The sequence below is a fragment of the Lithobates pipiens genome, unplaced genomic scaffold, assembly GCF_037356315.1.
Source record: "Lithobates pipiens isolate NorthernLeopardFrog02 unplaced genomic scaffold, aLitPip1_a1.2 Scaffold_22, whole genome shotgun sequence".
NCBI classification, from domain to species: domain Eukaryota; kingdom Metazoa; phylum Chordata; class Amphibia; order Anura; family Ranidae; genus Lithobates; species Lithobates pipiens.
The window spans coordinates 275,292,677-275,436,855 of NW_027507784.1; the positions used below are offsets into that span (position 1 = coordinate 275,292,677).

At 41.1% G+C, this 144,179-nt stretch overlaps 1 protein-coding gene across 3 annotated transcripts; it reads right to left on the minus strand.

Moving 5' to 3' along the window:
- Positions 1 to 10,367: 10,367 nt before the first annotated feature.
- Positions 10,368 to 112,341, minus strand: PDGFA (platelet derived growth factor subunit A). Of its 3 annotated transcripts, none has more exons than XM_077449054.1 (7): positions 111,681 to 112,341; positions 106,285 to 106,381; positions 81,435 to 81,545; positions 75,018 to 75,205; positions 29,456 to 29,576; positions 22,716 to 22,801; positions 10,368 to 18,854 (listed from the first exon to the last, which is right to left on the minus strand). In XM_077449054.1, the coding sequence occupies exons 1-6, from the start codon at positions 111,741 to 111,743 to the stop codon at positions 22,746 to 22,748; spliced, it is 636 nt and encodes a 211-aa protein (XP_077305180.1). In that variant the 5' UTR covers positions 111,744 to 112,341; the 3' UTR covers positions 10,368 to 18,854; positions 22,716 to 22,745. The 3 variants fall into 3 exon arrangements, with proteins under 3 accessions (XP_077305180.1, XP_077305179.1, XP_077305181.1); XM_077449053.1 differs by having other exon boundaries at positions 22,716 to 22,834; XM_077449055.1 differs by lacking the exon at positions 22,716 to 22,801 and having other exon boundaries at positions 111,681 to 112,339.
- Positions 112,342 to 144,179: the final 31,838 nt, after the last annotated feature.

Here is a 144,179-nt window from a genome sequence, read left to right on the forward strand (position 1 = left end):
CTTCCCCTGCGCTGGTATATGTACTTTTCCATAATGAGAGTATTCCCCATGTGCGCTATCCAGGTGGCGGTTTTAGGTGGTAAAGTTGACTTCCACCCCATCAATATTAGCTTTCTGGCCGGAAACAGCGCTCTGGAGACTGCAATTCTGGTCATTTCCTCAGGGATCACATCGTCCAGGACCCCCAGTACACAACATAAAGGATCTATGGGGATCGTCGTCTGAAATACTCCATTAAGTGTGCTCACAACCTCGCTCCAGTACCTATGGAGCTTTGGACACCTCCACATGAGATGAATAAGGTCTCCGCCGTGCCGTCGACACCAGCAACACAATGGGTCCGGCAGCCTACCCATCTTATGGAGTTTCGTCGGGGTATAGTAAGCTCTCAACAAGATGTATAATTGTGAAACTTTTTGCGCTACATTTAGGGAACATAAGATTACAGAGTGCATAGCTTCTTCCCACTGATCTCCCGTAAGTTGACCTAGGTCCTTTTCCCACATGGCCTCCGCCTTACATGGAAATGCTTGCATATGTTTTGCTAGCAGCAATTGGTAGCATTGGGAAATAAACCCCTTAGTTTCAGTGCTTGTATGCATTACATAAAACACAGTGGCGGGCGACTGTGCCCACTCCACCGCGTTCCCCTGAGCTCCGACTGCATGCTGTAGTTGGAGGTAGTAATAGTGCATATTAGCGGGCAGGTCAAACTTGGCACGTAGTTCAGGGAAGGTTCTGCAACCCAGTTTAAATACTCCATTTCAAATGAGAAGTACAACCCTTATGATCCTTATATCCATATGGAGACATAAATGAGTCTAAATCAAAACTTCGCTCTGGTAGTCCCCTGCCAAGTTTTATTTTCAATGAAATAAAACAATTCTGTTCAGATTCCAAACATTGTAGTGTTCATGAAGTGCATCAAGGTTAAAAAAAAGTTTTGCTTTTAGAACCACTTTAGAGAGGCAAATTGGAGAATTGGTATGGCAAAACAGGTAAGAGTATGGATGTTGGGGGACGTGGGTGCAGTAGGTCTTTAAGAAGATGGTAGCTGTTTGTAAACAGGGCAAAGAAAGGAATAAAGTTTGGCTGGCTTAACTCGTCTAAAGTTGTTTATTCAAGCTATCTTCTTTTAACTATACAACTTATTCTCAATTTTATAATGAAGATGAGAGGGGAAGTGGTTTTGTTGCCCAAATCAGGAGAGCACAGACAGTGAGTGTGCACTGTCACCCTGGGAGAGAAAGAGCGTTAATGTAGCCACCACATCTAAGGAATGCTAAGTAGCAATATATAAGATAGTTTTTGGGTTTAGATTTAAATTAATTATAGGAGACACAAAGGATAAACATGATATTTTTTCCAATAATATCTAACACACAATTGTTGAAAAATCAGTTGTAGTAATTTATTGTCAAAGTTCTGGCGCACCTGAAATTGTTCTGTTTTGATTATAGTGGAATGTTCAGTACCTCTGTTTTTAGAGTTGTAACCCCAAAGGGGAGAGTTTCCATCACTTCTTGTCCCTGTTGCAACAAAATTCTTTCACATTGATAAAACAGCAACAAAAAACATCTGTAAAGTTTTATTGCTGTGTTCCCATTGCAGAGAATAAAAAATTAAATTGTATACAGGCAGGTTCTTTATTGCAGTCTAGTCTCTTCTACAATAAAATGCACTTACCTGCCTGTTCGTAATCCCCTGCAGAATGTACACTAAGCTGCGCATGCAGAGCTCAGTTTACATTCCGGAACACTGCCAGTGTTACAGGATGAATGCACTGCTACACATGCATGGGAGTAATGTCTTCTCATGCTGGCCAATCAAAAATGGGCTAAAACCAGCACCCAGGAGATTCTGCTGAAAAGTGGTTTGCGCCAGTGAGGGCCCCTGCGAGTGTCGGACTATTGGATTATAGGTGAGTATTTGGGCCTTTTGCTGTCTAAGTAATGAATTCCAGCAAATGTCGCACTTCTGCTGAAATCTATTTTCATCAGTTACAGTTCTCTGTAACCCATGGCAGCCACCATCTACAGTTGCATGCCACTCATTGAGAGCGTACTTCCTAAAGTCTGTTTTGTGCAGCTTCCTGCTTATTGTATCATTAAATGAAACAAAAAAAATTAAGGCATGTTATAATTCAAATTGTATTTAGGAGAAATAATTGAATGCTGACTTTTTATTATCAGGCTTCTGCATGAGAGATACAGCAGCTGAATTGGGTCTGTTTAGGAACTCTTCTGCTGCCTCACAATCATGCCTTCTAAGATCATCATCATCATCCTAAGATGTTTTAGTGAACTGGTCCACTACAGAAATGATTGGATAAAAAATGGAAGAACTGAGCAGGTAGGTTGTGTTCCATGTATGCATTTCAAGGTTGTTTTTTTTTTATTTCTGACTGCAGTATCATTAAGCCCTTGCCACCTGCAATCTGTATATAAACGTTATACACATTTAAACCTGACACACAGCGGGCTGAACGAAAAAAAAAAACCTGACAGATTGCTAGACTAACATCGCTTTCTCACTCTCCCCCACCTGCCAGAACACACCGGTCAGGCATTGGTTGCAAGCACTGATCGGCTGCTGGTTTTCAAGCATGCTTGTTTGACAGAAGCCAGTCGTGAGATCGGCTTCTATTGGACAGGCAGCTGTACACATGAACCAAAAGTCAGTCAATTTCTACTGTAACATCTGATTTTGGCAGATATTCGGCCCATGTGTACCCGGCCTTATAAATGTCCACCCTTTAACAGCCAACTGCCAACACTTTGCACAGCTGCTGGCTCTCAATCCCGGCTGTCACTGACAGCTTGGGTCCCCACTGATGAATGGAAACCAATCTTACAGGTTTCTAATAATGTGTGTGACATACAGTGGTCAGGGCCATGTTGCCCATGCAGATGCCTCAGGCAGCACGTTGGAGGGGGTCACTGAGGCCAGAATGCCCATACATGTCCATATTCAGCCCCATGTATGTACTGCCTCATGTGGTGTCTGTCCTTGGTATGGCCCTGGACATAGTGATTACATGAGGCTGGAGATCTTACTGAGAAAAAAAAGACTTCAGCCTGTATTAAAAAGACAAGGGAAAAAAATGCAGGGTTTTTAGTAAAAAGGCAACTAAAAGCCTTATAAAGTATGACCTCAAAAAAATATAAAAATTATCTGGATAATCAAAATTAGTTATAATAAACTTAACAAGTTATCGTCTAGTAAACCAACACTTTACAACACTGCAAAATTTGGTCTGTGCATCTAAGCATCTGGTAACGGAAAGACAAAAGTGGTTGTAAAGTCAGAAGATTTTTTACCTTACTGTATTCTATGCAGTAAGGTAAAAAAAAAACCTTCTGCATGCAGCTCTGCTCAATCATACTTGAGCCTTGATCTTGATCCAGTCATGTGCACAAGAGCTGAGGCTGTCTTAGTTCCCTCTCTCCTCATTGGCTCAGATACAGCAGCAGGAGCCATTAGCTTCTGCTGCTGTTAATCAGAGCCAGTGACAAGGAGCGGGGGCACGGGCGATCTCCGTTCTGTGTGTCTTCTGGACACATAGAGCAGGGCTTGGGAGTGAGTGCGCATGGGTACCCCCAGAGCAAGAGGCTCTCTAAAGGGGCACTCAGCAGGGGAGGGTGGAGCCCAGAACGGTGGCGGGTGACCCCAGAAGAGGAGGATCATGGCTGCTCTGTGCAAAATCATTGTAAAGAGCAGGTAAGTATAACATGTTTGTTATTTAATAGAATAAAAAACAAACCTTTACAATCACTTTAACCTCCCTATGCCAAAAGCAGTAACCCCCGAGCCACACTTGGGATCGCATCACAGGATCCAGGCAAAGTTACTTATCTTGTCCCCAGGATCCTGCGATGTCTCCCCGTTGTGTGTGAGAGCCGTGTCCTTCGCCGGATCTATCATAGTGCTGAGCTCCGTTCCCTGCGAGCGTACGGGGACAGAGCACAGCGTCAAATTCAAAAATGTAAAAACACACAATACATACAGTACACTGTAATCTTACAGATTACATTACTGTATCACATTATTTCACATCCCTTTTGTCCCTGGTGCTTTGTCCAGTGCCCTTCATGCAGTTTTATATTATAAATTCTGTTCTTTCTACCTGGAAACTGGAAATTGTCCATAGCAACCAAAAAGTGTCCCTTTTATATCAAAAGCAGTTTTAGACCAGCTAGAAAACACTGATAATAAATTAGAATCAGTTGCAGAATTGAGCGACAGTGATTTGTGGGGAAGTTCGTCATCAAACACTGAAAGTAATGACAGCGACAATTCTGCAACTGAGCAATTTTCAGTGTTTTTGATTTGATTACATTATTGAATCATTTTTATTATATTATTATTTGTCATAATTATTCATAGTTATTTATTGTATTATCATTTATGATTTAGTGTTTCAAACTTTATCATGCCCGGGCTGTCTACTAGACTCTCGTTTGGACAGATCTAAGTTTGTTATTGCTAAGAATTACAAGCCTACAATATAAAACGCCAAATTTCCATGCAAAACAATGTACCGCTTTGAGCATCAGAAGTCTGGCATAATCATACCGCCAGGGAGGTTAAAGCCCAATTGAAGTGTATACAAATAGAAATAAAAATCCAAGGAATGGGTAGCAGGCTGCAGAAAAGGGCAGCTGTGTGTTCCCCTAAACAAGTGATGCAGATTTTAAGTGATGGCAAGGTAGGAGGGCATGCCTGCTGCAGAGAGACCGCTGCACTTACACAGAAAGCAGTGTTCCTTCTCTGCATCCTACTACTTGACCCTTAGATTTTAGGCTGGCCTACAAACAGGAAGACAATTCAAGTTACGTTTTTTGATCACTGCTCAGAGGGGTTAATTTACTAAAGAAATAGATACTGTTCACTTTAGTGAATAGAATGAAGCTGTGTTCACTTTAGTTCTTTACTAAGCTTTATGAGCATTATTAACTAAATATATTAAGTAAACTGCCTCCATTCATTTAAAAAATCAGCTGCAAAGTTTCTGCCTATTTTTGTTTTAACTTTGATTTGGCCCATTCACGCTTTCGCATTGTGTTATGTGTTAATGCGTGTTGCGTTAAGGCAGCCCAATCATTTTAGTGCACATTACTGCAATGCACCACAACACAAAAATAAGTTATGACCCTAAAGAATTAAAAAATAATATTGCACTCTTGAAAAAAAAAAAAGAATCCCAAGGATAAACTCTGATGAGTTTTGAAATATTTGAAGTCTAATAATATAACTTTCATGACTTTTAGTGACCCACTAGAGCGGGGTCAGAGCCAAGCGCAATTGTACATTGAAATTATTTCAGCCCTTTACATAACCATATCTGCAAAAACAAAAAAAAAACATTTTTTGATCCTCCAAGCAATTGGTGAAAAAGTATATAAAACAATTTAACATGAGAAAAGATACAGAGAGGAAATCAAAACCCAGCAGAAAGTCTTCTCATGTGAACTTTGAGAAAAAAAAACATAACATTTCTGAAGGAGACTATGCTCCCAGAAGATGCCCCATAATTATACCTCCTTGTCACATCTCTGTCCAAAATCTAGGGGAAAAAATGTATTTTTTTTTCTCTTTGGTCATAAGATCTCTAATGTGACTTCCAAAGCAAGTGAAAATAACTTAATCTTCTCTGTGGATTTGACTCATTCTTGGCTCCCATCGACTGACCAAATCCCTAAGCTATGGCTTGTTTGTCTCTGTCCGAGACAATGCTGAAATTTTCACTCCAAGCAAAAGCCTTCACCCCAACCCTTCCATAGGCCTTTTATTTAAAGTCATATTAAATCCATATGACCTCTCCTGTAGCATGCACAACGCAGACTACATTGCCTATTAAATCTGTCATTTCAAAGGGTAGGAGAAAGCTGCCCTTAAACGACCTTCAAGTCAGAAATCTAGATACCACTACCTATTTCAATCTCCCTTAGCAGAGTCATTTTCCTTCTCAGCCACTGTATTTTTAATTAGTATTACTAAGACTTTAGCATCACTTTCTTCAAACTTAAAGTTTTTATTGTTAAGGACAATTCGACTACCTCTGCATTATATTTAAAGCAGAACTTAAATGTATCTGAGCACACCAAAATGAAAACACAACTTAATGCATTTTTACTATTGAAAACAATCTCACTCATCCCTCCATGGAGGTTATTTACAAAAAAAAAATCTACTTTGCACTACAAGTGCACTTGGAAGTGCAGTCGCTGTAGATCTGAGAGGAAGATCTGAAATAATGCTAATCTATGCTAATTTTATTATACAATCACGTGCAAGCTAAAATTCTGTTTTTTATTTTCCTTGCATGTCCCCCTCAGATCTGACCAGATCAGAAGTGGATTTGCCTTACGTAAATAACCCCCCATGTCTCCATGATTTATTTTGTTGAGAAATTACCCCCTCCCCCCCAACCTAGCATTTCTAGCCGTGGCCATCTTGAGCAAGGGCAGATTTTTTTATGTAGCTTTTACTTCCTGGAATTCATCTGCCCTTAACTCAGACATGCAGGCAGAAGGGTATGCTTATGTATGACATAATTTTGGCCTAGGCCAGAAACCAACTACAGAAATGTAAAAAAAAAAGTTAAAAGTAAATATAATTTCCTATATACTAAGGCTAGCAGCATGAAGATTAAAAACTGATAACAGGAGAGTTTAGTTCCACTTTAAGAATTCAGTATTCTTAATTCTTAAAAAAAAAAAAAAAAAAACATATTATTGTAGTTATTTAACAGGTGCTAACAAGGGCCCCATAAACTGGAAAAACCTAACGTGTCTGAGCTCACGTTTTGCTGGAAGCTATACACTGTATGTGATAGTGTTGCAGGCCTAATGGAATGCTATAGGAGCATGGACTGTTTTCATGGGTGATTTTAATATCTTTCTGCTAATCACCACATTTGGTTAGAGCTACAGAGGGAATTTTTAGTTGTTCGATCACACTACTAAAATCACCAGTGATTAATTTCTAGTTGTAGCAATAGATTGCTATACAGATGGAGCTAATGATTCCCTATGGAGTATGGTGCACAACTAGCATGTAGTAGCATCCTGTAGTGATCAATTTCACAATTGGAGCAATGTGCTATCATACAAGATAGATTGCTACTATGTGCTACTTGTGTAGCCTGCATCATAGGCAGCAATTTGTTCAATCTGTTTAGCAATCATTTTCTACTCCTAGTGATAAATTGCTAGTAATTTTCTTTTAGCATGTTTGGGTTATTAAAAATATCCCATAGCCTAATGAAGCCTGGGACCAATCCTATTTAATTTATTCATAAATGACCTGGAGGATATGGTAAACAGTTCAATCTCTGTATTTGCGGACAATACTACGCTAAGCAGGGCAATAAATTCTCTGCAGGATGTGGAAACCTTGCAAAAAGATCTGAACAAATTAATGGGGTGGGCAACTACATGGCAAATGAGGTTCAATGTAGAAAAATGTAAAATAATGCATTTGGGTGGCAAAAATATGAATGCAATCTATATGCTGGGGGGAGAATCTCTAGGGGAATCCAGGATGGAAAAGGACCTTCGGGTCCTAGTAGATGATAGGCTAAGTAATGGCATGCAATGCCAAACTGCTGCTAACAATGCAAACAGAATATTGGCATGCATTAAAAAGGGGATCAACTCCAGAGATAAAACGACAATTCTCCAACTCTACAAGACTCTGGTCTGGCCACACCTGGAGTATGCTGTTCAGTTCTGGGCACCAGTTCTCAGGAAGGATGTACTGGAAATGGAGCGAGTACAAAGAAGGGCAACAAAGCTAATAAACGGTCTGGAGGATATTAGTTATGAGGAAAGGTTGCGAGCACTGAACTTATTCTCTCTGGAGAAGAGACGCTTGAGAGGGGATATGATTTCAATATACAAATACCGTACTAGTGACCCCACAATAGGGAGAAAACTTTTTTGCAAAAGGAAGTTTAACAAGACTCGTGGCCACTCATTAAAATTAGAAGAAAAGAGGTTTAACCTTAAACTATGTAGAGGGTTCTTTACTGTAAGAGCGGCAAGGATGTGGAATTCCCTTCCACAGGCGGTGGTCTCAGCGGGGGGCATTCATAGTTTCAAGAAACTATTAGATAACCACCTGAACGACCTCAACATACAGGGATATAAAATGTAATACTGACATATAATCACACACATAGGTTGGATTTGATGGAAGTTAGCAAGTGGTTAAACTCTTGCTAGAATGAGACGCTCACATTTTTTTTTTTTAATGTACAGATTTTATCAGTTCTTTACCTTGTGTTGCAATATCAAATGTGAGGAGGAATGTTAAACCAAGATGTGCCTATTTTCATTTTTTTTTTCTTTTTGAATACAATAAAACCTTGGATTGAGAGTAACTTGGTCTGAGAGTGTTTTGCAATATAACATTTTTTTTTTATAAATTTTGACTTGATAAACAAGCAATGTCTTCATATACAAGTAGTGTCATGTCACAACTGAGTATAAAAGAGAAGAGAGGAGCCTCTAGGTGTAGCAATATGGTTACATTTAATGAAGGTACAACATTTAGAAACTAGCATGGTTGAGGATTAAAACAGGCACATCAAAGTATGCAGGCATCTGGGGTAAAGCTGTCCACATACACCGTCCTCTGCACCACCATCTATGTCGTCCCTTCCACGCTACACTCCACAAGCGCGTCAAGCCTCGCTTTCAGATCACTTTACTGCAGGGTAGTCTTCCCGGTCACGATTGCAAACTGACAGCAGTGAGAGTCGGCGGTGTGTAAGATGGTCTACATGGACAGCTTTACCCCGGATGTCTGCATACTTAGATGTGCCTCTTTTAATCATCAACCATGTGAGTTGCTAAATGTTGTACCTTCATTAAATGTAACTATATTGCTACACTTAGAGGCTCCTCTCTTCTCTTGTATACTCTGTAGCTCCTGCTGGTTTTGCTTCAAATCTCCTTGTGGAGGCTTCCATTTGTTGATTGACATTTTATAGTTACACAACCTATAACATTGTTATAATCTTTTTATATGGAATATAAACTGAAGGACTTATGAATAAATAGTTGTGGAATGAATCATCTGAGTTTCCATTATTTCTTATGGGGAAATTTGCTTTGATATATGAGTGCTTTGGATTACAAGCATGCTTCTGGAACGAATTATGCTTGCGATCCAAGGTTTTACTGTACATTATTACATAATATATTTTTAATATTATAGTAGCCAAGGGAGCACAGAAGGCCTGATACAATGATTATATCTCAATAGTTAAGACCATAATACTAGGTTTTCCTCTCCAAGTGGAGTTGATAGTAAAACCCTAATTAACAGCTCTTAGTCCCAGAAAAACGTACTGGAATTAGGACTCATCTTTAAATCTACCTTCAAAGTCCAACTTTGAGCTCTGTGCTCCTTCCACAAGTGAACCCCACCTGCCGGTATGTATCTTCTGCTTTTTTTTGTGTACTTATCTTGTTTCTGTCTTCCGACAGGTGATTTGATGCTTTTGGGTGTGTTTCTCTCCCAATCTTCTCCATTGGTGGAAGTTCTCAGAGATGCAGAGAGCAGCACTGACTTGATGATATCAGTACATATCTTTGCATACATACACTTCAGATGCCAACAACAATCTGCAGTTACGGTAATGTTCTATGCCCTCCCAGGTGAGTGACACTAGATAGTAATCAACCAGTAGGCTAAAGGACATCTTGTGGTGAAATAGAAGTATTGCAGGGAATCAGCACCAGAAAGAAGAGGAGTATAGCTGCCATAGTTGCTTTTTACATTTTAGCAGCTGTTGGGGGTTCAAAGAGTTTTTTGCCCAAGCTGAAATGGGCTTTAAATTAGATATAAGACCTCTCATTTAAAAAAATAACAACTATGTGCTGTAGCACTTAACATTTTTCTCTTATTCCCCTGCAGTCTCACAAAAACCTGTTGAGCCTGCCAATAAAGTCCACCTAATGCAGCTTCCTGTGATGGTGTATTAACTATGCTACAGAAGAGATTGTCACTTTCATGTAGGCTGTGACTGTAATAAAAAGATGTTGCGGGGGGTGGCTATCAGCATTAGTACTGTTGATTCATAATCCTGTAAATCAGCGCCTTGCTATCCACACCTAGTCCTCCTCCATGCTTTATAGAGTGACAGCAATGCTTTTGTTGATGAAACCTTCCCACTCTGTAGGCTGCAGTGTCTGGGATAGGGTGAGACACAAATAAAAGGAAAATTTGGCTTAATAAGAAGGAGAAGGGATTTTTTTTGTTGTTGTTTACTTTAGTATCGTGCATAATATAGTAACATTAAGTAAAAAAATCATTGTGATTTGAAGAAACCTAATGTACAGGAGCCAATAACAAAATCACTTATAGGATATTTTATTTTTGCTGTTTAAAATCTGTGCAATGTCAAAGAACGCACTTGTACGCACATTATGCAGAGATAGAACTATCGCATAAGAGGTGGTCAAAAGGCTACAACCATACATTCCATCTACATCATTTTAATGGATATACAAAGCCTTTGTTCCATTAGATACTTTTAGGCAATAAAACAAAAATGAGCATAATTATTGGCATCCCACCAAAACATAAATATATAAATTACACTTTTATACAGGATTTTATTTTTTTCCCTCTGTTTACGCAGACACAAACATTCATAGGCTTTACATTTTGAACCGTACACTTAACTGCAAAGGAGCAAACACACAAGTTAATACATGTATTTCCAGTTTTGGCGCTGAATGCATCTCAGTGGCTAAATGATTACAAGGTGCGGGCTAAGTGAATTAGAACTCTAAAAAACACAAAACTAAAGATTATCTTGGCTGCATTTTGTTCTAGCAAACCCTCAATCATGGCAAAACTAGATGGGAATGTATTCAAAGAAGAAATGTTTTGAACCTCCTTACACAATAAAAGATCCTCAGTAATAAATTGGAATGAAATAGTAATCTCAATGTAAAATAATCTTTTCTTAAAGGCTTCTGTTCTTACGTTATGCAGCAGCCATCATGTATTCAAACCATACCTACTTATAGAAAACTAGGTAGCCACACTTGCTTTTAGAAGACTTGTAGCCATTTTGTAGTCAGGCACGCCAAGTCTAGGCCTCTATTTTACAAACGTGTTATTTTCTTTATAATTTTTAGAAAGCCAAGCTTTCTAGTACTGCACGTTCATATTGTCCTTTGGCAATAATTTCAACTATACCGTTGTCAAAACAGCATTTGTCACTATATACTGTTATCAATTTAAAATTATAAAAGAAAAAAAAATGAAAGTTCACGTCCAACTGCAATTTCAACCAATCTCAAGAATGCATTTGTGTACCATGGTAACCAAAGGCATCCATTTTGGTAACTGGATATTCACAAGGATACAGCCAATCAAATTAAAATTGCATCTTATTATTATGATAGATGTCATTCTTTGTTACCTTTTTTTGTGGCTCCACTCTATAATATATTTTACTTGTTTGAACACGGACTACATTATTTTCTTTTCTAGGTATAAATCAAAGGCTGTTTACTATACATTATCATTTTTAACATAATAACAGTTGTTGGGGGTTATGCTCATATTTTAGGGCTTTATAAAACCTAAAGTATGGAAATCAATAGAAACGTGACCTGCAGCAAACAAATAGATTGATTTTTTTATTGTTTCTAGTGAAAGGATGATTAACCCGATTAGCTGCTATGGGCAACTGCTTTTCTTTTGTCCAAGTTTCCCTGTACCAATTTTCATTCATCAATCTCTGACACCTACTGTTGTATCTAAATGCAACTCGTAATCTGGCCAATGTTGGGCACATTTGCTATAGCTCAGCACTACCTCAGTTATGTCACCAACTTTTCAAACTGATATCAGAAACTGATTTAAATCATACAATTGATGCCTTACTTTAGATCAGGGATATGCAATTAGCGGACCTCCAGATGTTACAGAACTACAATTCCCATGAGGCATGGCAAGACTCTTAGAGCCACAAGCATGACAGCTAGAGGCAGAGGCATGATGGGACTTGTAGTTTAGCAACAGCTGGAGGTCCTCTAATTGCATATCCCTGCTTTAGATGATAAGATTAATCTTTCCCTTCACCATTCATTCACCAAAAAGATGGTCAAATATGATTAATAAGAATGTAGAGTAAGACAATGCCCATTGTATACATCTGGCAGCAAAATTAATAGGGCTACATTCAAGAGTATTAAATAAAATTAAGCTATGCTATGCTTCAGTACATTGCATTGCCAAATTATAGTGTACCCATGTCCCAAAGCTTTTTTTTGGTTTGTTTGGGATAGAATGGGGAAAAGTTAGAACCCTTGCCAGGTTTTACTGCTATCCAGGGCTCCATTAGAGAGATTTTGTCTCACTGTTCTGGGGACGTTTTACCATACAGGAAGTGAGAAAAAGTCTGAAACTGAGAACCAGGCAAAAAAAAAAGTTAACCAAGGTTCTACCATTCTCCTACTTAACCTAAAAAAGGCATTTGCCCTATTGTCTGTGTTGCTGTTTGAGATTTCTCTTCAGTTTTTGACCTAGGGACAAACATTTTAACAGACAGGAAATAAAAGAATCTCTCTAATAGCAGTAAAACTGACAAGAGTTCTAATCCTTTCTCGCCCTATCCAAAACTAGACAAAACTTTTTGCTATAGATACACTTTTAGTACAAATGATTTTTTTGTTGGAGAATGAGTGGCATCCAGTACTTCCAAATGCACCAAACATAAAGAAGACTTTATTTAAAATTGTAATTAATTAATTGAAATGTTATATTCAATGTATAAATAAAGGGGCAATGTTAAAGTTATGTACACTAGAAGGGTTAGTGTACAACAATGAGCCAACTGTACAAATGAAATTTAATGGGGTGCATAGATCTGTCTTTTGTGTGTTTTGCCCTGGCTCTGGCAAGTTGGACATGTTCTCCCTGACCCCTCCCCCCCCCCCCCCTTCCACCACCACCACCACCAAGTACTTTCTCCACAGTAGAATAATCTTAAAATGTTTTTAAAGCCTTACATTTTTTTTATTTTATTTAAGGTAAAAAACCTTCTATGCTACAGGATCTCCCCCCATCACCCTTATACCTACCTGAGGCTAATCTTGATCCAGCGTTGTGCCCGAAAGCAGCGGCTCTCTCCGCTCTCTTCCACAGGGTAGACTGAAGTCAATCAATTTCTGTGACGAGGGGGGGCGGGGTTTGGCAGGCCAAGTTGCGTTGTCTGTGTCTGGAGATGCAGACAAAAGAGGAGGAGCCAGAAGCCCCAGTAGGGGAAGTCCCAAAGAAGAGGATTGGGGTTGCTCTGTGCAAAACCATTGCACACAGAGCAGGTAAGTATGAGATGCTTATTATTATATATATATTTTTTAAAAGAGTAAAGCTTTACAATCACTTTAAACATTCATGAACATCAATTAAAACATCCTGAGGGCCAGATGATTGCAGGAATGAATCAGAATTTATACATTAACTTTGTATACCTCCTGGCAGGTTAATTTTAAACTGCCTTTTAAAAGCAATCGGCATAAATGACCAGGAAAAATAAAAAGTTTCATGTCCAAACAAGGAACAATGATAACGGAAAATATTTGACAGCATTACATGTTATATAAGACTTAAAGGCTCAACAAATCCAAAATACAATTTACATTTATATACAACGAATAAAGGATTACTGTTTAATTACTTAAAAGTAAAACTCCCTGATACCTGGGAAACATAGCATTTTCATTATGGTCCACTCCTTTTAAAGGCCTGAAATTCATTTTATTAATTGTATATTAATAAATATTTTTTATTATTATAATATAAATTGTGTTTGCATAGCTATATAAAGCTTGAGATTTTAGCAGTGTACTACCATTTTAGACTAAAGTAGGCTTACCACAACTGGCTGCTGTGTCAAACAGGTTTATTACATAGGTGGTGACATATCTCCTTCCAAAAATGTATGTTCAAATTTATTTGCATAAAACAATTTAGGTACATATAAAGGGTATCCAAAACAATTTTATATATACCATCTTCTATTTTAGATTTACTTTCCATTTAACATTACATTGGAAACACTACAAGTGTTAACTTAATGGAAACCTGATATGTAGGCCAACACTGCTGACCTCCACCTGAAAAATGTTAATGACTTGGGAGACAGTGATTTTTTTTTTATCACTGATACAGAATGAGTGGCAAGAAGTGTTTTAATTTACTAAAGGCGTATAGGCTGTTCACTTTGCCAAGGAATATTTCTTTAGCTTAGTGAACAGGGTAAATTTTACTTTGAAAAGAAACCAGGGAAAAAAGTATTTATTTACATATGATTGGATGATGGAAGTCCTCAGAGAATCACCTCAATAACTAAGCTAAAGGATTACCTTGCAATGTTAGCAGCCTATTTGAATTATTAAGTGAACCCCAAGAACGTATAGCTTCATTTGCTGGATAGTTGCTTTAAGTCTATGGCTCTAACTAATTAAGTATGTCTATCCAGAGGGCAGCCAGTAAAGAGGAGTCGGATATGAGTTGAATATAGTAAAATACTTTTTCAAAATCCACCTTTCAGTTGAAATAAGTTTTTAAATCAGCTGAATACATTTCAGTTGCATCAAAACAAAAAGGACTCACAGTTCAATTTTTTTTTAGAAAGTAGCCACATCCTAAATAGAAAAACCTGTCTCCTGCCAGTATGCTGCAGAGAAGGACACTTGCTCTCTGTGGTAAAGCAGAGGTCTCTCTGCAAAGTCAAACATGCCCCCTGTTGAGTTTAAGCTAGAGCTCCCCATTTAGCATGAAGCGCAAGCTTTTCTGATTGCAGAGCTATAGGTCTGGCTGAGCATGGGGCGCATTTGACCTCTGCAAAGAGACCAATGCATCCATACAGGGATCAAGGGCCCTTCTCTGCAGCATGATGGCAGGGTACAGGATGTGGCTGCTTACTAAAGAAAACAAACTGTATGGCTTTAAACAACATTTATTGCCCCTGGAATGTATTTAGCAGATTTAAACTGAAAGCGCAATTTGGCTCTGAATTAACGTATGAATTTGGGAATGTGGACTAAAATACTTGAGCATACAGCTCAAGTCATCTACATCGGCCTTTTAATATTGCTTCTTTTTTGGTTGCCACTAGACAAGAACATTTAATTGCTCTACTGACTTCAGTCCTTAACATTTGTCTTATTCACAGTTGAGACAGTAGACAGGAGGGACAGACAGAGTCAACACCACAAAAAAAATGGTTGGGTGGAGGCTTGCACGTGTTCAAAGTGACAGCATTCATGAGGGCAAGAGATATCTGAAGGTAAATTTTAAGCCCTTTTAGTGAAATGGAAAATTTCATTAAAAAAAAAAAAATTATATATATAATATATATTCTGAAAGGCCAGGTAACAAGGCAGCCCCCCACCCCAAAATAAAAAGAACCACGGGAATATCATTTCAGACTATCAGTTTTGCATACAGCAGCAGGACAACATAGGATATCACAAACCAAGTGCTACGACACATATTTGCAACAGAGAGTTAAATATTTGTATGATATGGTGCTACAAAAATATGACCACACAATGCTTTTTTTTTTTTGGTTCAAGAAAACATAGTAGGCTTTTCGTACTTATATAAAAATGTTAATTTTAGATAAAAATACAAACTTCAACTTTACAAAAAAAGAACACATTTCTGTTGAATACACATAAGCATACATTTTTTTTTTACCAAAAATAAAGAATTTAGAATTTGTTCAAATACATGTAGCAATTTTTTTTCTTGCTACCTTGACACTGTACAATGCACTTACAAAAATAAAAATGTCCATTTCACACCCTGAAAATGTGAAATTGTTTGTTATGTATGAAGTAAAACCGCAAAACAAAAACATATTAGAGAAACAAAAAAATAAAATATTAGCATTATTATTAGGCAACTGGCACAAGTTTGACGTTGCACAGATATCCCATGATTTATTAATATACAATATTTTATTTAGATCTTTATGCAGACACATTGGAAACAAAATTTCAGGATGGACTAGATATACCTTTTCTCTTCTTATCATTTGTATATGGTTTATTTAGCTTACATCCTGCTAGAGGAAATACTAAAATACTATAAAGTCATAGCAGTTATGTATTTATGTTTTTTTTTCTGTAATTACTCTCCATTCATTAAAAATAAGCCAGATCAAAAGGATCAAATGGGATATTTAAACAGTAAACATTTTTCATAATATATTTATATTTTTTAATGTAAATATATATGTACATACATTTTATTATGTATATGCGTTTATATGTGTATGTATTTTATATACATACACACAAACACACAGACATTTTTCTTTGAAAAAAAACAGGGGAGAATCTTGTTTCCACCAGCTACCAAAACAGGAAACACAAACTTTATGTCAAAGCGAGGACATTGTTATAATGATCATTTGAGCTGTACTTTCATTTAAAGGTGTGTTCATTCTTGTAGACTTAAAGGGTTTATTTTGTACATTTTATTCCCTTGAAGCAAACTGCTGAAATAGGCCTGCTACCAAAAAAGGCCTACACATGGTAACCACAAGCTATCGGTTTACATTTACCAAGTAAAGCTTGTTAAACGGACTCCTGCAAAGATCACCAACGGCCATCCCATTTAGGGTCTGTTCATTTCACTGGCATATTGGAAGAGACCAGAAAAAAAGCATAGTTTATTGGTAAATACAGGCCCTTAAAGAGCTAAAATCCCACACACCCCTTTAAATAATGGCAGACACCATTCTGCGTTCATTTTTCGTGTATTGTAAATAAAGCATTTTTATGATCCATCTGCTGATGTTTCCTTTTTTCCTTCCTTATTTTTGCCTTAGTAGATCTGCAGAGTAGGTTCTGTTTATATGAGTGGCCTGTCAAGGAGTGTTGCATAAGTATACAGTACGTACAATTATCTTGTAATGACAGTATAGAGAGCTTAAGGTTGCTCGACCAAGCCAACACTGAAACTATCAAAAAATACAGGGATTCACCTAAAAAGTTGACCTGGAATTACCTTTTTGCAACAAAGGCAGGCAAAATCAATGGTGATAATTTATTGCAGCAGCATACTGGAGCATAGACAATTTGAAACAATTTGAAAGGTTTGCAAGGAAAATTTAGGAAAATGTATGTGCACTTGGCAATTCCTTTTAACATACGTTAGAGACAATTTGGGGACTGTGTATAAAAGAAACAACGCAAATAAAAATACAGCTTTTTTGCCATCATTTTCTATTTTTTTTTCTTTTTACTTGAAAAACACTAACAACTCTCCTAACACAGAGACCCCACAGACAAATACTGATTAAAATAAAAATTCTCAGAGAGTACCTGTTGCCTCCACATAGTGGTAGCATTTTGTGTGGTGAACTAATATTTTTGCAAACTGTAAGTCTTGCTAGTTCAATTCTAAAAGCTGCTTCTCTTGAACACTGGTTGCGCCAAGACGGTTGCATTCTTTTTATACACATCAGGTGCTTTAAAACCTGTTTCTAGACAAGAGGGCTATATTAGAAGCATTACATAGTGCTTTTCAAATCCAATTAGCTTGGTAAACTGAATGTCATTAAATAAAATACATATATATATCTATATATATCAAATATACATATTTTATTTTATTTTTTTCTAATTTTCGGCAGGCAGGATTGAATACAGAAACACGCACACATTCACACACACACGCGCATACACACACACAAAAGTCAACACTAGGAAGATCACTGCTACAAAATGACCAATGGTGATCACAAAGAACAGACCAAATTTGAAGCGAGTGATATTTTAGGCCTCGTTCACAAGGGCTTTAAGAGAGCGCTCGGTGTGCTATCCATATGCCGGCTGAGAACCTCCCTAAAATCCAGGGCAGAAGGGTGTATTGAGTCAAAGTACTCATGATATGCCAGTAAACAGCAAAAAAAAAAACTGGCTTTAGTTTGTGTTAAATTGCATTGCCCAAAACTTTCTCTGCAGCATCGTGTATGCACCAATTGCTGCAGGCCTATAGACTTTTCTTACTTTACCAGCAGGCCCCCTGGAAGCAACTGATAGCCGGACGGAACACCGCCAAAAAAACGTGCAGGTGCTGTATGCGCTTTTGCATCCAAGCCCATGTGAACTCAACCTTAGTGCCATGACTGTGCTGCATTAATTAAATTACCCCCACAATGTAATAATAATTACTCTACGGAGTAAAATAACAAAAAAAAAAGTCCTTTAAGGCTTCCCAGGTTTTTGTGAAGACTTAAGCATCACAAAGCAAGGATTTATTGTGTCGCAAGTCTCTGTGTAGACAAGTTCAGTTGATACATTCCTGGTCTTTTCATTGCCACTAGTCTGTCAATGACCATCCATCTTCATCAGTGTTAGCAGGCACATCGCTTGACATAAAGCACAGCTGCTTTCATATCAGGTCTGTATTCATTTACTCAGTTTTATGTTATTTGTTTTTTACATATCCTTTTTTTTTTCAACCAATCTGCCATTTTGTTTGATTGCAGCAGTTTTCTGACAAGGGGAAGCGTCTCTTCTGTGTAAGAATGCTACAATACTTGCTTTGATGTCACAATACACAAATGTACATTGTTCTTTTGTTCTCACAAAGTGTCCTTTGAACCTTTTTATTTTCTTATTTTTGTTCTTTTTTCCTAATCCTGTCTTTCCACACAAGGAAACAAAAAAAAAAAAAAGAAAAAAAAAAGAGAAACAAAAAAAAAAAAGTCTATAAAAGCACCATACGTAGAAGATTCAGGAATGTAACAAAGTGTGTACATCCAAGTCCCAGATGATTCCTTCCAGCTTATTTTCACCTCACATCTGTAAATAAAAAGAAAGCACCTATTATACTACAATATAATTAATGCCACAGAAAAGAAAAATTACATAAATTGAAAACATATTCAGCTAGTCCACAAAATATATACTGTATGATGCTTTTCACTGTTAAAAGTCACTTTTTTCCATTTATTGTGACACATTTTTAAATTAAAAAAAAATTATTTTTTTTATATTTAGTTTTGTACCTACAGTATGTTTACAGTTCAGTAAAGCTGCCATTTTCTATTGCAGTGAGTTTAATCACATACTCCAACTACTTTACAACACCTGCTGACACCTAGACGGGACTACATAATACTTCAAATTTGACTATGCATACCTTTTTCCCCCAACCCAACTGATTTACTAAAAAAATGTGTTTAGAGAGCACTTAACACATCGGCAACTCAAATCCCCTACTTTTTCTCTGATACAGAGCAGCAAATTCTGCACAACTGTTTGGTATTTGATACTGCTGGGGGAGTTCTCTGACCTCTACATTACTACAGCACTCAACAGTAACATAAAGGTCAGAGAACAAGATCACTGAATATGGCAGGTGAAACACACAGCCGACACTCCTGGAAGTCTCGAATGCAGAGGCCACATGGCTAGAACATGAAGAAGGCAGGAGACAAGGGCCACGAGATAAGCAAGTGCAATCCCTCTACTAATGCAGGCACTGTTATTCCCAAACTTTTTTAAACCCAACAGGGTTGCTTTAAATTCCAAAATTATCATCATCTATCTTATTTCTGCAGTTTTTTTTCTCTCAACTAAAAGGTTCCTCATGTGCTAAAGACACATAATCAGCTGAGAAGCATAGCTGTAAAATACCAATTGCAATGCTTGTAAATCATACATAGAGCCTTTGACGTACTGAAAGACAGTTTCCATTGCCTGACCACAAACATGACTTATTAAATTGGAGTTCTAAAGTGTTCCCAAGCAAACTAAAAATGTATCCCCACTACAATATTTTAAGTCTGTCCCAAGGCCAGCTATCGGTCTTTAAAGTATACGCAAACTCATAATTTAGCATATGCACTGAGCTAATGAATTTCTAGGGGTTTCTTGATACTATAAAATGCCAGGAACACTAAAGGGCTAAAGCAAGTTGTCAACCACAACATATCATTCCTCATTTCAACAGCCAGATCCCCACTTTTACCACATGACTAAATGTAAATCCATATTTAATTTAGACTTCCTTTTCATTCCTTCAGGCTTCATTAGAATCAAGATCAAGGGAGTTAAAAAAAACTGTATTTTCACCCATTAAGGCTACACCAAGCTCAGTTCAACAGCACAATCTATTTCCACATGCGTCTGACTGGAAACCTCTTTTTCCTCTTAAACAAATATTTGAACATTTAAGAACACAAAAGCAGTCATTAAGAGATTTGTATGGCAAAACATGGAGCGTTGCATGCTTTGAGCAGTCAGTTCCGCTACTACACAAGGAGATACAATAGCTGAATGGCCAACTGAAGCCCAAAAACACACACAACTCAACTCTTTGTTCCCAGGCAAATGTACGAAAGTCCTTCAAAAACATAGGGAAATTCCCAAACCTAATAAAACCTAATCAGAGGCTTGTATTAAAGACTACCTCCCCATGTATATCAATGCATCTTAAGATTCGACCATTCAGAACAATCACTTTAAATTTGCTGCAAAAAAAACAAATGATTAAACTTGGGAGTCCAATAACAAACACAGATAAGACATGTTCATACACCTAGACCACCGATCTCACATGTTCTTTACGCTAAAGAATATAAATTGATCATGTGCCAAATTATTAACACACGGGCAAGCAACTTTAGAGTTCATATAGAATAAGGTTTGTAACAGATGTGGACATGTTTCTGTTGAACTCCATAGCACACTGGTCAATGTAGTAGCTGCTGGCATTTTTTTTAAAGCCAAAGAAGAAGAGTGTCTCAATTCACAACTACAGAAAATGTTATAGAAAACTAGTCCCAACATTACCCAATGTTCGAGGATTTGTCCAACCTTGGCACAAATAAATCAGAGCCAATTTTCAAGTAAGCTAAACCAGTTCATGCACAGATAACTAATGCCTCGTACACACGAGCGGACTTTTCGTCGGACTAGGTCTGACGGTCTTTCGGCGGAGTTCCAACGGGCTTTCCGAATGAACGGACACACACAATCCCACCAAAGTCCGACGGATTCAAACGTGATGACGTACGACCGGACTAGAATAAGGAAGTTCATAGCCAATAGCTGCCATAGCGTAGGTTTTCATCCGTCGGACTAGCATACACACAAGCGTATTTCTCGATAGGAACTGAGTTCTGGCGCAAAAATTTGAAACATGTTCTATTTCTAAAGTCTGTTTAGATTTTTGGACAGCAAAGGTCCGATGGAGCCCACACAAACACGATCGAATTGTCCGACGGATTAAGTTTACTAACAAATTTTCTGGATTCTTTTCTCAAACATCAAACAAGCAGGAGAATCATAACCACATAGCACACTTGATCTGTATATCCATTTAACACTTGTAGTTCCAGAAAACTTATTGTTCGGAATATAGCAGCCCAGCAACCTCCCTTATGTAAATGAAATTTGTAAGTTCTGTATATAATTGTATTCTATTTTGTATGTATTGCACACTGCTCTCACTGTGCACATGGCACTAATAATGTTTTCATTACATGTTTGCATTCTTTTGAGTCCTGATTAGTCTGCCTATGTTACGCCCCTTGTTATACGTACAATTGTAATATTAATGTGATACCAATGCAATCATGTGTATAAAAACCTTCAATTGCGTCATAATAAAGCCAAACAGTTATTTGGAAAGATGCAGAGTGTATCTTTTGTGTCTGTTCCCTACTGCAGTTATTATTCATTTGTAACCACTAATCAATATGAGAATAGGAGTTGCCTATCTATAAAATTCCATATTACTTAACGTTTAGTGGAAGTTTAATGTTTGATGAGATAAACTCAAACACTGTTGGTCAATGGTACTGTATTTCTTATGACCATACTACAACTGATCAGATAAGTATGGTAAGTATGGCCTCCTGGGAACTTTGGACTCCTCCTAAAGGAACCCAGACATTGTAATGAAACATCTTCTCTCAGTTTCTACAGAACAGCATCTGCAAAATGCATAATATTTGTTGCAAGGTACACTACCTGAAATGTGTCAGTTGTACTAAACAGATCTGTGGCTAGCAGTTTTTGGAAGCAACATTGCTATTTATTTTTCACAATAAAACTGAGCATTGCATAAATACATATTTTGTGGAATGACAAGGCTGAATATTTTTCCAGTTACCATTTACAATCCATCAGAATTTTTCCTGCAAAACAAACCATTCATGCATTGTAAGCCCCAAAATAAAAATAATTTGCATAGAAAGAGGCACATTCCAGATCAGTTAAGCTGAAGCACAAGGATTGCAAAAAAATAATAAAAAAAATAATAAAACACACACACACACACACACACACACACACACACACACACACACACACACACACACACACACACACACACACACACACACACACACACACACACACACACACACACACACACACACACACACACACACACACACACACGCACACGAGAGGTGACATAGGGAGACAGCTGAGGAATGCAAGATGCTCATGGTGATGTGTAGCTTGAAGAAAAAAATTCCAGCAGGTAGAATTATGAAAGCCAATCATATATAATCTGTTTGAAGCCTTAAGGTAACAGTGTCAAAATTGTAACAAGTGATTGTGTTGACGTGATAAACAGATGATTAAAAGCTTGGGGAAATTTATTTTTTTTATCTTTTTTTTATGGTGGTTATTTTTCAGATTTCCTACCTGCCGAGAAAAATTATTTCCAGCTGGGTATTAGGCAGGCTTTAGTTTTTTTCGCTTCCGTTTTTTACCTGTTTCCCTAGGCCTTCCTGTTAACACAAGGGCAGGGCTGGTGAAAAGGCCTAAGGAAACGTATTTTATTCAGTCAAGAAAATATGTGTTTTAAAAAGGCAGTTTCCTGAAACAAACTGGTTAACTAGTCTGATCCAACGTCTTTACAAAAGTGTATGGTTTCAAAACAGTTTAAAGTGACCCTGTCACCACCTTACACTGTCCAGGGTCAACATATCACAAAAGTTTATGAAAGTAACTACCATTGATATTCTTAAAATGGAAATCCATTTTCCCTTTTTTTTTCAGTAAAAGGGTGCTCCAGTTCTCTTCAATCTGTGAGAAAGAGCCTGAAGAAAAATTAAGCCCCCTTCATTGAAAATTGGGGAACAGATTCAAATTTTAAAGGCACAATCAATGAGCGTTCATTTAATACATTTTTATTATCATCAGTCGAGAAAATATAAAGTGAAATCAAGGTCACTTTAAAAAGTATCGTAAGATCCATAACAAATGCAGTTATAAATACACTTCAATGTGTGGCCTTAAGAAATTGTAGCATTTTAAAGCAGCAATTCAAACAAACATGGTTGAATATAATATGATATTAATTATATATATATTTTTTGGATAGTGTTAAGATGGATAGTGTTAAGATCACTGGTAAGATTTTCTTCCCCATCCTCCCGTGTGAAGCTCATGCAGAAAATGAGGGGTGCAGAAGTCATCAGGAAAGAAAAGCATGGTCGGCAAAAAAATACTATCAGAAGTTCTAACACTTCCTCACTCTACTAAAACTGTGTCTATTTTTGTCTATTTCCCTGTTGGAGAGACATCCCATCACTTCTTGTCTTATGGGAAAACCTTCCTAAAAGGGGCACTGGCGGCAAAAAAAAAAATATTAACTGGAGTTGGGCATTAGATATGTAACAGGAAAGGTAGTCCAACAGCATTCCTTTTTTAAAGTTTTTTGAATGTGGTAAGAAAATGTATTGCAGGTGTCAAGTTCTCAAAAATGAAAGGAAAAAATAAATAAAAAACAAACTCCTCTAGTAGTCATGCACCCATGTGAGTGTTCTACCCGATCCATTTCCGAATGGTCTGTGGACTGAAGATGGCTTAAAGTAGTTGTAAATCCTTACAACACACTTTGACCTACAGGTAAGCCTAGATTAAGGCTTACCTGTAGGTCCAAAAAATATCTCCTAAACCTACACGGTTTAGGAGATATTTGCCGAAAAACATGCCGTCAACTGCGATATGCCGCGCGTGGCGGCTCCCGTGCGCATGCGTGGGAGTGACGTCATCGCGGCTTCGTGAATGACAGCAGTGGAGCAGCGAGACCCACCGAGAAGATGGATGCGCCAGACTACAGGGGACAGCGGTGACTTCGCTGGTTCCTGTGTCAGGTAAGTGACACATAATGGACTACTATGCGATGCATAGTAGTCCATTATGGTTTACCTTTGCAGGGAATGAAAGAGGAAGTAAACTCATCAGGGTTTACTTCCTCTTTAATACTGGATAGCTTTCTGTGTACAAGGACAGGTACACAAGGGTACACCGTTTCATAAGCCACCCAAGTTACTGTACCATGCATGACTGCTACGCTGAGAAGGCTACTCCTTTTAAATATAAAATACAGTACAAGGCTCCTACAATAAATTTAATCTAAGAGTTGCCTGAGACTGGCAGCTGTTAGACTGCAAATGATAACAGCACTGAGCAGAGATTTCCACAACACCAGCCTGAATGAAGATCACAATCAGTCATTCTTAGAGAAATGACCTTGACTAAGTCAAGCCCACGTACATTATTAAAAGGGATATTGCATACCAGAATTTTAAGAATACAAGATTATCTGAATGCAAACAAAAACTGAAAATGTGAATAATTATTAAGAGTTAAGCACCTATGATTGTATTTTTAAGATAACATGTTTATCTATAATAGACGATATATATATATACAGTTCCTTTGCAGTCTTTATAGAACCTCCATGGTTCACACGAATCCTGATAACCCAGGTACACAAAAGGCAGAGGGGGTGGCCATGGTATAAGGTATGATGACACTCGAAGCAACTACATTTTGGGTGGTCGAATACCTTTTAAAGATGAACTTTTAGGATATTTTTTTATAAGAGCATATGTTTTACATATTATAGATACAAACAACTTTTAAGTTAAGTTGTAAAAATCCCTGTCAGTTAAATGGTTCCTAAGGCTGAGACCGGGAATTCTTAAACAGGGTTCCTTGGAACCCTAGAGTTTCTTCAGATATTGGTAAGGGGTTCCTTGAGCAGTGAGCAAAGGTGGATTGATCTCTCATCTACATTGACCATGGATGGAAGGGTGCTATTTTCCACTGATATGCAATGTAAGAGCCACCATCTACATTGACCATGGATGGAAGGGTGCTATTTTCCACTGATATCCAATGTAAGAGGCACTATCTAAACTAACTATGGATGGAAAGGGACTATTTTCCACTGACATCCAATGTAAACATACTTCTATGCTGACCACCAATGTAGGGGCAATGTAAAGGGTAAAGTAAACGGCAATCCTTTACTAATCATTTATGTAAGGGAACACTTTTCCACTTACCAATAGTGTAAGAGGGCACTTGTCCACTGACTTCCAGTGCAAGAAGGCAGTTTACTAACCAACATTGTAAGAAGGCACCACACTGATCATTAACCACTTCCCGCCTGGCCTAATGCAAAATGACAGCCAGGCAGGACTTTTGTCATTTCAGGTGGACTTCATATGACATGCTCACGGAACATGCCTCCACCAGATAAAGCTGATGACAGATCACTGCACTGGCCTGCTGCTGGTAGCGTGTGATCAGTGTAACCAATCACAGCATATTACATAACAAATGTAAACAATGGATGGCTTCCTTTCATGCCATTAATTGCATACATTTGTGTTGCTAGCGGTGGTCACGGTGATCACATGGTACAGACAGGGCCAATCACAGCCCATCTGTACCATGTGATTAGATCTGGCCAATTACAGCTAATCACAACAATACTCACTCAATGAATCAGTTTAATTCAGTAAAAAATTTTGCCTATATTACTGTGGTAACACTGTGTTGCTCTGCTCACAGTGTTTAAAAAAAAATGAAATAATAAAAAAAAAATAATAGGAAAAAAAGTTGAAAAGAATTATAATTATTATTATTATTATTATTTTACATACTCCCACCGGTCAGTGTTCCTGATCACCGCCATACCAGTTATATGATGCTGTACTGCATTGGTGACAGCATGTAAAAAATATAATTTAAGAAAATTTTTTTTTTAATTTCTTCATTTTTCAATTGTGACAAAAAATAACTTAAAAAAACTCGCCATGCCTCTTACCAAATACCTTGGACTGTCTACTTTCCAAAAAGAGGTAATTTGGGGGTATTTGTACAGTCCTGCTATTTTCGGGCCTCAATAAATTATATCTTATAAATATTATAAATTTGATCAATTTTCAGATATACTGTATCTACAGTGTATTTAATCTCCTGCTGATTTTGTACGTTTGCCCACTGACAAAGAAAAGATCAGTCTATACTTTTAATGGTAAGTTGTGAAATAAGTATTTGACCCCTTCGCAAAACATGGCTTAGTATTCGGTTGCAAAACCATTGTTGGCATTCACAGAGGTCAGATATTTCTTGTAGTTTTCACACATCTCAGGAGGGATTTTGTCCCACTCCTCTTTGCAGATCCTCTCCAAGTCATTAAGGTTTTGAGGCTGATGTTCGGTAACTCAAACCTTCAGTTCCCTCCACATTTTTTCTATGGGATTAAGGTCTGGAGACTTGCTAGGCCACTCCAGGACTCTAATGTGCTTCTTCTTGAGACACTTCTTTGTTGCCTTGGCCTTGTGTTTTGGGTCAGCGTCATGCTGGAATACCCATCCATGACCCATTCTCAATGCCCTGGCTGAGGGAAGGAGGTTCTCACCCAAGATTTTACGGTACATGGCCCTGTCTATCGTCCCTTTGATGTGGTGAAGTTGTCCTGTCCTCTTAGCAGAAAGACACCCCCAAAGCATAATGTTCCCACCTTCATGTCTGATGGTGGCGATGGTGTTTTTGGGGTCATAGGCAGCGGTCCTCCTCCTCCAAACACAACGAATTGAGTTGATGCCAAAGAGCTTGATTTTGGTCTCATCTAACCATACCAATTTCACCCAGTTCTCCTCTGAATCATTCAGATTTTTATGTGCTTTCTTGAGCAGGGGGATGCTGCAGGATTTCAGTCCTTCGGCGTAGTGTATTACCAATTGTTTTCTTGTTGATTATGGTCCCAGCTGACAATCATTGACAAGATTCTCCCATGTAGTGCTTTGCTGATTCCTCACCGTTCTCACGATCATTGAAACTCCACAAGGTGAAATCTTGCATGGAGCCCCAGACCGAGGGAGATTGACAGTTATTTTGTGTTTCTTCAATTTCCAAAATAATCGCACCAACTGTTGTCAACCTCTCACCAAGCTTCTTGGCAATGGTTTTGTACCCCATTCCAGCCTTGTGTAGGTATACAGTCTTGACCCCAACAACCTTGGACAACTCTTTGGTCTTTGCCATGGTGGAGAGATTGGAATCTGATTGATTGATTGCTTCTATGGACAGATGTCTTTTATACAGGTAACAAGCTGAGATTATGAGCACTCCCTTTTTAGCGAGTGCTTCTAATCTCAGCCCCTTTACCTGTATAGAAAACACCTGGGAGACAGAAATCTTGCCGATTGATAGGAGATCAAATACTTCACTCATTAACATGCAAATCAATTTATAACTTTTTTGAAATGCGTTTTTCTAGTTATTTTTGTTATTCTGTTTCTCACTGGTAAAATAAACTTACCATTAACATTTTATACTGATCATTTCTTTGTAAGTGGGCAAACATACATAATCAGCAGGAGATTGTGATCGACGCTCTATGGAGCCGGTTCACATATGTTCGGTGCGAATTTGCACAGGAGCCCTGTGTATCTGAATTCAACCCATAATTCGGGCTGAAATCAGACCTGAAATGGTGAACCAGGACGCACAGGACCCCTGCTGGGAGTTGCATTGGCATTATGTGTGAACCGAGCCTTAAGCATTGTTTTGTGGTTGGGGAAGGCTCTGTTTTAAGGATAATGTGAGATTACTCTCACTAGGCTTCAGAGGTACCTGAGAGCAATAGGTATTTCTGGAGTCTGGGTAGTTATCAAGAACCCTGCTTGTATTAAGATGCGTCAATGCTTATTTCACCCCTCTGCACCTGGCTGCAGTGCTCAATGCAGTCCCAAATAAGGCAAGTAGCCTCTTTTTTAGAGGTGCCAGAACACTGTAATACCCTGCTTTTTTGTGAATCTAAAAAAGCCCAAGACAGGAAACAAAAACATGACACGAAAAAAACAAAATTAGTGCGCTAAGCCATCATGGGAATGAACCCTCAGTTTGAGAGACTGACACTGTAATAGACGCAGTGGGCAGTGTTCAGCACGCTGTGTATGATCTACTGTACATATGCACATATTTTCTTTAGGTTAGATGCTGTGGTTAGATGTTTATGCCTCCTACTGTATGTGCCATATTTATGCTACCTATGTGCCATGTTTATGCTACCTATGTGCCATGTTTATGCTACCTATGTGCCATATTTATGCCTCCTATGTGTTATATTTATGCCTCCTATGTGTTATATTTATGCCTCCTATGTGTTATGTTTATGCTACCTATGTGCCATGTTTATGCTACCTATGTGCCATATTTATGCTACCTATGTGCCATATTTATGCTACCTATGTGCCATGTTTATGCTACCTATGTGCCATATTTATGCTACCTATTTGCCATGTTTATGCTACCTATGTGTTATATTTATGCCTCCTATGTGTTATGTTTATGCTACCTATGTGCCATATTTATGCCTCCTATTTGTCATATTTATGCTACCTATGTGCCATGTTTATGCTACCTATGTGTTATATTTATGCCTCCTATGTGTTATGTTTATGCTACCTATGTGCCATATTTATGCCTCCTATTTGTCACATTTATGCTACCTATGTGCCATGTTTATGCTACCTATGTGTCATGTTTATGCTACCTAGGTGCCATGTTTATGCTACATATGTGTCATGTTTATGTCTCCTATGTGCCATGCTTATGCCTCCCATGCTTCATCTAATGAACTAGTCATTACATCAGTACATCAGCTGAACCTTAGAAAAGCCAATTTTTAGCAGCATTTTACCTTTTCCTGCTTCCATCAAAGGCTAACTTAACAGGGGCTAACTTCAAGGCAACATGGTCATCTAAGCAGTTTCTTACCATCACCCATGACAATAATGAAATAAATTGAATAACAAACCCTTTTAACAGTAAAATACTAAGTCACATGAGCTATAAAGGAAAGCTGTATTAAAAAAAAAAGAAAAGCTGTCAGTTTTTAATCCTTACAGCAATATCAAATATTGGTTATTAGAAATGCTATTTTAGCCCTTTATCTGTAGACTTGTGTAAAGAACAAAGTGCAGTAAAGCAAAGCACTCACATGTATCCAACAAGATTCCTGATTTGCTGATATGAATTACTCCATATTAATTCTGCTCTTTCCCTAATTAAAGAAATCTGTAGGACTGAGAACTAACTTTACAACAAAAACAAGAAAATTAAAATGTTCTTACCAGTTTCTTCTTCTCGATAATCTGAATTCGAATTTGTACAAGTGCATTCCAGGTGCTCCTCTAATCTCACCAGAACTTCTTTTAATTTGGGTTTTTTTCTTACATATTCTACTTTTGCCACCTGTAACAAAAGACAGATTGCTTTCAACACTGCAAAGACATAAGAGTTTAAAACAGATGCACAGTATTTTCTCACTAAAATAATGTGCTTTGAAGCACACCTCCCGCACACCTTGTGAAATGGGAAACAGGAACACCTATTAGCACAGGTATGTAGGCATGGGACACACACCCTGCCACGCCCCTCTTAAAGGCGAATTCTACAAAAAAATGATTGGTTAAACCCAAAAGTGCTTTTTTTTACCACTACTATTCCTTTATACTGGCCTTTGAAATTTACAAATGCAGCAATTTAGACATTTGATGACAGGTTTAGCACTGGGAAACACTTTTTGAAAGATAAAAAGTGCACTGTAAGTACAATTATAGAGATCAGACCAAAATGAGGGACAGATGAAGAGGAAAGAGGGACAGAGGGACTTTGGTCCAAATCAGGGACAGTCCCTCAAAATCAAGGACAGTTGGAAACTATGTTTGAAGTAGCCTGTGCAATACACAGTATACACATAGGAAATCTCTCTGGAATAAAGCCACATAATTTAGCAGGCTTGGCCTTCATTCACACGGCACTCAGCACAACTTTGGAGTGCAACTTTGGATGCGTACAACTTAGATAGGACTTTGACTTCAATCAGTGATAATGGACAACTGTTGCATTGTACAACATTCAGGTACAACTTTTATGCAACTTTTGAGGGGTAAAGCGGAGTTCCAACTGTTTTTTTTTAAATTTGGGATCAATCCATTGCCCATCCTCTTCTATATTTACAATGGCAAATAGATTGTTTGCTTTTTAAATCCCTTTTTTTCCCCATGTAGTATGCAGCACTTCTGACTACCATAGGCGATGATGTCACTAGGCGATTCCAATGGACTCCTGAGATATCGGTACCATCTATCTCAGTACTCCATGGGAATCGTCTAATACCAAAATCTCGCACAATTTCTGGACTGGAAATGGTGCAAATGGGAGGACGGGGATGTCCTGAATGACAGGTGGCTAGAGCAATGAGGTAAGAACTTACGCTGACGCCCCCATTGCTATGGACATCTGTCAGGAAGAGAGAGCATTGTGCAGTGGTATTAGTGTGCAGGTGCGTGATCAGGAGATGCATGCTGGGTAGCCAGCTGCACCGAATCCCGGAAATTAAGAGAAGAGGCCTCGGGTGCTCACAGCAGAGATGAACCTGCCTGCTTCCGAGATCTGGTTAGTTTTACACAATTTAAATTTAAAATAAAAAGGACCACATATATGACATTATCTAAATGTTGCAGTATAAGTGTACACAATTACGGCCGAGTGTTTAAAAAAATGATTTGGGAGACTGGAACTCCACTTTAACATTGAAGTCTATGGCCCTCAAGTTCCATGAAAGTTGGACCAAAGTAGTGCATGAACTACTTTGCTGCAACGTTAATTTGCACATTTTTAAATGGTTATCATTGGAAAACATGAAGAACGACTTGTCGTGCGACTCTGATGTCCAAAGTTGCTCAACAAGTCGCACAAGTGTGAAAAGAGCCTCAAGGTAGGAGAAGTTATCTGGAAAATGTAAATATCATTTATGGCTCATTCACACTGGCACTGTCAAACCTACATTTATAGAACATTTTTAATGCATACTTTATATATGCATGAATGATTTTTTTGATGAGGCTATTCACACTATAGGATTGGCTTAGTAAGACTGGAGGCTGCATAGAAACCAAACAATCGGTTTCCAGTTTTTTTTTTGTCAAAGCTTAAGTGAACAACCTGACGTTGGAAGCTGAGTGGCTACCATGCTCAGCTGCACCAGATTTTCAGTTTTAGTAAATCGACCCCTATGCATTTAACTGCGTTTAGATGTGTTATGGGAAAATAAATGTCTGTGCATCTAGGATTCCAATTAGAAATACTAACTGGGGCTAGACACATATAAATGCGGCTAAACACACCTAAATGCAGCAATAAGTTGATCTGGAAGGTATAATAGTGGTTTATATTTCACAGATATTTTTTCGTAAGTATGGAAAAGCTAAACTGCTTTAAAGCAGGCGTGTTTACTTGCATTCAGAACATAAAATATGTGGTCTGGTGCCCCCCAGTGGTGCACCTCAATCCCAAAAATATATCCATAAAAACATGAGTATGTCCTGGGGCTTTAAATGAGGTGCAGCATGCACAATCCCTGTATACATGGTAAACATGGTTCACAATTTACTGATAAATACAAGTTTCATTACAATATATAGAATGCAAGTTGAATATGGAAGTTGCAGTACGAAGTGGATTTGCATTTCGTAAATAACCCCCAATGCTTCAGGTTATGCTGCCCTCTTCTGATTGTGGAAATCTTAGGTTCTAAACAACAAAATAACAACAGCCTTGTGTTATATCTTCAGTACTATTTGTCAATTAAAAGCACACAAAATTATACTCACAAAAGCCATGTGGTAAATAAGCATATAGTGCCACCAGTGCCACAGTCAAAATCCAAGCAGAATAAATGGATGTCAAATGTAGAGACCTCAGCAACACTCAAGAGCAGATACAAGAACTCTTCAGAGCTAAGTGGCCAAAGGACAGTTTAGAAACTCTTCAATACTATTTATTGTATAGCTACAAAATAAAAATGGTTTTCAATGGTCAGGCGACTACACCGATAGCGCTAGTCCCAATAGCATAACAGAGCCACTTGGTGCAAATTATTACCAGAACTTCTCCCACCATATCTCACACAGTGCACTAAGATATTCCAATAACCATAAGAGAGGTCCTGAAAATAAATCCTACATAGACTAATGGAGCACATTTTGGTAACAAACAAACGTAACAATTCTTGGGTCCCCTGACCTCAAAGGCCTAGAAGCAATTGCATACTCTATGGCCCATGTAGCTAAAGCTGAAGTAAACCCAAGAACAATATAATATACTATAGCTTACCAGCGCTTATTGGTGGCTGCATTCATTTTCATTTTTAGGCGAATAGCATTTTCAGCAAGTACAGAACATACCAAAATGCAGTGTCTTTGTCACTGCCTGTGAGATATGTAGATAGAATAGCAATGGTAAACTACTTTTGGCCCGCACACAATGGATATGAGCAGACAGACATGTTTAAAGTCCAGCATGGGTGCCAACCATAACTCTCTTTGCACATACAGTTGAGGAGTGTATGTAGCCACCATGGAACATGGAGTGGCTGCTGTATTCAAAATAGACATCTCCCAAATTGCCAAAGCCCAGATATGGCACAGCATCAGACAAGTTGCTATTTATGAAGACGCCCATATAAGGAGTATCTTGTTTTTCAAAAAAGGGATGATTACCATGCCTGGGGTCAGAAGTGTGACTTTTTCTTTCAGGTGGAACTAGTTTAGCCAGGTTGTTCTGACAAGTTTTATGAAAACCTTGTCCCCAAATGGACACAAACCTGTGAGCCATTGTGCACTCTTTGTAAATCTAATAACACACTCACTCTGAACTACTGCTATTGTATGCCACCTCTTCTCCCATAAAACTCACGATGGCAGAAGTATAAGGTTTCATGGAAAAGCTGCCCTGTGTAATGTCAACAGAAATGCACCCCACACGAAAGTCAAAAGGTCAAGAATACTGTACTGTTCTGCCTCCAACAGGATATTAATGAATTACTTTTGCCTACAATATCAGATTTTACCATAAGATGGAGCCACTGGTAAACTTACTAGAAACTGTTCACCTTTAACAAATGTTCCCATCATTCTTCACTTTGAGGAAGCTTCAAAATAACACTGTCCATCTTATTACAGAATAGTAGGGTTTAGCTGCATGTTGAGTTATGCACAGGAAAATGTGTAGTGGGGACAGAACATGTATCAACTTTTGGAACTACACAAGTCCCTAATATCGTATGACAATTATGTCATATGACATACGTCATGACATATTACAAAAAAAGTGGCTATTAAATGTTGTACTGCCACCTGCGATATTGTCCTGTGATCACCGATCTCACTGGTAAACACAGAAGACAGCAGAGGAAGTTTTTTTGCACTACTCACTTCCTATGCTGGCTTTTGAGTCTATTAGTGACAGCTTTTCTACAGGACTTGCCCGGGACTTTTCCCTGGCACTCTCAGATGAGTGTAGAGGGTGAGCTCTGTACTGGGGGGAGCTCTATACTCACTGTTCATTTTCATAATGTTCCTAAAGGTAACGTGTCATTTGAAAAATAAGGAGGTTTCCAATGCCAAAATTTATCCAAATGTGGTGTTTAAATGGGAAAACACACCAAGCTCACAAGCATATTATAGAAATTAAATTAATTGGAGAGATAAAAAAATGTACTTACAAACATAACAGATAAAAGGATTTCCAAGAACTCATAACTGTAAGATTTCCAGGTTAGCCAAAACCGCTAGGTTCTTAAAGCTCTGTACATGTATCAAATTTTGGCTGAGGGAAATACCCTCACAATGCATTATTCCAGATACACCAAATGCCAAGGTGGATTAAGAAGGTTTCTGCTTTCCAGCCAATATTTGATATACCACGTGTGCAGAGCTTGAAGACACTAGCTGTTTCAGGGATCCTGGGACTCTGACAGCTACAAGATTTTCAGAAGCCCTTTATCTTTGAAATTTGGAAGTAGAATGTATCTATCAAGAACCAAATACATTTAAAGATAATTGCTACACTATGCTGCTGTGCTTTGCTTGTTTCATGTTTAATTAGAGCCAAAGCCCACTGTCATAGAAAGACAACTTCATCCTTGTCTGTGGGATAGATTTTACCACGCAGAATACCTTGACTGTTAAATTGAAACTAGTTTCAACCATTTAATTTCATTGATAAAAAGTACTTCCAAATACTGACATCATTGTGTGATAACACAACTGGCAGCGAGATTAAACCATACCAAGGAACAGAGATAGTCACCATTGTTGTTTTTCCTTTCAGATGTTGGTTGTAGAATAATATTGACAATGTGCAATGCCAAATCAGCTTGAATCTGGAGATAAACATTGTAGGAAGTAACATTTTCCTACATGGCTCTGACCACATCATTAAGAACATGTACATAAGTCAGAGGTTGGCAGAGACACTGGAACCAATCTCCGCAATGGTTGCGGCACTACCATTGACGACTGTTGAACAGAACAGCTTCAGAAGACCACACAATGCCATTTCAAACTTTGCCTATAAATGAAAATGAATTCATACACCTAAGTTTGCATAATATGTAAAAAAAACTATACTCAGATCTGTTCATCTATGCATCTCTGCTGTCAGAAAATCGCGCCAATGAGCAATGATGCGCACAGGCATGCGGGCACCTCTTCTGGCGCCAAGCAGGCTATATAAACTTGAGCGCTGCACAGGTGCATTGCTTAATGACCTTTCAGTCTGTTCTCCTGTGTTCCTGATCCTGAAACTTATAATGACCTTGTTATTGATCTGGCTTCGACCTGACTTGCTTTCAGATTATTTTTGCCTATGTTTACTGTATTTTCTGTTATTGACCTCAACCTGGACTTCTGACCAAGATTCTGTCCTTCAAGCTTCCCACTTGCTTGTTGCTGACCTCTGTTTATTCCTGACTCAGATCCTGCCTATAAGTCGGTGATTTCTTGCTCGGCTGTTACCGGACTCGGCTTATGAATCAACTCTGCTTACAACTGAACTTGGTGTATCCATGGTGGGAGCCGTTGGCACCTGCTGCTGTCAATCACAGCTAGTGAGCCAATCAGAAGATGAAGGGGGCATGTTGCGAAGCTGCTGATGGGAAGCACACCTGCTTAGGTGCCCCATTGCAAGCTGCCTGCTGTGGGGGCACCTGGTAGGAGGGAGGAGCCAGGAGTGCTGATGAGGGACCCAAGAGGAGGAGGATCTGGGCTGCTCTGTGCAAAACCAATACACACAGCAGGTAAGTATAACAGGGTTGTTATTTAAAAAAAAAAAAAAAAAAAAAAGAACAAGACTTTACAATCATGCACCTAGAAGTCAGTGGTAATGTATTTAGCATGTATTTAGTATGCTTTCAAGCCCATGGTACCAAGCCTAAATTGTGTTCTATTGGCCAAAATTTTTAAAAAAATACATGACATATGAAAACACATGTCAAGGCATGCACATTAGAAAATGCATGAAAAACAAAAAAGGTATGAACCTACTAGCCTTAGGGCATTTTATATACCAATGTCCAGCACAGATGTCATTTTTGTCCTCGTTAGAGGAATTGCTCATACCCATCAAAACATTCTGTTTTGAACTGTACTCATCACCCCTAGATAATGCAAGTTATAGACTGCACTCTGAAGCACTAAACACTGCTATACAGAAATCACATCAATGTCTTTAAAAAAAAAAAACTGAAGCAAAGTCAAAAACAGCAAAGCAACATACAGCAGATTGGTGTTATAAAGCAGATAGAAAAGTAATGAATTTGTCATGAATTGTCAATGCATATGCATACACAGCTAAGTACTGAGGGTTATAAAAACAGGCACGCAAATTTGGTAAATCAGCTTCCGCAAATATGTCAAATTTGTATTAAAGTGTATGTATTCTCATTCTTTAGGTAACTGGATCCCTTTAAACCTGAACTCCAGGCAAACAGCTGAATGCAAGCTCTAACGAGCAGGGCCCTCTGATCCCTCTTGTATTGAATGGTATTGTAATTGTAATGTCTGCCCCCATGTTGTAAAGCGTGCTGCAAACTGTTGGCACTATAGAAATCCTGTATTATAATAATAACAATAATATACAAACCTAATACATATATGGGAGCAGTTGTATCTGCCCAGGGATTTGCTGTATTGTCCATCCAGTCGTCAGATTTAAATAGCCCTGCAAAAGAGCACAACCCCATCTGGATGGGAAGAAAAACCTGATTTTTCTCTGCTGCTGTTAGGTAATAATTTCAGGTCTCATCCTTCTCTCCAGCTTGTGGCTGGAGGGTGAAAGAAGCAGATGTGCTCACCTCTCTGTCACTCTGCTCTCTCTCCTCCCATCAGCATGCTCCTTGCACCACAGAAAAACTGGTTGGTTCCTTGTGCTGCTTCTCACCGAGTCTTGGCTCTGCTGTACAGTGGACTACAAGTGGCTGAAACCACAACTCAAATTCAGGTACGTACACTGCTTACATTGAATAAAAATACCTGTATATTTAAATCTCATGGCGCATTCATGAATACCGAGATGCATTCATTTGTATCTTTTATATCTGCCTGAATTTAAGAGATATAGAAAACTTTTTATGAGATTTATCCACTCTACAACCAAAGAATATATTCCTTACTAACAATAATAAGGTATTGTATCTTACACTTATCATAAAACTTTTTTTCATATCCACTGAAGGAGCAAGAGGGAAAAAAAATCCTTTGCACAGTAGTCTGACTTCAAGTATCTCAAACTGAGTATTCAGTCACTGCCCTTTTTGTCAACAGGACATGGAGCCTGCTTTCATGAGCCCGGCAAACAAAAGTACTATAGTTAGACAGTAGCAAGAAGGGGGGAAAAAAAAAAGTCAAACTTGAAGGCATTTTTCCAAGGCTGTCAGATTTCCATTGAACAAGTCAGAGCTGTCTGTGACATGTATGAATGCTTTGCAAGAAGGTCAACTTTGGGTCGAAGTAATATGTTTTAGCTCCTTTTATCGTGAGCTCGTTGGTTAATGCTTTTCAAGACACTGGGTAAATTTGACTCATCCGGCATGAAAGAACGGCTAATCTGTAAAACTCAAGAGGATCAAATGATTATTAAGACCTAAAAAAGAGAGATCTAGACAGCAGCTCCAGCAGATCTGTAATTATACAGCCAAGTTTAGGCTTAGTAACTGTCTGAATTAAGGACTGATCTTGGAAAGTCCCTTTTGCTAAGCCAAGTAAAGACCAACACACAGGGTCTCTGTCATAAAGAACTGAATTTACTCCAGTCAAATGCACAAATACAAGAATTCAAAATTAGCCATTATAAATAGCCCAAAGTACCAAATTAATAAAAGCAATTACAGGACCAAATTATTTTACAAATTGTTAATTGTACGTATAATGAATTACAAAAATACTCAAACTTGCTCACAGTTTCACAAAAAACTGGCAAATATATTTCCTATAAAGTGTAGCTGGCTATTAGGAGATATCTGACATTTTAGGGTAAAGTGGTTGTAAAGTGGAGTTCCAGCCTGATTGGAGAAAAAATTAAAAGCCGGTAGCTACAAATACTGTAGCTTCTGAATTTTTAATATTAGGACACTTACCTATCCAGGGAGCCTGCGATGTTGGCACCCAAAGCTGACCCGTCCATCGGATCAGAGGTGCAGGCAACAGCAACCTTACTAAGGGAAACAAGAAGTGTTGTGGCTTCACAGCCTGTTTCCTACTGCCCATGTGCGAGTTGTGCGGTGCTTTCTGAATGGTCCCGTCGTCTTCTGGAACACACACAGGTCCCAGAAGGTGACGGGGGGAAGGAGGAGGGCTCAAGAAAAAGTGCAGAAGTGACATACCTCGCCACAGTGCCATGGGACGGAAGCTCAGAAGAAAATATACGTATAAGGTATGAAAAAAATAATTAAAAATAGCAAAAAATGAGGAGGGGGTGATTATTTAAAGGAGTTAAACTTTTGCTTGGAACTCTGTTTTAAGGTGTAAGTCCACCCTGGCAAAAAAATCCCTGCATCTACAGGCATCCATGATCTAACACTAACCTATCTAGCCCTATAAAGAAGAAATCAGTATACATAACTTTTTTGAAGGCGATACGATCCAGTTTCCATCTGCTGAAGATACAGCTGACAACGGCTGTGAAATACATGTGGAGTGAGGTCACCCACAGACTTACTATGGGGCTTCCGTTGTCGGCTGTGTCCTCTGCTCAGCATGGGATGGGGTCGGACCAGCTTAAAAAAAGGTATGTACACTCCTTTCTTCTTAACAGGGCTAGATAGGTTAGTGTTAGATTGTGGATGTCTGTAGATGCTGGGATTTTAGTGTTAGGGTGGACTTTTACTTTTTGCATTCCATGCATTAAGGTGAAAAACCTTCTGTGCCGCAGCAGAGAAGGATAAGGGCTGCTCTGTGCAAAACCATTGCTAAACCATTGCACAGAGCAGGTAAGTATAGGCAATCAAACATTTACAAATCACTTTAAAGCCCACTTCAAGAACACATCTATTATTTTCAGCAGGGACCAGACAAATTTTGTTCCATGTGTGGCCATCTCTGTTCGACAGAAGTCGATCATTAGATTGACTTCTGTTGCATAGGAATGTTGCACAACTTTTGTTTCTCAGTGGCTGCAACCACAGATCAGTGTGATTACAGAAAGGAAAGATGGAACACCGCTCACCAACCCAAAAACTTCTGTGACGAAGCTCTGGTGTGTGGGGCGAAACATGTCAGCGGAGTGGCTGGAGCGGCACAAGCTGAGGCCACACTCATTGACATATTCATGCACTGCGTCGGTGATGATACGTCTACACTTCTCAGATAATACTTCTACACCCCTGAATGGTACATAGGTGCATGCTCCCTTCACTTCACAATCGGCGGGAAGATCTTTGTCGTACTGAAAGTTCTACCTGGATCACAGATCAGTGTGGCTAAACTGTCTCATTCAGGGATTCCTCCATCCACCATCTTTGTGTGGATGAAGAAATCTGTTCATTTATTTTTGTTCAGCCCATTAGCTCTAGATAATGCTCCCATTCACACTTGAGCGTATTTCAGCTTGTTACCTTACACTTGCTCAAGATGCAGTATCCAATTCTTTATGTTCCTGTTCACAAGGTGTAAGGGCTCATGTACACTACAGCTTCTAAACTTGAGTTTAGGAGCTTTTGGTGTTTTTTTTTTTTTGCCATAAGCTCCTAAACTCAACTCCATAAAAGCCTGTGTGTCCATGTACAGTACACAAAGGCTTTTAGAAGAGTTTAAAAGCTGCCGCGGTTAGAGGAGGTTCAATCTCCCTCTTCTGAACACAGAAGAATCGAGTTCAGAACAGAATCATTTTGACCGCAAAACGCATCAAAATTGTGCTGCGATTTTGCGTTGTCCCATACCAGCGGTCAACCTAGTCTGTGTGTACATGAAGCCTACGACTCCAACTGGGTTTTGAAGGAAGCTGGAAATACACACGCTCTAGATGACTTGAGTAGAGGACAAATCAGTTACAGGTTGACTGCAATGATGGCAGACCTTCACAGGGCATGTCTAACAACCAGTTGTTACATTTCAGCCAATTGCATACTGTTCCTGACCAGAGTAGGATAGCACACACATGCACTCAAAATCCATGGGTTTGTTTATAAAGCCTTATTAACACCAACCGATGTATTAATGTCTAATGTACAAACGGAGGTGTAATATTAAAAAATTAACTAAGGGAAAAAAATGTTTTTACATTTTGGATAGAGTGGCGAGGTCAGGTGTTTATTGCTGTCTGTGCCCCCGTTAGGGAGATTCACCCTCTCTATTTGTCTTGTTTACTGTTATCATTGAAAGTCAAGGAGAAAGAAGAAAATCCCACAATTTGCATGGATTTCCTCTCACTTCTTGTTTTGGCTATGGGACAGGAAGTAAAGGAAAATCTCCCGAATGGGACGCAGATGACAAGAAACAAAACTGACAGGGGTTATAACACTCCATTCCTCTATCCAAAAAAAATTGCCTATAATTCTACTTTAACCCCCCTAGCGGTAATCCTGAGTCTGGCTCGGGTTATGAATTTACTGATAGAATCGGTAACCCCGAGCCAGACTCGGGATCGCTTCGCTGGATGCAGGGGAGGACACAGGGAGACTTACTTACCTTGTCCCCTGGATCCAGCGATGTCCCCCGCGCTGTGTGATCGAGTTGTCCTCTGCTCGATTCACAGTGCTGAATGCCGCCGAGCTCCGTTTCCTGCGACGTTACGGCGCACGGGAGCGGAGAACGGCGGCAAATTTAAAAAAGTAAAAAGACACAAATCACACACAGCACTGTAATCTTACAGATTACAGTACTGTATTACAAAATACACACCCCCTTTGTCCCTAGTGGTCTGTGCAGTGCCCTGCATGCACTTTTATATTATAAATACTGTTTTTTTCTGCCTGGAATTTGGAGATTGTCCATAGCAACCAAAACATGTCCCTTTTTCAGTGTTTTAGGATTTAATTACATTATTGAATAATTTTTATTATTCTTTTTTATATTATAAACTTTATCATACCCGGGATGTCTGCTAGACTGCTAGGTTTGAACAGATTTAAGAGCGTTATTCCTAAGAATTACAGGACTACAAAATAAAACGCCAAATTTCCATGCAAAATAATTGTACCGCTTTCAGCACCTAATTCCAGACTGAATCATACCGCCAGGGAGGTTAATACATTATGCTTTGAAAAGGGTAACCTAATGCCGCATACACACGACCGGACTTTTCGACATACTAGGTCTGACGGTCTTCTCGACGGACTTTCGGCGGAGTTACGACAGACTTTCCAAATGAATGGACTTGGCCCCACACAATCACACCAAAGTCGGACAGATTTGAACGTGATGACATACGACAGGACTAGAATAAGGAAGCTCATAGCCAGTAGCCAATAGCTGCCCTAGCGTCGGTTTTTGTCCGTCGGACTAGCATACAGACGAACGGATTTTTCAACCGGACTCAAGTCCGTCGGAAAGATTTGAAACATGTTTTATTTCTAGGTCCATTGGACTTTAAGGGAAAAAAAGTCAGCTGGAGCCCATACACCATTGTAATATCTGACGGATTAATTCCGTCTGACCTATTCCGTCGAAAAAAAGTCCGGTCGTGTGTACGCGGCATAACACTTCTAAGTTTACCTGTGTTGCACAATTATGTGCATTTTGTTCAGTTTACTTTGTAGGAAACATGTTACAGATGTCCAGATATATGAACACATGCCTATAAACTAATGTTACCTTATGTAAACATATGTTAACCACTTGGGATCCGCGCTATTGCAAAATGACGGCAATAGCGCGGACCCACATTTTCGGGACTACGTCTATTGACGTAGTCCCGGTTACGAGCGGCCTGCGCGCCCCCTGAGGGGCGCGCGCGGCGCGCTCTGTGATCGGCGAGTCCGTGAGACTCGCCTGATCACCGATCCGTGTAAGGGGTCGATCCCGACCCCTTATCACGTGATCAGCTGTCAGCCAATGACAGCTGATCATGTGATAAAACGGAGCCGGTAATCGGCTAGTATTCCTCCTCGCGCTGACAGCGCGAGGAGAAAAAAAAAAAGCCGATCGCCGGCGGCCGTGTTCGGGACATCAGTCCCGATCACGGCCAGCAATTTAAAAGGACACCTGCCCCCTGCCAGTGCCCACCTGCCACCCGCAGTGCCATCCTGAAATAAAGTAAGTGCCCCCCTGTCAGTGCCACCCAGCAGTGCCCATAGTGCCCACAGTGCCACCCAGCAGTGCCCACAGTGCCACCCAGCAGTGCCCACAGTGCCACCCACAGTGCCACCCAGCAGTGCCACCCACAGTGCCACCCAAAATATGCCTCAGGTGCTGCACCCCAGTGCCGCCCATCAGTGCCCAGCAGTGCCGCCCATCAGTGCCCAGCAGTGCCGCCCATCAGTGCCCAGCAGTGCCACCTATCAGAGCCACCTATCAGTGCCACCTATCAGTGCCCATCAGTCCCATCTATCTGTGGTACCTATCAGTGCCCATCCGTGCCACCCATCCGTGCCACTTATCCGTGCCACCCATCCGTGCCATCTTATCTGTGCCCATCTTTGCCCATCAGTGCCGCCTTATCTGTGCCCATCGGTGCCGCCTTATCTGTGCCTATTAGTGCCGCCTTAACTATGCCTATCAGTGCCCACCAGTGCAGCCTATCAGTGCCCACCAATGCAGCCCATCAGTGCCCACCAATGCAGCCCATCAGTGCCCACCAATGCAGCCTATCAGTGCCGCCTAATCAGCGCACTTCAATGAAGGAGAAAAATGACCCGTTTGCAAAATTTTATAACAAACTATTAAAACATGATTTTTTTTTTTTTTTTTTATGCATCTTTTTTTGTTTGTTTAGCAAAAAATAAAACTCCGAGCTGTAACTAAATACCACCAAAAGAAAGCTCTATTTGTGGGAAAAAAATGATAAAAAATTCATTTGGGTACAGTGTTGTATGACCGCGTAATTGTCACTCAAAGTGCATCAGCGCTGAAAGCTGAAAATTGGTCTGGGACTGAGGGGGGTTTAAGTGCCCAGTAAGCAAGTGGTTAAGGTACATAAGCTGAGAGAGAAAAATACGGAAAAGAAAAACGACTTTTCTACTTGCCATTAAAGCACATGAGGCAAAGGACAAACCGAATTTCTACACAAAAAAAATTATTTGGTAAAACACACTGCTTTTGTTTGTTTTTTACTATGTTTCCTTTATACAATACCTATTTATAAAGATAGAGAAACTAATTAGGTACTTTGTATCAATTTTAATGGTAGAATGGTACTTTTATCAATAAAGGAAAACACAAAAAGAGGGACAATTTAGACCTCATGCACACAGGCCCTTATTACAAATGCCAGTAGCAGCAGCTGTATAATGCTGCATTAAAAGTGTGAGTTTTGCCATGTTTTGCAGCATTTTTGTTAGTATTTTGCTGCTTTTTTTTAACATTCGCTGTTTTTAGCATTTTTTTTTAGCAAAACAATACTCTCACGAAAGTTTCAGGCTCAAAAAACACTCATAATCGGCGGATAGCTGCATTTTACTACGTTTTAATATGTTTGTGCGCATTTTTCCCCTTCAAATGCAGTAGTTCAAGGTGGAAAACATCACCCTGACAAAAAACACTGATAACAGCCTATGTGTGCATGGACACATAGGATAACATACTGGGGAGTTTACTTGCTGCAAAAAAAAAAACAGCTGAAGCCAAAAACAGTATCTGTAAAAACGTCCAGTGTGCATGAGGCTTAAAGGTTATAAAAAAGGAACAGAGGGGTTAGACTCCTGAAGGGCTGTCTTTTCAAACTTTGCAATAGTCAGCAGGCAATGCTTCTGTGGTTGGATACTGGGCGACAGTTGGATCTTGGTAAATGATCTAACGCCCTGGCGCCCAACCTGCAGCCCTTTGGCATTTACTGTGTGGTCTTTGGAGCTCCTGCAGATAGCAGTTGGCGTTTTAATTACCCAGGTGCCTACTCAAGCCAAAGAAGGAAAAATATTGTTTAGACTGTATTCAAGTAGTTAAAGTTGAACTTCACTCTCCCAATAAACTTTGATAATTTTTAATCCTCATCAGTAAAAAGATAGGAAAGTATATCATATTTACTTGTTTTAAAGCCATGGCCACAAATGTTATGGGGTGTTTTTCAAAGTGATTTCCCAACCAAATAAAGTATGGAGACATGGATGAAGGTTTGAGTTTGCTCTGAATATTCAAAATGAATAAATTGTGTTTTTGGTTTGAGGTGCTCAGATGCAGTGAAGATCCTCTTTAAACAGCTTGGTTTATTTATTTCAAGCTATTTTCTATGCTGCCCAACCCTTTTCTCTTTATTTATGTGATCTTATATAATTGATTTTGCTAAGAGAAACAACAAATGCAACACAATTTTAAAGGGAGCTGTAGGAAGTACAGATGTGGAAGCATTAATTTGTAAAGAAGCAGTGATCTCTTTCTGTCCCATGTAATGTGTCTCTAGGCCATGTCTGTCTCTTGAAGCATGTTCCTGGTCTCCAACCACTCCTAAAAACAGGTTCAGAGTGTACAAGCATCTTCTGCAGCAAGTCTGCATGCCCTGGCTATTTCTTGTAACATGCTTATAGTTTTTTGACCACCTATTGCTTAATATCCACAGTCTCTAAAAAAACTTTCTGTAACATCAGAGTCATGGAATATAATGTGTGATCCTTTGGTGATGTCAGGGTCTGCACTTGAGGTCCCCTATAATCAAGAAAGTTGACCACCACTGATCTAATGCTGTAGATTTTCGATCCAAAACTCTAATATATAAATTTTTCTGGATATAAATAAAAACTTTTCTGTTAAAAAAAAAACTCAACTTTTAGAACTGTTCATTTGATAATCTAAGAGTTAAAGTGGCTGACTTGACAATCGCTTTCAAGCAGGGTTAGTGGAAAAGTCAAAGGATGAGGATGGAAATTTTGTTTATCAAAAAAAGGGTAAGGAATGCGGCCCATGAGGATCCCCTCTCCCTCCCCCTTATTTCTATTTTCCTCCCAGTAGAGTTTTCCATTCTTCTCTTTTTATCTGTTCTTAAATTCCCTATAGCCCTGTCCAAGGAGATGGGTGCATTAATCCCTCCTTCCCCCGTGCCACCCCTCTTGCCTTGGTGGTTGCAAGAGCTGTGGGACCTTCCCTCATTTTTATTATTCCTCTATTCCTCAAGGTACTTTTTACAGTTAGCGAAGAACATTGCTGTTTCTGGATGGTTCGCTGCACTAGACCGGTACATGTATCTCGTCTTAGCCATGTATCTGCATATTTCATCCTAACTCATGTTCTTGGTTTGTGCACTGTATTTACTGTATTGTGTGCCCTTATATTGTACTATTGCTTCCAGTTCATGACTTCTTTGTATTGTCTTGGAAAAACCTAATAAATCTTTTGTGAAACAAAAAGTTAAGGAATGAATTCCAATTTGGTAATCAGCTCCTGGCCAAGAAAAATTTTATGTACAAGCGAGAGTTTATCCGGAAGTATAATGGTGTTTACCATGAAAAATTAGACATTGACATCTTACTCAAAAGAAAAGTCATTCTAAAGTCCATGAAAGCACCATCAAAATCTTGGATGAATAGTTTTGATCCTTTCTCATCTGAGCAATCGAATGAGGTTCTACAGTTGTAAAGCCAGCTTAAAGGAAAAGTACAGCTTTTGACTGTACTTCTCCTGTGGATCACAGGAGTGCAGTTCATTCTACACTCCTGTGACTGGTTTTCAGCATACACTGGGTTGAAACCCGCTGTCGGTTGATGTCACAGAGCTAGTCCAGGCTCGAAAAGATTGCAGCTATATGGTTGGGTTCTGCCCACTTGCCTGGACTGGCACCCAGTGAGCCGCTGAGAGTCTGAGCCAGCTGCTCCTGCCCCCTCCACTGTTCAGCGCTCCAGTGAGCACTGACAGTCACCATCTCTCTGCTCATGGAGCTCTGAGAACAGAGCAAACAGTGGTGTTTGATTGCTCGGTGCTCAGCCTTAGAGCCGGCGGGGGACAGATGAAGATTGGACTGATGCTGCATCCACCTAGGTAAGTATAATTCTTAAAAAAAAAAAGATGATATTTCCCATTATTCTCTTTTAAAAGCTTGTATGGATAGACACTGTTGGGTGATGCCTTTTGCATTTGAGCACAGTGCTACTTAAAGCGGGAGTCCGCTTTTTTTTTTTTCTTTTTAAAGCCAGCAGCTACAAACACTGCAGCTGCTGACTTTTAAAATAGTGACACTTACCTGTCCAGCGCGCCCGCGATGTCGGCACCCGAAGCCGATCTCTCGATCGTCTCTCGGGTGCTGCCGCCGCCATCTTGGGTATGGGAATCAGGAAGTGGAGCCTTTCGGCTTCATTTCCCGGTTCCCTACTGCGCATGCGTGAGTCGCTCTGCGCAATAAGGATGGACCCGCTGCCTCTGGGATCTGTGTGTTTCCCAGCAGGCAGCGGGGGACTTTCGGAAAGGGGCGTAATATACGCCCCTTTCCGCAGAGAGCTATCCCGGAAGTGGGTGCAGATACCTGTACTGTACAGGTACCTGCACCCCCTCCCCCCTGAAAGGTGCCAATTGTGGCGCCGGAGGGGGGGAGGATTCCAATGAGCGGAAGGTCCACTTTAGGGTGGACCTCCGCTTTAAATGCATGACCTTGAAAGCAAATTGCAGCAAAATCATTTGTTTGCCCTTCTTTATCTGACATGCAATCACATTTTTATAGAACCTACTGCTGTAGAACACAAAGCAGGTCTCAGAATGGTTATCTAGATTACACCATTAAAGCAAATGGTAATCTGCTGACCTACCCCTTTATGTGCGTTTCAAATGCATGCCAAAACAATGATGCCTACATGAGCTCTAAGACCCAATTTACCACCTTGCCTTGCATTTCTAACTAAAAGCAAGTCATCTATGCAAAGGAAATGCCTCTTCCCCTACAATTCCAGCATTATTTTGTATCTTTATTAATAAGGGCTGACATAGACATGGGCTGCCTGGATAAGGAGGCAAATTCAGTGCCTGTGGTTTTAGACACATTCAAAACACAGTTTTGCACTCAATTGATGAAGCCCGTCAGGTAAACTTTACTGCAGAAGCAGATACAAGCAAGTCCATGGTCCTTACGGCATGGTGCAGCACAACTCCAAGTCAATGTAAAGCAGAGCACTTGTCTTCAAGGAGAATTTTGACAAACGTGTACTGAGGACTAGGCAAACATCAAATATACTACCAAATCCCACCCTGCAAAGCCTACCCTAATCTGACCACCAATGCATTGAGCAAACAAAATCAAATCCTGATGTTGCATGACCTGCACATGTCTACTCAAAAATGTATGAGAAAATGTTTGGCAATTCATAGCACCAAATTCGCAAGCATAAAATAAGGCTTCTTCAGCATGTCCATCTCTACGTATTAATATATATATATATATATATATATATATATATATATATATATATATATATATATATATATATATAGTGATTGCCATAAAGAGATTAATATGAAATAAAAAGAACAAGTAAAACTACAATGTAGGCTCACTGGCCCTTTAAATCCTGCTAGTGGCTTTTTCCCCCAATACATTGCATGTCAAAACTGTGAGTCATCACTTTCCTTGCCAGAAAAATTTATTCGATCACCATAAAAGGTGTTTTGTTTTCTTGGAAGCTTTAAAAATGTAATATTGTTTGATTTAAAAAAAGCAATGCGTCTTTTTTTTTGTAGTTTTCAGAAATACAATTTCTTTTATTTGTAGCGCTTGCCATTTTTTAACCTCTAAGATACAAAACCAAGATATACAGAAAGTACACATACAAACAGGTACACATAACCTTTTCACCACACTCAAGTATTTGTCACAGGGAGAAGACTCACAAAACTACAGGTCCAGATGATAAATACAGCTGCTAACCTGCTGTGCCCCCTCTGAGCAGCCTCTAACCTCAGCCAAATACCAAGAGATAAAACCCTTTTGTCAAAAGTCAGTCTGGTGTTGGTAACTCTTAAGAGAAGCGGGGTGGGCATGACAATACCAACACAGGAGATCTGGAGAGGGTCTTTGTCCCTCTTCTTTTGACAGTTTCATTTGCTTTTGTTGGGCACAAATCAAAAAGTTGGTCAGACCTCTGCAACCAGTTCTAGAAGTGTCTACTGGACATCATCTGTTCCTAAGAGTTAGACAACAGCTACAAGAGACATCTATGTTCTAGGAGACTGTAATCCCACCCGGTATGGAGGTGCAAGATTGTGTTGAGATTGTTATAAAAAAAATCATTTCCAGATGATAATATCGCAGATGTACAATCTTGAATTATCAGCTAACAATTTCTTGACTATATATATGCTATTCTAGACAATAAACGTAACCGATCTCTGATCATTTCCGCTATATTATTTAAGGTAGCCATGGCCAAGGTATCCAAAACAGATGTAACGCTGAACACAAAACTGAGTTAAGTCATTCATTTAAAGTGGATATAAACCCCAGTCATGAAATGTGAACAAAGTACATACAGTGTCTCACAAAAGTATCTCACAAATAATGGTGACCACACAAAATATTGACACTTTCAGCCCAGTTTGGACATTTTCACTTAGGGGTGTACTCACTTTAGTTGCCAGCGGTTTAAACATTAATGACTGTGTGTTGAGTTATTTTGAGGGGACAGCAAATTTACACTGTTAAGCCCCGTACACACGAGAGGACTTATGTCCGACAGACTTCCGAAGGAGTTCCGTCGGAGTTCTGCTGGAATTCCGACGGAGTTCTGACAGACTTTTCGGCTGAGCGGACTTGGCCACACACAATCACACTAAACTCCGACGGATTCGAACGTGATGACGTACGACTGGATTCGAATAAGGAAGTTCATAGCCAGTAGCCAATAGCTGCCCTAGCGTCGGTTTTAGTCCGTCGGAATAGCATACACACAAGCAAATTTTTCGAAGGGACCGGGTCCGGCGGAGTTCCTTCGGAAAAATTTGAAGCATGTTCCATATTCTAAAGTCCTTCGGACTTTGGCGAGTCAAAAGTCCGTTGCAGCCCACACACGATCGAATAGTCTGACGGACTCAGTCCGTCGGACTTTGGATGTTGAAAAGTCCGCTCGTGTATACGGGGCTTTATACAAGCTGTACACTCACTACTTTACATTGTAGGAAAGTGTAATTTCTTCAGTGTTCTCACATGAAAAGATAGACTAAAATATTTACAAGGGGGTGTACTCACTTTTGTGAGATACTGTATATCTGTAGTGTTTACTTTTCTGTCTCCAGAACTCTAATGTCCTGTACACAGAATTAGAAAATCGTATGCAAAATACATCTTTCTTTTTTTTTGTAAATTTATTTTTATTAACAGTTTTTCAACACAAACAACACTTATAACGTATGACCCAGAACCCCCCCCCCCCCTCCCACCCATACCCCTGTGCAGCCCCCCAGTCAAATACAAATCACAGAGCATATACATCAGCCGTATCCCTCAGAGAAAAACTGGCTCCCCAAAAAGTAATGATGCACCCTGACTCTGAATGCACAACAGAAAGACCCATAGGTCTCATAGCATCAACCTGCCCCGTGCACCCATTGGCTATCCAGGAGTCCTCTCCCCACTCAGCAAACTAATTCAAAGTATCTTTGGCGTCCAGCCAGCCCTGCCACACTTTCTCAAATTTTTTGGAGCATCCCCTACTAAGGTACGTGGCCCTGTATAGTGGAAGTGCTTTGTTAATCAGGCTTTTCCAATAGGACACAGTAGGTGGTTCAGGCTTTTTCCAATATAGCAGGATGGCTTTACGCGCATAGAACAAAGACAGAGATATCATAGTCCTTTGTGCCCTTCTAGGAGCCAACTCCTCCACCAGCCCCAGCAAACTAACCACGACCGTAAGAGGAATCGGCACCAAGAGGACTGTTTGTATGGTGTCCGTCACTCCCCTCCAAAAGTCCCTAATCTGTGGGCACTGCCAGAATATATGATCAAAACCAGCTCTGTCCTCCGTACACCTCCAGCACTCCGCCGCGCCCGTACCATACATTCCAGCTAGCCTTGCAGGTGTGTAGTGTACCCTGTATAGAATTTTATATTGAATAAGTCTATCTCTGGCCGACACCAGAGTCTGGAAAGGATAGGCCCACATGTCGTCCCAGTCCTCCCCCCCAAAGTCCGGCACCAAAGCGCTCCATGTGTCCCTACATTTTTGTACCACACTGGGTCTAACAACGAACAGCTCTTTGTAGACCGCTGACAAGGGCTTCAAAAGGTCCCCCGTCCGCAGCACCCTCTCCAGGGGAGACACACCCAGCTCCAAAGCATCAGAACCGAACTGGGTGAGGAAGGCGTGTCTCAACTGGAGGTAGCGAAAAAAATACCAGTTCGGTAGATTGTATTTCGTTTTCAGTTGATCAAAAGTGTATAACCTAGTTCCCCCCACTATGTGCATGAGTTGTTTGATGCCAACCCTGGCCCATATCACCGGGTCAGGGATCGCACCAAAATGCGGCAGCCTGGGATTGAACCAGAGAGGGGCGTCCGGCGACCAGCACCCCCCTCCGTGCTTCATCAAGACCTGCGCCCTGTCCCAAGCTCGCATCGTTACTCGCATGGAGACTGTCAGGGAAGGAGAGGCCCCTGGACCCCTATACACCAGGTATGATAAGCTCTCATACGAGCCCATAAGGGCTGCCTCTAGTACCGTGGCAGAATCCCCATCATCCCTTGTTAACCATCTCCTGGCGACCACCATCTGTCCAGCTAAAAAATACTTAAATAGATCCGGTAATGCCAAGCCACCTTTACCCCAGGGCTCCTGTAAAACACGGAGACTTATCCTGGGATGTGCAGCGGCCCACAAAAACGAGCTGAACAGACTGTTCACCCTCCTGAAAAAGGAGCAGGGGATCCAAACTGGCGTGTTTGCAAAATACATCTTTCTAATCGATCGTATGATAATCTGATCATAGGACAAGCATGAAAAATGTTTTTCAACAATTTTTGCTTAATCAGTAAAGTTGTATTTCGAAAATACAATCCAGATACCCTTTAACACAGGGGTCTCAAACTGGCCTCTGTTTGTGGGAATCATGCTTGTTAAGCACCATACACACTATCAGATTTTCTGCTGTTTTTTTCCTTCAGATTTACCAAAACCATATAATATGAGATCAAACCTTAGGAGTTTCAATTTGTATGCAATCAGGCAGGCCAATGCATTACATGGTTTTGGTAAATCTGAAGGAAAAAAATCAGCATAAAATCTCATAGTGTGTATGGGGCTTAACAGTCAGCCTTCCAATGTCTCATGGAACCTGTAGTTTTGCAACAGCTGGAGGGCCACCAGTTTGAGACCCCTGCTTTAACACATTACCACACTTTCGAATTTTATTTTGTGGTAAGAGAATTTTTGTAACTTTAGTAAACTCTTTTCAATATGAGACTAGCATGCAAAAAAAAAAACAGACTATCATTCGTCCAATAATCTCATTGTGTGTACCAGACATTAGTGTAATTTTCCTCTGGCGCTTCATTCCTCTATCAGCATGAGTCACTTCTGAGAAGTTTTTCCGACACATGAGATACAATTTGTGACAAGGAGGGAGCTAAGCACACAGCTTGTCTATTCAGAAAACAGCTCTGCATGTTCCTTCTTTCCTTTGCCTATGTGGATGGGGGGCGTGTCACTTTGCACCAATCAGCTCTCACACAATGTATAAGAGCTGTAACTGAAACTCTCCACCCCCTCCTCTATACTCCTCACAGATGCAGAAGGATTTTGTCACAATTGTGCTCTTTTGAAGGGTTATAGACAGAGAAACAAGTAAAACCGATGTAGGAGGATTTATTTCATCTCTGTGTATAACCTGAGGCTGTTCATTTCATTCAGTTAATGAGAGGGTTTACAACCACTTTAAGAGTAATAAACAAGCCCTCGGAGTCAAAAGTGCTCATTATTGTAAGCAGAGATTCTCCTACATTGTAAAGTGTAATGGAGACAATCTTCATGTTCTACACAGATATGGAAACAAACCTGTCATCACACCTTTACTTTTTAGCCATTGGCCATGTTGGGGAGAGATTAAAGTGGTTATAAAAACATCTGTGTGCAGTGGCCCCCCTTAACCCTCCTGATACTTACCTGAGCCCCATCTCAATCCAGAAATGTTGCACGAGCGCCTCAGCTGTGCAGGACTCTCCCACCTCATTGGCTGTGACAACAGCAGGCGCGGCTGGCTCTCGCTGGTGGCAATTAAAGTCAGTGAGCCAATGGGGGGCACTCGGCAGGAGGGAGCGGTCAGGAGCGCCGGAAAGGGACCTGAGAAGAGGAGGATCTGGGCTGCTCTGTGCAAAACCATTACAAAGAGCTGGTTAATATAACATAATTTAATTTAAAAAAAAAACAGGACTTTAATATCACTTTACCCTCCCTAGCAGTTTTTCTGAGTGTGGCTTGAGGTTACATAGTACATAGTTACATAGTTAGTAAGGTTGAATAAAGACACCAGTCCATCCTGAGTGAGTGTCTACAATTGTCCCTATCCCTGTACATTGCACACTCACATTGGTCCCTACCCCCAGGGAGCCCACAATCCAAGGTCTCCATTCAAAGACTAGGGCCAATTTTGGACAGAGGCCAATTAATTTGTCTTTGGGGTGTGGGGGGAGGCTGGGGTGCCTGGGGGGGTCCACGCGGGCGCGCGGGGGGGGGTGTGCAGGCTCCAGGCGGGTTGGGATTTGAACCAGCAACCCTATTTACCGCTAAGCAAGAGTGCTAACCACTACACCACTGTGCCGCCCCATTAGTGGTAACCTTCAGACACACTCGGAATTGCATTGCAGAATCCTGGTGCAGGTTACTTACCTTGTCCCCAGGATCCTGTGATGTCCCCCCGCTGTGTCTGCAGGCTCTATGCTCCGCCCGATGACTCTGTTCCCTTCGAGTGTTTTGCGACGCACAGGGGTGGAGCCCAGAGGCAGAATAAAGAAATAGAAAATTCATAACACATACAGTACACTGTAATCGTACAGATGACATTACTGTATGAAATCATTTAACATCCCTTTTGTCCCCAGTGCTTTTTCCAGTGCCATGAATGCAGTTTTATATGATATATACTGTTCTTTCTGCCTGGAAACTGGAGATTTTCCATAGCAACTAAAAAAGTGTCCCTTTATGTCAAAAGTGGTTTTAGACCAGCTAGAAAACAGCGATAATAAATTAGAATCACTTGCAGATTTGAGCGATAGTGAATCCTGGGGAGATTAATTTTATTATTATTATATTATTATTTTTTATAATTATTTATAGTTATTTATTATTATTGTGATTTTGTGTTTCAAACTTTAACATACACAGGATATCTACTAGACTCTTGTTTCGATAGATTTCAGTGTGTTATTGCTAAGAATTACAGGCCTACAATATAAAACGCCAAATTTCTATGTAAAACAACTGTAACGCTTTGAGACGCAAAAAAAGTGACATAATCATATCGCCAGGGTGGTTAAAGAAGATACTAGTCATCTAGAAACTGCCAACTAGGTGCCAGCTAGGTTGGGCCGATCTGTTATTGTCTGCTGTACTCAAAATCTGCCTATTAATGGCCATCCTTAAACTATTAATAGATGTGAGATGATCATCACCAGTCTGACAGACAACTGCTAGACGTACATTTGTGGACATGCTGCAGACATCCCCATTTCACCAACTGAACTTCTAACCACCATCACATATCTACTGCTAGCCTAATGCTTGTCACCAAGTTATGATCCGAGTATAGAGCCTCCTTTGGATTTACCAACAACCATGTAGTATGAGGGCAACTCTAAAAATCCATTTAAATGATATCTAATCATGTAGCCTTCCTGATTCCAAAATGTGATTGTACGATCCATGAAAAAAACATACAATATCCACTACATAACTAGCACAAAGCCTCATACCCACGATAATAATATCAGAAGAATGATCGTTTGTTTTGTTTTTGCATGCTAGTCTCATATCAAAAATGAAGAGGTTACTAAACGTCCAAACATTCTCATACTACAGAATACAACTTCAGAAGTTATGTATTGTACAGTATTCTTTTGTTTCCGAGCATGCACAGACTTGGTCACTTGATTTTTTTTGGGACAAATACTGTACGGATTAATATTCATCGTTGTCCCTTTGGATAATTTTGCATGAACTGTCATGTTCGACTCTCGAAAGCTGTGTACTGAGGATGAGATTAGCGCACAATCGCTTCAAAAGCGGTATTTTTCATCCAATTTTCTCATCGTGTGTACTAGGCATAAGTCTTAAAGTGTTACTAAACCCACTACAGTAAAATTAGTCTGTATATGCAGTAAAGCATGCTTGTTATACTCAATATGGAATCTAAGGGGTTAATCCTCTGTATTGTGTAAAAAGGCTGTTTGATCCTGGCTTCTCTGATCCTCCTCTTCTTCCACAGTTCCCAAACCATCCTCTGATAGATCAGAGCCTTGGGGTAAGCTGCACATGCTCATTTTGGCTTTTATTGCTAGAGTGTGTTTTTTTTTCTTCTGGGAGTGTGCATGTGATCCGCACAGGGCCAATCAGCACTGTCCAGACAGAGGGTTAGGGGTTATGCAGCCTCAGTGGACAATCAGGGGAGAAGGAAATCTCTTCCTACAAGCTTTAACCAGACACTCATAGAAGTGACAAGACTGCTCTAACTGCGAAAAGGTATTTAGCTATTTATATTTACTAAAACTTTTGCATTTCCATATTCTGTGTATTGTGGGAGACCAGATATAGTGAATGCAGGCTCCTGGGTGTGGTAACACTTTTAGTGCAAATATTTACTTCTGTAGAGGTTTAGAAACAAGTTAAGAGAAGCATATGCTGTATTTTTTTCTTTAAACCTATATGAGAATATTATTAATATTCATTTGCTTTTCACAAATACATTTTATTGCTCTGAAATTAGAAAACAATAAAGTAACCTACTAGCAATACTGTATGTATGAAGCTGGGAGGGCTGCTAATTTTGAATGCTATTATTCCTCTCCTAGGTAAGTTTTTTTGCTTAGAATAAAGATTCTAATGGCGTAACATCATCTTCCACATTATACAAAAAAAATTGGGAAAACTTTACTGTTTTTTTTTTTTTAATTAATTGAATTGTTTTTCCCAAAAAATGGCTTTTGAAAGATGCCTGCGCAAATACAGTGTGACATAATCTATTGCAATGACCGCCATTTTATTCTCTATGGTTACTACTAATATATATATATATATGTAAAAAATATGTTTTTGGGGGTTTTAAGTAATTTTTGAACAAAAAACTTTTTAACTTGTATGCAACAAATGTCAGAAAAAGGCTTAGTCTTTAAGTGGTTAAACTGACCTAATTTACAGACCGAAGTTCAGCCCTTTGATCTAAGGCTCCATTCACATCTTGGCATTCCAAAACTTAGGTGGAATTGCCGTAATTCCATTCCCAATTCTAAATAGTGGCAAGTCGCAGGACTCCCATGTGATCCCCATCACTTCCAATGGAAGTCACTTCTTTTGAGCGACAGGCATCCCACGATTCTGTTTGCGCAATTTTACCAGGATTGTCACCTGATACATTTTTTACAGCTGTCAGCAGTGAGCAGAGAATGGCTCTGCACTTACTTGAATCATGGAAATGCCAGATTAAGTTTGTCATTGAATTGAGATCTCGATTGTTTAATGATTAATCGTACAGCTCTAGTGATAGGGTTCATATTCTGCCTACATGCTCATCTCTTACCCCTCTGGTTCAAATAAAGTTACTATTGCAGGAGAGCAGTCCTTGCAAAATAATGAGTGCTTTGCAATACTCATTGGGTTTCCTGCCAGGCACTGCATTGTGTGAACTATGTCCTTTGGATAACCTGTATTATCCAGTTGGAATGCAGTCAAAAAATGCATCCAACTGCATCTGGTGTGATTGGACTCTCAGTGGGAGATGCGCTGTACCTGTGCCCCATCTCCACCATGTCCAGCACTGCATCAATATGAATGGCTTAAGGAGCACATAAGGAAAACCCTAGGTTCATGACAGCAGAGATGTTTTTTAGATTTATTGTTTGTTGTTTCAGACCTGCCAAGTTATTAAATGCTAAGGAACTCTCACATACCTAAGACTTTTAAAAAGAACATGTCATGACATTCGGATGGTGCCATAATGCTTTGGGACTTTGATGTTAGTTCATACAAAGTAGTGAGAGGGAAAAATAAAAACATTCAGAGAGCTTACTGGCTCTGGTTAATCTGCTCACAACAGTCAAGACAACCTTCCAGTGGGTACACCAGCAGGTTACCAGAAAAAAACAACCAAAAAAAACATGAATCAATGGGAGGAGCGCCAGACCAAAGGATAAAAGGGTCCACATTTATTCATTAGTTTACTCTAAAAATCTTGATTGCGCATGCACATACTGCTGGCCAGTATGCCACTTCCCTACAAAGATTCACACAGGAAAGCTCCTTCGAGTCCATTAAAGGTTTTTATCTTAACTGAAACACTGACGGAGGGGACGTTTTTCTCACCCCCAAAAATGTGTTGGCTGTTTTTTTTTTTTTTGTAATAAATTAATTTGGACTCTTTTATCCTTTCGTCTGATACTCCTTCCATTGGTGCATTATTTTTGAAAAGGGCCATTTTCTTTATCCCACCTGCTTGTAATAAATAGGTATCTCACTAAGTGGTAAAGAAAAGATAAAAAGGAGACTGCTGGAGCATGTGTCTCCAAAAACCATTTCCGCAAAGGCAGCTATTATACCTCTATCTGTTCCCTTTTACGCTAGCACCTAAAATCACAAGACCTTCACTGACTGTGTTTAAAAGTGATAGTAAAAGTTTGTTTGCATATTATACATATGGGAAAGAAGAGCACAGGCTGTGGTGCAGATACGGTAACCTTTTTTATTGAGTAAAAGAATTTAAAACCATTAAACCGCGGGGTTGAAAAAAGAGGTCACGTGTCCCTGAAACGCGTTGTCGTGGCAACTGACCATACTCCCTATCAGCAGCCAGCCCTCTGAGTTATGTGGTAGCGAGGGCGGCTTTGGCTTGTCTAGTCCAGGACTGGCTTGGTGATCTCATCTCCATTTTACACCAGCAAACAGGTTTGCCTAGGCTATGCACAGCCAAGGAGGAATGTGAACGGATGATATGCCTGTATCTACTCATGTCTGTGAGATTAATGGTTTTGTGCTCTCTTCTTTCCCATTGTGTATCCACAGCTTCCAGTGCCCACTGATTCAGTAGAGCTGCAAGGTGGTGCTAACTGGATTTTGTCAACCCTTTTGAGTATAGGACACCTCTTTTGAATTGTAATGTTTGGGTCACTCTGGGCATAAGCGCAAGTACTGTTTTTTGCTTTTACATTGCATATTATACTTACCTGCTCTGTAAAATGCTTTTTCACAGAGTGGCCCCAAACCTCTTCTTCTAGGGTCCCCTGCCTCCTCTTCTCCCTGTGCCACCATAGGAAACCACTTCCTATGCTGGCACAGGTGTGGGCCCGATACTGAGCTGAGCTGTTCATTTCCATTGACACACACAGTGCGGCTCAGCCCTGCCCCTTGCTCCCTCCTTACAGGATTTGATGGACAGCAGCAGTAGCCAATGGCTCCCGCTGCTGACTTGGTCCCTGTGAGGAGAGAGGGAGCGTGCAGTGATGCTGCTCTTGGGCACAGTGCTGGATTGAGATCAGGCTCAGGTAAGTATTTGGATAGGGAGGGGGCTGAACATTTTTAACCCTAATGCAGATAATGCATTTGGGCAAATAAACCTTTAGCCTTTACAACCACTCTAAGAGTAAAACAATAACATCACATAGGGTAACATATAAAGGATTAACTCCTGGGAACTGTGGTCAAGCAAAGATGATATTTATGCTCCATCATTCTATACCTCGTGGTTAAAACATACTTAGTCCAAAGACACCATTTGATTCAAATTTGATCACCATTCATGCCCAATTTTTTAAAGTGATTGTAAAGTCTCATTTTTTTGTTCTCTAAAATTAACAAACACATTATACCTACCTGCTCTGTGCAGTTGGTTTTGCACAGAGCAGCCCAGATCCTCCTCTTTTCAGGTCCCTCTTAGGCTCTCCTGACCCCTCCTTCCTGTCAAGTGCCCCCACAGCAAGCAGCCTGCTATGGGGGAAACCGAGCCAAGTCACAGCTCTGTGTGTCCATTCAAACTAGGAGTCCCAGTTCGGCCTCATCCCCTTCCTCTCCAGATTGGCTGACCAACTTTGATTGACTGCAGCGGGAGCCTATAGCGATGTTGCTGTGTCTCAGCCAATAAGGAGGAGAGTCTCGGATGGCCATGGCACTTGTGGACATCGCTAGAGAACAATGGGCTCAGGTAAGTATTAGGGGGTGCTGGGGCGGTTGCTGCACACAGAAGGTTTCTTATCTTAATGCAAAGAATGCATTAAGATAACAAAAAAAACTTCTTTAACAGTAAAACCAAAAATGTTGTTTATAAAGAACTTGTCAAGATACCCATCCCCTGGCACAGCCAAGAGTCTAGACACCTTCCCAGCACTGGGGCTGCTATGGCCTGATCTCTGGTTGGGTGGTGCTGTTTCCAGAATAAGTAGTGGTGTAGTGATTAGCACTCTCACCTAGCAGTAACAAGGGTTGCTGGTTCAAATCCCAACCACGACACTACCTGCCTGGAGTTTGCGTGTTCTCCCTGTGCCTGCGTGGGTTTCCTCCGGGTACTCTGGTTTCCTCCCACAATCCAAAGACATGCAGGTAGGTTAATTGGCTTCTGTCCAAAATTGGCCCTAGTATGAATGGGGACCTTGGATTGTGGGCTCCTTGAGGGTAGGGACCGATGTGAGTGTGCAATGTACAGGGACAATTGTAGACACTCACTCAGGTTGAACTGGATGGACTGATGTCTTTATTCAACCTTACTAACTATGAAACATCACAGTGCATGATACTGCAAGCCCACCAAAGGTTTTTACTAACAGATCTTATAATGCTGCGTACACACGACCAGACTTTCCGGCAGAAAAGGTCTGACTCGATGGACTTTCAGCGGAGTTCCGACAGACTCCCGAACGAACGGACTTGCCCACACACAAATGGACTAAGTCCATTCAAAAGTCCGTTCATTTTGAACGTGATGACGTAAGACGGAACTAAAAAAGGAAGTTCAATAGCCAGTAGCCAATAGCTTCCCTTGCGTCGTATTTGGTCTGTCGGACCAGCATACAGACGAACGTTTTTTTCCGATAGGAATTGAGTCTGTAGGACAGAGTTGAAACATGTTCTATTTCTAGGTCCGTCTGATTTTTTTAATGAAAAACAATCGGATTAGCCCACACACGATCGGAATGTCCAACGGACTGATTCCATCGGACCTAGTCTGCCGGAAAGTCCTGTTGTGTGTATGCAACATTACAGTTTTCCTTTAAATCTCACTGAGCCAGGTTTCTTTAAAAAAAAGTGCATACAAGGTCACAGGGATAGTGTACACTTAAATTTAGGTCAACAAAATGACCGTGTAGTCTTAATTCACCATACAGGGTTACTGGAAACAAAAACAAAAAAACAGTAATTTCTGTGCATATTTAGTCAGAAGATGCCAAATGTTTAAAAATATCATTAAAAAAAATGCCAAATGTTTAAAAAAAATCATCACATACAAATAAAATGATGGTCACATAACCCAAAAACCTCCAGGACATACATAGGAATGCCCTGTATAGGTTATGATCAGTGGGATTAGGCTTCGGTTTAAGTCAGAAGATAATGATAAAGTAGAACAAGACTACACTGCACTCAGGGTGGACTCTATAATGCTCATTTCAAGATGGAGAAAAAAAAATGCCCATACAAGCGGTTTGGTTACTGAGGCTTTGTTTGTAGCTGCCAGTTGCTGAAACTGCAGAGGATTTCAGCCAGTTGAGAGTAGGAATTAGCGTGGGCTGTAAAATCATCTGTGTGTATTACAAGAGGAAATACATTGCTTAAAAATGATCATAATAATAGAACAGAGAAAGAATAACATGTTTTAAAGGCCTACAAGTAATAATAATAGATATTTCTACCAAAAACCTGTATCAACTATTTTGCATTCCCTATGTAAAGGTTGCCATTATGGGGAGAGATTTATTAATACTGGAGCACTCATAATCTGGTAGCCAATCAGCTTCTAACTTCAGCTTGCTCAGTTCTTTTACAAAAAACCTGGAAGATGATTGGTTTCTATGCAGAGCTGTAGTGTTCAAGTTTTAGTAAATAACCCCTTATGTAACTACTATATATGCAGCTCAAGACACCCTTCCGTCTCAGTGTGCTGCTGCTTCATCAAGGTCCACTTAGCTTGATGGTGTGTTCTTGGCCAAGTTCTGCTGCGATCGCTGTTGCTGCAGCTGAAGGTACTGTCTGGAAGTGGTGCAAGGATCACAAGGCTGGCTGAACTTAATTCATTGAAACATGTATTGTATGTATTAGTATGTATATGAATTTATTTACATACGTATTTCATGCTTGGCATGTAGCACAGCCTTATAGGCAGCTCAATTTCAAATCACAATGGCTACTGGTAACCTTCATTTTGCGAACATTCATGAAGCTAAGCCTTTCGGAATGCAAGCACAGCCTCCCAAGCAATGTAAAAAGCTTGCTGAACTTGGTCCCAATGATTTATAGAACTTATGCCCTGTACACACGATCGGATTTTCCGACAACAAAACCATGGATTTTTTCCGAAGGATGTTGCCTCAAACTTGTCTTGCATACACACCGTGTTGGCCAAAAAATCTGAATGTGAGAACGTGGTGACGTACGACGAGCCAAGAAAAAGGAAGTTGAATTGCTAGTGTGGCTCCTTCTGCTTGGTTCAGAGCATGCGCAAACTTTTGTGTGTCGGACTTGTGTACACATGATCGGACTTTGCAACAACAGTTTTGCTGTCGGAAAACTTTCCGACAACAACCTCACATCGAACATTTCCCGTCTGAAAATCCGACTGAGTGTACGCTGCTTTAGACTGTTGGAAATGGAGTTGTGACAATGTCAGGATAGTATTAACAGCTGAAAGATTAGAAAAAAATGTTGCTATGCATGTCCTAAGCTGTGGAGTATAAAACTGACTGAAGAAACTGTTTTTAGTAACAACCAAATTCTTCTATACTATATTAGGAGAAAGCACAAGAAAATCCATAAAAAACATCAGGTCCTTCAGACACATCTACAGAAAGCACCCACCAAGTCAACTACTGTATTCTCTAAGTTAGGAAAAATCCTGGTCTTAGCAGCCAGAACTTCCTGCCCTTAAATTCCTACGCTCAGACATCTTCATCAGGCTGGCATCCCACCGGACTTTGTTCAGCTCCGGGAAGCTGGCCAAACTAGCTGGGCACTCTGAAAACTATAACGTGGCTTCCCCAGGTTTGATGACACGGTGCAGCAGGTCTCCTACCCAGTGTTAATTTTGATAACAAATTTTAATTCAGTTTTAGTCATAGTCTTTTGATTAAAATGCCATTATAGTTTTAGGTGTATTTTAGCCATCTGAACTGTTTTAGGTTTAGTCATATTTTAGTCGACTAAAATCTCCAGTACATTTTAGTCAACTCAAGTAATTTTAGTCGACTAAAATCTAGGATTTGTTAAATTGTAGTGCATTATTTAAGCATTTCTCTATAATTTCCAAACTCATTATATACTTCAGGAGTAAAAATCGAATAACATGTTGTTATTTATGGTATTAAAGTGTTACTAAACCCACAACAGTAAAATCTGTCTGTATATGCAGCATTGCATGCTTGTTATACTCACTGTGGAACTTAAGGGGTTAATCATCTGCATTGTGTAAAAAGGCGGTTTGTATCCACAGATCCTTCCCCTCCTGCACTGTCTGGGGAAAGCCAGCTAACACAGGCATGGTAGCTAACCTGCACATGCTCGGTTGCGTCTTTTATGCTGGAGAGAACGTTTACTTGTTATGCTGGAGAGAACATTTACTTGTTCTCAGAGATAGCCAGGTCACATGATATTGGCATCACACATGTGGGCATGTATACAGGCTCAAGTGGAAATCTCCTCCTACCAGAACTCCCAGCACTGGAGAAACTGTGCAGTTTATCATGTGACTGTGGTATACAGATCAGCCAAAAAGGTATATAGTGGCAGAATTGTAATGTAAAAAGAAGATTTATAACCTGTGGGCACTGTGGGGGGGGGGGGGGGGCAGATTAATTATTTTCATATTACTGGGTTTAGTAACACTTTAAGGTTTGAACATCCACTATAGACACAGATTTAGCAGTTGTGATATATAACCAGTGTTAATTTTGGCATCAAATTTCTATTTAGTTTTAGTCATAGTCTTTTGACTACAATGCCATTTTAGTTTTAGCCGTATTTTAATCATCTGAATTGTTTACGTTTTCGTTATACTTTAGTAAATTAAAAAAGTGTTATGCCACGTACACACGATCAGACTGTCCGGCGGACCAGAGTCCGCCGGAAGAATTTGATCGTGTGTGGGCTCCAGCGGACTTTTTCTTCCCACAAATCCACCGGACTTTTGGAGTGATCATGTGTGGCCAAGTCAGTTCGCTTAAAAGTCCGGCGGACCTCAGCTGCAAAGTCCGGCGGATAGTCTGATCATGTGTACGCAGCATTAATTAACACTACTCCTATCCTGTCTTCATGACCCACTGAGGAAGTCTGGGTATCGGTATGCCTGGCTACTGTAAAGCCTAGTACACATGGGCCTAATTTCAGGCAACAATCGGTCCATGTGTATGGTGGCTGGTCTGACATTAACCGGTCATTCGGTCAGCTTCTGTCAGATGTGCGTGGTGTAAAACCAACAGCCGACCGGCTCCCAACAGCACTCTCAGCCAATGGCTGGAGTGTTCTGGGGGGGGGATCCCCCTATCAGAACACCATAGCACAATGAGGGAGATCATTGTACCAACATTGGATTATTAGTACAGTGGTTCCAATCTGAGCTGTGAGTTTGTTGTTTTTTAACCTGAAAAAAAATTAGTGGCGTGTACCAGGCTTAAGACGGAACAGCAATCATCAAACCCTATACTGCAAACAATGGCAGCAGTGATTAGAGGAGGAGGAGGACCAATTTTGGTAAGTGCTATTTGGTGTGTGAGAAATTGGGGGGGGGGGGCGGGTTTGCCGGCTATGAAGTGGGGTGGCTGAGAACTTTATATGAAAAAGTGTGTATGTGGCTGGGAGGGGGCCGTTTGTATGGCCCTGTAGGGAATGAGCACTGCATATGTCAGATCAATGCTGCAAGGATGATTCTACAAAAGCAATAAAAAAGAATTTTTATTATTTACCAACTTTTATATTTATGGGTTTCAAAAGAAAATAAAAACGCGACCTTCAAAATGACTTTCTGCAACTCTGAAACAAACTGGAAGCAGCACAACACTTAAATTACAGTGTATTTCAGTTTTGCTGGAAGAGTACACATTTGTGATAAACGCATTTGCCAAGTTGTGTAAGTTTGGGCAGTCTTTAAGCCAAGCTGGATACAAAGAATACATGTTGGGTTCAGCTCCCCACATCTACAAACCAGGACACATCAGAAGTCTTCATTTCAAGAACAGAGGGCTATTTGAAAAGCCAGAAATTACTTTGTGAAGTTAATCATAACCCATGCTCTGCTATTCATGAATGTACAATATGATGTGGTATTCTGGCTCTGCAAGACTCAACTGATGTGGAAATGATGTTGTACCATAAATATAATTCAGAGCCTATCACACATTAATCATCAGAGCAAGCATCCACAATAAAATCTGCTTCAAAAGAACAAGCTTGGAATATTCTCGTTTACTGTAGAAGTTGGGAGTAACAGACGAGATACAGAATGAATCATTGATCTACAACGTGGTGAGATACAAGAGGGTAAGGAGGGAGTGGAAAAAGAGGAGATTAGAGTATGGAGATGACAGTGAGCTAACGTGTGGTGGTCTAGGGGTCTCCTGTTTGATTGGACAAAGCAGGAATGTACTGCTTAATTCTTAGGCCCCTTTCACACTGACGTCCCGTTCAGGCCCGCCTGTCAGTTTTTCAGGCAGACCTGAACGGGTGCTCCATAGAGCTCTATGGAGCGTCGGATGTCAGCGGTGACATGTCCGCTGACATCCGACCCGCTCCGATCCAAAAAAGTGTAACGGAGGAAAAAGCTATTTTTCCATCCGTCTGCGGATCGGATCGGGTGACGACGGGCACTGCGGTCCGTCGTCATCCGATCTCCCATAGGGGAGAGCAGCGCTGTGACAGGTCTGTCCCTGCGCAGTGTGCAGAGACGGACCTGTCATCTCCCTGCTCAGCGGGGATCGACGGAGTGATGAGCAAACGGATATCCAGTTCTGATCCGCCCCGTGTGAAAGGACCCTTACTGGAGGGCAACAGGTCTCTTCCAGTTTTAAATGGTAACTGGCTTAGGACCTAAAAACCATAGAATATTAATGCTGAATGCTTACTATTAGAGACTCAACATTTTCACTTTCCTGCAACCTCGGGGGGGAGGGATTGGGGGTAGGAGGGGTGGCGCAGGGAGCCATCCCTGCTGGGAGAACACAGTCACTATCGCATAATTGCATATACTCAAGTTGATTGATGGATCGAATTAGGTACCTTCAGCCTGCCCATAGATGGTTCGAATCTCAGCCAGTCCCTGCTGAACTAGCCGAGATTCAAACCATCTATGGCCGGCTTAAAAGAGATGTATGGGAATAATTTTTTTTTTAGATTTATACTTACCTAATTTGATGCATCATTCGTCTAATGCTGCATCTGTCCCCTGTTGAGAGGCTGAGCTGGGTGCCAGTTCAGGCATGTGGGCAGATCCCAGCTTCATTTTTGCAATCTTGCCTGAGCCTGGACCGGCTCTGTGACGTCAGCCCGATGTCTGCTGAAAACGGATTGAAGGAGTGCAGAAGCAACTGCACTCCTGTGATCCACAGGAGAAGTACAGCCAAACAAGCTCCTTTAAATTTCTTTATAGTAGTATTAAAACCCTCTGAATTTTTTTACTTTACCACACTAAGTACAATAAAATGAACCCCCTTGCCATCCTAGGCTACAGTACTGTGCGTTTCTATTGATGCACACAATGTAGGGAGACAACGCTACTTCCTGCATAAAAGGGTGGCTCCATAGGATGCTGCAAGACAAAGGAGCCATCTTGATCCAGGAAACCGGGACCAGCTTAAAACAGGGACAACAAAACAGGATTAAAGGATAAAGCAGCTACATACTAGTAAGTGATTAAACTAGCTGCTGAAAGTGCTAAAAAAAGGAGGGCCTTATATCACTTTAAGCCCCAGTTCACACTATAACTTCCATGTGAATCGCACAGGAGCCTCACCACATTCTTGTGCAATGCACACGCTATTCAATGCAATGCGATTTGAGCCCATTCATTTAAATTGACTCAAGTCGCACCAAAAGTGCAGGTACCTTTTTTGGAGCCACACTGCAACCACATCTCATGGTCGTTTTGCCCCATACAATTTGCAATCCTTGTGAGGTGATGTTAACTTTGAATTGACATCTGTAGCGGATCACAAACACAGTGCAATTGCAATGCGATGTGGTAAATGCACAGGGCTATGCCTTTCCCAGACTGAATATGTGTGAACCTAGGCAACAGGCTAAATCCTTTAACATAAATTTGCTGATGCAGTCAAGGGGTTCCAGTAGGTTAAAATACACTGTGTACCAGCTCCCACTTCCACCCGACTTCACCACGGGGAACTCATCTGGAACTTCGCCCCCCCTCCTCCTTCCCCGATTTACAAAGCACAGCACGTTTTGCACATGGGCAGTAGGGAATCACCTGTGAAGCTGCAAGGCTTCGCTGCCAGTTTCCCTTACCCGAGATGGTGGCAGCAGCCCCGAGAGCCAATTAAAAAATTGGCTCGGGTGAAGACACCACGGGATACCGGGACAGGTAAGTGTCCTAATATTAAAAGTCAGCAGCTACAGTATTTGTAGCTGCTAACTTTCATTTTTTTTCTGAAGGAGCCTGGAGCTCCTCTTTAATGAAGGCCTGGCTTAACCCAACCTGCTAATCTTATTACACAGGATGCACTTTAGCACTATAGTACATGACATACAAAAGAAGAATATTCCAAGTAATTTTTTCATTATCTGGTACATAAAATAATACTAGCACAAGAAACATTCATCACTTATCTTTTGCCTCCACAGATGCAAGCCTTTATGCCGCGTACACACGACCGGACTTTTCAACATCAAAGGTCCGACAGAACCATTCCGGCAGACCATTCGATCGTGTGGGGGCTGCAGCGGACTTTTGATTTGCAAAAATCCGACAGACTTTAGAAATGGAACATGTTTCAAATTTTTCCGCCGGAACTCGGCCGGACCCAGTTCCTACCGAGAAATCCGCTCGTGTGTGTGCTAGTCCGACAGACAAAAAACGACGCAAGGGCAGCTATTGGCTACTGGCTATGAACTTCCTTATTCTAGTCCGGTCGTACGTCATCACGTTCGAATCCGTCGGACTTTGGTGTGACTGTGTGTGGCCAAGTCCGTTCATTCGGAAAGTCCGTCAGAACTCTGTCAGAACTCCGTCGAAAGTCTGTCGGACCTAGTCCCTCGAAAAGTCCGGTCGTGTGTACGCGGCATTAGTGTGTTTTTAGTCATTTCAGTACCAAACTGGAAACAAAAACAACATCAGGTTTTAACAAGCTTCTATACAAAAGCATTCAAATAATGTTTGTGGACACCTGCCCATTCCACATATTTGCATTAGCATTTTTTAAACCATGGGCAATAATATAGAGTTGACCCTTCCTATCATCTGCAGCTATAACAGCCTCCACTCTTGAAAATACCTTACACAAAATAATGGATTGTGTCAGTGTGAATTAGTGCCCATTCAGCTAAAAGGGCATTTGTGAGGTCCGGTACTAATTTTGGATGAGAAGACCTGGCTAAGAATCAGCCTTGGAATTAATACCAAAAGGTGTTCAGTGGGGTTGTGATCAGGGCTCTGTGCAGGCCACATGGTCTTTGCACATGGGCACTACCATGCTGGAACAGAAAGCGCTTTTCCTAAGCTGTTGGCCACGAGGTTGTTAGAGCACAATTGCCTAAAATGTCTTTGTATGTTGTAGCATTAACAATATTGTTTACTGAAAACACCAGAACTCTAAAAATATATTTCTACGCACACAAACACACTGATCAGCCATAACTAACATTATGATGACCCACCTAATAGGGAGTAGGTACCCCTTTTTCCAAAAAAACAGCCCTGACCCCTTGTGGCATTAGAACTTTTAAGGTATACTGTGGTATCTGTCACCAATCTGTCAGTACAGATCTTTTAAGTCCTGTAGGTTACAAGGTGAGTTGAGGCCTCCATGGTTCAGATTTGTTTTTCAGCACATCCCCCAGATGCTTAATGGATTTTGATCTGGAGAATTTGGAGGCAACACCTCCAATTCGTTGTTATGTTCCTTAAACCATTCTTCAGTGTGGCAGGGTGCATAATCCTGCTGAAAGACGCCACTTCCATCAGGGACTTTCCATGAAAGAGGGTACTTGGTCAGCAAAAATAAAATGTTTAGGTAGGTAGTACATGTCAAAGTAACATCCACATAAATGGCAGGACCCAAGGTTTCCCAGGAGAACATTACCAAAGGCATCCAACTGTCTCCGCTTGGCTTGCCATTTTCCCATAGTGCATCCTTGTGCCATCTCTTCCTCAGGTAAGCAACACACATAGACCTGGCCATCCACATGATGTAAAAGAAATTGTGATTAATCAGACCAGGCCACCATCTTCCATCGCTCCATGGTCCAGTTCTAATACTCACATGACTGTTGTAGGTGCTTTTTGCTGTGGACACAGGTCAGAATAGGCACACTGACTGGTCTGCAGCTACGAACCCCATACACAACAAACTGCTATTTCCATGTTATCTGCTTTCAACACATCAACTTCATGGACAATGTTTATTTGCTGCCCAATATATCCCAACGACTCTCGGATGCCATCATAATGAGATATTTAATGTTATTCAATGAACTTTATACCATATATATATATATATATATATATATATATATATATATATATATATACACACAGTATATACACATACACCACACACACACACATATACATACATACATACATACATACATACATACATGCTTGCACTTCCCTAGCCTGTGTTTGAAAAATTACATAAGAAGTTGTTCTTGTGTAAACCAATACCAATTTTATTGGCCCTTTAAATTTCCTAATTCCCTTGCTGCTTCCAGGGAGAGTAGCAGTCATTTATAATAAAGCTGGTTTAGTTATTTAAAGTTACTCAGCTCTCTGTAATTAGACTTTAGCGGGAAGAGTGTTTGCCAACTTGAAGTGAAATATTTAGACAGATGCCCTTGTCTGGTCGCCCAGCATTATCATTTATCTTCTGGTGTTCCTACTTGCCTACCAACCAGCTTTTAAAGACATGATCTCCGTATTTCATCCCATTGAAAGAAAATGCCTCTGTTTTATTAAAAAGGAAGTATTTATAAAACCTATACAGGGTACAAACAGTGAAAACATTCCAGAGCCATCCACTAACGTGTAACACTTTCCACCACATCCTGTGTGACCCTCCCGTACAATTTGCTAAATGACGCCACACAAAGCCATCCAAGGACTGAGGCCAGATTTAGAAAATGCTGCTTGTCAACTGCAAAAAGCCCCCACAAAGTAGCCAGGCGCTGCGGTATAACATACACTGTGCTCTATTGTCTACGAAGGGAGGTGAAGGGGTGAGCTTCCAGTTTTATGCATAACGCTCCTTCTCCTAACATCCATGCTGACCTTCTGTCCTCTGACTGTTCTAGGATAAATTGGTGGGTGCTTGTTCCATTTTCACATATCCGTTCCACACACAGAGAGTGCTAGATATGAGAGAGGGCTATTTATCATGTTCGTGGAAGTTTTCCAAGCCTTTTTAGTTTTTTTTACTCCAAAGAGTCTGGCCAAACATATTATCCAGTAATAAATAAGCAGTGAGACTAGCTTCTTAACCATGCCCACATTTTGCTTTTGACTGTGATGATTCACAGAAAAGCCAACAATCCACATCTCCGTTTTCAACAAACTATCACTGCAAAGGTGTGTGTGTGTGTGTGCTTCTGTGTGCCCAGGACCACACTGGCCATTGTAAACTGCTGGTTGACTTCAACAAAACCACACGGACCCACCCAAACCCAACAATAGTAATCAGGGTTTTAAATGTCACATTTAAAAAAGGTGACTTACAGTATACTGTCACCATTATATTACTAAAGCTGAACTCCAGAGATCGCGCCATCAATCCAGCTATGTATTCTTCCACAATAACTCATTATAAATGCAGCTAGTATGCAGTAAATAATATACATAATATTATATATATATATATATATATATATATATATATATATATATATACATACATACATACATACACAATATATATTATACAACATGTGATAATGAATGTGATCCCCTGCATGGCAATATTGGGAGAGTGAAGGAACCAAAGTGAGAGTGAGAGACCAGGTTCAACTGCAGTGTACAGTGCTGTCAAGATTGGAAGTATGGTGATGTTCATTCATTGCCCAGGCAGCAGGTTGGAGGTGGGTTAGCTATATTACCCTAATGTTCTGTGAAGTAGAGAGAGATCAACAACCTGGTTATTCTCTCTGATATACAGTTGTGCTCATAAGTTTACACACCCTGGCAGAATTGATGATTTCTTGGCCATTTTCAGAGAATATGAATGATAACACAGAAACCTCTCTTTCACTCATGGTTAGTGTTTGGCTGAAGCCATTTATTATCAATCAACTGTGTTTACTCTTTTTAAATCATAATGATAACAGAAACTAGCCAAATGACCCTGATCAAAAGTTTACATAGCCTGGTGATTTTGGCCTGATAAAATGCACACAAGTTGACACAAAGGGGTTTGAACGGCTATTAACCTCCCTGGCGGTAATCCCGAGTCTGGCTCGGGTTAGGATTTTACTATCATAAGCGGTAACCCGAGCCAGACTTGGGATCGCATCGCTGGATACAGGGAGAAGTTACTTACCTTGTCCCCTGGATCCAGCGATGTCGTCCGCGCTGTGTGATCGAGCTGTCCTCCGCTCGATTCACACAGTGCCCGAGTGCCGCCGAGCTCCGTTCCCTGTGACGTTACGGCGCACAGGAGCGGAGATCGGTGACAAATTCAAAAAAGTAAAAGCACACAAAACACACACAGTAATGTAATCTAATTACACACCCCCTTTGTCCCTAGTGGTCTGTGCAGTGCCCTGCATGCACTTTTATATTATAAATACAGTTTTTTCTGCCTGGAATTTGGAGATTGCCCATAGCAACCAAAAAGTGTCCCTTTATGTCAAAAGTGATTTTAGACCAACTAGAAAACAGCGATAATAAATTATAATCACTTTCAGAATTGAGCGATAGCGATTTGTGGGGAAATTCGTCATCAAACACTAAATCTAATGAAAGCAACAGAGAGTTATTCCTAAGAATTACAGGACTACAATATAAAACGCCAAATTTCCATGCAAAATAATTGTACCGCTTTCAGCACCTAAAACCAGAATGAATCATACCGCCAGGGAGGTTAAAGGTAACCATCCTCATCTGTGATCTGTTTGCTTGTATTTCGTGTAAAAGCTCAATGAGTTTCTGCACTCTTGACAGACCCTTGTATCTTTCATCCAGTCCTGCACTGACGTTTCTGGATTATCAGTCATGGGGAGAGCAAAAGAATTGTCAAAGGATCTGCGGAAAAAGTTAGTTGAACTGTATAAAACAGGAAAGGGATATAAAAAGATATCCAAGGAATTGAGAATACCAATCAGCAGTGTTCAAACTCTAATCAAGAAGTGGAAAATTAGGGGTTCTGTTGAAACCAAACTACGTTCAGGTAAATTAAAATTTCAGCCAGAACTGCAAGGAAAATTGTTCAGGATGCAAAGAAAAACCCACAAATAACTTCAGATGAAATACAGGACTCTCTGAAAACATGTGGTGTGGCTGTTTCAAGATGCACAATAATGAGGCACTTGAAGAAAGATGGGCTACATGGTTGAGTCGCCAGAAGAAAGCCACTACTACGCAAAGGCCACAAAGTATTCCGCCCACAATACACCAAACAGCATAGAGACAAGCCTCAAACCTTCTGGCACAAAGTCATTTGGAGTAATAAGACCAAAATTGAGCTTTTTGGCTACAACCATAAACGCTACATTTGGAGAGGAGTCAACAAGGCCTATGATGAAAGGTACACCATTCCTACTGTGAAACACAGAGGTGGGTCGATGATGTTTTGGGGATGTGTGAGTTACAAAGGCACAGAAAACTTGGTCAAAATTGACAGCAAGATGAATTCAGTATTTTATCAAAAAATACTGGAGGAACATTAGCATTCATCAGCCAGGAAGCTGCGCATGGGAAATACTTTGACATTCCAACATGACAATGATCCAAAACATAAGGCCAAGTCAACCTTTCATTAGTTACAGCAGAATAAAGTGAAGGTTCTGGAGTGGCCATCTCAGTCTCCTGACCTCAATATCATTGAATCACTCTGGGAAGATCTCAAATGTGCAGTTCATGCAAGACAGCCCAAGAATTTACAGGAACTGGAGTCTTTTGCCAAGAGCAATGGGCAGCTTTACCATCTGAGAAGATAAAGAGCCTCATCCAAAAATACCACAAAAGACTCTAAGCTGTCATTGATGTTAAAGGGGGCAGGCAATACACGGTTTTAAGAACTGGGGTATGTAAACTTTTGGTCAGGGTTATTTGGCTAGTTTCTGTTGTCATTATGATTTAAAAAGAGTAAACACAATTGATTGATAATAAATGGTTTCAGCCAAACACTAACCATGAGTGAAAGAAAAGTTTTTGTGTTATTCATATTCTCTGAAAAATGACCAATAAATTCTGCCAGGGTATGTGAAATTATGAGCACAACTGTAGGTGCAAAAGACTAGCAGGTTAGATTTTGTTTTGTAGGTAATAGATTTCACTCATATGTATATGAAGAATGTGTCTGTTTGGAGTTCATAATAAACTAACATTTTAAAAAAATTATTAAGCTGCAATATGCTACCTTTTTAGTTAAAAAAAAAAGAAAAAAAAAAAAGGTTCATATTTTGACTTGCGGATCTACACTCCCTGAAGAGATGTGGTTTCAGCAGAAGTTTCACATCTGAAACATTTCTTGCTATGTCTAATGCCTGGTCCACTGACCCATGCCATGGCTCCATCCAGCACAATAGTGACAGAATGGCTGGTAGATAGCACAACAACGTGCAAGCATCTACACTTCTGGAAATGTTGGATGTGAAGATTCCGCAGAATGATGCAGCTCTTGAAAAGAACAAGGATCAAAGGAATGTGAAGGGGGACAGGTGACCATCAACTGTCTTTTGCGGGTAGTTTGTTTTTCACAGGTTTAAAAACATGACAGTGTCGTTAGCGTGAGTGTGTGTACACAACAAACGTTCCAGGGGCTTATCAGAACCAAAGATATTCAAGAAAAAATTGTTATTTGATGTCAACATTTTTTTCGAAATGCTTCTCACTTCCTGTTCTATTCCTTTCAGCCAAATCCAACCGATTACCTAAAATAATGCCATACATAAATACAGCACCAAGTATTTCAAGTGCTGTGGGGACTATTACAGATATATTTTTGAGGCATATTAGTATCCCACACAAGCATTTTCTAGTTTGTTTTAGCACGAAACATCATGCCTAAAAAACACTTGACTGGCAGTTAATAAAGTCCAACAAACACTAACAAAACAGTAAATGTACTGCATAGCTGGATAAACTATTGAAAAATTAAGTAGCTTCTAATGTTTAGTATCCAGGAGACAAATTTTATGGAACCAAGGAACATGTTTTCATCAAAAATATAGTAATTAAAAAAAAAGGGTGTCAGCCAGGGCTGGATTTCTATAACTGATGTCTGTAGGCACACAGCCTCTAGTGTCCAAACTAACATTCAACTCTTAGGATCCCCTCTATTACACAGAACAGTTTATTGTAGTCATTGGGCATAACCTGGTCTAGAATGGTGTGGTCAAGTGTAAAAAGTGCAGATATGCTTTTACTTGAGGGTAACAATGGCCAAATCCAAGCCAACAAACTTCCAGTGGTGGTTAACTTTTGTAAATTCTTTACATCTATAATAAATAGTAAAAAAAAGACTTTTCTTCTACTACTCTCTACATGTGGCTGCTTAGACATAGCCAATCTGAAAACCAGTTGTTGAGATATTAAAGATACCAGCAAGCTTAGCGTGCCTCCAATTTCCATCTCTTATCTCGTGTGTACCTTATCTATGCACATCTACATTTTCTATCAATACTTTGAACTCCTCATGGACTTTTTACAGTCAAAAAAATTAAACCCGATAAGTTAATATAAGGTACCGCACTTTGCACTACTTTACAAAAATAGTCAGTTTTTCTGTTTTAGAGCACAGGAAAGTTAAAACACAGGACAGACAACATCAGGACATCCCTTACTCCCAATACAGTGCCCCCTTCCCCAGCTCTCCCCTTCTGCATTGTACAGTATGTGCAAAGCTGATATCCTGTCCACTGTGTGCATGTCTCACTTCCTGTCTACACAATGCTACCACCTCCTGCACTCTTCTTCCTGTGTGTGTCCTTCCTTATTCTGGACAGGAAGTCCTTTATATAATCCTAAAAGGTGGCTTTATGGTCAATATAAAAATCTACACTGAAAGCATAAAAACAAAAAATGAAAGGGCCCAGTTACACTGGAATATCACACACATTAATCAACATAAGGAACAAGGCAGCCTCAGTTGCAAATTAACATGTTACCAATGTTAATGTTACCAAATTAACATGTTACTCAATGTTACCAATAGCTAAAAAGTATGCTAAATTAAAATGTAGGTAAATTTACCCAGCTTATACAAAGGCAACAAGGCAACATTCGTGTAGAGAGGTTCTACTACATTTATGCACAAATGAAGAACAAGGATGACTGTCTCCAACATACTTTGGTAAAAATAAAATGGTTCAATCTCCCATGATTCAGAGAAGCGGGATCTCCCATTCTATGGATAGCGTAGGACCCGCTACCTATGGGGTACTTTGTTGCAGTAAGTGGGCTTAAGCACCATATAGCAATATGGTGTGACCAAATCCCCATATTTTTTGAAAATGTTTAGTTGTTTTAAACAGCCTTGCAGGAGGTAAATGTATTTTTTGCATGTGTGCGCTGTAATATTTTGTTCTGTTTCATGGTCGTATGGCTGCACCATCTTTAATGCATCTTTTAGGGTGTGCCCCCCAAATTTCTTGTTTGTCAACATACTTTGGTTTCTGTTATTGGTGCTCTGCGTGGCTGACTATAGTGTCATCACATCCTGTATTCTGATGGCCTCTGTTTTGTAAGCTCTATCTAAAATTCTCTAAATAAACACCTTTAAAAAAAGGAGGTACAGACATTAGCATTCCTTTCTGTCCCAAAACACTAAGGCAGGATCATCTCAGTGAGATACATTTTATCAGAATGATTATCTTACACAACATGAAAAGCTTTGCACAGACACCAAAAGTATATGAACCAAAACCACCACTGTTCAGATTACCAAATGTGCAGCAACACTCGGGCCACAAGTGTAAACTCTCCACTGACCTTTCAGCACTCATGGTGATGTCAACAATCTACTTTCTTTCCAGCCATAGCTATACATACATCTATATGTATCTGAAGTCTAGGCAACATAAAACCAAGATGTCCATCCAAAAAATAATTTACAAAAGGAAGGCATACCCTGCGTGCCACAAACAACTCTGGCATGTAACTTGGATTTTACTAACACTACAGCAATTTTATGTGACCGAAAATAAAAGGTCTCATTAATATGGGCCAACCTTGGGACATCTGGGACTCCCTGATCCCCCCATTACACCAAATAAATAATGATTACACCTTAGCGTCAACCAGATCAAATAATGTGACTTATCAAAACACAGAAAGAAGCCACAAAAATGCCCAGTATTACTTACACAACCGGTACCTATGACAGCATTCTCAGCAAGGGTCATACACTTTTGCCAATAGGCCAGCCTATTAGACATACAGTTTTGTTTCAACACTTCAAAAATAATATGCATAATGGATGTAATATAATTAAATTTAAGGCCATTGCCTTGTGGTTTACCTTGACTGTCCGGTGGTGTATCCTTGATGGCTGGCATTTAACACTGCTAGTATTGCAGCAGCCTGTGCAACGTTTCACCTCCACACAGGGCGGCCATATCAGAAAGTTTGCAGATGTTGGGTCTATTTGGCTACGAGGTATCTCGTATATAACAGTCCTTGTTTTGCACACCGCAGGGACAGCTTCCTCTATGAAAAGAAAAGACCACAAATAAATAATCCCTTCACAAACAGCAAATATACATTTAGAGAGCAATAATTTAGAACTCTGGGCTAATTCATGAAAATGAATAAATATCTCAGAATTTTTGGGGCTCTCTGTAACTAGAAGACCAATTCAAAGATCTAAGCCCGATCACTAAAATCTCATAGAAGATTTAGCATATTAATCTAATTTCAAAAATCTTTATAAAATCTGCAGTTTTAGATTAAAAGAATGTCTGGTGATCCTGCCATGAAGGTCTTTATTCAAGCACTTCCTGTTATGAGATGATGGCCATTTCCAAGCTTTACTCTCTGTAATTCTCCAATTCTCAATCCTATTGAGCATCTGTGGTATGTGCTGGAAACAAAAGTCTGATCTATGGAGGCCCCACCTCTCAATGTACAGGACTTAAAGAATGTTCAGGAACTTCAAGTAAAAGTGCTGCAAACAAAACTTGGCCAGAGCTTAACGCTCTCTTTTTTGACTGTTCAACTAATTTGTAAATATCCCACATTAAATTATACTTGCTAAGCACTAATGCTCTAGGAATGATAGAAAAATTTTGCAGAAGACATCGTTTTTTTAGACATTTGCACATAATGTACTCAATTTATTCCATAGGTTCTATAGATGAGCGAGTCCTCACAGTGCCTGGAAGAATGGTCAAACATTCTCATAGACACACTCCTAAATCTTGTGGACAGCCTTCCCAGAAGAGTTGAAGCTGTTATAGCTGCAAAGCATGGACCAACTTAGTATTGAACCCTACTGACTAAGACTGGGATGCCATTAACGTTCATGTGCATATAAAGGCAGATGTTGACAAATTTTGCCATTATACCCTACGTACAGTTTTGAATTATTGAATCCATGAGTGTGCAATTTAACACCGCGTGAAAACCAGTGGGCTTCATTGATGAAAATATCACAACTGGAAACCGAGGGCCAACACTGTTTTTTTTTTTTTTTTTCCACAGACACCTTTACAAATGAATTCCACAAGGTTGAATATAAATAAAAACAACAGACCGCATTTACTTAGAGCTTTAACCCCCGCACACACTTCATGCACCAGTCAAGATCGTGAGTCATCAGAACACCTGCCAGCTATCCCAGTCATACAATTTGTCACCGACGTCTTACTAAATATATTCTGAATGAGTGTGAAAGTACAATCTATGTCCTCTGTGAGAAGTGCTCGAGAGCTGAAAAATGAGGTGTAGTTAGCACAAAAAATGATTTATAGCCTGCAGAGATAAACTGAAGCTTCCTGAGCAGGAAACGTATTATTTGTATTATGTTTCAAATATGGATACACATGTTTATCTTGACAACAGTGTAGAAGACCGGTCAGCTTTAAAGGTTAGTTCACCTTTAGAATGATTCTTCGAAGCCATTACACTTACAGAAGATGCCAATCATAATGTGCAAACTCATTTATCTTAAAAACAAGTTTTCCCTTGGTTCCATTACATTGTCTTTTCAAAAGATGTGCCCCCAAAACCGCATTTCTGGGTTTGTACAGGTTTATGAGTGTGTACACACAATGAATTGCAGGCCATTGTAGTTTAATCAATGAGCACTGACGTTATCGTACTACCTGTCCCACAATTTAATGTGATGACCTAATAACCCAATTTGATGGGCCATACATGTAACAACATTGGTTTTAAACACATCAAGTTCCCATCCATTCTAGTTGTTTTTTTTAGGACAGTGCAAGTACATTGGCCGCAAATTTTATAACAGGAAATTACAAGAGATAGAAACATAGAAAGACAAAAAAGTGATGGCAGAAAAAGACTGAATAGTCCATCGAGTCTGTCCATTTTTTTATTAAAAAAAATTAGTTTTTTGGGTGTTTTTTTTCCCCATTAACCATGTGTCTGACTAGAGATCTATGTTTATCCCAAGCATGTTTGAAGCCATTTACTTTTTGACTGTCTCACTACCTCTATTGGTAGTTTATGCCAATCATCAACTACCCTTTCAGTAAAATAATACTTTCTAAGATTAATTTTGAACTTCCCTCTAGTTAGTTTAAGGTCATGTCCCCATGTTCTTGATTTTGGTTTCATATTGAAAAGACTGCATTCCTGAACCCTATTCAGCCCCTTGATGTATTTAAAGGTTTCAATCAGGTCTCCCATTTCCCGTCTTTCCTCCAGACTGAACATATTAAGTTCCTGAAGTTGCTCTTGTTATGTTTTATCCCCTAGACCTTTTTACCATTTTTGTTACCTGTCTCTGGACTCGTTCTGAGGTCTCCAGAACTGGACACAGTATTCTAAATGAGGTCTCCAGAACTGGACACAGTATTCTAAATGAGGTCTCCAGAACTGGACACAGTATTCTAAATGAGGTCTCCAGAACTGGACACAGTATTCTAAATGAGGTCTTCAGAACTGGACACGGTATTCTAAATGAGGTCACCAGAACTGGACACGGTATTCTAAATGAGGTCTCCAGAACTGGACACGGTATTCTAAATGAGGTCTACAGAACTGGACACAGTATTCTAAATGAGGTCTCCAGAACTGGACACAGTATTCTAAATGAGGTCTCCAGAACTGGACACAGTATTCTAAATGAGGTCTCCGGAACTGGACACAGTATTCTAAATGAGATCTCCAGAACTGGACACAGTATTCTAAATGAGGTCTCCAGAGCTGGATACGGTATTCTAATTGAGGTCTCCGGAACTGGACACAGTATTCTAAATGAGATCTCCAGAACTGGACACAGTATTCTAAATGAGGTCTCCAGAACTGGATACGGTATTCTAATTGAGGTCTCCGGAACTGGACACAGTATTCTAAATGAGGTCTCCAGAACTGGACACAGTATTCTAAATGAGGTCTGCAGAACTGGACACAGTATTCTAAATGAGGTCTCACTAAAGATCCATATAGGGGAATCAGGACCTCCTTTCTGCCATATATACGAGTGGCAGTTTTGAGTGTTGAAAAAATTTTGTCAAGTGATTTATCATTTGCTTGGGCCAATATAATGCACTATACAAGTTTTTTCATGAAGGCAAACTAACCCTTTATCCTTTAGCCTTTGATGTCATTCACTGGCAACTGCACCAAAGATGTTGAAATTGGGATTTTTTTTTTTTTTACATCAGCCTGCGCATAGATTCATATGTCTGAATGTAGCAACAGGACTTCACTGACTCTTTGGGGTTGATTTACTAAAGGCAATTAGACTGTGCACTTTGCAAAGTGCAGTTGCACTCTGAAAGTGCAGTTGCTCCAGAGCATAGCAAATGAGCAGACTTTCTGCTGACTTTCCATCATCCAAACACGTGCAAGCAAAAATGTTATTTTTTGATTTTCCTTTCACTTGATTGGGTATTCTTTGCCAAGTGAAGCTTTTCCTCATTTACTAAGATTAGGAGCAACTACACTTGCAGAGGGCTGCGCAGTCTATTTGCCTTCACCAAATCAACCCCTCAAACGTTTGTTCCTGAAGCATTTCTTTTACTGATCATGACATTATGAACAGGCAGTATGTACGTTTTCAGGGACACAGTTTATTTTTAACTTGTCTTCAGTACTGAAATCCATGCACAGAAAACCCACTGCACCCTGAGCCAAAAACTAGCTAAAAATAAACATCCATGATGTATAACCTATTCCTAACAGTTACTTGACCCTAACACTTCAAGGACCAATATCGCAAAAATAAAATTCTATACAACTATTATTTGTGTTCTCTTTGCAAGGGAATTTTTACTTGGGTTAGTGAGTGTGGTCAAGAGTCACTTTTGGTTGCACATGATTGGTTGATGAAAGTCAGCTGAGATTCACTTTCATCACTAAGATAAGAAAAAATTCCCTTGCAAAGTAAAAATTCACTTTGCTTAACAGCCGGTTTGAATTTAGTAAATCAACCACACTGTCAAGGGCACTTATGAAAGGTCCCCTTTTATTAACTTGGTTTAAAAAAAAGCAAAAAAATCTAACTGCAACTCCTCAAGAAATACTGAACTGTTGTCTAATCCCAGCACTTTGTACTTTTGGACACGGATGAAAAAATTAAATAAAGAATGAAAATAGAATGTGAAAAAAAGAATTGATATACTGAATGCTATCTTTACATTCACAATTAGGCATTTTTATAAAAATGTATCCTTTAAACTGCTTCTTGCTCAAAACACGAATGCTTAACTTAAAGCGTTACAACACTTCATATTCCTGATATGTAGCTGCTGTACCATGTACTTGTATAAAAAAAAGTATCCTGTTCTCTTTGTATTGCTTCATTTGTGTAAAATCCCTGGTGTTCCTGCCAGTCCGTCTGCTTTCCTATTAAAAACTGACCACACTAAGCAGGAGAACACACTGTGGCCAGTTCTCTAGCTGTGCTGGGAACTCAACCTGCTCTTTTCCAATGATCAGACTTGTCCTGATACACGCCCACTGCACAGCCATTCAATGGGTTCAGTGTACTGCACAGCCATTCAAGCTCAGTGTACTGTTGCTTCTCCTCCCCCAGCTTTTATGCAGCTGAGAACAATGGGAATGTGATCACTTACAAAAAAGGGAAAATAGGTATTTATAATGTTTTTTTATATTTATACAAAAATGTTTTGCCTTTCATTTCCATTTTTAACTGAATGAGTTGTTTTACAAGGTGATCGTTTACAATCACTTTAACCCTTGCTCAAAATGTAAACATAGTAGTACCTTCATAATCTGCCATTGGCTGTTTCATACACTTTCCTTCCCCAAAACTTGAAGCTCCAGTAAGCTAAACAGCTTTATTACTAATATGCAAGTCAGATGCTGCACCTTTCGTCTCATCTGACTCTTCCCCTTTGCCATCAACATATGACTATTACAGGAATGGCTCAGGTGTGTTGAACAGTCAGGCTTTATCTTCTCTATACTGTGCTAGAAGCAAGATGGCAGTGCCCAATGCGGGAATTACACGGTATCTGGGGACAGACCAGAGTTGAATTTTTTATGCACTGATTATGCACCAGCTTTTTATTATTATTATTAAACCAAACAGATAATATTTGGCAAAGGTTTCTGTATACATTAGAAAAAGGAAATGGTTGCTTTTATCCGTAACACTTCACCTGGTTCCAGCACTATTCTTACCCTGACCCTGGCACCGGTTCCTAGCGCAGAAAGCCTATACTGTCATGCCAAGGTCTTGGTAAACATAAAACGGTAACATAGACAATATTTAGTAATGCAGCATTCTGCAACCTATACAGCAGCATTCCAGTTACTCTGAATGACATTCATTGGATTGGACTGCATAGATAGAGCTTATGATAGAAATCATGGGGACCCATACTGCCTACTCTACCCCTAGAAATTATCAAACTATATTTTCGCTAAAAATACACTAAAATCATCATATGATATATTTACCAGCCCCTCCCCCGCTCTCCATCCTAAAACATCCCCTTGTGTGTTCACAGCAGTTGCTGGCAGGAGAGAAGAGGAGGGAAGCCGGAATGCTGTGGGGAAACGGGGCGCACAGAGGGGCCCAAAAAAGCAGGGGGATGCTAGAACCGATTCCCCTGCATCACAGCTGGAGAGAGTGGAGGAAAAGCCGCAGCACTGCATGGGGGGAGGATCGGTGTCTGCAATAGGGCAGTACAGCTGGCTCTCCTAGTCAGCAGGCCCCCCTTTTGAACTGATGGGGCCCGGGCCCAGTACAGGAGGGCTGGCTCTACTGCCTTATCAGCGGCTGTGTGCATAGACATCTATGTTGTACCCAATTATTTACCAAAATTCTGCCTGAATTAACTGCTATTTAGCCAGACAGTTCTAACTCTGCTGATGGACCTTATAGCAATCATGTGGTCCGCTATAGGTATAGCTGCAACACAGTATTCCCAAATGCACCTTATTCAAACTCAATAGGGCTCAGGCACATGGGTGATTTGGTTCTTACAAAATAAAAGTAAAAATGGGGGCAGGATATTTGGGTGCCAGATAAGCACATGTGTAGTGTACATCCGTCAAAATTAATGGCAGGATGAAATACATGACCACTCTTTTAAGCAGTACTCGCGTTTATTGCCATATGCTTTCATGTGCAGATTTTTATTTTATTTTATTTGCAGGGACATCTTTTTGTGATTGTTTAGACAGAGTATCTTGAAGCTGATAACATTTAAATCTCTTGATTCAAAAGGAAAAGAAGAATGAAAACTCCCATCAGTATTTTACCATCCTCACTTACCAATGCTTCTCTTCCTGCGAATAGGCACAGACCTCTTCTCCTGTACATGTCTGTTGTGATAGAAGTTGTGTGTCTGGGTTTTTACGTTTCCTCCAGAAAATTCATCGTTCCCTGCCGAAGACAAATATAAAACAGGGTCAACCTTTCATACTGAAAGAAGAACATAACTTAGTCTAAGGCTCCGATCACACAAATGCAATTTCAGATGCAACTTGAGGCCCACAAAACCGCATGACAAGGACACATTGCTTTCAATGGTGCCTGTTCACATCAATGTGACTCAGTACAGTGCAATTTTGAAAAAGGGTCCAGCACTACAGAGGTGCGATTCCAGTGCAATTGTAGCTACGTAGAATATGCAGATCTTATAAAAGCTCTATCCAAGTTGAGCTACACAAGCGCACTGAAAATCGTATCAAAGCCAGATAGCAGGAGTATGTAGCAAGCCCAAATCCAATAAAACAATGTGGGGTTGGTGTACTGAAACTGGAGAGTGCAAAATCTGTTGCAGCTGTGCATGGTAGCCAATCAGCTTCTAACTTCAGCTTGTTCAATTAAGCTTTGACAATAAAACCTGGATGCGGATTGGTTTCTGTGCAGAGCTGCACCAGATTTTGAAGCTTCCAGTTTTAGTAAATCAACCCCTGTGTCCTTAATGTAAATAATGACTACACAAGTCCAGAATTAGTCCTCGTTCTCATTTGGGCCAGTTTGTGATTTCTGGTGGCAAGAATCAGTGGATTCTTGCAGCCAGAATCACAGGTATTTATGGTTAGCTGCGGCTCCTCTATCCGAGTGAATGAATGACGGCCATGACTGTCCGCGGGTGAACGCCACGTACATCCATTCTGTAACAACTGCATGTGCAGATTCATGTGAACAGCAACAGTCCCCTTCAGTACAGGCTGAATGGCTGCCGCTGTTCACATACACCTGTCATCCTAACCACGAGAATCTGCTGATTTATGCCACTGGAATCCAGTGTATGCCCCTAATTGCCCGTGTAAAAAAGTTCAGCAAAAGTTTTTTTTTCACATTAAGAAGTCAGAATATTTAAATAGTGAAAGATCTATGAATTTGATGATAGAAGCATCCTTCATTTACTGCAAGATATAAGCTGTAATACAAATACCATTCTTTTGTATAGTGACCACTGAGCTTTATTAAGCTTTTTTTTATATGAAATTGTCTTTTTTTAACTTGTTTAATAAAAAAATTGGTGTTTTTGTAATATAAATTCTTATCGATTGTTTGCACCTTTATACTCCAATTCTGTCCTTGGTAACATTCTGAACTAATTTAAAGGAGGTGGTGTATAGGGTGAAATCTCCAACCTCAAATACCAAATGTATTGGTATGTGGAACCTAAGTGCAATCGTAGCACAAAGAAACAGGTAACATTTCACAAACTGCTTGATACATAAACCACATTTATAGATGGAGCAGGCTTTATTGTCTTGTGGTAGAAAGTAGAAATTTAACCAAAAGTCATGTATTCCATGATGCTCCTATTCAGGACAGTGCACTGGGCAAAAAGGTGCTGCATAATACAAAAATACCTCAGACCGGCACCCACTAAATGCAGAAACCACAGCTTTTTTGCAGGAAACCTCAGGTTCTCTACATATGCGGCAGAAAATGTGGAAATAGTTACTTGCGGTGAACTTCAGATGCTTGGTCGCGGACAAACGGTGTCGGTACAGGCAGTAAGGTTAAAGTAGAAGCTAAAGATATACAATACTCCCAGATAACATAAATTGCAATGCAAGACCCTTTTTTTCTCTCGTTTTTTCTGTGGTCACATGACCACAAAGCTCTTCTTTATAGTGCGGAAGGCCGACAGCAGGGCAAAATTGCACAAAACTATGATGTCACCTGCTGGTGTTCATAACTCTAGCCGTTGTGGCCAGGGGAGAGAAGTCCCTTCTTAAAGCTGCACCAGCCATTTATACAGAGGAGTCAGAGTTTTGCAATAATGTGAATGCAATGAAACATGAAAAAACACTGGTCACTGCTAGGGTACATAGAAAACAATAGCTATGTGCCACATTCATACTGCAACGCAGTAAGGTGAGCTGCGGTAAAATGCAGACATGCAGCATTTTACCGCAGCGCACTGGATGTCAGTGCATGTCACCCCACCGGCACTCAGAGCACTGTACTCCAGTGTGGAGACACAAATGGGGTTTCATTTTGTAACACTTTATATCAAAGATTTGAAAAATGAAGGAAACAGTGTGGTGTGCTGGAACGCCTATTGTGTTGCAGCCTACTGCCCCTGAATTATCACCCCAGATGTTAAAGCAGAGCGTTTTAGCAATGCGGTGTGAACTAGCCCTAAGAGACGGATATAAAATGCACTGTAATCCCAATACAACCAACCACCAAATATCTAATGCCAACCTAGCCCCCATAAGCTGAAATCCTATTGGTTGGTTTGGGTTTTTCCTAATGGTAAAAAAAAAAGGATTTATTAAAAAAAATCTAGTTTCTACCAGTAGCCATACTGTAGATAGGCCAGCAGCTATATAAAACCACAAAAAAATGTGCTACAAAAAAAATTATAGTTTGAAGCATTGCCTAACCAATTTAAGAGAAAATCTTACACAAAATGTATTTACGGTAAAAGAAAGCAAATAATGAGCATACCGATCCCATACATAAGAGGGAGATCCAGAAACAGTTGTAGTGGTTAAAAGTAGAAGTGTTGGCACACAATTTTTGGCAATACTAGATGTGACTGCATGTGTCCTTTTGGCAAACACTGATAAAAATGTATTGTATCAAAAAAAAAAAAAAGCCAAAACTGCTAAAAGAAAGTCTTATGCCGCGTACACACGACAGGACTTAAGTCCGGCAGACTTTCGACGGAGTTCTGACAGAGTTCTGACGGACTTTCCGAATGAACGGACTTGGCCACACACAATCACACCAAAGTCCGACGGATTCGAACGTGATGACGTATGACTGGACTAGAATAAGGAAGTTCATAGCCAGTAGCCAATAGCTGCCCTAGCGTCTGTTTTAGTCCGTCAGACTAGCACACACACGAGCGGATTTCTGGGTCCGGCAGAGTTCTGGCGGAAAAATTTGAAGCATGTTCCATTTCTAAAGTCTGTCAGACTTTTGTGAATCAAAAGTCCGTTGCAGCCCACACATGATCGAATAGTCTGCCGGAATCATTCCGTCAGACTTTTGATGTTGCAAAGTCTGGTCGTGTGTACGGGGCATTATGGGCAATGCAGATGTTAAAAACATTTGTAAGAGCTTGTCAATGCCTGTATAGGCCTTTAACAAGCTCCAACATGGGGGGGTTATTCAAACTGGAGAATGCAGATGGTGCAGCTCTGCATTAGTAACCAATCAACTTCCAGGTTGTATTGTCAAAGCTTAACTGACCAAGCTGAAATCAAAAGCTGATTCAACTTAAAGCGGAGGGCCACCCATAAAAAAAATAGCATTAATATTCTTTTAAAAAAAAATTTTTATTTTTTTTAACTTACCAGAAACCCCTGTCGCTAGGCAGTCTTCCTAATCTGCCTTAAAAACAAACCTACAGACCCTATGATGTTTGTAACCTGGGGACCGCCTGTACTGGGATATCTGGGATAATAAAGAACCTTATAGGGGCTGGAAATTTTAGCATTAACTATGAATAAGTGCTTCTCCAATGCCTACAAGGTGCATGCTGTGCTTTTTATCAGCATTTTAAGAACTTGCATTATCTGCACAGGTGCAACCAACATTTCCAATCATTTATACATATTGATCCATTTAAAAAAAGCTCAAGAATGCTGAGAAATGACACCAATAGGCATTAACCCTTAAAGTTTTTCATTTTAGATATTGTAAGGGAGGGAGGGTTATCTCTGCCCCATTGGGGAGATTTCCCTTCACTTCCTGTCCCATAGCCAAAAAAGAAAGTGAAAGGAAATCCCACCAAAGTGAGGGAATCCCTGGTTGTCACCAGAGAAACAAAATGTTAATGCTTCGATGAAGGCTTCATAGCGGTTTATAGCCTGTACCCTTGTATCCATGTAACAAATACCTGTATATTTAAGAGCATCCGAGTCACCAGCCTTCCTGACTTAAATCCCTACCAAGGTCACCAGATCTAGTGTCCCCATTGGAAGATTTCGTCTCTATTCCTGTTCTGGGGACAACCCAGAATTTGGAATTTTCCTTCACTTTAATCTTCAGTGATAACGGTGATAACGGTAAACATGACCATAGACGAATCGAAAACCGAACAAAAATTCTAGTCAATCATCAGATCATTTGTTTTTCACATCATTAGTGTGCCAGCTGCGACATGTTTTTTTGTGTCTGATCCAATCAGCTGGGTATTTCTTTTGAAAAACAAATGAAGGCATAATCATAAGCGTCATCGTTTAGACAGAGGTGAATGAAGGCACTTGCTAAAGCATCAATGCTGGCCAAACTCCATGGGCAGCATTTTTGTATGTCTCATCATGATGTAAGGCAATGCTAACATTGTCTTGAATACGCCTCCATCCGCTCCTCTTTTTCAAACCCAAACACCTATTTTCAACATCTGTGCAAACAAGACCTTAATGTTCACATGTTGCCCTAAATGAGTCATTCGTGCAGGAATGGCACATGCTCCTTAGCCTTAAAGTGGAAGTAAACTCCCCTATTGTTTTCAGCCAAGGAAGCTGCCATCTTTGCCTCTGTTTAATCTTCAACTGCTATGGTGCTGCACATGTGATTCGTTATGACACCAGCCATTGGATGGTTTGATAGTTTGGCTGAGAGCACAGCCAATGTGCAGTTAGCATTCCCGGCATGCCTTTTTTTTTTAACTGTTTAAATCAATGGGTTTACTTCCACTTTAAGTCATTCATAAATGTCATTCTGCGAATGCGTCGTTGCATAAATGACTCATTCAGGGAGCGCAACATTCGTATACCAAATTATCAGCTCAGAAGACCTACAACAAAATGCCCATGGCCCAATCATGGCACAAGTAGTTTAGCATCACTGCTCAAGAATGTCCTAGTATGTAGCATATAAGCAGCAAAAGGCTGCTTCCATCAGCACCTTCTCCAACAGGTGTTTTCCTTTATAACAAATCCCCTTAGACTTCATACAGCACATGGCCTTTGAACTAGCTCAAAACAAAAGACTTTGATTGTACGTTTATTGTTTCCATATTCTAAATATCTCATTCTTTTAGGCAAGTGCGGGAGGAGGAATTGCCAGCAGATAATTTAGAATGGTTTTGTGGCAGGCAACCAAATAGTTTCACTTAAATTTTTTATGGACTGATGTACTGGCAACGTTTGGAGAACGGATAAAATATACGACAATTAGTGCCGTCATGTTCCATAATGTATCTGAAAATGCAACTTGATCATTACCAACAAAATGGCAAAATGGAGAACAGCCAAATAAAAAAAAAGGGGGGGGAGAAGAATTAAAGGTGATCCTATGTAGAATGATTTGGCGTTCGTTTTAACATCTGCCAGGAAACACAATTACGTTTTCAGAAGCCCAGAACAAAGTCGCCTTCAACTGATTTATGAAGCTGGGCATACAAAACATGATTGAACTCACAATAACTCATGTAGACCAGTAGAAAAAAATTCACATTATTTTCACGTCTATCTAATCAAATGGAACTCATGCCAGTTTTTTTTTTTTTTTTTTATCCATTTCCTGCTATTACCCAATTTATCGTTTTTTATGACTCTAGTCTATAAAATGTTGATCAAACAAGGCAGTTACCCATATAACTGGTACAAGTAACCTAAGTGAAATAATAAAAAAAAACATAATTAGAATAAATGACTAGACTAATGACTTTTTTCTTTTTGGCCAGCAGCCCATTTAGCCTGCTTATTAGGGGCAAAGTTTATAGCGTCTCTCGGTAAAAAGAACCCCCCGACCAACTAATACTCATATTCCTAGCATTCCCCCACCACTGCAGCCAGTACGAAAGTCCCCAGTGTTGACTGGTGTCAGATGCTGTGGGGAGTGGTGATGTCACTGCCTCCATCGGTGCCTGGGCTGATTGGCTGCTACACCTGCACTGTCACGTGGAAGGAAGGTGCATGCTCTCCCATACCCATACTCCCATATATTATTATTATTTTTATCATACAGGGTTTATATAGCGCCAACAGTTTGTGCACCACTTTACAACATGGGGGAAAACAGTACAGTTACAATACAATTCAATACAGGAGGGATCAGAGGGCCCTGCTCGTTAGAGCTTACAGTCTATAAGGGAGGGTTAAGTGGAACAAAAGTTAACAGTTGTGGGGGATGATCAGATGGAAAAAAAAAAAAAAAAGTTGTTAGGTATGGGTAGGATAGGTTTCTCTGAAGAGAAGGTGTTTCAGGGATCATCTAAAAGCTAATAGAGTAGCTTCTCTGAAGAGAAGTGTTTTCAGGGATCATCTAAAAGCTAATCGAGTAGGAGATAATCGTACAGATTGGGGTAAGGAGTTCCATAGGATTGGAGAGGCTCTGGAAAAGTCCTGGAGGCGAGCATGGGAGGAGGTGTTGAGGGAGCTAGAAAGCAGGAGGTCTTGAGAAGAATGAAGAGAACAATTAGGTTGGTATTTTGAGACTAGGTCAGTGATGTAGCTGGGGCAGAGTTGTGGATGGCTTTGTAAGTAGTTGTTAGTATTTTGAATTGAATTTGTTGGGTGAGCGGAAGCCAGTGGAGGGACTGACAGAGAGGAGTAGCAGACACAGAGTGATTAGTAAGGTGGATGAGTCTGGCGGCATTCATGATGGATTGAAGGGGGACAGACTATGTAGAGGTAAGACAATGAGGAGGGAGTTGCAGTAGTCGAGGCGAGAGATGAACAGGGAGTGAATTAAGAGCTTTGTTGAGTCATTGGTTAGATAGGGGTGTATTTGGAGATGTTGCCAAGGTTGAGGCGGCAAGATTTGGACAGTGATTGAACATGGTGCTTAAAGGACAGTTCAGAGTCCAGGACTACAACTAGGACCTTGGCATGCAGGGATGAGCTTATACTTGTGCCATCGATTTTGACAGTAAGATCAGGGGAAGAGTTACGTTACGTGGGGGAGGAAGTATTTTACATGCTAAGGAAGCAGAAATAAAGCCTGGGGAGGCCAGGCAACATGGGTATTATTGGGTTGGGAAGGAGGTCCCTTTAGACAGACCATGTAACTTTGTCATGAATGGGCCAAGTAATGTTGTGTCTTTAACATGGGCATTCCCTCAGTTCATTTTTGACCCGCGATTAGACAGATCAAAAACAATGCAATGTGTCTGTATGGGTGGCTGGATATAAGTGGATGTCTGTCTGTTTACACCTGGTTTAGTTCAGGTTTGTTGGATCGAATAGCCAGACACAAGTTCTATGGATCCCCTATGTACTCTAGATACCAGATTTTCAATGTCAGCATATCCTAATGCTAAACCAGGTGACCCCAGATGATGACCCATAGGTCAAAACGCGTCGGGAAGACTCTACCACTGCCTATTTTTCCTGATATGCTTGTTATTAACCACTGGAATGTGTTTGATACTTTTTTTTTATTTATTTTTTATTTAAACGTTATCACACCATTTTGGCTCTATCCTTCCATTTCATGTCTGGGTTGATGCCGGAGTTGTCTCTCTAAAAGCTGTTACTACATACAGTCGATTATATTGAAAGAACCACTTGTTTTGGGATCCACACAACCATGAAACGCTGAACCAGTGCCTCAGTAGGAACTATAAGCGATTGCTGACCCCTTAGATATATGTCTACTAGGGTCAATTCCATCTGGTAAGCCTGCGCTTCTTAAGGTGGTGGAAGTTGCACTGTGGTGGAATTTTCACGGTTACATCCGATTTGGATTCCGGCTTTCACTAAATTTTGTTGGGACTCATGTTTGCACATTTATTATTATAAAATATGGACTCTATTTAATCATTATCTGTGTTTATATTTATATTTCATTTTTTATGTTCATATTCTCATGTTTGGGGTCATGTTTCACAAAAAATTCATAGTTATATGAATACACTGTATAGGGTTTTTTATATCCTTTTTCAGTATATATGTTGTTTATTTTTTTATATTTACCATTCTTTGTTTTCATTATATTCTGATTATTACGGCAGCATATATTTAGCGCTTACACTTTATATTTGACATATCCTAATGCTAAACCAGGAAGACCTGAGATATCACAAGAATAGCAGGCCTAAAGGTTTATCTTTTGGCAGGAAACGCATTTAAAGCAAACCCCTAAACACATAATTTCATGTTGCATTGAACCTCGCATTCACATCCCAAAACCTCATTAAAAAACGTATGCAGGAATTTTTTTTTTGTAAATTTACAATTTGTTCCCACACTTCCTGGTTTCCAACAGGAACTGGTGATGTAGCCAGGGCCTCCCAGCTGTCCTCTTGGAGATCCTGCTTGGACTTTTGCATAAGGGACCTGGGATGGTCTGTTATCATTCTATAACAAACAGCACCAGATCTCCTACAGCACATCCACCAATCTTGCACATTAGAAGTTCAAGACCTGAAACAGTTGGTTTTTGAACAATAACCAGCCCCACCAAATCTCCCATGGCACTTGCAAGAGTGCCATATATGCTGTAGATCTGGCACATCTTTTCATTATTGACTAACAAACTACACCAGATCCCCTACAGTGCATGCAGGAGATATAGCGCAAAAGTCATTGGTGGGCTAGCATAGAATAAGAAAGAAGAAGCTGGCCTTCCATGATGTTTTTTTATAAGAAATGGCAGAATAGGTTTCACATCCACAGGAGTAAAAGACTGTAGAGACTACATAAAACCTAAAAGAAAGAGGCAAGTCACTATTACTGACTGTATTCATTTTCAAATTAAGATTGTATTGCTTTGTCAATTTGATCAGGGAAGTGTTCTGCATTAAACATTTGTATGTAAACCAAACACTTAGCAATTTGTTTGGAGTTCCATTTTGATAACAGCTATTTATATGGGAACTAAACCTATTGCTTACAGCCAAGTGCTGCACATGTGATCACGGCACCAGCCAGCTCTTTGCCTATCAAGTTTAGGGTTTTTTGTTCTTTTTTGTTTTTCTTCTGCGGGCAGGCAACTTTTTCTGACAGGTACTCGCACCCATGTCTGCAATTTTCACTCAAGCGAGAATATCTTGGCATAGCCCACCTCTCGTAGCACTACCATGCCCTGCGCATGTGAAATGGAGACTTGAGGAAGTCACAGCTCCCATATAGCATGGCAGCACCAAAGAAGTGAAGCCTGGCAAAGAACTTGTTCCTAAGTAGAGGATGGACTCCATGGGCTGACAAGTGTCTAGTTTTAAAAAGTCAGCAGCTACAGTATTTGTAGCTGCTAACTTTTATTTTTATTTTTTTAAATAAGTAACATTCCTCTTTAAATATTGGAGTTTTCCAATCAGAACAAGGCAGGTATCATCTGAGTAAACTGCTGCAGTTTAATTCCATGAAATGCCAGCCAAATGAAAACACTGGGGTTTATTTACTAAAGGCAAATCCACTTTGCACTACAAGTGCACTGCAAGTACACTTGGAAGTGCAGTCGCTGTAGATCCGAGGGGGACATGCATGGAAAATAAAAAACAGCATTTTTGCTTGCACATGATTGGATGATAAAATCAGCAGAGCTTCTCTCATTTCAGATCTACCCCTCAGATCTAAAGAGACTGCACTTCCAAGTGCACTTGTAGTGCAAAATGGAGTTGCCTTTAGTAAATCAATCCCACTATGTGCTTAGTGATCTACAAAGTCTTGACTGGCAGATGCCACTTGTATACCTGCCAGTCTAAAAGGAGATATGAAAAAAAAAGTTATTTCTGAGCAGCCAGTTACACTCCACATATAGCACATTCCGACCAAATCTCTTCCTGTCCTGCTGTCGTTTTGTTTTGGTAGCGGATAAAAATGCCACTCGCTTCCTCGGCTTGCATTCAAGCTGTGGTATGATAATGTTTTAATAGCAAGTTATGTGTTATGACATAATGTAGGTGGGCCTAGGCGTTACTAGGGGTATTTCGGGACATCCATTTTGCCTTGAAATACAAACGATTCCTTGCAGTTATTGAGGTCAATCATCTAGCAGTAAAAACAAAGTAATATCCTCGGCCGGGTCTCTGGACACTTGTAAATGCAGCACTGATTTTTTTTTTATCCATTAGCAGATATTGATCAGATACAAAGTCAATGTTATCACAGTCCACAGTTAAGATTCTTTCTTAAAGGTTCATGCAGACGGGGCTTACACAGCCATTTCAGATGTGTGACATAATTTCCCAGCTCTTTCCTGTGCCATGTACAGCCAGCCATACAAGTAATTGACTGTAAGTAGCTGTGCTCTTGTAAACGCTGATGCTTCTTTGCAACTGCATTTATCCGCGCACGCAATTTCCCAAATGCAAACATATTGTTGGTCAAAAAAGATGCACAAAATCATTGCATTTACCAAAACACCACTGTTTACAGGAGCACATGTGGCCTGGAAAGCACAGGGAAATGATACCAGGCATGCTGGTGTAAGCCCTGTGTATATGAACCCTTAATACCCAATATGTTCCAAAAAAATAAAATGTGAAATCTGGTTTCTGTGGGTAAGATGGACCCATTTCACAGATGGCCCAGTGATTACTTGTGCTGTAGGAGACATGTCCTCAAACACTGGTTCAAAAACATACTCCCAACTTGCTGATTGGACAATGAAGCACACTAATGAAGTCATCAAATTGCTCCTGCCTACTGTCATTATTATCCCAGTCAACACTCGTGCATACAGTAGAGCCACATTGGCTTCTAGTGCTGCCTTATTTTTTCCCAGTCTGAGCATTGTATTACAGGGGATTACTAGAGGCTGATATAAGGAAAATCCAGGTACTTATACTACCAGCAATTAAAAGATACATTTAATAGGACTTTGCTACTGCAGGCATAAAGTAGCAAGTTGCACATACCAACTTTAAAACGTTGAATGCCTGGGCCCTTCTGACAGCCAAAGCTGTGTAGTGTCAGAGTTTGGTGCTACTTCTTAGCCCCATCATGCTTCTGGCCCTTCAATATGATGGTCTGCTTCAATGTCCAATACAAATGTGCAATAAGGGACGTGCAAATGTCAGCACTTAAAAAAAAATAAAAAAAATAAAAAGTACTAAAGCTTTTGCCTATCAGAAAAAAAATGAATATTAGGGCCATTCACACCAGATCAAGTACATTCCCATGCGGTCCAGTTTCGCAGCCCAGCTGCTAAACACTCTAGAATGTGGTAAAAGTAGTGCAAGCACTACCTTTATAGAACACACTGCACCAAACCGCATTCGACACCATACTACGCGATTTGGTACCTACAAACGCAGTGCATTAAAGTATAATTGAAGGCAAAGCTTTTCTTTTTAGTTTTGGATAGAGTGGAGAGGGATTCGAATGCTTGTCAGTTTGTATTGCTGTCTGTACCCTCGATAGAGAGATTTACCCTCTCTATTTGTCCTGTTTACCATTATCCTTGAATGTCAAAGTAAAATGAAAATCCCACATTTTGTGTTGTCCCCAGAAAAGTAATAGAGGGGAAATGTTCCAATGGGTACATTAGTTCTGGTGACCTGGGAGTCCCCAAGGAATTCCCTAAATTTGCAGGGATTTCTTCACACTTCCTGTTTGGCTATGGGACAGGAAGTGAAGGGAAATCTCCTCAATGGGACACAGATGGCAGAAAAAATCTTACAGGGGATATAGCCCTCCCTTACTCTATCCAAAATGAAAAAGAAAGTTATGCCTATAGTTCTACTTTAAGCAAAACAAAACATTAACTATAGTATTGGGATTATCATTACAAACATAACATGTCAAAACCAACAACAAAAAATACTTTGCCATAAACTTTTGCACCAAGGAACAATAGTCCTACTTTGTACTGTCTTAATAAATCAACCTGTTTATTATTATTTTGCCAGTCTTCATTACCCACTGCAACCAGGTTCCTTGGGCTTCTCCATGCAGTACAAAATGTAAAGGAAAACAAATATGGTATTTATAAACCAGGCATTCAAGAGCACCACATGTTGTATGGTATACTAAATGTGACTCTGTAAATCTCTACCAATCTGAAAAAGTTCAAAATTATAAAAAAAAAGTCTCCATTGCCTGTAGAATCCCAGGTAGTTATTTTTCCTAATTGGAATCTAGTTGCTATAAGTAATGGACCTTTTTTCTCCATATAATATAATAATAATAATAATACCTTAAATATGGTAATTCATATTTTTGCTATTAATTTTTTTGCTTTATATCCTATTCCTGCATTCTCATAAACCAAAAAATAAATCACATCACATACTCCTCAAGCCATACATACTTTTAGAAGTGGGGGCACAATAAAGCTCATAAGCAGTTTTAAATATTTTATATATTGCCTATGCTAAGCCTATCCCACAGAGAAAGGTTATATGCATATGGGAGCTCCTTCATGAATTAATCAGACATGTGAGGTTGAAGATAGGCATTCATAAGAGTCCTAATTAGAGTTATTTAAATAAATGTGAATCGATGAGAAATGTGTGTTTCAGCACCATCTCAAAGCCCTATAGCACATTACTAACTACATACTGCTTAGGCGCCATTTTGTCAAATATCTATCATATTGGGGAGAGGAACAACATTAGAAAACATAAAACATTAGCCTAGCCTTTGTAGTATATCTGCTACTAAAGTGACATTAAGAACCAAATCCATTGCGTTATTTGGCATTTCAGAGGCAAAATAAATTTGAGCCATTAATAGTCAAGACTGATACAAATTGGTGCCAAAGTATCAGCCCCATAAGGTAACGAAAATAATAGAATAATTTGAGTGACAGATCCCCCATTATTGGTAATAGCTCAGTTAATGGTGGTTAAAATGTATATGACATATAGTTTTGCGTTCAGGATTAGCGTAAGTGGAAAAGGTTATTTTTTTTCTAAATGTTAGGGGGTTTATTTAATGGATTAGCTTAAAGGCAAAGCCTAGGACACATTATTAGAAAACTGGATGAAAATGTCCATATTCAGTACCATTTTTTGATTTTCTGTTCTTTAATATACTGCTTTGGAGAGCAGATGTCGACTGCTCAGATGAAAATTTCCAAAAAGGACATGTTTGAAAAATTTTCTCGTTAGTTATCAGAACTAACAATTTTTCTTTAAACAATGCAGTATTCATCCTTAAAAAAAACAAATGAGTAAGACTGCACCTGATCGGAAACAAAGTACGACCCAAAAGTTTTTTGAAACACAAAATAATTAGCATATACGGGATTATAAAAGATGATTTTTAAGGAGATATAAACTGAAATTTTTGTGATAGTAATAAGTGAATAGCAGTATAAAGTTTACCAGTACACAGATTATCTCTTAGACTTAAAAAGGGGTTATGATTAATAGTTATTATTAATGCTGTTAATACTATTTTTGAGTTTATTATTATTGTTACCATGATTAGAAGGGTCACACTCACATTACATTACTTATGAGTTTACGCTGGAATGTAGCTACGAACGTGGGACGTTTTTTTGTGCCTTATTGAGAATTTTCACACCATTAATGGCATTAAGAAAAAAATCAAAATTAACACTGGACTAGCCCAAATAAATATAATGCACAAGTCTACAATATAACACTATGACAGACACCCCAGTGGAGCTGTCCCTGGCCTATGCAATAAATGTAATATGTAATATGTAATAAACAAGGTATAATAGAAAGAAATTGTATAAAAATATAATTTTATTAAATACATATATTATAAAAGCAGAATCTGTACATGTGTACAAGAAAAGTGGCTGAACAACATAAAAGTCAACATGGCATGGCAATGACCAAGTGACATGATGGAATGGTCCCCAATTTTATCTATTATACCTTGTGTATTACATATTGTGATTGACTCCTCAATCACTAGGGCCATTAAAGTCCCATTAAAGGGGAACAATTTCTCCATTTGCTTTATGTTATTGGGATGTGGGCAGTCCTTTAGTTTGACTCTACCTCAACGTTTCTACATGTAGATTTACTAAAACTGGAGAGTGCAAAATCTTGTGCAGTTGTGCATGGTATCCAATCAGCTTCTAACTCCAGCTTGTTCAATTAAGCTTATAATAAAAAATGGACGCTGATTGGTTTCTATGCAGAGCTGCACCAGATTTTGTCCAATTTTAGTAAACTAATCCCACTGCTCTTGTTTAGCATACATTGATCAATGGGGCAGCCTGCCGGGTACAAGGGCCGCTAATAAACTCCAGCTTGTTCAATTAAAGCGGAGGTCCACCCAAAAATGTAAATTCAGCTGATTGGATTCCCCCCCCCCTCAAGTGTCACATTTCATTTGGCACCTTTTGGGGGGGGGGGGGTATTTGCTCCCACTTCCAGGCATAGATCACCGCAGGGTCCACTGGGTCCCAGAAGACAAGAGGGACCAGTGAGGATGTGCAGCATGACTCACGCATGAGCACTAGAGAACCAGGCGGCGCCTCCATCCGAGAGCCGAGGGACAGATCGACTTCGGGTGAGGACATCGCGGGAGCCCTGGACAGGTAAGTGTATTTTAAAGGTCATCAGCTGCAGTATTTGTAGCTGCTGACTTAAAAAAAAGATTTCTTTGGAACTCGACAAGCTTTGACAAAGAAAACCCTGGAAGCTGATTGGTTTCTCTGCAGAGCTGCACCAGATTTTGCACTCACCAGATTTAGTAAATCAACCCCAATGCCTCGATATTGCTCCTAGTAGGTATGTATTGGTGGAGAACTGGATGCCAGGGTAAACCTCAGTTGTAAAAGGAAGAAGTCAGAATTTAATTTATAGAGGCAGCTCTCTGTCAACCAAGGTGTCCCAAAGGTGACCTGGAGCAGTCCATAGAACATTGGAAGGATTATAGTGGGTAGCCAAATAATCTAAGTAGCCAAACTGAAAGCTGGGGGTTTGGCGACAGTCATTATTTTGGGATATCCATTTGGCTTTACAACTGTAGTCCAGTACAAATTTTAACTTACTGCCAATACCCAAGCCCTAATGAATATGGAGTTTTAACCCCTGGAAAGACCTTGGCTTTTTGATCATGTCATGAAATAGAATTCTTACTGGAATTATTTTATGATTTGTGGTACTCTCATCTGTCTAATGTTCAAAGTTGCTCTTAGCACACACACACACACACACACACACACACACACACACACACACACACACACACACACACACACACACACACACACACACACACACACACACACACACAGCAAAGAAATGTAAAAGGTTCCAGGTCTTACAATGCATATACCTGCAACATTGGCACAACTCTCAAAAAGGCCAGATCCACCACATAGAAATGGGTGCACATGGGGTTGCTGCTTCTTCCCTTTAAGGCCTCATGCACACTGGACGTTAAAATAACATTATAAAAACGCCAGTAGCTTTGCAGTGAGTTTTTTAACGGTTTCCAACGTTTTTTGCAATAAGGTTTTTTAGCGTTTATTTGTCTTTTTTCAATGCATCAAAAACGTCAAAAAACTTTGGCGAGCCACGTTTTTGGGCATTTATCAGCATTTTGAAAATCAGCTGAAAAACTCCACTCAGAACCCACTAGTTTTGGCATTTTTTTACAGCCAAAAAACACCCCAGCCAAAAACTAAAAAACTAACAGCCTCTGTGTGCATGGACACATAGGATAACATGATGGGGAGTTTATTGACTGTAGAAAAAAACATCTGAAGCCAAAAACAGCTGCTGTAAAAACGTCCAAAAACTTCCAGTGTGCATGAGACCTAAAACTGAGCTCATATGAACTACACAGGCTCTCTGGCTAATTAATTGTAATGCACAAGTCTTTCACCATAAATCCCAAAAATGTACAATTATCCCATCAGCAGATGGCTATCCCCCACACTTTGGCAGTGGACTGTCCATTTGCGTCAACACATCCAGTGCAGAGTAGAGCATAACCCACAGCAGTCAGACAGCCAAGAAGCAAAGCATTTCTGCATATTGAGTTTGACAGGCAACATCTACTCAGGTCAATAGGACTGACCTGCAACCATGAGCCACACACAGCTCCTGGTTGCAGCACACTTTTCAGAGGGTGGTAGAGCAGTGGCTCCCAAGAATTTAAGAGGTGATCCTGGCACCTCCTGAACACATTTTTATATTCCCAGGAGGGTTTTTGTATTGAAATAATGCACAGCAGCAGCAAGTTATGTTCGGCCCGTGGTTGCAGCTCAGTTCTATTGACCTGAATAGATGTCCCCTGTCAAACTCAGCTTTGCTTTGCTTGCTAGCTGTCTGACTGCCATGGCAGGCTTTATGGGGACAGTCAGGGGTGGTAAAAACACAGATAAACCACCTATTTGTATCACTCATGTAAAAGGGCCTAACTCCACACACACTTTGTTTTAATCAGGCCCTTCCACTGGACCTGAGCTATTCATAGGAGTCCAGTTTTAGAGGAATGGGACAACACGTATTATCACAAATGCTCAAAGCTTGAATTGACTGAATATTTAGTCTTCTAGCTAAAAATAGACACTAAATATTTCTATCCATACTAATTTACTCATTATATAACAAAGCAATGATGCACGTGTCCACCATTTTGTACTACAAACACTGCAATGTCTAATTGAAGGTTCACCAGTAATGTTTTTTTTTTCTTTTTACCCCTTTCAAGATAAAAGCAGCTTTAATCTTGAAAATGCACAATCAGCTGTGTCTGGGATTCGGGTGCTTCATTACCTGCTCAAAGCTCAGCAACATAAGGGAGGTCATGAAGCAGAAAACCAGGCCTCTATAGACAGCCCTACAATTACACCTCGACCGAAGAGGCCGTGTGAATAAGGTCTGCAGATTTCAGCGCTTGTAGTCTTGTTCCAACAGGCTTTGTGATCCTTTGACACCAATTTGTTTTAATACCAAACAAAAAAAGAAAAAAAAAAAAAAAGAAAAAAGGAAAATAGCTTAATATTATAATATATGACGATGGCCAAAGTTAGTAGGCCTCAACATGACTTCAAAAGCAAGACAGAGAAAATTGCTAAAGGCATGCACTCGACAGAAGCTGCCACCCAAATGTCATCAAAGACTCTTCCCTATTCATTAGAGACACAATCATAACATGGCTATTGTCAGCGAGCTTTTCACCACCAGGCATAATCTTTCCTCCCAGTTTATAGCTTACAGTCCTGTCAACAGGTAGAAATCAGCAAAAAAATGGTGCCATATAATCCCAGATAATTGAAATAATGATTGCACATTTTTCCCCTAAGGCTTTCTAAGGGATGTTTTGTAATTATGTTACAAAATCGGTATGATGATTTTCCAAAACGGAAGTCAGAACTATGAATACAATTTTGCAATACCTCAAGTGTAACAAAATTACTAAAAAGCATAACAGCCTGTGGTAAAAAGAGACCATTTAAAAAAAAAATCTCAACCTATACCATTACTCTATTGCCATAGGTTCAGTCAAAACTGTGTTTCCCACAGATTTTTCCTTTCTGAAAGAAGGATCCTATAAGTTGGGATCTAATTGGCCAATGTGGGTGATACAAACAGGGGTCGATTTACTAAAACTGGAAAATGCTAAATCTGGTGCAGCTGTGCATGGTAGCCAATCAGCTTCTAAATTCAGCTTGTTCATGACAAAAAAAAAACTGGACGCTGATTGGTTTCTATGCACAGCTGCACCAGATTTTGTATTCTCCATTTTAATAAATCAACTCGACAGCTCTTGTTTAGCATACACTGATCAATGAGGCAGCCTGCCTGGTACAAACGTCACTTTCCCATCTCTAGAGCTGGTTAGCTAGGGGAAAGCTGAATGGTCACTGTGGGAATAGCAGTATACAGCAGCAGGTCGCAATTAGGTCTCATGCACATTGGCATATTAAAATAGTCCTACCTATGCTGGATCTTTCTATAAGAAGCTGACAGAAAAATCCAGCATAAAAAATGCTTGTTGTGGCACATTAATATGTGCATTTATGTGAGTTTACAGCGTTTAGGATCGCAGGCATGTAAACTCATTCTATTAGCTAGAATAATCATGTATTTGACTTATTGTATATACGCGAGTATAGGCCGACCCGAATATAAGCTGAGGCACCTAATTTTACCACAAAAAACTGTGAAAACATATTGACTCGAGTATAAGCCTAGGGTGGAAAAATGCAGCAGCTACTGGGTAAACAATGCCCATCTGCAGCCTCACTGTTCCCATTTGCAGCCTCACTGTGCCCATTTGCAGCCTGACTGTGCCCATTTGCAGCCTGACTGTGTCCATTTTCAGCCTCACTGTGCCCATCTGCAGCCGTACCTTTGATTACGAAAACAGCGGGTGTCTTCTGCTGTGTTATGCAGTCTGTTTGGTGGCCGTCCATCGTAACAAAGCCCCCCCTCCTCCTCATCCACGATACATGGAACACTGATACAGTTTCCTAGCATTGTATCAGTGTTCCTCTATAACGGACGAGGAGGATTTGGGGCTTTGTTACAATGGATGGCCAAACAGATTGCATAACACAGCAGGATACTCCCGCTGTTTTAGTAATCAAAGGTACTCAAAGGGTCTGCTGTACGGCTCACTCGAGTATAAGCCAAGGGGCCAGTTTTCAGCCTAAAAAATGGGTTGAAAAACTCGGCTTATACTCGAATATATATGGTACTTTTATTACTGGTTAGAATATTCATATATTTATTTACGTTTGGATCAATGCACCCACTCCTGCACACATATCAAACTGTGGCATGTAGCTGTATCTGTGCAGCCATTGGGGTTGATTTACTAAAGGCAAAAAGACTGTGCACTCTGCAAGAGAAGTTGCTCCAGAGCTTAGTAAAATGAACAGAAGCTCCGATGACTTCCATCCTTGAATCACGTGCAAGTAAAAATGCTTTTTTTATTTTCCTTGCATGTAAATTGGGTATTCTTTGCAAAGTGAAGCCTTCCCTCATTTACTAAGCCCTGGAGCAACTGCAATTGCAGAAAGCAACTGCAAAGTGCAGTCTATTTGCCTTTGTAAATCAACCCCATTGCGTCTGCCTCCACTTGTACAATGAATGAGCCCCCACATGCATTTTCGCTAGTAGGCTCCTTTTTTTTTTCTTAGTCCCTGAATGCTGCTCTAAAATACAAATCTAAATGCCACAAAGTGCGTGTACATATTGGCTGAAATTGAGCTGTGTTCACAGGAAAAATAATTATGAAAAAATGATAAATACTTTACATTCCCATTAACACTAACATTTTCAACCTCTTAGGCCTCTTGTACATTGGTTGTTGGGCTGCAGTGTACCTTGGGGGGGGGGGGGAATGTGTCAGATGCAGCATCCAGCCCTGCTGTAGGCCGTCTGTTAAAATCTATTACAGGCTGCAGCTGGATGGGGCTGAACGATGTATCATGTGGTACAGGCATTTAGAATCATGTCCATTCAGGGACCAGGTTCTGGAATGCAGGATATAGGGAACCCCCCCAAGATTTCACTGGCAAGTCCCCAGTGCTGTGTGGAGCTAAGCACTCCTCCCCCAGGAAGGGGCAAAGAGCCACTGAAATTTTTGGGGGGTGTCATAGTCGCACATTATTTTCTCCCCCTTTTACAGATCCTGTTACAGACAGTGTATTCAGTGAAAGAGGGCAGGAGGGGGTGTGTCCCCATTGGATCATCTATAGTGCAGATAAACCTGGAGACCCTGAGTTGTTACCCCCTTAGCACTGGAAATTCAGCATCAGGAAGAGGACAAGGCAGCCTTGCAGTAAGGCTGAGTTCACACCGCCGATGGATGTGGCTTGCAGCAGGGGGTCCGATGCCTCCCTGATTTCTGTTTCAGGGACGAATTAGGGCTGAATTTTTGCCTGAATTTGGCCCTGAAATGGAGCCAAAGACACACTGGGGGTTATTTACGAAAGGCAAATCCACTTTGCACTGCAAGTGCACTTGGAAGTGCAGTCGCTCTAAATCTAAGGGGTAGATCTGAAATGAGGGGAAGCTCTGCTGATTTTATCATCCAATCATGTGCAAGCTAAAATGCTGTTTTTTATTGTCCTTGCATGTCCCCCTCGGATCTACAGCGACTTTACTTTCAAGTACACTTGCAGTGCAAAGTGGATTTTCCTTTAGTAAATAACCCCCATAGCGTTCCTGTGCAAGCCACTATGTGAACCGAGTCCATAGAGAGTCGGTCAAAATCTTCTGTCATGCGAATTGGATGCTGAGAAACCCACATCCAGTTCGCATAGGTGTGATTATAAAGTAAATAAAGTAACTAAAGCTATAAAGTAAAAAAAAAAATGTTTTTGCTAAACTTCAGCTTTAACTGTGCCTGTACTGTTCTGGCAAATCTCACTTTGAATTGTAAACTAAATTTACATGCTGTTTGTCCTAACAAAGGGTTAAAGCAGAACTACCCCCTCCAATTCTTTACAGCTAAGGAGGCTGCCATCTTAACCTCTGTCTAATCTGCAGTTGCCATGGTGCTGCACATGTGATCAGTTTGGATACCAGCCATTTGATGGTGTGACAGTTCACTTGAAAGAACAAGCAAGATGTGACAGTTATTCACAGCATGCTTTGAATGTGACTGTTTTGGAAAGCAGTTAAATAAATTTAAATAGATCTGCTTTAAAGATTGCATGGCTTGAGTGGTACGTTCACGTTGTATATTAATGCACCTTAAAGTGGTTGTAAGCCACTTTGAAAAACAAAAAAACTAACACCTGCAAGACAAAGGCATAATGAGCTAGTATGGATAGCGGAAAACTCGTATGGGTGCGCTCCCAAGTCCTGCTTCTGCGTCTATTGCCCGCATCACTGGATTTGAGTGACAGCAATGGGAGCCAATGGCTGCGCTGCTATCAATTTATCCAATCAGGACATGAGACACCAGCTAGCTCTAGCTGGTGTGCTCATCCCTGGGGATAAAAAGATCGGGTTCAGGTGAGTAAAATGGGGGCACTGGGGGGGGCTGCAGCATGACAGACGGTTTTTCACCTTAATGCATAGAATGTATTAAGGTGAAAAAACACAAAGGTTTACAACCCCTTTAAAATAAAACTCTCCTTTAGGCCGGCCATAACTTAAGCAAATTTCCTTCCTGCAACCACGGGTTGCAGAAAAGTTCACTCAATTCCCCCATCAACACATACAGTGTTGATGTGGGAATCCCTCCTGCCAGGCCATTGTCCTGGTGGAAGACGTCCCCACCAGGAGAAGACGGTGATTATTGCTACCGGCTATAGCTGCCCATACATGGTTCGAATCTTGGCCAGCTCCTGATTCGAACCGTGTTAGTCACCTTAATTGTAAATTGTTCAGAATAGCTTAAAAGCTGCCTATAGAGTCCTATGTATAAAATGTGCTCTGCAAAACAACTAAAAAAGGTAAGAATAGTTTAGAGTAATTTTAAGTTAATGGGAACACAAACTTATAGTGGGGATTCTCTCACTTTAAAGCAGCTACAGAAAGCATTAGAAACAGACCTGCAGTCTCTTCCTCTGGGAGTAGACAATGAACATGAACACAGGTCACCTTCTATAACAACCAAGACGGTTTTCACCCTTCTCTCCCAAGGGAGTAAAGTCACACCCATTCATCATAAGCACCATTGCTTTATCAATGGCTCAGCTGCTGTTTATGGCCCAGGAATCTGACCTTTCATCTCTTTAACCCAGTGTTTCTCAACTGCAGTCCTCAAGGTTCATGTTTTCAGGATTTCCATTTTTTTGCACAGGTGATTTGATCGGTTTCACTGATCAAATTAGTTACCATAGCCATTTCATCTGAGGGAAATCCTGAAAACATGACCTGCTGAGGCGCCTTGAGGACTGGAGTTGAGAAACACTGATTTACCAATTGTGCCCAAACGTTGGCTTCCAATATCATCTGCAATTAGGGTCAATTCAATCAAGTGCACACGTTTTTTTATCTATTGTTTTTTTTTCAGACAGCATTTATTTCTTATGATTTGTTATTTTATTACATTTACAGCCTCCTTCACAGGGGGCGATTACACACAATCCCAGCGGCAAGAATCGGTTGATTCATACGGCTGGAATGACAGGTGTTTATACGTATAGCCGCGGCCACTCAGCCCGTACAAAGTAATAATAGGCTGACAGCAGCCATCTCTATTCGTATTAGGGTTGCCACTTTTTCTTCAAGCCAAACCCGAACACTTTAGTGGCGCACAGCAAAAAAAATATTTTTTTTTGCATTCTGTAAAGGATTGTAAAAGACCTAGGACACCTTTGGGGGCTCCATGGAGAACAGTAATGTGGCTTGTATAGTGCCCCCTCACCCTCCTATCAGGCTCTGTTCTGAGCTACATTACTGCCTGAATATTGTGTCCAGGTTTCAAGTGGACTGAAACCTGGACACATGATTCAAAACCCGAACTGTCCGGGTGAATCCTGGACAGGTGGAAACCCTAATTCATATATATCCAGTTACCTGCGGTTTTGGGCACAGTCAGATGCGTCCAGGCCAAACTGATGGCTAGTTTGCATGCTGCCAGAAATGCCATCCCCTGGACGCAATCTGTCTGCACCATGGGCCAGTCACAGTCTATAATTACATGTAACCACCAGGATGAGCGATTACATGCACACATAGGTGGCGACAGCCAATCATTTGCACAGGGTACAGATATGACCACGCCACTGGTGGCTGCAGCTGTTTACACACACACACACACTGTGTGCATACAATTAGTTTATCCACCAGCAAGAATTGATGATTCTCAATGGCGGCCCCTCCTGTGAATGAAGCTTTATTGCCTCAAAGAATCTGGTGCAGTTCAGAAGGCGGTGATATTTTACCATGTTCACACGTGTGCGATAATGTTTGCGAACTGACATGTACAAGCAGAAGACCGCTAACAAAAAAATCATAATATATAAATAAATATATATATATATATATATATATATATATATATATTAAATACAATACATATAACTTGTATTTGGTAATTTCAGCGTGATAAAACCTTTGGGGCTTGTTCCAACCATGTCCATTGAGATGAGTTTTTCTGCCCATATGTATGGCCTAAACACGACGACAATTGGTCTCTGTGCCCTTCCTCTGCAGAAAAATGCAGCTCAACAGACATGATGTTAACAAGCCCTTGGAGACGTCTGTATTCATTTGTTATTACTTAAAACTGGAGTTATACCTCCTTAGCCACCAATCAACATCAGACTTGTCATGGAAAGCAAGGCTTCACACTCAAGACAGTAACCACGTATTTACCATATGGTCACGCATGGTGCTATGCATGCTGTAGTGCCATTCGATATAGAATAGAACCCCAATACAACTGTGTTGTACAGAGCACCCCATTCCACATAGTATGCATTGTTGTTCCCTACACTGATGAAAATGCTGCAGATGCATTAAGGTGCCTCAAAAGGATTGGGTGCCCCAACGCATTTGAGTTACTAGATGCACAAATGCGAACAGGCCCTGAATCTGATGGGTGCCCTTGGGGAAATAACCCTAGTTGATACCCAAAGACCTTTAATCATAAAAGAACATATAGTCATAAGCAGAATAAATAATATAAAAAGGTTTACAGTAAATAACGTGACAATAAAGCATTCTAGAACTCTTCGCATGCCATTACCTGACCTCTGTTACTCTTGGTGGTAACCACTTAGTGCTGAGCTGGGACTTATTCTGCAGTGCTTTAGAGACTTTGTATGAGTGCTTGTGAAGCAGCTAACTTCAAACCAGCACAGGCTTGGAGGGCAAGGGAGAAAATCCCTGGAATTCATAAGGAGTCTTGCCGTAGTGTGACAAATGGCTCTTTACCTCCACTTTCCTTATCAATGATATGGCGCTATTTCTTTATGAGTTTTCCTGGTAGTCGTATTGGCTCCTGTCTACACTGGCCCTAGTTAGTAAGCATGCCAGATAAAGACCTTCGATTGTAAGCCCCTGGAGCACAGGGACTAATGTCAATGTACAATGTGTAAAGCACTTCATAATTTGCAGGCCCTTTATAAATACATATAGTAACCAATAGGGCCCTACAGTAAAAGTGTTGTAAGTCAGAACTACTTAAATTTTCATGAACTACATACACACCCACAGAAACATGTTGCAAATCCCTTATTGAATCTCCCTAAATGACAAAAAACATATAGAAATGTGCTTCTAAGGCTCCATGTACACTGAACGTTAAAATAATGTTATAAAAACGCTAGTAGCTTTGCAGTGAGTCTTTCAAAGTTTTTTAACGCTTTTGCAATATCGTTTATTAGCGTTCTTTTATCGTTTTTCCACGTTGGTGTTTTTTTTTTATTTTTTTGGGGACACATAGGATAACATAGAGGGGAGTTTATGGGCTGTTAAAAAAAACCTCCCAAAAATGGCCATTTATGAGCTTCATTGTGCATGGAGCCTAAAGCCTGAAGTTTAACCATACACTAGCAGAATTTCAACAGAAGATTTTATTTTATGAATGTTTGTTTGATATTCTAATTGTTAAAGGCGACAAATCGACAATTTATTTATTTATTTATATATTTTGTGAGAAATTTTGAAACAGCGGGACAGAAATTCCTTTTAAATGTACACATTTCTAAATGTATATGTGGTTTTCATTTGTGAAAATCGAATGTTAAAAGCAATCAAACTTTCTGAAGGACATCTGGCGATTCTCTGTTATTACTGAATGCACTGATGAGATTTTTTCGTACTAACGCTCATTCGAAAATCTACCAGTGTATGGCCAGCTTTACTCTGAGAGTGGTTTTCCGTATACAAGCCCTTTAAAAAGTAAAGCAGCCATAAAAATCTGTGAGAAGGTAAAAAGGAAATTGAATTTACCTACGGAATCAATGTCCAGGATGCGCTGTAGGTCACGGATGCTGTGGATTTCGCTGTGAGCCAGTTTCTCTATCAGCTCCTGAGGGATCTCTGCTTCCTTCACATAGCCAGGGAAGAAACACATTTAAAATACAGTTCACAGTCACTTCCCATTCCCAGTGATTATCCACTCCCACTACAAATGTACAGCGTGCATCCCAGTCCCTCCCTCCCGGGTGAGCATGCTGCAGGATAAAATACATGCATGACGGGGCAAAACCAGCACAGACGCACAACTCGGGTAGACCTTCTGTATTCTAGCACCAGGCCTCAGACGGCGCTGGATCAAGGGTTGCTCTAGCTTCCGTCAATGTGTGAAAGAGGCCTAATTATCTTCAATGTCACCAGGGGAAAGTGCTGCAGATTTCCTATTACAGTCACAAAGGAAAACAAATGTCAGCGTCACTCACTTGCTTCTTACGCCTTATTTACACCTTATCGTAGCCTGCCCGGGTTACCTTTGCTCCCTAGCTCACTTCTTTTTTTTTTTTCTCTTAGTAAAAGTCGTCTTTGACCGTCTCTGCCTATTTCAACAGCACTTGCTTCATAGCAGTAGTAGAGTGTTGTAACGTGTTAGCCATCGATCAACGCAGAAGGTCTGCAGTTGAAATGAAACTCTTTAGGGCTCATTCACACTGGCGTCTAAAACGCAGCCTTTAGATGCTTACAGCATATAGTTTTTATGCATCTACGCAGCACCGTAGGAATCAATGGGGAAAATGAAAAAGTGCACCGTGTTTAGCAGCGTATGAAAAAAAAGGGGGTGACACAGCTGCATCTGGGGCCATACATATCTGACAATTTTATGTGTGTAGACATATGTACATTAAGGAATTAAGTCATTAGAAGAACTGTACGCATCTATGCTACTTTTGGGTGCGTATTTTACGCAAGATCTTCTGCTAGCAAGAACTTGCATTTAATGCAGTAAATACGCATATCCCCATGTGAATGAACCTATTGGCTAACTTGAGTTATTAAAGATGTAAACTTAACTTATGGTGGCCACACATACTTCATTTTTTTTTTATTATTATGTATTCATTTGATCCAATCAATCAAAACAATTGAATTTAAAAACAAATTGAACAGCCATAAGTTCCCTTTGGATCAATTTTGATTTTATTTAGATTTGATTCCATCAAACCGAGTCGATCACCAAAAGTGAAAATAATTGACCGATTGACCTTGATCAGTAGCACTAAGATGCATTGTTCAAGAATACAATAGCATTTCAATTGATTGGGTCATTGAGATTATGTGGTGAAAAAAGAGGCAATCGATCATCATAAAGTTATGATCATACGTTAATCCAGCCTTGCTCAACATATTCAACTCAGAGGAACTCTTAAAATAACTTATGGTCTCAGGGAAGCTTAAATGGCTACATCTACAACTTATGATACATTAGTGTGATGGTCAGTGGGAAGAATGCTCCTTGCACTTGTGGTCATTGGGAGGAATTACCCCCTGACAGATATCTAAAAATATCAATGGTAACTTATCTGAGAGGCAGAAGATGGAACAAGGAACCCCTAGCAACCTGTGGAGGAACCCTAGGGTTCCATGGAACACTGGTTGAGAAACCCTGTCTTAACCACTTGATTGAAATCCACTTAGCCGTGTGTGACATATCAATTGAATGTGTTGTTGACTATAGATGGATCAGAAAAGAAATCAATATTTGTTTCGGAAGCATGTATGCCCACCCTTAGATACTTTCATCCGACTTTTTAAAAAACCTGATGAAGGGATCCAAGTTATCCAGAAAGCTTGCACCTTTAATAACTCAGAGGGTATGGCTCAGGCTTTCACCGGCAGTACTTCGGAGGTTACCTGTTGCCTCCTAAGAAAGCATCTACAAGCATCTACTAATTTTACGTGTACCTAGGTAGCTTTCCTACTTGATACTTGGCGACTTTAGGGATGCTAAAAGACGTAAAAACACTGCATGTCCTATTTTCCTCTTCAGCAACCACGAAAGCTCTCTTAGAGGTGCAGTTTTCTGTGCCTGCCATGTACAGTGAGGGGACAGCAGTGTATTGAACATGCTGGTCTTAATATGCTGCTATCCCCCACCCTACTTGGCAGGCACAGAAGACATGAAGTATGATATGCCTAATACTGCAGTAATGTCACTAGGTCCTGGTTAATTCACACTGCGTCAGCTTATTAGAGGGCTTTTAAATTAAAAAAAAAAGAACAATGATTTGCCAAGCCCTACAGCAAGCAGTCACAAGGCAGTTTTCATTAGCCTGCCCGCACAAAGCAGCTAATACACAATTTCTGATTGGCTGCTATAGTTTATTGCATATCATTGCTCTTCTAATAGAAGGTGAAAATAACACCTCAAGCTATTTAATTTCTAAACATTTTGCAAATAAAACAAACATTGGAAGAGTTTACAAATATCCTCTGCTGTTTAGCCACAAGTCTGACTTCCTGCAAAGAAACTGTCTGGAAATGAAGACACAAAGAAGAAACGTAAAGATGGCCATATAGGTTGCACAAGAAAAATCCAGGCAACGCTAGTCGGAATGATAAATAACAACTATCCTAAAAATAAAAATAAAATAAGGGTTTTCCCCAAGTCCAAGTATAGCTAATGATGAATGGCACTTGGACTGTAAGCTCTTCTGTCAAAAAAAAAAATGTTTATTCACAACTTTTAATACTATGGGGCTATGATTTTTTTTTTTACTGGCATAATGTTTGAGGACAGCATGTTGGCTCAGTGGCCTTGCAGAGCTCTAGTATTTGGATTATTTCCCACAAGGGGCACTATCTGCTTTTATTTTAGTTTATATGCACTCTCTATTTGAATGGGTTTCCTCTTGGCGTTCTTGCAGTACTGTGGTCCTAGGCTTATCTCCTACCAGAGAAGAAGCCACTACACATCATTTACAAGTTCATGAAGAAGTAACATTAGACAACACTAATGGTGACCATAGAATATGTTGTTAGCACACTATAGTTCATGCAAACTTGCTCATTCTTGCTCAGTCCTTGAAGAAGAAATACGTGGCTCAGAAATATTAAAAATGAATTGAACATTTTGCATGAATTTAGGTGTGATGATGACATATTCTATGGTATCTCCTACAAGCAACACACCTGTCTATAACTACCTGAGTTCCATGGAACCCTAGGGTACCTCTAAAGGTTGCTTGTGGCTCCTTGAGCAATGAGCAATTTCTGCCTTTCCGAAAAGTAACCATGGACAGCAATGATCTTTTTAGGCATCTGTAAGGGGGGATTCTTCCCACTGACCACAAATATAAGGCATGCTACCCAATCACCACGAGCTGTTAATAGAGCAAGTATTAGCAAGGGTTCCCCAGGAACAGAAAGTTATTTTAAGCGTTCCCCTATATTAAAAAGGTTGGGAACGGCTGATCTAGAGCATGTATGTTCTCACCATGCTTGTGGTGCTCTGGTTACCACCCACCATCCAAATGCATACTGGAAGGTTAACTCGCTCAATATTGCATGAGTGAATGTGGTGGGAACATTAGCTTGTAAGTGCCTCTAGGGCTGAGACTAATAGTAATGTGTAGTGCTCTCTACAGTGTCAGCAATATATAGCTGAATAGTAGAATGTGGTTGCAACTTAGCAACTCTCTCCTGATGTATATATAAAAAATGACTGCATAGTATAAAAGACCAGTGGCTTTGGAGATCACCACTTTCACATAAACCAACACCATGAGAGGAAAGGGCTAGACACATAATTAAAGTCAGCCATAAAATCAACATCAAGTTTTTTCCTTGGGGAGGAGGTTAGAAAGGTAGTTCACAAGCCTGACAGTCAAGTGATTACAACCTCCCCCAACACAATCTATCGTCTGATCTCAACTCCCCCCCTGAAAATCTACAACAGTCACTTCCACCCAACACTGCATCAAAAAAAAAAGTCTTCAAGTAATAAAACCCTACCATTATAGATAATAACCCCAAAGGCGACAGGATTTACCTTTTTTCTTTAAGAACCCTGAGGATATATATTACAGTTTATAACACAGCCTTGAAACTTTATCAGGTCTGGCCCAGTTCTCACACACATGCAACAGCATGGATATTCTGCACCCTCGCCAATAAAAATGCATTATTAACCTTGTCTGTGCTGGGGGGCACGCTTCATACACCAAGTTATCCATGACCCTCCACAATGCATGCCAAATTTACAGTGAAACAGACACAGGGTATACATATATCCATTAGCAGATGTAGACATAAAGAAATACATATAGCTATTTTTATAAAATATATTTAAAAATTTTTTTTTTTTAAATAAGTATTTAAGGCATAATCAGGTTGGCATTAAACTTAAAAAATAAGGATGTTTGTGTATGGCAAGGAGGCCAGGTGCAACATTTCTTAGCAGCCAATCAGAATTTATCTTTTATTGATTTGCCAGAGGAAATTGGTTGCGATGGACCATTGCACATCAGTATTACTCTTATTTCTTTATTTTATTTTTTCATTTTTTTATACAAGCCAGACCAGCAAAATGTAAAATCCATATTTCACCTGGCTTCTTTGAACTTGGTCTTGTGTGACCAAGGCGCAAATGCAGGGCTCTAGGGAAATATACTAATTCCCTACTCACTAATTAAATTTTCCAGCTACCTGGGAAAAAAATAATAATTCTATAAATATTAAAAAAAAATGAAGAGCTGTTGACCTGCTTTACGACAGCATGGTGTCTTCTAAATGGGCATTTTTTTTTCCCTTCCGCCACCAATATTATCAGCAAATACATATTTTTTTTCTGCACTACCATCAACTGCTGCGCCAATTTTACATGTAGCGTTTTTTTTTTTTTTCTGCTGCAGGTCTAAAGATCAAACAAATCCAGATTGATTATAGCTTTGTAACTTTTGTACTAGGAGGCAGTATAGACAAGGAGACAGATGTGCTCAGCAAAAAAAAAAAAAAAGAATACAGTATATCACATGTGTAAAGGCCTCTGACATAGTGTAGTTTGAAGGGAAGGAGGAAAAAAAAAAGGCTTTAGAAGTGCAATGTGCATGAACATGCCCTAACCTTGTCTAGGCATGGTCTCTGAGAATGTGAATTTGTCAATCTAAAAGAGATCATTGGGGTGATTTGGATCCTTGTAGGGGAAGCTGTCATTAGAAGGAGCTGCTGCAGAACCTCTTGGGAAGCAGATCTTGAATCTAGAAGGTTGGGGGGGGATAGATAGCATTTTGGTGATCTGAGGCTTGCAAGGTTTTTTTTTTTTTTTTTTTTTAAATGCTGGATGGATGTGTCCCCAGCCCTGCCCATAGGGAAGAGATCTGCTTATGGATCTAGTCTTACAAGGATGGAGGAGAAGAAGAGCAGAGAAGACCTACCTCGCCAAGGGAAGGAGACAGGTAGCAGACGCCTAGAAGCAAAATCCAAACCCAGCTCGTCATTGCGTTCTGCTGCACTTACTACTGAATGACAATGCAACAACGTCTTGATGTAGGAGCTGCAGAACTGCTCCTGTGTCTGGGGGAGTCAGTACCATCCCTTAGAGGGGGATCAACACCCCACCAAATGTCACCGATCTGGGTTCTTGGGGGGGGGGGGGGATAGGGGAGGAGGGGGGGATCTCCAGCACCAAGCTGCCTCTCCTCTTCCCCCCTCTTCTTTGCAGATGGTTGTCTCAGCAGAGGCTCGGGGTGGTGTGCATGTCCGGATCCCCCAGAAGAGGCAGATCTAGATCTCCTGTGAGCCGCCCATCACCTGTCTGTACGGAGGAGCTCCCTGCACCCCTCCCCTCCCCGGCCACTACAAATCACACAATGCACAAAAGGCAGCAGAGAGCAGTCTGGGAGAGGGCTGCTGCAGGGGAGACAACTTTCCAAAAAAAAAAGGTCCAACTCCAATGTGGGAGCGACGAGCAGATCAGATCCCCGCACTTCCAGCGGTGTAATCCCTCCGAGAGCCAAGCGAGGAGCGGGGAAAGTCCGGAGATGTCAGCTGCTGCTCACAGCTCTGTGCGGCTGGCTGGGAGAGTGAAATAATCTGGAGCAGAGATTATACCATTGCCAACCTCCCCGGCGCCGCCCCCTTCTCCCTTATACTAAGCAACACAAACAGCCGACGAGTGGGCAGGAGCTTCCAGCCAAATCACTGCCCGAGACAGAGGTGCTCCGGGGTGCTGCCTGCCAGGGTTGGGGTCTGCACAGGGCGATCGGGGTGCTGCCTGCCCAGGCTGGGGTCTGCACAGAGAAATCCGGGGTGCTACCTGAACAGGGTGATCCGGGGTGCTGCCTGCCCAGGCTGAGGTCTGCACAGGGTGATCTGGGGTGCTGCCTGCCCAGGCTGGGGTCTGCACAGGGTGATCTGGGGTGCTGCCTGCCCAGGCTGGGGTCTGCACAGGGTGATCTGGGGTGCTGCCTGCCCGGGCTGGGGTCTGCACAGGGTGATCCGGGGTGCTACCTGCACAGGGTGATCGGGGTGCTGCCTGCCCAGGCTGGGGTCTGCACAGGGTGATCTGGGGTGCTGCCTGCCCAGGCTGGGGTCTGCACAGGGTGATCGGGGCGCTGCCTGCACAGGGTGATCAGGGTGCTGCCTGCACAGTGCAATCTGGGGTGCTGCTTGCCCAGGCTGGGGTCTACACAGAGCAATCCGGGGTGCTGCCTGCACAGGGAAATCTGGGCTGCTGCTTGCCCAGGCTAGGGTCTGCACAGAGCAATCCAGGGTGCTGCCTGCACAGGGCTGGGGGCTGCCTGTCTGGGCTGTGGTCTGCACAGGGCAATCCGGGGTGCTGCCTGCACAGGGCAATCCGGGGTGCTGCCTGCACAGGGAAATCCGGGGTGCTGCCTGCACAGGGCTGGGGGCTGCCTGTCTGGGCTGGGGTCTGCACAGGACAATCCGGGGTGCTGCCTGCAAAGGGCAATCCGAGGCACTGCCTGCACAGGGCAATCTGGGGATATGCCTGCACAAGGCAATCCAGGGTGCTGCCTGCGCAGGGCTGGGGGCTGCCTGCACAGGGCAATCCAAGGCACTGCCTGCAAAGTGCAATCTGGGGAGCTGCCTGCACAGGGCAATCCGAGGCACTGCCTGCACAGGGCAATCCAGGGAGCTGCCTGCACAGGGCAATCCGGGGTGCTGCCTGCACAGAGCTGGGGGCTGCCTGCACAGGGCAATCCGAGGCACTGCCTGCACAGGACAATCCGGGGAGCTGCCTGCACAGGGCAATCTGGGGTGCTGCCTGCACAGGGCTGGGGGCTGCACAGGGCAATACGGGATGTTGCCTCCTTGGGCTGGAGGGAGGCTGCACAGGGCAATCCGGGGTGGTGCTTAGCTCTGCCTGTCCTAGGGACTTACTACAGACAGATAGTGTGAGGGGCAGGTGTTCTACACATGGGGGGATCAGAGGTGCTGCCTTTTTCTTCTGTAAGTAGTATAGGGTGATAGGAGATCAGAGGTGCTAATATATGATTGTCCTAGGAACTATAGGCAGATCAGCACTTACAATCTGAAGATCATGTGTACTTCTGATGAACAATGGGGAGATCATGGCAATGCATGGCAATAGGTGATCAGAGGTGCTGCTGATGTCCTCCTGTCCCAGGTACTCACTATAGGCAGATCAGCACTTGAAAAATCATGTATTTTTCTGATGAGTAATGGAAGAGCAGAGGTGCTGCCTGCCCAGATTGGAGGCAGCACAGGGCAATCAGGGATGCTACTGAGGTTTGCCTATCATAGAGACTTGCTAAATGTAGCACAGCAAGGGACAATGGGGTTTATTTACTAAAGGCAACCCCACTTTCCAATGCATGTGCACTTGGAAGTGCAGTGACTGTAGATCTAAGGGGAATAACTGAAATGAAGGGAACCTCTGCTGTTTTTATCATCCAATCATCTACAAGCAAAAATGCTGTTTTTTTTTTTTTTCCTTGCATGCCCCCCTCAGATTTACAGCGACTGCACTTCCAAAAGCACTTGCAGTGCACTTGTAGTGCAAAGTGTATTTGACTTTAGTAAATAACCCCCAGTTTGAAGATCTTCTGATGAGCAATGTGGAGAACAGAGGTGCAACCTACCTAATCTGTAGGCAGCATGGGAAAGATCCGAGGTGCTGCTGATGTCTGCTTGTCATAGGTACTTACTAAAGGCAGATCAGGACTGGACAATCTGAAGATTAGGTCTTATTCTAAAGAGCAATGGGGAGCTCAGAGGTGCTGCCTACATCTTCTGTAGGGGGGACAGGGTGATTGATGATCAGTGGTGCTGCTAATGTCTGCTTGTCTTAGATACTTAAAGGCAGATCAGAACTGTACAATTTGAGGGTCAGGTGTTCTGATGAGCAGTGGGAGAGCCGAGGTGCTCCCTGCTTCTGTAGGCAGTATAGGGTGCTAGGAGATCAGAGGTGCTAATATATGCTTGTCCTAGGTACTTACCATAGGCAGATCAGGACTTACAAGATCAAGTCAAGATAAGGTGTTCTTCTGATGAGCAATGGGGAGATCAGATGTGTTGCCTACATGTTCTGTAGGCAGCACAGGGTGATAGGTGATCAAAGGTGCAGCTGATGTCTACTTCTCTTAGGTACTTAGTATACATGGATCAGAAGCACCGATATCTACTTGACATAGGTACTTACTAAAGGCAGATCAGGACTGGAAAATTCGAGGGTCGGGTGTTCTAATGCGCAATGGGAGAGCAGAGGTGCTGCCTGCTTCTTCTGTAGACAGCATTGGGGGATAGGAGATCAGAGGTGCTAATATCTACTTGCCCTAGGTATTTACTAAAGGCAGATCAGAATTTACAATCTGAAGATTAGGTCTTCTGATAAGTAACGGGAGATCAGAGGTGCTGCCTGTCCAGGCTTTATGCAGCACAGAGCAATCACGGGTGCTGCTCAGCTCTGTCTATCCTAAAAGGCAGATCAGCAAGGGACAATTTGAAGGTCGGGTGTTCTTCAGTTGGTCAATGAGGAGATCAGAGGTGCAGCCTGCCTCTTCTGTAGACAGCGTAGGGTAAAAGGAGATCAGAGGTGCTAATCTATGCTTGTCCTAGGTACTTACTAAAGTCAAATCAGCACTTACCTGTTCAATCTAAAGATCAGGTGTTCTGCTGATGAGCAATGTGGAGATCAGAGGTGCTGCCTGCATCTTCTGTGGGCAGCAAGCACAGGGTGATAGGTGATCAGAGGTGCTGCTGGTGTCTGCTTGCCCTAGGTACTTACTATGTGAGGAACAGAGCTACTGATGTCTATTTGTCATATCTACTTACTAAAAGCAGATCAGGACTGGAAATTTTGAGGTTCAGGTGTTCTTCTGACGAGCAATGTAGTGCTGTCTGCTTTTTTGGTAGGCAACATAGGGTGATGGGAGAGCAGAGGTGCTAATATTGGCTTGTCCTAGGTACTTACTAAAGGCAGATCAGCACTTACAGACTGTAGATCAGGTCTTTTTCTGATGAGCAATGGGAGATCAGAGGTGCTGCCTAACCAGATTGTAAGCAGCAGAGGGCAATCAGGAGTACTAGTGATGGCTGTCTGTCCCTTATTAAAGGCAGATCAGAAAGTGACAGTTCAGGTGTTTTTTCAGATGAGCAGTGGGAGATCAGAATTGCAGCCTGTCCAGCCTGGAGGCAGCAGAGGGCTATCATGGGTTCTACTGGTGACTGCCTGTCCTATTGTACTTTATAAAGACTGATAAGGGACAGTGTGAGAGTCAGGTGTGCAATGTGAGAGCAGAGGTGCAGCCAGCCCAATCCTTAGGCAGCACAAGGGAATGGGAGATCAGAGGTGCTACTGATGTCTGTTTGTCCTAGGTACTTTTAATATTGGATCAACATACAGAGAGGGTGTTATTCATATGAGCGATGGGGAAATCAGAGGTGCTGTCTGCTTCTTCGATAGACAGCACAGGGGGATGGGAGACCAGGGTGCTAATGTCTGCTATTCCTGGGTACTTACCAAAGGTGGATCAGCATTTACAATATGAAGGTGTTCTATTGATGAGCAATGGGAGGTCAGAGGTGCTGCTGATGTCTGCTTGTCCTAGGTACTTACTAAAGGCAGATCAGCACTGGACAATGTGAAGAACAGGTGTTCCTTAGATGAACAATTGGTAGATCAGAGGTGCTGCCTGCCACTTCTGTAGGCTAAATAGGGGAACAGGAGATCAGAGGTGCTGTCTGCTCAATTTGTAGGCAGCATAGGGGAACAGGAGATCAGAGGTGCTGTCTGCTCAATTTGTAGGCAGCATAGGGGAACAGGATATCAGAGGTGCTGTCTGCTCAATTTGTAGACAGCATAAGGGAACAGGAGATCAGAGGTGCTGTCTGCTCAATTTGTAGGCAGCACAGGGTAATGGGAGATCAGAGATGCTGTCGTTTATATTTTTGGTGTGCTTACTATTGGCAGAACAGAGATACTTATGTCTGCTTGTTCTAGGTACTTACAAAAGACAGCTCAACACAAAAAAATGTGAAGATCAGGTGTTCTGATGAGCAATGGGAAGATCAGAGGCACTGGGGTTTGTTTACTAAAGGCAAATCCACTTTTCACTACAAGTGCACTTGAAAGTGCACCAAAAGTGCACTTGGAAGTGCAATCACTGTAGATCTGAGGGAGACATGCAAGGAAAATAAAAAACAGCATTTTAGCTTTCACATGATTGGATGATAAAATCAGCAGAGCTTCCCCTCAGATCTACAGCGACTGCACTTCCAAGTGCACTTTTAGTGCAAAGTGGATTTGCCTTTAGTAAATCAACCCCAATGCTTGCTTTTCCTATGTACAGTAATGGGGAGTTCAGAGGTGCTGATATCTGATTGCTTTATGTACCTTCTTATAGGCAGCTCAGCTCCAGACAATGACAAGATCTATGTATACAAGTTTTCCCCTAATGAGTAATGGGGAATATGTGCTGTCTTCTTCTTCCATGTACTTACAGATGAGGTTTCGTGTTTCACCACAACCATGGGTTCCAGGCAAAATCTTGTGGGCTCAAAACTTGCAGTACTGGGAATTTTTTGTGCCGATTTCCCCAGGAACTTTTTTTAAAGACCATAATGCACTGCATGGCTTTTGAACATGGGGGTCTAAAAGGGGGCTTTTGGATATGCCAGCCCCCTCACTGTAAAAGGGGGGTGTCGTGTCAGGGGACTGGAAGCTGTAGTAGACAATAGCTGAGAAACTTCATAGGGAGAGATTAGAGTCAGTTAGGAAGCTGCACTTTAAGTTGATTGCTAGCTCTAAGTAATTGAGGGCATTTTTGTCTTTTAATTCTTTGGTTGATATGAGGTCAGCAAACCATAGTAAACTTTTTTTTTTCTTTTTGAAAGGCAAAAGGCTGCAAGACCTTTTGTTTCAGGGGTGGTATTTTTTGTTTTTCATTTTTTTTTGGGGGGGTTTTTTCATTTCATTCTGACAGAAATTGGGGTGTCTAAAGCAAAGCATTCACTTGTTATAACCATTTCATGTTTTAACTGTCTTTTGTTTGCTGCACATCACTGCAAAAAAAACAAAGTGCAAGAACAGTGTGCACCTAACCCACCTTAAATCATATTACTCACATTCGCCACATCCCCCTATCTCCATAGATAAAATAAAAGTTAGGCATACACCAGTTAGGCCCTTTTATCCTGATTAAAAATGTTGCACTGCTGTTGAACTCCAGATTCTGCTCTATGTCTGTTATTTACATTGCTGTGTTATCATGGGTGTTTTAATTCCTTTTAAAACCGATGCCTGTACAGTTCGGCAAATTCTCCATCAATTAAAATGTTCTGCTGCTTGCCAGTTTTATGCTGCTTCATCATCTGCTTGGTAGAAATCATCCAGTGGCAGGATAGTTTTGCATCAGTGAGAACAAAGGCAGCCACAGTGAACTACTGTCCAATTTCTATCTGCCAATCAAAGAGAGCCATTGGATGATAAAATGTGTCACTTCTATAGCTACCAATTAAAAAGCAGATTTCAAACTGAAATAATTCAGATTGGGATGCTGCTCTTGTATGTAAGCCAACCTCATTTTAACAGAATAAAATCAGTTTCCAATCGGGATTCGAACCAGTGACCCTTTTTGCTGCTAGGTGAAAGTGCCACTGAAAAAAGTGCATGAAAAAGACCCTCTTCTGACTGAATTTTTTTTTTTTGGATTGATATATACGCCCCACGGTATACTTTTTTTTTACAGTAGTTTGCTTATTAGCCCTAAAAGTTGGTCAGGATTTAACAATCTTCTTACTCCCATACAGTGGAATTCACCTCTGTTCGAGGTGGCTGAATTTCAAACAAGATCCCACCAGACCCTTAGTAAACTAATGGATATTCGCTCCTCACTACTTACTATAGGCAGCACAGGGTAATGGAGGGATCAGGGATGCTGATGTCTGCTTACTCAATGTCCTTACTATAGGCAAATCAGTGGTGCCGATGTCAGCTTGTTCTAGGTACTTTTTGTAGTCAGCTCCTCACTGCACAATGAGAAGATCAGGTTCTCCCCTAATGAGAAAATTAGAGGTGCCGTAACCTTGATCTTTTTACATACAATAGGCAGAACAAAGTGATGGGAAGATCAGAGGTGTAAACGTCTGCTTGTAATATGTACCCGCTATAGGCAACTCAGCACTGGACAATGAGAAGCGCAGGTGTTTCCCTGAGATGTAATGGGGAACTCAGAGACACTGATGTCTGCTTAACCTACGTACTTACTATAGGCAGTACAAGGTAATGGGGAGATCAGAGGTGTTGATATCTGCTTGTCCTGTATACTTACTATAGGCAGCACAAGGTAATGAGGGGTTCAGAGGTGTTAATGTTTGCTTGTCCTGTGTACTTACTATAGGCAGTACAAGGTAATGGGGAGATCAGAGGTGTTGATGTCTGCTTGTCCTGTATACTTACTATAGGCAGCACAAGGTAATGAGGGGTTCAGAGGTGTTAATGTTTACTTGTCCTGTGTACTTACTATAGGCAGTACAAGGTAATGGGGAGATCAGAGGTGTTGATGTCTGCTTGTCCTGTATACTTACTATAGGAAGCACAAGGTAATGGGGGGTTCAGAGGTGTTAATGTCTGCTTGTCCTGTGTACTTACTATAGGCAGTACAAATTAATGGGGAGATCAGAGGTGTTCATGTTGGCTTGTCCTATGTACTTACTATAGGTAGCACAAGGTAATGGTGAGATCAGAGGTGTTGTTGTCTGCTTTTCCAATGTACTTATTATAGGCAGCACAAGGTAATGGTGAGATCAGAGGTATTGATGTCTGCTTGTCCTATGCACTTACTATAGGCAGCTTGGCATAGGACAATGAAATCAGGTGTTCCTTTGATGAGCAATGAAAGATCAGATGTGTTGTGTCTACTGGCTCTATGTATTTACTGGATTCAGTTCAGCAGTGGACAATGAGATCAAAGTTGATTACGTCTGTCATAGAGATGTGCTCTTCTACAAATTTCCCTTCTACTTGTGCACCTCTTAACAGGTTAGGGGATAGATCATGTGTTCCTGTCCATTTATACCATATCTATTTTTTTACTGCAGGGGGAGGAAAACTGTACTACAGTATGCGTAGCTTACCACTAGATAACAAAGAAATCAAGCCCACTTCTAATGAGCAATGAAGAATGTTGGAGATTACTCAGTTATCTTTAAATGTGTAATGGGATGAGCTTAGTAACTGAAAATATCAAGTGCTGGTGGAGGTTGCTTTGGAATTTAGATGCATCTTTCCATGTTCTGTCCTTTTAATTTTAATTTATATAATTTATAAACCTTTTCTGGATAATGATATGATATGGTATGTAGTGTTCTGGGGTTCTCTGAGTTTCTAGGTGAGTTTCACTGGTTTGCCATCTAAGTGTCCTTAGAAACACTGTTTAAAATTCTGATAATTATGATTCTATGTACTCTACAGCCAAGCACTGGGTATTGGAGGAATCAGGTTCTCATCTACTGATCAATGGGAAGATTAGGGGTCTCACCAGGCCTGGTGGTAATGCTTACATACTCTACTGTTCACTGGTGGGGTCAGGTCCAGTCTGCTTGTATTACTATTACTGGGCTATATGGAGTTCAGGTGCTTCTGCTTTTCAGCTCTCTTATTGTGCTATGCACACATTTTCGCATGGCAGGAAGAAACAGGTACTGGTTTAGTGAGCAATTGAGAAATCAGGTGTGTTGCCATCTGCTTGTATTATTTTTTTCTTTACACTTGGTCCCTGGGTAATGAGAAGATCAACTATGCCATTCTCTGCCTTCGATGTGTAAAGGTTTTAAGGGAGCATAGATATAGCACTTCTTCACTGTGTAGAAGAATAATGTGGTAAAGGGGTGTTCCTGTAAGCTTCTACCAGGTACAGCTTGCTGCTGTGTAGTGGCTTGAAATATGTGCAGCCTCTGACTGGTTAATGAAGAAGGTCAGATTACCTGAATAATAAGGAGACAGGAAGCACCAATGCTAAATGATGGAAAAAATAGGCTTCTTAAACAAAGAGAAAAATAACGAGTAGCTTAGCTGTTACTTATTATAAGATATTTACATAGGTACATCCGAAAAAAAACATGTTTTTTGATGCAGATCCCACCCTGTTCTCAAGAACATTTCTCATTTTTACCTAGGAGGGTGTCTAGGACTGAAGACTAAGAGCAATTTTGCCTTGACTGACCATCTCTGAACGCATGGATAATCCAGTGGCACACCTGACCTGCCAGGGCTGCCAAGAAGATGCACAAGACTAGTTCATTGAAGTAACTTCAGCCATTTTCTGCAATCCCTGTTCTGGGGGACTGTTTAGCCAGTGGTAGACAATGTTTACAAGAGTGCAAGAGCATTTTTGGGAGACAGTTATGGGGAACGATTAGGGCCTCACAAATAATACCTTCTGCTCTTCCCCTGTTCTAAAAGTCAGCAATACCCAGGTCTAGGTAAGGAGGCAGTGGGTTCCAGTACCCACCTTGTGTGAATGGGCACCTGAAGCCCAGAGCTTACTTGTACAATTGCACAGCTTGTGAAAAAGTATTGGAAATGAGCAGTGGAGAGGTGTATGTTTTACGTTACGGATAAAGCATCTAACTGAATTATGAATTAGTTATGATGTCTGCCCTTGGCACATCATCATAGTTCCCTTCACTTGCCCTTTCTTTGCTTTCTTGTCTTTTAGCACCAGAAAGTAAAGCTTTGTATTGGAATACATTTTGGATTTCAAAATTTGTATGCACACAATAAATTGATTTCTACATTAAAAAGTGTTTTGTAAGCTTAAATATATCATCACAAAATGTATTTGACTTGATGTAAATGAAAAAATGGAGAAAGGTATTACAATGATATGAAATTGGTTCAGTGCAGCACAGTTGGATCACTGATTAATTTTGTCCAGCATGGAAAGGGAAATGTTCAAATGTGATTGCTGATGAGTCAAGTGACATTGAACAATATTAATTTGCCTATTGCTTGAAGGTTGTTGGATGACCATGCATAAATGGTTTGAAGTTTTTTATCTAATTAAATGGGTTTTAAAATATAGCACAAGAGGGTTTAAAAAGAATTATACCATGCATAGATGCTCTTCAAGAGGACCTTTACTGTCTAGCTGTTCCCCAAAAAAGCAGAGCATAAAGGACTAGTCACCAGTATTACCTGTGATCTTCCTATAGTTGATCTTTTATCCATTAATGGCTTACCATGCCTAGTTTTCTGTGTGGTAGACTGGTGTACTTACTAAAGGTAGACATCTTGGTAGAGGAGCAGGGCTTTGCTTCCTAATATCAGAACTGCCCTGGTGATCTAATAACTAATGGGTCTTGATCAAGAGGCACAAAGGCTTCAGAAAAATCAAATTCACAGAACGACTGAAGCAGAAAAATGATGCTGGACTTCAGGGACTTCTTCCTTTCCAACAATAGCATTGCTATTTTGTTTGGAGGAATTCAAAGTAAAATGTACATTTTTCAGGGTCCTACTGAAGCCCAATTACCATTTCTAGGTGTTCCAAATAAGACAGCAACTCTTTACTTTTTGAGTCCAGGTCCTCATTAACCTATATTTTTCTTTGAAATTTTACTTAATACAGTTATAGAAAAGTAATAGATTAGTTTATTATTGGGCCTATTTACTAAGTTGTTACCACAAGAGGCAAAGACCTATAGAAACTTCCATGTTCTGCATTCAGGCCAACAAAGATAACTTGTGTTTATATTCTATGGGTTACCGCGCTTTGCACTGTGTACTTTTTTTTCTGAATAAGCGTAATCCATTTAACTATTTGGCACCCACAATACCCATTTTTAAGTCTTGAAGCATAATGCCCTGTGCTAGGAGAGTGTTAACATTGCATCAGGGAACCAGGAATGCACACCTGTGCCTCTTCCTAGTTCTCAAACCCTGCTATCAAATGGGCAGTTGAGTCATATAGTTATAGGCTACAGATGCTGCTAAATTTGGTCTACGTTTCAATTACCTCTAGTCAAGAAATAGTTAATAAATGGAATGGAAATAATCTACAGTAACCTATACCCACCAAACAGCTGGTATGTGATTGGCTGCTGTGCATTACTACCCCAGTGCTCTTTGCACTATGCTTTCAAATTAGTCATTACATCTCATAAAAGTCACATTCCACCATATGCACAATGTGCCAAGAGGCCAGTGTATAATTTCTACTGTGAAATAAAATTGTATTGCGATAATGGCACGGGAAATCAATCCCCCTGTCTCAGGAAAGGCCATTAGGTCATACTTAGCTAAGCTAACGGGAGCCAGCTCTTATCTGTATGGGACTTCTTCCAAATGATATTAAAGTTCAGATTTTTTGAATGGGATTCTATTTCCAGCTAGACACATGTAAACATATACCCAGTGTTCTAGGAGAGCAAAGAGCCTGAGACAGTCTAGGAGAAAATAAAACAACCACTATGGAAAAATGTTTATCACCCAGTAGATCACAGTCACACAGCAATGGATGTACTTCAAGGGACACTGCATGCTGCAGTCAGTTTCTTTCTTGATGTATAGGCATTTATTTTAGGCCAATTGCGCTTGGGGCGGTCCAGCTACAGTGTGTCCCTCCTGGCATTTTAGTGTGCCTGGGAGGGACAGTGTCCAGCCCCAATGCAGGAAGTCTGTCAAACTCTATGGCAGGATGCCACAGGACGGGGCTGACACTGGACCAAGCGGGATCCTGTGCACTCAGGGACAAAAGTCTTTAGCATCTCAAGCCTTCATTCCTGAACACTGGTACCAGTCAGCATAGCATTTAGCCCTGCCATAGAGTTTGATATAGATTATGCTGCACCTGTTCCTTCTGGGTGCACTAAAAAGCTGGGAAGGATGCACTGCATCTAGATTGCTGTGTGTGTAAGGGGCCTAACATGTGCAAGCTGCAATGCACAGTGAATCATAGCGACCAATAAAAATGCAGTTTTCAACGATTACAATAAATTGATGTAATACACAAAGACTCAATGACCCTGGTAAGTATAAGCTACTGGGGAGAGCTACATTAATGTAAACCTGTTTCTTTGCACTGCATGGGCTAAGCAGGTTCACATTCAACTCTAACCACTTCACGACTGCCCTACAGCAGTTTTACTGCTACAGAGTGGCAGCTGTGTGCAGGAACATATATATATATATATATATATATATATATATATATATATATATATATATATTTATATTTATATATATATGTGATCTCGCACTTCCAAGTAGTGGACATCGGCTCATTCTTGCTGTGATTATGCACAGCGGATGGCGATCAGCAAGTACCACGATGTCCGCTGGTACCCGCTGATCTTTCGATACACAGTCAGAATGGTGATCTGCCTATGTAAACAAGGAAGATTGCAGTTCTATCAGTAGGGAAGGCATGGATCCTGTGTTCCTGAAAATCTAATTTTCATGATGTATGTCCTATGATATAAATACTTTTTTGAGAAAATTATTGTTACTTATTTATGTAGCTGATTTCTATGCAGTGTGGTTCCTTCCTGACTACTGCCCCTGACGAAGGGACGCTTGTGTCCTGGAACGCTTTGGGCTGTCTGAACTCTATGGGAACTCATCATCAGTTTCATCCAATTTTTATTTGGTTTGATATTTCTAAATTTGTATATATGTGCATTTGTTTAACAAATTATATTGTATTTTTTGTACTCCGTTGCTGTTAAAGTCACAGTCTCTTGGGGGGTATCTCCTTTTTCGAATTTACTGCATAAGGGATGTTGGCAACCCCAAGTGGTATGGTTCCCCTTTATCTCCCCTACTAAAAGCACCTCCCACATAGTACACAAACACTGGCTAGGAACACAGTTAAACTTTTGATCACCCTTCATGTTACTCCATTCCCGGCCCCTGTCATTAGTAGAGTGACAGTGCATATTTTTAGGACTGATCACTGTATTAGTGTCACTGGTCCACAAAAAAAGTGTACAAAGTCTCAGTTAGTGTCCGATTTGTCTGCCGCAATATGGCAGTCCCACTATAAGTCGCTGATTGCTGCCATTACTAGTAAAAAATAAATAAACAGTCCATAAATATATCCCATAGTTTGTAGAAACTATAACTTTTGGGCAAACCAATCAATATATGTTTACTGGGATGTTTTTTTTTACCAAAAATATGTAGTAGAATACATATTGATCTAAATTGATGAAGAAAATCATTTTTCTTACATTTTTTTTATTGGCTGTTCTATAACATAAAGTAATAAATATATATTTTTTTAATTGTCTGTCTTGTTTTGTTTACAGCTGGAAAAAAGCAGGTGATCAAATACTACCAAAATACCAAACTACCAAAATAAAGCTCTTTTTGTGGGGGAAAAAAGGACATACATTTTATTTTGGTACAATTGTCAGTTAAAGTAATGAGTGCTGTATTGCAAAAAATGGCCTGCAAATGAAGGGGGGTAAATCTTCCAGAGCTATAACTTTTATTTTCCAGGGTGGTTTTAAAGCTGTGAATTCTGATATGCCAGTGCTAGTTCCAGGTCATTGATTCACAAAGCAAAGAGCAAAGATATGGATGGATCTCCCATATTTATATTCTGGCAGGTTCCCATTAATGTAACTTTTATTGAACATCCTAAGATCCCATCCAGCTAGGTAACCTTCGGAGAGACTACAGCGTTTTGCTAATCATTCTTTGCTGCATGAACCATTGATGCATTTAGGTGAGCAGGAATGTGAATACTTTGTTTCTAAATTATGAGAATGTGGATGATTAGATTGGGATGGTACAGAGGCATGCATAATGTACATTGACTGTAAGATGCTCAGTGTAGATGGAAAACCTGTACTACTAAGTTGCTTTCAGCCAAAGAACTTTGTGCAGCAAGACGACTTGACGTACACCAGGTAGGCCATTTATTTAATTTTATTTTCATATTTGATAAGTGCACAACTTTAAACTGCCCTGCAATTCTCTAGTTTTGGAGGAATATTGCAGTGCTAAACAATTATGTAAGCGTGATAATGCACATACATGCACAAAGAAGTGTGCATATTTTTTTAAATCATATTTTTCTATCTAATATACATTCCTCTACCAGCAAAATAAACTATGTGATTCTTTGAGTATTTGTACCACTTTTTTTTACTTTGCTGATTATCAGAGATCCAGAAGACTTGATGTTGTTTCTGGATTATCAATGTACTTGAGCACCCCCTTCTGGAATCAAGTGAAAGCACAAGCAAATTTTACATGAAAGGATATCCATATTACTGTTAAGTGACCACTTGATCTCACAATTCCAAAGAGTTCCTGTTTTTTTTTTTATACATTGTCTGATGTTACCATGGTGATCACGGTTGACAGCAATCCAGTGGCATTGCAGTCTTCTAAACCTCAATCAAGTCAAATAATGTGTTTAAATGTCACTCTTAATTTCAGATTAAGCATTCCCTCTACATTTGCATTTACATTTAATGCTAAAGTATGGCCAAAAATAGGTTTGTGCCCATTTTCACATACAGATAGGTTAATTCTAATTATGTGTATCCCATCTCTGGCTGTTGCAGCATTTGTTACATATTTAGGTTTACTCAGACCACAATCTCTTGTTGGCAAGGAAGGTTTGGTGCTGAGACTTGTAGTTCTAGCTTCAGTACACTCAGTAGATTGATCATTGTGGGTATCTAGCTAGGCATCTCCTCCATAAAAAGCCTTGTATTATTTTCAGTGAATGCAAGGGACTCTGTAACTCTGTGATGCAAGGGACTCTCTTCTCCTCCAATCACAGTACACCTTGCATTAATTGAAAAGAATACAAGGTTTTTTATGAAGTATGTGCCTAGCAGTATTTTTAATATACAACCATTGTGACTATTAATGCTCCTCCTGTGACATAGAACGCTTTTCAGGCATTTTGTATATACACTCTTTTTGCAAGTTTTGTCATTGCTCATCCAGGCCCTGATGAGGGGGAATTGTTTGGCCCCTGAAATGCATAAGTTTTATTCTCAATGTAATGAGCAATAAATTATTATGGACTCTTAAGATGACTGTGTGTTACTGGTTTTGTAGATTGCAATAAGATGTCACATGACAGTATTCTATTAGCGTTGCTTTCATTGAAAGGTGGTATGTGCCAGCCCTTATCACACGCCTATTGATATTGAAATTGTTTTGTGTCCAACCACATTCATTTATCCAGATCAATAACACTATGATTTCCCCTATTCCGAATGCAAAGCTTGGAGAAGCAAGTAATACCCTGTAGTAGTTCTGCAGATCCTAAAATGACAGTAAAAATATTTCTGTTATTCTATATATATATATATATATATATATATATATATATATATATATATATATATATATATATATATATATATATATATATATATATATATATACATACTGGCAGACTCCTTCCATAAGAAAGGTTACAAATACAAAACCATCAACAACAGCATAAACACAGCCTTGAAAACCCAAAGAGAAAATCTCCTCCAATACACTGAGAAAAAAACAAATAACCGAGTACCTCTAGTCATCACATACAACCCAGCACTAGAAGGGATCAAAAAGAAAATCCCAGATTTGCAACCCATTATAACAGAGGATGAAACTCTGAAAGAAATATTCCAACAACCCCCATTATTGGCTTTCAGACAACCACCCAATCATCTCAAGACATAAATTAATCAGAGGGAAACTTCACTCTGATTATGAAGTCACATATAATGGAAGCAAACCCTGCAATAAAAAATGCGGAAAACTGTGCAACCAGATCAATCTATCCAAAAGTGTCACACACACACAAATGGGACCTTCATTATCATGGGATCATACAGCTTTACCTCCAGTAATGTTGTGTACCTCATCCAATGCAAAAGGTGTATCAAAGGAAGTTATGTTGGTGAAACAGGACAGCAGGGCTGTCTAAATGAGTGGGCACACCTCGGCACTGCCCAGGAGCCCCAGCTGCATGGGTGGCCCCTGCATTTTCTCCATAGCAGCTAGTCCTTGATCCCGTGTTGCCCCAAAATTGGAGGCTCCATGATGGCACTGAGAGTGATGGATACACAGGGGAGGCAGGCTGGCAGCGGTGCGCAATACTGTGCAGAACGATACCTATTATTTCACAGCCAGCAGGGAGGGGCCGGAGCTCCAGTGATGCTCTGACCCCACCCCATGCAGCTTCAATGCTCGGGACTCGAAGGCTGCGGGGTAGTGTCTGGAGCGGGAGCTGCTGAGTCTGCAGCACTGATAGCCCACCTGTGGAAGTAGCATTGTGAATGGTGTCATGGTGAGCTCAGCTGTCCAGCACTGTTTGCACCGAATGGCTTGGAATGGCCAGAGGGATGCTCCCTTCTCCGCCCCTCCTTCTGCCTGCTTGATTGGTATAGGTGAGTCCAGTGCTGAAGGTGGGCACAAAGCTTACATGCACTGTATCTACACTGGAAAAAGGAGTACTATATGGATGGAATAATGGTGGGGGGGGATATCAAGGATGTATGGAGGAAAACAATGCTGAGGGGGGAAGGACAAAAAGAACAGCACCCTCGAAGTGCAGTACGCAAAAGTTTTTAATATATAGGAACAAATAAAGATGCACTCACAAAAGTGTAGTTAACATGGGCATGTACTGTATTATCCGCTCCGAGTTCCGGTTACAAAGGGACGTTCAATCAGGTTGTTCTCAACGTGTCTCGCAGTCCTGTTGAACCTCCGGCCCCATGTGCAAGTGGGTGCACAATGGTTCTGTGGTGTGGACTGTGATCAGCGTTGTACTTAGGCAAACGTCACTTTCTGGGTCGGCTCAGCGGTCGTGCTTCGCATTCGGGGGAATGCGTGCCCCTTCCTCAGGCTTCAATAGTGGCCATCTTAGGTGAGGGAATTATATGCTTGCACTAATCCAGCTCACGTGAGGAGTTACCATAGAAAACAACAAAACATGAAATGCAGGCAAATACGATGTAATACTTATGCTGAAATGCTTAATTCAATTCTAATATTCTAATACTGTTATGTGGCCTGGATGTTGATGCTATCTATGGGGCTAATAGATGTTATATGGGGAAGATATCGAACAGTTTTATGCGGACAACAAATGAAGAGAATTTGTGCCGATCTAATATGTGAATCAAAAGTAGTGTAAATGAGGATAAATAATAAATTACTCATAAAGGACATTATTTAAAAACATGATGGATGATGAGTAATGGGAGTGGTAACTATATAGATCTTAATTTAAAAGCACGTGTATGTATATATAACTAAATAACATATATATGTATATATCCACACATCCACCTGTTAAAATATATGAGTATTAAAATTGTACACGTAGATTACATAAAATTAGATTAATGGTGATGTAGACATTAAAGCAGCTAATTATGATTAGTAGAGAACTGAAATAAAATCAGATAGAGTTAAAAAGCTCTCATAATGTAATGACGTTTATGGATAAAATGAATTATATGGTAATAGTATTATATAGTGAGTGTGTCATTTCTAGTTTTAAAAAGGAACATTATTAGTGAACATTATTAAAAGACATTATTAAAAAACATTAAAAGCGGAATTGGGATTAAAATAGAAGATTGAAGATACCCATATACATGTACGTGTGTTCACATCTGTTCACTTACAATAGCATCATTTCATCTATCCTCTCATGTCTCTCAGTGTACTAGTCTAATGGAGAAGGGGCAATAATCAAAAGAGAGTAGCGGATGTTGACCTGTTTTCATAACAAGGTATTGATCTCAATGCATTCATTTAGGCCTCCAGGTGATAAGGTATCCAGAGTATAGATCCAATAATTTTCTCTTTCGCATTGTCTTTTATAACATTCGGCAGTGGGCAGTGTCTTGGAGATGGATTCTAGTATCCAGACTCGTAATCCTAGAGAGGATTGATCATGAAATTTCAAAAAGTGTCTAGGGACACTGGTGTTATCTTTGCCTTGTTCCACTAGATTTCAATGTTCTCCAAATCGCTTCCGCAGGGTTCTAATGGTATGGCCTACATAAAGTAGGCCGCAGGGGCATGTTAAACAGTAGATTACGTATTCAGAGGAACATGTAAAAAATCCGGTATTAGGTACTGTTTGCCTTTACAATAGAAGTCCTTTTGTCTATGTATTACATGGGCACATGTGAGACACAGAGGGTTTTTTTTTTTTGCATCGGTACATACCTTTGATGTTAAAAAAAGTTAGCGACATACTGGTAGTAGGATAAGAAGATTTTGTCTTGCTGGAAGCTATTTTTACTTTAATATTTTTGGCTTGTCTATAAGTGCACAAGGGACAATCACTGACTGTGGCTTTAAGGTGAGGGTCTTCTCTTAGTATTAGCCAATGTCTTTGAAAAATCTTTTCCATTTTTTAAAATTTGTTGTGGAACTGTGAAACGAATTGAATAGGTTGAAGACTATCCTTAGGTTTAGCTTCTTTGTCCCTACTGATGTCTTTGTGAAAATAATGTTGGAAGGCTTCTTCTACAATTTCGTATGGGTATCCTTTTTCTTTAAACTTTATTTTGAGTAACATACCATGGGAATGGTAGTCTTGTTCTAAAGTGCAGTTGTGCTTGAGCCTACAGAATTGACTTCTCAGGATGTTGTTTATCCACCGAGGATGATGACAGCTCTTATCGTGCAGGTACGAATTACCTGAAGTAGGCTTTGTGTAGTTTTGTGCACAGATAATCTTATTCTGATGAAAGAGCTCTAGGACAGTTGGATAATTATTTGTCTTCCTTACATGGACTAAAACTCTCTCCTAAAAAAGAACTTAATTATACATTTTATCATTTCCCAGCCAAATTTGTTTATATAATATTGTTACATCCAGAGTGCGCCATATTACCCAATTGTATGAATGCTGAGGGGGGATCTAGGGTGTATAGGGGGTAGCAATGCTTGGGGTAGATTGGGTGGCTATAGTGCTAGAAGTATCAGGAATGTAGGGAGGCCACAGTGTAGGGGGTATCAGGGATGTAGTGGGGTCACTATACAAAGGGTATCTTATAGCATATGGTAACAGTGCTGGGGGGGAATATCTAGGGTTTAGAGGGGTCAGAGTGCTGGGGGGATATCTGGGGTATAGATGGGTCAGAATGCTAGGGGGATATCTGGGGTGTAGCGGGGTCAGAGTGCTGGGGGATATCTGGGGTGTAGAGAGTTCAGAGTGCTGGGGGGATATCTGGGGTATAGAGGGGTCAGAGTGCTGGGGGGATAGCTAGGGTGTAGAGAGTTCAGAGTGCTGGGGGGATATCTGGGGTGTAGAGAGGTCAGAGTGCTGGGGGGATATCTGGGGTATAGAGGGTTCAGAGTGCTGGGGGATATCTGGGGTGTAGGGAAGTCAGAGTGCTGGAGGGATATCTGGGGTAAAGAGGGGTCAGAGTGCTGGGGGGTAGCTAGGGTGTAAAGGGGTCCAAGTGATGGGGGGATATCTGGGCTATAGAGGGGTCAGAGTGCTTGGGGAATATCTGAGATGTAGAGGGATCAGAGTGCTGGGGGGATATGTGGGGTGTAGAGGGATCAGAGTCCTGGGGGGATATCTGGCACATAGAGGGCTCAGAGGGCTTGGGGGATAGCTAGGGTGTAGAGGGGTCAGAGTGCTGGGGAGGCATCAATCTAACAGATATATTATATGCACAGGACAGCTTTGTTACTTGTTATGTATGCAGTATTTTCCCACTGTTTCTTTGCTGTACAGAATGATTGTTCAAGTAGTTAATGCGGAGCTCCACCCAAAAGAGGAAGCTCCGCTTGTCTGCGTCCTACCTACTTGTTGTCTGCTTGCCTGTGCAGTCTCCATTGTAGGGGCCCCAGAAAATTATTTTGCCCAGGGGCCCATGATGCTATTAAGATGGCCCTGCAGGACATAGTTGCAAGTGAGGAAGAATTTACACAGACATACCATCAAGAAACATAAAGAAGACAGTTTCTGCACACCTGTGGGACATCACTTCTCACAACTGGACCACACTATAGAAGACCTCAATGTTTTAGTTCTTAACGGGAATTTCAGACCTATCCAGGAAAGGAAAATGTTTGAACTAAGAATGATACTGCTTCTCGACACAAAAAATAATGGCCTAAATTTAGATATTGGTTTCCTTACCCATTATACTACAGTTTTACGACCCCCTCTGTGACTATCATCCCCCCACCCTCCATTCTATAGCTCTCCCTCTGTCTTATCTCACTAGTTCTGCTGCTAGCTTTATTACACATTGCCATATACATTGATTTGTATATTTGTTTTTCTTTTCTCCTTTTCCTCAGAGATTTTTTTTTACATTTTAACGTTCTGCTAAAACTTTTGTAAATCATTACCACTTGGACCTTGAAGAAGGGGACATACACCAAAGTTTGTCCTGAAAAATTGTATGTTAGTGCAAATAAAAAAAAGTATCACGGCTAGTACTCAATTTTCTCTGTCACAATTACACTAATATGGCTACAATCAGCATGGATGTTGGCACCAATTCCTTAAACTAAATGCCTCTAAAACTGAGCTATTAATATCCCCTCCCTATGCCCCCTCCATTACTTTCCATCAAAATCAACAATGCAACCATCAGTCCCTTCCCCCATACCAGGGTACTAGGTGTAATCTTATGCCGCGTACACACGACCAGACTTTCCAGCAGACTAGGGCCGACGATCTTCCGAACGGAGTTCTGACAGACTTTCCGAACGAATGGACTTGGCCACACACAAAAGGACTAAGTCCGTTCGTAAGTCTGTTCGTTTTGAATGTGATGACGTAAACGGGACTAAACAAGAAAGTTCAATAGCCAGTAGCCAATAGCTTCCCAATTTTAGTCCGTCAGAATTGAGTCCATTGGATAGATTTGGACACACCCCATTGGCCACACAGCCAAATCCTAGCTAACAAAAACAACCTAACTAGTCCAACAACACCCCCCCCCCCCCCCCCCACCCCAGAGTCAGAGCTCGACCCGGCATCCTGTACATCCTAAATCTCTTCCTTCTTATATATGAGATGTCTGAATCATACAGTGATATTTAAAACTAATTAGCGGAGAAATTCCACTACATTGCTGTCCTGTGTATCAGGGTCTCCAACCAGGCAAGTTCCCATCTCCCTCGTACCAGTAGTCAGCTTTCTCGCTATCACCCCACAGTGGAGCTAGAGTTAAACCATAGGTGTTTTTGTAGTAAGGCAGCATCAAGTTAATTAGGCCTTTCCAGAAGGAGATGGTCGGTGCACTTGACTTTTTCCAATTTAACAAAATGGCTTTTCTACCATAAAAAAGCAGGACATTCAGCATTGTTCGCATAGCCCTTGTTGGTACCACCTCGTCTACCAGGCCTAGCAGGAAAACCCTGACAGTCGTTGGTACTGGCACCTAAATCAGTTCAGAAATGCATGATGTTATGTCAACCCAGAATCTCTGCACAAGGGGGCAGCACCAAAAAATGTGACTAGCATCCGCAGGGGAGTGGGAACATCTCCAACACTCCGAGGAAGTTGCTGGGAAAATTTTGCCCAATCTGGCTGGGGTGTAATAACTCCTTTGCAGAAACTTGAACTGAAACAGTCTGTCCCTAGCGGACACTAAATGTTGCAATTAGTCCACAGGGCATCCCAGTCCTACCTCTGCATGGCTGGAACCGCCCCATCTGTCCCTGCACCTTACTATAGCCAGGGGTGTGGTTTTAAACAGTTCCTTGTATGTCACCGAGAGGGGCTTAGCCAGGTCTCCCCCCATCAACAATGTCTCCAAAGCCGAAGGCAGGGACTCCACTCTCGCCTCTCTAAACTGCACCTGGAAGGCATGTCTAACTTGTAAGAATCTGAACAGATACCCGTTAGGTAGTTCATGTCGTGATTGTAGTTGTGAGAAGGTAAGTAGCTCTCCATACGAGGTTATGTCTCCTATCGTTTTAATACCCTTAACCGCCCAAATAATTGGGTCTGGAGGGTTGTAAAAGTGAGGTATAGTCGGGTTCATCCACAGGGGGGTGGACGGTGCCACTCCCCTATAGCTCGGGCATGCCAGTTTAGTCCATGCCTGTATTTTCTTTTTGAGTAGCTGTATCGGGGAGCGGGTTAAGGGCCATATAGTCTGGAACTTTGGCAGTGACCTGAATGCCTAGGTATCTTATGGACCCAACCCACTGCAATGGCAAATAGGGTCCGCTCCGTCCCTGGCCGCCTCATCAATGGGCAGAATGGAGGACTTTCCCCAGTTCACCTTCAACCCTGAGAAGGTAGCAAAATGGTCTATGATCCCTAGGGCCGCCTTCAACGAGTCTCCGGGGTCATTTAGGAACAACAACATATCGTCCGCGTATAGTGCAAGGATCTCATCTATTGAACCTACTCTGATGGGTCTAATGTCTCTGGAGGAGTGAAACGCAACTGCCAATGGCTCCAGAGCCAAAGCAAACAGGAAGGGAGACAGAGGGCAGCCCTGCCTGGTTCCCCTGCCCACCTCAAAAAAATCCGATGTGGCTGAACCTAGTCTAATTGCTGCTTTTGGATGTCTGTATAACACGGATACCCATTTTCGAAACTGTGGACCGAATCCCATGACTTCCAACACTTTGGACATGTACATCCAATCCACAGAGTCGAAAGCCTTCTCAAAATCGATTGAGACCACAACTCTGAGCCCTTGTACACACGGTCAGAGATTCCGACGGAATGTGTCCTATCGGACCGTTTTGTCAGATAATCCGACTGTGTGTGGTCTGCATCGGACTGTTTCCATCGGAGTATCTGACGGACCAACTTGTCCGTAAAATTTTCCACCAAAATGCTCCGATCGGACATACTCCGATCATGTGTAGCCTACTCCGACGGACAAAGTGCAACGCATGCTCAGATAAAATTCCTAGACCAAAGCTATTGGCTACTAGCCTGAACGTAGTCCCGTCATAACGAAATAACGTCATCACGTTATGTACAATCGGATTTTCTGACAACTTTGTCCGGCCGTGTGTATGCAACAGTTTCGGACAAAATCCATCTGACAAAATCCGTCGGACAAAATCCAACGGATTTGGTTGTCAGAATGTCCGACCGTGTGTACAAGGGCTGAGATTGCTAGGTCCTGGCTGGATTTGTAAATGGGTAAAGAGCCTCCTTAGGTTTGTGTTGGTTGACTTACCTGGCATGAAACCTGTTTGGTCTATGTTAATAATTGAGGGGAGTACCGTAGCTAATCTGCGGGCCAGTATTTTTGTCAAGATTTTTAGATCCATATTCAACAGAGCTATCGGTCGATAGGATGCACATTTCATGGGATCTTTTCCCATCTTCAGCAAGAGGACCATGTAGGCTTCCAGCATGGAGTGTGGGAGGGTATCATGCTCATGACAATACTCCAAAGGTAGATTAATTCTAGGGGCTAGCATGTCCACATTAGCTTTATAGAAGTCTGCTGGGAGTCCGTCTGGGCCAGGGGCTTTATTAGGGGGAAATGCAAATATTGCTGTCTGAATTTCTTCAATCGTGATTTTAGTTTCCAGTATGTCCCTATCACTTTCAGATAGTTTAGGTATTGGTAGGTCTTCCAGTAAGCAGTCCAGGGCTAAAGGTTCATAGGGAGGAATGGGGGAGTATAGTTGGGAATTGTACTGGACGAACTCTTGCATAATGCCCCCGGGATCACTAATTAGTCCCCCGTTCTGACCTCTGATAACCGGAATGCCGGTAAGTGGATTGTGATCAGCCACCAGCATTGCCAGGAGTTTCTATTCTTGTCTCCCTCCGCAAAAACCGTCTGGGCCCTTTTTGCCATCTCCCCTCGGGATTGACTTGTAAAGTGCAGGGACAACGTGCGCCTCGCCTCCATCAGAGCCTCAAAGGATGCTCCCGTCGGGGAGTCCGCGTGTGCCCTGGCTGCCTGGTTCTCCTGTTGCAGTAAACTGTTTGTCTCCTCTCCATCATTTAACCGTGTCATTTTAATGGCTGAGATAAACTCCCCTTGTGTCACAGCTTTAAATGCGTCCCATACCACCTGAGGGTCAGCCGTGTCAGCATTAGAAGACCAATATGACTGCATGGCCACAGATACCTGTTTATAGACCAGGTCATTTTGTATCCATCCTGGTGAGAGTCTCCAACCCCTCCTCTTTTCCCCTGGCTGAAGCGTCAGAGTAACCGCAAGAGGATTGTGGTCTGTCAGACCCCCAGCCAGGTATGACACCCCCTTCACATAAGGTAGCGTTAAGGCATTCCCAAAGGCTAGATCAATTCTGGCCGTGGACCTGTGAGTCGAAGACACATGTGAGTAGCCTCTCTCAACTGGATGCTTCCAGCGCCACAATTCCACAAGCCCAGCCACTGAGCCCCAGCTAATGAGATCAGATGACTCCCCTCTATTTGGGTTAGAAATGTCCAAAACCGCATCAAGAACGGCATTGAAGTCCCCCAACCAAATCACTGGGAGATGAGCGTATGGCGCAATTTTGGCCAACAGATCATACAACACCTTAACTTGAAAAGGAGGTGGTACGTATATATTAACCACTACTATTTGTTTGTGATATACATCCATAACCACCGCCACAAATCTACCCCCCGGATCAGAGAAGACTTGATGGATTATGCAAGGGATATGCAACTGTGGGCTGGTGGTAAGTAAAGCTTGTTTTTTTTACTCGGTTTATCCTTGGGTTTGTTTGTATCTGTTGTTAGCCTTCCAAGCTTCTTACTGCGATAGCCAGCTATAGGTGTGAGCAGGTGGTGCCTTTTTGTATCACTGTTGTGTTTTTTTGGTCAGGCATCTTACTGACACCTGTGTTGCCATTGTGTTGGGTTTTCCGTGTGCTCCTGTACCTTTAAAAAGGGGTGGCTCCCCTTCAGTCCACCTGCTCTCTTGAAAACGCACTCATGTGATTAAAGTTAAAATCGCTAAATAATCGCATACAATCTTGAAAAACGTGCTCATGCGATTAAAATTCCATTAATTCTAAGATAAATACCAAGTGAATAATACAGTGCTTGAAATAAAACTATTTCCTACTAATATTCATAAAATTGAAAAATGATCTATATAATCGTGATACAGTGACAGGAAAAGAATCGCAAATCTTAAAATTGTCAAAAGAATTGTGACATCAAACAAATCTGTGTCAGTCCATGAAAGTGCATCCAAGTGCCAGCATGTGTGCAAAAAAAAATATAAGATAATAAATACACAATGAAAGTATATAAAACGGTGTGTGAAAAAAATTATTATCACAGAATACAAAAGATAATAGTCCAGCAAACGTGATAAAAATGTCTCTAAATAAGTATAAAAAAGCTAAATCACAAAGTTCATGCAGAAAATGAAATAAATCCACGCTGTGCTATGTGAAGAAATTAATCCTATGAACAACCCTGGGATGATTCCACCAGTGATTTTGCAGCTCCTTAAACGTGGGTGCTCACACACTGAGTGCAGTGGGTACCTTACCTCACTGCTGTCAGTAAGACAGCAAAATGCTCCAGTGCAACAGTTGTGTCCTCAAATGGGGTGTATATCCTCAGTGGATGTAGGGGAACTTCAACACTTTGCGGTGTATATCCTAAATGTAGTATGGGCGCCCCCAAAACCTTTTCCTCCAGATATTTCCGCAAGGGATCGCAAGTCAGACCCAAGAAAGAAAGAGGGGGCTCCAATAGTGAAGTACGTTCACACAAATACTTTATTATAAAAAGGAACTAAGTCCTGGGTACTCACATTTATGCAGTAAAAATCAAGCGTTTTTTCCACTAACAAACAACGAACGGCTTCCTCGTTCGTACCCCGGACGTCACTTCCGGTATCCTCCTAGGCCAATCCTACGCGTATCGTCATTGATCACGTGACTTCATCAGGGACACTGTATCACGATTATATAGATCATTTTTCAATTTTATGAATATTAGTAGGAAATAGTTTTATTTCAAGCACTGTATTATTCACTTGGTATTTATCTTAGAATTAATGGAATTTTAATCGCATGAGCACGTTTTTCAAGATTGTATGCGATTATTTAGCGATTTTAACTTTAATCACATGAGTGCGTTTTCAAGATTTTATGCGATTATTTAGTAATTGTGTTATTAGATTTAATTTATTTGGTGTGGAGCGCAACACCATCTATTTCTTATTTACTGTCACTTTGAGGGGATGGTTTGCACCTCTGTCGGTGTTTTTTGCTGCAACCACACCAACCTGCTCTAACTTTACCACTATAGCGCGAGGATAACCTACCATTACCCATCTGTGAACCATGCTTATTCATAATCCAAACATATAATAAAATTTTTTGAAAATCATATACTTTAAATGTACCCCCAAGTCGAGCTGTGATTCCCCCAGAACCCACCCTTGCTTTTATACCAGCAACAACCCCAACCAGTCCGGTATTTAGCTTCTTCCCTAAACTCAACCAAAAATACAGTTACGGTTACGGCACAATCTCACCGCAGTGATCGAAAGTCTGGCAGTTCCTTGGTCATGTCCTCAACCACTCCACACTCTCCCAACATAGTTTATTGAAGCCATGTATAGTAGCACAAAATTTGCCAATATGGAGCGGTTAGAGGAAGTGCACCTAACATAAAGATAAGGCATTGTGCCAGGGAAATGTCATAACAGGATGTTAGCCCTTAGGCCTTTATGATATAAAGGGATACAGATGGCCGCCCCCTTAGATGCAACGGATTGTAGCACCAAGTCCAATCAGAAGGGGACCACCCGTAATACAGGCAAGTATTAGCAAAGGAGAACGAAGAAGGCATAAGGCCTCAGTTGGCCGCCCCCGACTGCTGCACCGAAGCGCCTCTCCTATCCAAAGTTCAAAGTGGGGAGTACCATATAGGTCATTGTAGCTCAGGACATTGCCTATCAGGGAAGTTTTTGTAAATTGACCGTTAGTGAACCTTTGGAAAAAAGCCTTGGCATTAGGATATCCTGGTCAGAATTCAACATAATGCCATGTTTAACATACCGGTACCATCCGTAACTCAGCCGTGTAAAGGTAGCGCCTCAGAGTTCCTTTTCCATCCATTCACAGGCCTCCTCGGGGTGTTCAAAAAACTTTACTGAGCCTTTGTGTTGGTCTCTGAGCTTGCTTGGGTACAACATGCTGTATTTAATTTCTTTTTCTCTCAAACGTCGCCTAACTTCATTGAAAGATCTTTTTTTCTGTTGCGTGGCTGCAGAAAAATCAGGAAAAAGCATGATCCTCCCATTGCCATGATGTAGCTCTTGTACTTTCCTGGCCTGTGTCAAGATCCTGTCCCGGAAATTCAAAAAGCGAACCAGGAATGGGCGGGGGAAGGCTCCTGGAGGTCTGCTACCAGTAGGGACTCTGTGTGCCTGCTCCACCACGTTTCTTGGATGGAAAGCAGTTGTTTCAGCAAAGTGAGCAGGCTTGTCACCTTTGGCCCCCTCTGGGAGCCCCACCAACTGGATATTATTACATCTTTGTCTGTCCTCAGCATCTATGGCTGCAGCATCCTGACCTGATCCCTGAGCTCTGTCAGCTGGGGACCGTAGTCCTGTGATGTGTCCTCTATGTCTGATACTCGTGTGTCTGCCGTGGTCAGGCGGCCCCGGATCTTGTCCAGATCGTGCCTAATTAAGTTACACTCAGAGGAGAGATGGCCTATGCGCCCCATGAGCTCTGCCTTGCTGGCACTAATTGCCTCCAGAATCGGCCAAGTTATGGCTTCTGTGTCCACAGTGGGAGCCGGATCCAGCATCGGCTCATCCCCTTCTGTCCCTTTGGCCTGCGCCATCTTCACCGCTGTGTGCTTGGCACGCTGTGGCTGCGGCGGGGAAGACAAGATGGCGGGGGCAGGGCCAGACGCTAAGCCCTTTGCAGTGTGCGATTGCTGCTGGTCCTTCTGCGCTTTAGCCCCCTTCTTGGCGGAAGATGAGGGCATCTCTGGCTTCAGCTCACCTTCCCCTGTCCAGCGATATCACTTGCGGGGGGGGGGGGATAAGTTGCTTAAGTGATGCGGATGACGGTCCGGAGTAGCGGGGCTGTGGAGGCGAGCTTCTGCCTAGATCACATCCGGCCGGAAGTCTAAAATTCGCCACTTTTTAACAAATGAAACCACCAAGCTCCTCATTCACTCCTCATTCATTCCCTTGTTATCTCTCACCTTGACTATTGCAACTCCCTTCTCATTGGCCTGCCTCTCCATAGTCTATTCCCTCTTCAGTCTATCATGACTTCTGCTGCCAGGCCTATCCACCTTACCCACTATTCAGCATCTGCCATCCCTCTCCCTCCAATCCCTACACTGGCTCCCAATCGCCCAGCAAATTAAATTCAAAATACTAACAACATACAAAGCCATTCACAACTCTGCTCCGAGCTACATCACCAAACTTGTCTCCAAATATCACCCAAACTGTCCTCTCTGGTCCTCCCCAGACCTTCTACTTTCAAGTTCCCTCATCTCCTCCTCCCACGCTCGTCTCCAGGATTTCTCCAGAGCCTCTCCCATCCTTTGGAACTCGCTACCTCAACCTGTCCGGCTATCCCCTACTCTTGCTACCTTCAGGCGATCCCTGAAAACTCATCTCTTCAGGGAAGCCTATAATGCCTCCAACTAATCTTTTACCATTTCCATCAGCTCATTCCCCACAGTTACAACCTTTTGTACCACCCGCAGGGCCCTCTTAAACCTTTTGTATTTTATTGTATTATAACTGTATAGTCTCCCATTTATATTGTAAAGCGCTGTGTAAACTGTTAGCGCTATATAAATCCTGTATTATTATAATAATAATAATATACACTCAGCAAGCAATTATTAGGAACACCTGTACCCCTGCTTATTTATGCAACTTTCTTATCAGCCAATATTGTGTCAGCAGTGCAATGAATACAGTTATGAAGATACAGTACATAAGCTTAAGTTTGTGATTTGACATCAAACAACATATCAAGGAAAAAGTTAATTTCACTTAATTTGACCATGGTGTGATTGTTGATGTATGTCAGGATGCAGTATGTGCAGGAGAGCAGTGCAGAGAGTATGAAAGTCAGCAGTATGTGCAGGAGAGGAGTGCAGAGGGTATGAAAGTGAGCAGTATGTGCAGGAGAGGAGTGCAGAGGGTATGAAAGTGAGCGGTATGTGCAGGAGAGGAGTGCAGAGGGTATGCCAGTGAGCAGTATGTACAGGAGAGGAGTGCAGAGAGTATGAAAGTGAGCAGTATGTGCAGGAGAAGAGTGCAGAGAGTATGAAAGTGAGCAGTATGCAGGAGAGGAGTGCAGAGGGTATGCCAGTGAGCAGTATGTACAGGAGAGGAGTGCAGAGAGTATGAAAGTGAGCAGCATGTGCAGGAGAGGAGTGCAGAGAGTATGAAAGTGAGCAGTATGTGCAGGAGAGGAGTGCAGAGGGTATGCCAGTGAGCAGTATGTGCAGGAGAGGAGTGCAGAAAGTATGAAAGTGAGCAGTATGTGCAGGAGAAGAGTGCAGGGAGTATGAAAGTGAGCAGTATGCAGAAGAGAGGAGTGCAGAGAGTATGAAAGTGAGCAGTATGTGGAGGAGAGGGGTGTAGAGGGTATGACAGTGAGCAGTATGTGCAGGATAGGCATGCAGAGAGTAGGACAGTGGGCAGTATGTGCAGGAGAGGAGTGCAGAGGCTTTGACAGCGAGCAGTATGTGCAGGAGAGGAGTGCAGAGGATATGACAGTGATCAGTAACAGGAGAGAGGTGCAGAGGGTATGACAGTGAGCAGTATGTACAGGAGAGGAGTGCAGAGAGTATGACAGTGAGCAGTATGTACAGGATAGGAGTGCAGAGGGTATGACAGTGAGCAGTATGTACAGGAGAGGAGTGCAGAGGGTATGACAGTGATCAGTAACAGGAGAGAGGTGCAGAGGGTATGACAGTGAGCAGTATGTACAGAATAGGAGTGCAGAGGGTATGACAGTGAGCAGTATGTACAGGAGAGGAGTACAGAGGGTATGACAGTGAGCAGTATGTACAGGAGAGGAGTGCAGAGGGTATGACAGTGATCAGTAACAGGAGAGAGGTGCAGAGGGTATGACAGTGAGCAGTATGTACTGGATAGGAGTGCAGAGGGTATGACAGTGATCAGTATGTACAGGAGAGGAGTAGTGTAGAGGGTGTGACAGTGAGCAGTATGTACAGGAGAGGAGTGCAGAGGCTTTGACAGCGAGCAGTATGTGCAGGAGAGTAGTGCAGAGGGTATGACAGTGATCAGTAACAGGAGAGAGGTGCAGGGGGTATAACAGTGAGCAGTATGTACAGGATAGGAGTGCAGAGGGTATGATAGTGAGCAGTATGTACAGGAGAGGAGTGCAGAGGGTATGACAGTGATCAGTTACAGGACAGAGGGGCAGAGGGTATGACAGTGAGCAGTATGTACAGGAGTGGAGTGCAGACAGTATGACAGTGAGTAGCATGTACAGGAGAGAAGTTTAGAGGGTATGATAGTGATCAGTATGTATAGGAGAGGAGTGCAGAGGGTATGACAGCGAGCAGTATGTGCAGGAGAGGAGTGCAGAGGGTATGACAGTGATCAGTAACAGGAGAAAGGTGCAGAGGGTATGACAGTGAGCAGTATGTACAGGATAGGAGTGCAAAGGGTATGACAGTGAGCAGTATGTACAGGAGAGGAGTGTAGAGGGTATGACAGTGATCAGTAACAGGAGAAAGGTGCAGAGGGTATGACAGTGAGCAGTATGTACAGGATAGGAGTGCAAAGGGTATGACAGTGAGCAGTATGTGCAGGAGAGGAGTGCAGAAAGTATGAAAGTGAGCAGTATGTGCAGGAGAAGAGTGCAGGGAGTATGAAAGTGAGCAGTATGCAGAAGAGAGGAGTGCAGAGAGTATGAAAGTGAGCAGTATGTGGAGGAGAGGGGTGTAGAGGGTATGACAGTGAGCAGTATGTGCAGGATAGGCATGCAGAGAGTATGACAGTGAGCAGTATGTACAGGATAGGCATGCAGAGAGTAGGACAGTGGGCAGTATGTGCAGGAGAGGAGTGCAGAGGCTTTGACAGCGAGCAGTATGTGCAGGAGAGGAGTGCAGAGGATATGACAGTGATCAGTAACAGGAGAGAGGTGCAGAGGGTATGACAGTGAGCAGTATGTACAGGAGAGGAGTGCAGAGAGTATGACAGTGAGCAGTATGTACAGGATAGGAGTGCAGAGGGTATGACAGTGAGCAGTATGTACATGAGAGGAGTGCAGAGGGTATGACAGTGATCAGTAACAGGAGAGAGGTGCAGAGGGTATGACAGTGAGCAGTATGTACAGAATAGGAGTGCAGAGGGTATGACAGTGAGCAGTATGTACAGGAGAGGAGTGCAGAGGGTATGACAGTGAGCAGTATGTACAGGAGAGGAGTGCAGAGGGTATGACAGTGATCAGTAACAGGAGAGAGGTGCAGAGGGTATGACAGTGAGCAGTATGTACTGGATAGGAGTGCAGAGGGTATGACAGTGATCAGTATGTACAGGAGAGGAGTAGTGTAGAGGGTGTGACAGTGAGCAGTATGTACAGGAGAGGAGTGCAGAGGCTTTGCAAGCGAGCAGTATGTGCAGGAGAGGAGTGCAGAGGGTATGACAGTGATCAGTAACAGGAGAGAGGTGCAGGGGGTATAACAGTGAGCAGTATGTACAGGATAGGAGTGCAGAGGGTATGATAGTGAGCAGTATGTACAGGAGAGGAGTGCAGAGGGTATGACAGTGATCAGTTACAGGACAGAGGGGCAGAGGGTATGACAGTGAGCAGTATGTACAGGAGTGGAGTGCAGACAGTATGACAGTGAGTAGCATGTACAGGAGAGAAGTTTAGAGGGTATGATAGTGATCAGTATGTATAGGAGAGGAGTGCAGAGGGTATGACAGCGAGCAGTATGTGCAGGAGAGGAGTGCAGAGGGTATGACAGTGATCAGTAACAGGAGAAAGGTGCAGAGGGTATGACAGTGAGCAGTATGTACAGGATAGGAGTGCAAAGGGTATGACAGTGAGCAGTATGTACAGGAGAGGAGTGTAGAGGGTATGACAGTGATCAGTAACAGGAGAGAGGTGCAGAGGGTATGACAGTGAGCAGTATATACAGGATAGGAGTGCAGAGGGTATGACAGTGATCAGTATGTACAGGAGAGGAGTGCAGACAGTATGACAGTGAGTAGCATGTACAGGAGAGAAGTTTAGAGGGTATGATAGTGATAAGTATGTATAGGAGAGGAGTGCAGAGGGTATGACAGTGAGTAGCATGTGCAGGAGAGGAGTGTAGAGGGTATGACAGTGAACAGTATGTACAGGAGAGGAGTGCTGAGGGAATGAGAGTGAGCAGTATGTACAGGAGTGGAGTGCAGAGGGAATGAGAGTGAGTAGTATGTAAGGGAGAAGAATGCAGAGGGTATGACAATGAGCAGTATGTACAGCACAGAAGTGCAGAAAGTATTGTAGCGGACAGTATATG

Excerpts from the sequence above, each read along its gene's own strand:
- PDGFA (XM_077449053.1), bottom strand. The coding sequence starts at position 111,743 with ATGACGAGCTGGGTTTGGATTTTGCTTCTAGGCGTCTGCTACCTGTCT. Across the intron at positions 81,546-106,284 it reads CCTGGACATTGATTCCGTAG|GGAACGATGAATTTTCTGGA; the intron begins GTAAATTCAATT and ends TGTCTTCGGCAG. Across the intron at positions 29,577-75,017 it reads TACACCACCGGACAGTCAAG|GTGGCAAAAGTAGAATATGT; the intron begins GTAAACCACAAG and ends CTTTTGTTACAG.